The 144179-nt window shown below is 38.6% G+C and overlaps 2 protein-coding genes across 10 annotated transcripts; one reads left to right on the forward strand and one right to left on the reverse strand.

Moving 5' to 3' along the window:
• The first annotated feature begins 863 nt into the window (after positions 1 to 863).
• On the forward strand, positions 864 to 20824 carry CDPF1 (cysteine rich DPF motif domain containing 1). Of its 3 annotated transcripts, none has more exons than XM_027453584.3 (5): positions 879 to 1102; positions 1982 to 2188; positions 12658 to 12781; positions 14715 to 14826; positions 20390 to 20824. In XM_027453584.3, the coding sequence occupies exons 3-5, from the start codon at positions 12669 to 12671 to the stop codon at positions 20537 to 20539; spliced, it is 375 nt and encodes a 124-aa protein (XP_027309385.1). In that variant the 5' UTR covers positions 879 to 1102; positions 1982 to 2188; positions 12658 to 12668; the 3' UTR covers positions 20540 to 20824. The 3 variants fall into 3 exon arrangements, 2 of the variants coding, with proteins under 2 accessions (XP_027309440.1, XP_027309385.1); XR_011810700.1 differs by lacking the exon at positions 879 to 1102 and adding an exon at positions 19979 to 20130 and having other exon boundaries at positions 1109 to 2188; positions 20390 to 20528; XM_027453639.3 differs by lacking the exon at positions 1982 to 2188 and having other exon boundaries at positions 864 to 1102.
• Positions 20825 to 23647: 2823 nt separating this feature from the next.
• On the reverse strand, positions 23648 to 67447 carry PPARA (peroxisome proliferator activated receptor alpha). Of its 7 annotated transcripts, none has more exons than XM_027456216.3 (8): positions 67241 to 67447; positions 63913 to 64036; positions 42978 to 43222; positions 40226 to 40386; positions 38667 to 38805; positions 35572 to 35774; positions 32073 to 32520; positions 23648 to 31482 (listed from the first exon to the last, which is right to left on the reverse strand). In XM_027456216.3, the coding sequence occupies exons 3-8, from the start codon at positions 43183 to 43185 to the stop codon at positions 31235 to 31237; spliced, it is 1407 nt and encodes a 468-aa protein (XP_027312017.1). In that variant the 5' UTR covers positions 43186 to 43222; positions 63913 to 64036; positions 67241 to 67447; the 3' UTR covers positions 23648 to 31234.
• Between the last annotated feature and the right edge of the window lie 76732 nt (positions 67448 to 144179).

Consider the following 144179-nt stretch of genomic DNA (forward strand, 5'->3'; position numbering starts at 1 on the left):
TGCCTCTCCTACCAAGCTTGTGGACCTCCATCCACAAAGTTTGTGAAACAATACCAAAATTGTGAACAACACCTGTTACATTCTGCTGCTGCTGCTTTCCTGGGGAACTCAAAGTGCAATAGCTGCACTGGAATGCCATGACAGTATTTTTTATGCTGCAAATAACCTCAGAGAAGGCAGCCTCACCTGGCCAGGAGTGCTCAAGAGAGAGTTACTGGAATAAAGGGCCCTGCGTTTCTCTTGAAATTTGGGAAAACTGATAGTTGCCCGTCACAGATTTTCAGAAATGAGGTCTGTTTTATCACTCAGCATGGTCAGCTCCTGTCTGCAACAGTCATCTCTAAGTCCTCTTTTCCTTCCGCATCTCATCCAGGTTGCACAACAGCTGGCGCCAGAAAACGCTACCTTCACTCCTTGCCTGAGCACTCCCAACCATCACACCAAAACCATGTATGACAGCCTGGAGGTAACAAGGCACATGGTTTGCGGACAGGGCTGCCATGGCAGGATTTGCAGCCATTTGCAGAGGGGTGAGCTGCTGGTGGGAAGAGAATTATATTCCTTCAGAAAGGTGTTAGATGAAGTTTGTGAAGAGAGGTAGTACCTTTTTTCAAGACCAAAGATGTATTTTGTTTGTTTTTCAAAAAAAAAAAAAAAAAAAAAAAAGATATTGTTTTGGGCATGAGCCTTTCTTCAGATCTTGGAGTAGTTCAGCAGTGTCACAGAGCACACCGCACGGGTTAAATGGCGTTATTTTGTACCTTCTCTGGTAAAGGCACAGAAGGTGCCAGGCACCGTCGTCACCTTCGCTCCTGAAATTTCCGGCTGCGAGCGCCGCTTGCAGGGAGCGTGGTGCTCCCGGCTGGCCTGACGGACACTACGTACAGCCAGGCACCGTATCACCGCTCACAGCTTATTATTAGCCGCGATTAATTGCCGTCTATCCATTGTTTCCACTGAGCGGGGCGGGATCGGGCCTAGCGGGGAGCCGGAAGGCGGAGGCGGAAGCGGCGCTGCGAAGCCATTGAGCCAGGGGCCCCGTGGCCGCTCCTCGCCCGGCCCGGCCCGGCCCGGCCCTCCCCTCCCCTCGGCCGAGACAGAGGTGGGACAGCGCGGCCCGGCCGCGGCCCGGCGCCGGGGCCCGGTGGTTGTGCGTGCGCCGCGGGCTCTGCTGTGCAGCCCCGCGGGCACGGGGCGCCCGGTTTATTTGCCAGGGTCTTTGAGCCGAGCGGGGAGCGGTGGGGTGCAGCCCTGCGAAGGGCCGCGGGGAATGGGCTTTAAGGGCTTGGGGGAAAGCCTGTGTCCAGTGGGGCTCTGGCGTTGCTGGTACGAGGTTGCGTGCAGCTGACCTTGGTGGTTTGGGGATCGCAGCTTTGGGCTGGGAGGGCCGTCTCTACGGGAAGAGGGAGGCGAGAGCGCCTCATTGGGAGTACAAATGGCCCCTCGGGTACTCAGCTGCCTTTTAAAAATGCGAAGTTTGCAATATGTACGAGAGGTGGCAGCACAGTTTCTGAATTTGCTCTGAGAACCCCAGGGAATACCTCCGTGTCTCACAGGTGCTGAGGGTCCTCTCCTAAGAAGAGAGGTTAGTCATGTGTTACATATGGAGTGGTAATTCGCGTCGAGAAAATGGTTGATATTAATAAAGAAGGGGGAGATTTGAGAGTGTGGCCATGGGGGTTGGAAAGCCCCGTGGTTGAGATAACATTAGACTCCTAATGATGAGGCCATCAGGAATGTAAAAGAGCTTAGAGGGAACAAAGAAGGGTGATTCAGGAGACTCCATGCAGTCTAGCGTTTCTTGTTCTCCAGCTGTTAAGGCATGGAAATTTCTGGGTGTTTGCTGTTGTTGTATTCAAAGTTGTTTGACCAATGAAAAGTTGTTTTGAAAAGAACTGCTGTGGGGAGAAGGGTACAAGAGGGGAGCCTGCCCTCAAGATAAAAAAGGCAACACGATGAAGTTACATCAATAAACAAGCAGGAAAAAGAAGTGAAGAGGAACAGGCTGGCAGAACAGAGACCAGGACGGGAGCAGGCACATTGATCGCCTCATGAAGATAGCTTCGGCCAGAGTCAGCAAACCTCTCAGAGAAGCTCGTACAGAAAGTCACTGGAAATAGGTGCACTGGAGCTGGAGAGAACCTCGAGCTGAGAGAAGCGGACCTGTGCACACAACTGCCTCTCGCTGGTAAGCAGTTGCGCGTTATGGGGAATCATATGTCCTTAGGAACAAAGACTGTCCTGGTAAACTTACAGATAATTTTCCTTATTGGACAGTTTATGAGCCTGAAATATGGGACCAAACTGAGGTCAAGGTGTGGGACTCTGCAACTAAAAATGACAAGGTTGCAGTGGGATTGCTTGGCACCTGATGAGCAATCTCTGAGGCCTTAAAGAGCCATGTGGGACCACAGTCAGAAACGTGTGGCTTGCCAGATAGTGAGGGAGCTGCAGGCTCCTTTACTGATCCGACTGCTACGCCATCGGCCCCTCTACTGCTACAGCCATCAAAGGCTTTTGCTGTTACGCTCTCTGTTGACCTGAACGTGCCTTTTGACCCAGGCCACATTGGCCTTGAAAAGGAGATTGATATGTTTTTCTTCAATCTGGGAAGAACAGGATACATAAGGCCTGAAGACCGAGTTGCTTGACAACTTAAAGTGAGACATATTGTTCAAAAGGAATGGAAAATGGAGGCTTGTTAGTAATCAAGAAAAGGAATGGAAAATGGAGACTGTTAAGTCATGGAACTTAAAGGATTGTTTGTTACCTTTTCTGATTGTACAAATGTATAGGCATACTTGCATTTAGTATGTAAAGCAATGTTCTGTATATTTAGAATGTTTGATGTTTGTGTGTGCGTGTTGGTGGAGCGTAGACTCCCCGCACACCCAGTGCTTTTTACTTGCCTTTTATACCTTTTATAGCTGTTATACTTCTTATGAATATTTCTTTTATAAATATTACTAAATTCAGATTGAGTTGAGACTTCATTTATAACAATGTCTCTGAGGCACCTGAGCTGGAAGGAGAGTCTGTGAACACTGCAAAGTGACATCAACATAAAGCCAGCTGTGTCTTCAGTGTGATGGACTGAATAGTCCCTTAAGCTGTCTTCCATCTCTAGGCATCTGTGAATCATAGAATTGGATGTGTCCTAGTAGTTTGTAATACCAGTGTGACTCCTAGAAAACACACTGGGCATGACTCTTGTAATCATTTAGGTTTCCAAAAGACCTCTGAGATTATCTAGTCCAACCTTTAACCTAGCACTGCCAAGCCCACCACTAAACCATGTCCCAAAGCACTACATCTGTGTCGTTTTTGAAGACCTCCAGGGATGGTGACTCAACAGCTAACCTGGCAGCCTGTTCTAATGCTCCACAACCCTTTCAGTGAAGAAATTTTTCCAAATATCCAGCCTAAACCTCCCTTGGCGCAACTTGAGGCCATTTCCTCATCTTACCATATGATGCTTGGGAGAAGAGACCACTCCTCAGCACTCACATGTTTGTGCATTAGTTAAGATTTTTCCATTAGTACTTTTCCCTGCTCTGATTTTACCAATATAACACCTTGGAGGGACTGGTAGACCTATGTTAATGCAAAGATACCATATGTTGATTAATTTTCCTTAACTGGTCTAGTTGGCAAGGTGTACTCATACGGACACAATTTTGTAACCAGAACTAATGCTACATGAAGGTATTACACTACTTTAGCTATCTCCTTATAATTAAAGTGATAAGAAATTAAAGATACATAGACAAAACTTAAGTCCTTCATGCTCCAAGATGGAACGTCAAAGACATTGTTTTCCTCATGTATTGATTTGTGAAGTAAAGGGAGAAATTTGCTGGGCAACATAGCTGTTGTAACAGCAAGATTACTTTATATCTCAAATCAAATACCATAAGGATGTACATCTCTACAAATAAGGCAAAGTTGCATCATCAAGAGCACTGGAGAATCCCCCGAAACATTTACTCTGCAGACATAGAGCAACCATAGAGCATACTTGCTTGGAGGTTTTCTGACTGAAGGAGGTTTTTATTTGTTGGCAACAGTAGGAAAAGATTTGGATGCCGTTATCAACCCGACTTGGAATGGAAACTTGCTCCTCAGACTTGTTGAGGCACTAAACAGAAATAGTGTGTACATTACCTTTGCGCTGGCCTTTTTTGCTAAAGGAGAGTGTTTGTTGGCACAAAAATCAATGAACCAAAAAAGCTTAAACTTTTTTTTTTTAACCCGTTCAACCAGTATAAATCACAAGTGGGCCAATGATTGTTCTGTAGTGTTCCTTCCTCAGTGCCTGTTGAACCCTTTTTACCGGCTCTTTCTGTTTTTTCCTTTTTACTGGCCAGCTGATCCATGAAACATGTTGCCTCCAATAAGGTTGTCTTCTAACTACCCGATAATTCCCTGCTAAGCCTTCTTTCCCCTCCTGTTAATTTTGTCATAATTTTTCCATTGCTCAGTTATTACTAATTAAACACAGGTGTATGCATATGTGCAAAAAAGAAATGTGCATTTAAATTTGTAACATAAACTTCACAGTATGCTTAAGTGCTATCTGTAGCTGTATCTGATAGTTTTACAAACACTTGACCTAAACATACAGCCTATAAAATTTCTGTCAAGACCCCATCAACTTTGCTACTTAACTAGCTCTACTCTGCAGTTCAAACTCTTCTCTTGGTCCTCAGTGAGGTCTTAGCCCCATTTACACTTGCTGAACAAAGAGATCTTAAGGCAAAGAAAAGCTACTTAAATATTTATGATTCATTGAGGTTGATGTTGATTGTCACTGGATTATTGAGATTCTAGGGCAGCAAGACACAACTACCCTGATTTTGCACACCTGTTCTCCTTGTATATGACCCAGTAGGAGCAGACCATTCTGTTGGGGTGAATTCTAAGATCCGTGCACCTTCATCCATCGTGAGATTTGTCAGTGTGAAAAACCTGCCTCCTTCCTGTTTCACCTGTGATGAACAGAGCAGGAAATTTGTTCAAAAGAACTTCTGGAGGGGAAGAAGAGCATAAGCGCACATGCTTGGCTGACAGGCTGTTCAAAATACAGAACACACACACACACACACAAAAAAAAAAACAATAGACTGTCTGTCTATGGTAAAAGATGTCTCACACTGTCTAATAATGAATATCATTTCTCTGTGTCTACAGAAAATCATGGAAATGAGCCTTGATATTTAGTGAGAGTATCCGGTATTGAGAGAAGCAAGTTCAGCCTTAGCTTCTGTACGTGCTTTTAGACAAAGTAATCCAAGTAATGGTTGAAAGCAAAGTCTTTCAGAGAAGAGCGAAGGGACTAACTGGAAAACATGGTAAAAGTTCATGGTGGTAGTGCCTGGCTGATTTCATGTTATTTCGTATCGCTACATGTCAGGAAAATAATTTACTACATGCATAAGTGAGGAAGGCTTGAAGCTGCCAGCTCATTTGTGAAGCTCTGATTTGCACCATAATTGGGAAAAAAAAAGGAAGTTTTAGAGCTCCCAACAAGTACTCTGGAAAAGAAAAGGGTTTCTAAGGGTTAAGTGGGAGGGGGCTTCATAGGGAACATCTCTCACTTTGTTGTTTTTTCTCATGCTTGCTGTTCACAATAGCTGGGACAACAAAACTTGAGGAATGCGCCTTTCGGGAGAAGAGGATGTGCCTGCAAGAAGGTGTGGGGGGCTATGTGCATGAGTGTGTTACGCATATAGTGGGGTCAGGACTTTGTTCTGTATTCTCAAACTTCCTTGAAGCAGGCAGTATGCACCCCATACCACCCCACCCCAAGGGTTCTGTGTTTTCTTTTTAAAGGTTTTGCTTTTCTCTGTTATGAAGTCCTCACTTGCTGATCAGTCATAACAAACTGAGAGCATCAGCCACATTTTGCTAGAAAGAATTCTCTTCCCTTGGTATGTTAATAAGAACATTTTGCTGGTCACAGGAAAGCTGGCGCTGGCTGTCACAATAAGGACACTGCAGCATGCAACCCCACGTAGTAGGGGATATTTCCTTCCAGTACCAACTTGGCTTTCTGCAGAGAGATAAATCACTGAAGCTATATTTAATTCTTTCAGGATTATGTCAAGTTGCAGTGTCTTATTTCCCATATTTCCCTTCTGCATTTCCACCAAATCTTAGTGTTCCTATTTTAGGCTATGTAGGAAACTGTTGCACTAAGTTTAGATTATGCTTAACCATGCTGGTACTTTCACTGGTACATGTGTGGCCCACCATAACTTTTCTTAAAGGACAACTTAAAGGGAAGCATCATCACATATATTAATAGAGCCTTACTACCTTCTTCTTCCCCACTATGGATATTAATCTAACAAAGCTATAATAGGGAGCAGCAGTTTGGAAGGAGAACAAAATTAGTTCAGGACTGGGTAGCCTATGGTTGTAGCATGCTTACTTAATCTGGTTACACCAGAAGGGAGATTTAATGAAATCAGACCTCAGGTCTGCTTTCCCTCTTTTGGCAAGGAATAGCTGTGATCCAGTGGTGTTGTATTAATTGTTTTCACTTCATTGTTTGGGTGTCCTATGTTACCGCATCTTCACCAAGTCCCTGTAACTGCTGTGAGAAGAGAAACAAATTTTCTTGTCCTTATTTTAATTAATTAATTTCTAGGCCATTATATATATAGAACGGTTAGCATTGTGTGATAAGATTTGCACTCTGCTTAGGAAAGCCAGTTGGGAGAGCAGAAGAAAGAGTAGTGAGGGGAATTGAGCAAAAGAACAAAAAAGACTGTAGATAATTTCAGGGCCCAAGGAGGGGAAGGAAAGGAAGAACTAATGACCCTGCAGTTCTCCCTCTGCAGGGTTGTTCTGTCACACAACAGAGGTCCACCACTCACTGTGCTTCTGCAGACAGACATGGAGAGATGGCTTCTGCCATGTGTGCTTGGGCAACTTGCCTTTATTTTACTCTAATTCACCCTCACTGCATCATCCACTCAGTGGGGCTTTTGGAAAAGGAATCCCCAGCAGCTACTGTCAGCACTAGGGCCAAGCAGCAGGGCTGTACAGTTCCGGTGTGTCCACTAGAGGACAGTGCTATGTACCCGGGAGCTGGTGCCCTGTTGCAGCATTCCTGTGTGAAGCTGTTAAATTCTCACCTAATTTGAAATTCTTTATTAAATGCTGTCTAATTCAGAGCTGGCTTGCTGCCATGTTCCAGTAAGGAGCGGTTGGGCTATTTGTGTTGTGTTTTTTTGTTTGTTTTTTTTTTTTTGTTTAAGTGATAGTTTCTCAGCTTTGTTAAACCATGCATTTTATCGATAGGTGCCTTTCTGAGATGAATCTTATGTTCCTAAAACCTCTTTACATTAGGAATATTTTTGATTTGCTTGCCTATATTATTCCTTTCTTTCCCCTGTTCAAACACTTCTCTCCAAGTGTTCAGAAAACATGCTTTCATATCTCTGGCCACCTCCAGGGCGAGCCCTATAACGTAGTCCCTGGCAGGGCTGCTTATCCTGATGCCACAGGGACCCAGGCTAGCCGTCATTAAAAAGTAGGGCTTGGGGCCTGCCAGAGGTAAGCCTGTGTCCTGCTGAGACATCAGTTCTTTCAGAGCAGAGGGAGCACAGCAGGACCAGCACCAGCCACCTGGCCTGAAGGGAGAAGTTGCTGCAACAAGTCAAGGCTTAATTCAGTCAAGTGATCTTTGGGAGAGGTAATAAGAGTAGAAGTTCCAAATGGCTGCGCTTGGTGAAATTGCATTCCCGGGCTAATTCCTTACCCCGAGCCCAAGGTAAGTCAACTCAGGAAGAGCAGGGAGGCAGCCAACAGGTGCCCTAAACACGCCTTCAGGGCAATAACATGAAAGAACTGGAGGGAGAGAGCTGTTCAGGCGGGGATTAACTAGCAGTAAGAAGGTTCTGCTGCTTCATCGTTAGCTGGGCAGTTGGGCAATGGATGATTTTTCTGAAGGAGGTGAGTGCATTCTTGGTGCTGAAGTGGATTTAAATTTATGTCATGACAAATGCTTCAGAGTAGCTTGGCATCGACCAGGCTATGAATTCAGTGGCTCCTAGCCTTCCAGCAGAGAGCACTCCTTCCCACTGAGGGTCAAGCTGTGAATATTTTAATAGGTCACCATCATCAGCACTGGATATGGCAGGAAAATCTTGGCAGGAAGAAGAAATGGGTTTAATTGGAGAGGATTAAAGGTGTGTCAGTGTTGGTTTTAGCTGACATCCCTTCCGACCAAAGTCTGTGTTTGTAAGCAGTTTGTTTCTTGCATAATTGCTCTAGTTTACTGGTGATTCAGAAATACACAAGTCTCCCATGGAGTATTAAGAGAGGCTTTAACCTTTGCATTGTAAAGACTTGCACTAACAAGGTTTCAAGCAAAGAAAATCAGATTACTTATCAGTGCCGCTACTTTGCCACTGACCCTGACAATTTGGTGGTGATTTATTACTTCTGGCCTGCCTTCCAGGCCTGTTAGCAGAATGCTCCAAGCAGAACTGGCCTGAAGTTTTTAGGAGTCCCTAGAGAACCACACTGGGAGCCATTTCCTCCATCCATAGGATATCATATATCAGTCAGCATGAAGCAACACTGTTACAGCACTGCTGTCTAACCTGGGCCTTTCTTTTACTGTAACTATTTCCTCAGCAAGGCATTCAGATCGGTGTGCTTTACCTCTTGCCATGACACCTGGGCCAACCTCACGCGTCCTGCAGCAATCTGGGCTTGACTTGGCAGGTTTCTGCTGAGCGTGCTAGTTCAGTGTTCGCTTCGTAATCAAGCGTGTGTGGGTAGCTGTGTTGTTCTTTTCAGAAGAGCTGTGCGTGTGTTTCAAGTAAGTATGTGTTTAAGCACCTTGCGGCTTACAGCCAAAATGTCAAGCCCTTGGCAGAATTTGGTTCTAAACAAGCTGTTCTTGAAGATTTTTTTTGGTACACATTACTGGGACAACATGCTTCTTCAGAAATTCCCAAAGAAAACAGAAACATTAGGTGCCATTACTAGCAATGACTCAAGTCACTTGAGGTCACAAATTTACCTGTCATGATTATAATAGGATTAGCGTCTTTGACTTTTACCTCCTCAAGAGATCCTTCATCCTGTAATTGGTATATACTTGGTGTCTGTCAGTGTCTGTCTATCTTGACTGTGGTTTTATCCCAGAATTGCTTTCATACATTTGTTGTCTGACATAAAAATATGTTTCTTTAATTGCAGATTAGGTTTTTGGAAGTACCGGAAGTTTTTTGAGTAGGATTTTTCTGCTTGCTGGTTTAGACTAAAGCTGTGAAGCACATGCATAAACAAAAAGTTTATTACATGTCATTAAAATTCTTTCTACAGAAGGAGAATGGCTTTACTTTGTTATATAGCAAACTTTTCTTCCAAGTGGGAGCATTCAGCCTGAAATCTGTGTTTGTGTCAATTTCACACCTTAAGTTAGTGACCTTAACTTTCCTAAGCGCTGCTGTGTAGACAAGCTCTCAGGACAAATGCCGTGCCCAATGAAATAAAACTTGGTACAGCTGATACTAGTGACTTACAGGCTTGAAGTAAAATGGAAAGCGTCATAAATTCATCTGTGCCTTGCAGGCAGGATCATATGCTTTTCAATTGGCATAGCCAAATATCTGTTTGTACATAGATATCATTCCTTCCCAGTGGTAGTCACTGAACAGATTCTCTTCTACATTCCAGTGGTCTATATGAGAGCAGGTGTTTCTATATCCAACACACTTCAGCTCTGAAGCCAGGGCTGTTCTTTTGACTTGGAATAAGGACACATTCATTCCAAAGTCTGTGATACCAACTGCCATAAATATCCTTTTTTGTTTTTGTTTTTCTTAGCATTTTGCTTTATTTTAACAAAACGATCACTGTGATGGTGTTCTCTATTTAATTCAGATTTCCATATTCTACCTCTATAGGGTTAATTATTTCCTCTTAAAAAAAAAGTCCAAAAATTGCATAGTGTGCTAGACTGAATTTCATTCAGACAGGTGAATGTCTCAGTATTGCTACTGACTGCCAACAAAAAAAGTAACTTTAGGTATGTTTGTGGGGCTTATGTTTTAAACCTAAAATGTAAGGGTCAAAAAGCAGGCTTCCTATTTGAATTTGTATAGTTTGAAGAATCCCAGTTTTATTATACAGGGAGAAATATGTTATTATGTTTACACGTTAACTGAAAAATCTGAAAGCACTTTAAATTTTCTCCACATCCCTATGAGGTAGGTAAAATACATAATATCCAAGGTTTACATCACTTTGCAAAAAATGTAGTTGCCTTAGGTATTCAAGAGTTGTGTTTATTTATGAAACTAGTACCCAGCCCCGTGTGTGTTATATTTGAAGAACTCCCTGTATTACAGAAATGCCAGGAATGGCAGTGGAAAGGCTGGTGGTCAAAGAATGACAAGGTAAGGGAGATTATTCACAAAGTTAAGTTTCAGGATTTAACTGGGTAGGACTTTATGAAGTAAGTGTCTGTTATGAAGCCTCTGTAACCTCTGAGGATCTTGGGGCTCCCTGTTCTTCTGGAATATTACATGACAAGTAGTCACAGCTCTACTTCACCTTGCCCCCAATTCACCTTAGCAGCATATGTCTCTAAGGATTCAGTTTCACCACATACGGTGAGCAGAAATAGCAGCTTACTGTCATTGAAAGAGGGAAATACAGGTCCCTCATCTCAGCCCTCTCCATCTGGCTGTGTAGTTGTGCTTCTTATCTTCTGCTACTGTTATAAGTTACTGGATTCCTCTGCAAGCCAATTTATCCCACAACAGGAAAAAAAAAAGGCATTGAGGTTAAAAAAAAAAAAAAAAAAAAAGGTAGCTCTTTTATTTTTGACTACATTAGTAACTAGTGTGTTACAGTAAGTAAAACCATAGACTGAAGTATTTGATGCCAGGTATCCGCTGCCCACTCTATATGTTTCAGGGTATTTCAAGTCCTATCCTGTAGAGGGAATGCCTGTTAGTTGGGTGTTCAGGTCGGGGTGTATTAGGTGTGCTTTTGGAGCACATACATGTATTTCATGTGAGCTCTATCTGAAACTGTCCAGTTTGTGTGCTTTAAGACTGCTTCATGATGCAGACCAAGTGGGGACAGTCAGGCAATTAATTCCCAAAGAACACCCCTGACCTAAGCTGAAACATAAATAGAGACACAGCCTTAGTGAACTGAATCAGCTCTGCAGGGGAAGGGTATGTATGGAAAGCCAAGAAGAGGGGGAATGACCTTCTGTCCTTAGGCAGCAGGGAGCTGGATGTCAGCTCAGCTGTGAGCATGGACAGTGTAACTGCTCAGATGTTGTCCAAATCTGACTTCCTAGCATCCATCTTTTGAACATCTTGATGCTGGCGCTGGTTCACTTAAAAAAAGATGAGAGGTTTATAGCTGAAAGCTGCATGCTGTGCAAGGCATGAGGGCATTAGCTAAAACTTGACATTTCTTACTAGCTGCAGGGGGAAAGTGTCCATTCAAGAAAATGGTGCAGGTGAGCAAAGATACCTGATTTGCAAACAAGTAAACACGTTTCATTCATGGATAGGTGCAAGTTTTGGGCATGGACATGGTTAGCTGTGTTTGATCTGATCATGGATACACAAAAAAGTCGGTCCTAAAAGAATACGTGCTACACCACACTTTTTGAAAACTGCACAGTGTGACTCTCAGATAGTGGAATCAGTGAAGGCTAAGCTCCCAAATGGAAATCCGTGGCCAAGATTTTAAACAAGTAGTATCACAGACACCAAAGCTGACAAAGCACAGCTTCTGATGTTTTCTGCCTTGTGTTGATAACTACACTTTTGTAGTGGGTGACCGAAATCTTCCAGTCATCTCATTTCAGTCTCTCATTTATAGAAATATACAGGTATCTTCAATGAAGGTAAAGCAGAGTCTCCTTCTGCCTATTTTCATAAAAGGTAAAAGACCCAAACATTTTTGAGAGTACCTTCTCCGTCCTGTGGGGTTTGAATGGGCCAATATTCTACCTAGATACCGGGTGATTACACAGAGAATCAGTAGGGTTGGAAAGATATCCAAGATCATCTGGTCCGACCATCCCCCTACCACCACTATCACCCACTAAACCATGTCCCCAAGCACCACGTCCAACCTTTCCCTGAACACCCCCTGGGACGGCGACTCCACCACCTCCCTGGGCAACCCGTCCCAGTGCCTGACTGCTCTTTCTGAGTAGAAATGTCTCCTCATTTCCAACCTGAACCTTCCCATGCAAAACCTGAGGCCATTCCCTCTGGTCCTATCACTGGTTACCTGTGAGAAGAGGCCGACCCCCAGCTCTCCACACCTTCCTTTCAGGCAGCTGTAAAGAGCAATAAGGTCTGCCCTGAGCCTCCTCTTCTCCATACTGAACAACCCAAAGCCACTCCTCACAGGACTTGTGCTCCAGGCCTTTTACCAGATTCAAGTTCTAAGTGAATAGGTGAACTTTTATATTTAGACTCCTACTCTGTAATTTCTAAGCCTATCACCTGAGGAATTTGGAAATTTAACTGGGACATAAGAAACCAACTTGGTTTGGGAGAAAAGATGTATTAACGAGGGTTTACAATAGTCAATTTTCTGTTTAGTTGCAGGCATGTACTGCATTTTGGAGCTCTAAGATTTTTGCTTTTCTTGTAGGTGACTTAAAGATGGATTCTCCCAAAGAACCTCAGCCTACAGGAGAGTTCAAATGTCAGCTATGTGGCTTAACAGCTCCATACACGTACTATGGGCAGAAACCACCAAACACACGCTCTATCGAGTAAGTACAGTCTTTCACATTACAGATTTCAGTATTGCTATGGGCATCAGAAGCCTTGTGCTGCGGAGTGATGTGCAATGTGTGAACCCAGTAATACGCAATATTGGCCCTGAATAGGAGGTTTGGTACTTAGTGACCTCTTTTTTTTCCAACGGAAAAAAATAAAATAAATTGTACAGCATTGATAGCAAGGACAGATACCAACTTTATGATCCCGCTTCAGTGCCATGCAAAGTTTTGTATTTAATGTATTTCCAGCCCTGCTGGCCACCCTACAACTTACCTGTGCCATAATTTACTTACTAGAATACCACTGACTGTGTCAGCACAGCATTTCCTTGCGGCCACGTCATGTGGGCAAAACATAAACACTGTATGAATTAAATATGTATGGTAAATACAGTTTTTAAGAGCTGTTTGGCATGTGGAGTTTTGAACAGCGATGCTTTCTTGCATAACTTAGAAAATTCTTTGTCTGATTGTATGACATTAAAGCGTGGCAATTTAGTACATACCTACGTTTTAGGAGATTCAAGCCTTTTTCTTCTCTGCCAAGTAGGGATAGGTTGACCAGAAAAAATGCAGTTACTACTTTGTCTGTAGACATCAAACTCTCCACAGAACAAATCAGCTTTAAATACGTGAGCAGCTCTGTTGAGGCCATCCCACTCAACAAACCCAACAGGCAAACATGGCCAGGAACTCACTAGAACTGGAAGTCAGGCATGTACTCAATGTTTCATCCCACTAAGACTGCTCGCTTTCTTACAAAACAGAAACAGCTGTTGGTCACCACCTAGTTAGCTGGGCTGAGATCTGATGTGTTATCCTTAAGCAAAGGTATTTTTATCATTCCAAATCCCATAGTGCTACTGTTTTTCCCCTCTTCCACTCAGAAGAGAAATGGACCCCCTTTGATCAGGTCCTTTCATAAAGAGTGTGAATCAAAGCTGAACATGAACCTTAACTTTAGGTTATCCACGCTCGGTTTTAGCATCTCAGCTTTATTTGAATTGCTGGGATTCAAAAAGCAAAAGAATAGTGCAGAAGCATAACATTTTTGTATGTGCATAGAAGAAAAAGCTTTGCATTCTATCTTTATTGACTTATTTTCTGGTCCACTCATGGGGCCTAATTGCAGTACTGCAGGAAACATGCCAAACCTGAAGGTTTGTAAAATGGCCTGGACTCTGCACTGGTGATAACTACATTAAGACTCAATCTTGCAAGGGGAGCTTTGTAAAGGTAATCCAGTCTTTGTACACTAGAAGACTTGTTGAGAAGGTGATCTGCCATTTAAAGATCCCTGATCCTTCCTACCAGTGGAAAGCTTAAGCCCTGCCACTTTTTCATTGAGTGGAGGGAAAAGGAGAAAGGAGAAAGGAATGCACTTACAGATGCATGTGTAAATACATGTGTGTGTGTACGTAGGCAATTAAAAGGTAGTATGAGTTAACAGAATACCTTTTAAATATATATTGTACTCCGTATTACTACAGAATCCAAGCCTGATGCAAGAATAAGCCAGCCTTGCAGGGTGCCCTGTGCAGACAGACACCCAACAGACTTCTGCACTGTTTTGCCTGGAGCTCCCGGAAAGCATAATGCCTTAGTCTTTCCCAAGCAGGTTGCCAAATTATCAATAAATGCTTTCCCTTGTTACCCTGAAGCAAACAGTACAGTCTCTGACATAAAGTAAGAATATTTCATATCATTGTAATGTTCTCTGCTAGTAGGTCCTGCTAGCAAGAGGTAGGAACCATAGCTTTACAGCACCAAAATAATTAAGAGCAGTGAAAGCTCTTTTTATTTTATACTCAGATGCAGACAGCTTCAGAACAGAAATCCTACTTAAAGTTGTGCAACTGCCTCCTTTCAGCTCTTCCCATACTGCAAGATCTACCTTTGAAAGCATGACATTCTTCTCTTACAGGCTTTTGGAAGACTGCTATGTCATGAAGGATCCTTTCACACCTGACAAGGAAAAAATCCTCATCCTTGGGTCTCTGTGCAGTTTGTGTGGCCTATCAGTGTGCGTTGGTGCAGTAAGTGGCAATCAAAACAAGCTTTTTCAATCACTTTTTGTTCCAGCCCTGGTGATCTATCAGAGAAAGAGCAAGCAACAAAAACCCAAAGAGACTATTTTTAAGGCGGGCTAATTGTATGTTCTTGTTGATTCTCCCAGATAAAGCTCTTTGTATAAAATAGAAATGATCAGCAAATTTAAGTGTGTCATTTACAGAAGAGCACAGTCTAGCTTCACAAAAGCAGTTCATGCTCTTTCTTCTTTATTAGCACATGAAAATGAAGGGGAGGTCACATATTACTTCAAGACCTTAAGGTTCCTTCTCAGAGTATATTGTACTATACCAATGGTAGATTTTTCTTCCTTAAAGGGGTTATGAACGCCCATGGATTATTAGGTTTGCATCCACAACACAGGGTTGCCATCCAGTTTGCAAAAGCTTGGATGTAGAAAGTGAGCAGGGAGGATAGTTGTGCGATGCTAGGATAGCTCTCCAAAGAAGAATGAATTTGAATAGCAGCTGGTAGGCAACCTTAAGCTATGGAATCTGAGTGCGGTCCAGAAAGGTGGTGCAAAATTACAGTTGTCTTAATAAGTTCTCTTCAGTGCCAAACTGGTCCCTTTGTTTGCTGTGAGTTCAAAGCAAAAATGAAGACAAGTTATTACACAGTTATCAGTGTCTGGAGGCTGTACTGTGCTTCCTTGAGGCAGCAGAATGAATTGGGAAAACTCAAGGTTCTACTCTTTTCCCCCATCAAGCCAGTTCTGTGGCTGAAAGAGACTTAGGACTCATGTAATAGTCAGATGCATGGGTGATTCAACCCATGAGGACGTGTCATCAGATTGTTTATTTGGACAACAGCATGTGTTTGTTCAACCAGACACCACTGTGTCAGCACAGAGAGCAGCCATATCCTGGCCTTCTCTATCAATGTGGCTGTTCTTCACCTGGAGCAATGTGCTTAAATCACATGTGCCTTGGTGTCAGCTAACGTGTCATCTTTAGCAATTTTCAAATACAACCTTTTCAGCCCATTCTTTGGCTGCAGTTGCTAGGGGCCAGCTTCAGTGACGTGATACTTGATGAAAGTAGCTGGCAGCATGAGTTTAAAACAAACAAAGCAACAAAAAACAGATGTGCAGTTTGTAAAGGTGTGGAATTTTTTTGTGGTTTCTGATGGCCAGTTATAATTGGATGAAGGTAGGATGAAGAACACCTCTGACTTGATCAGAGCCGGAGGTGAGATGGTATGGACAACTGAGACAGTTCATATGCCAATGCATATGAAATTCTCTTGAGCAAAAAACAAAAGGTCAAATTACAATGACAAAATTTAGAGGGTTATACAGACACAGCTGAAGAAAACTGGCACTCTTGGATAAGTTTAGGTGTTAACCTAACTCGCAGGGAGGTAGTACTAAGGATAGATTTGGCCCACTGCACTAAGGAGGGTGTGCAATAACACATTTCTCCTGATCAGGTTTGTTTCCCTTTTCTGAAGTCACTTTTGTCATTTAAATGAATGAAAATCACCAAAAGGTCAGATTAGAATTTGTAACTGAGACTTGTTTTTCTTTCTGGAACTACCTGAGGATTCCTATGGGAATCAGATGAAGCCTCAGTGCTCTCTGGTTATGTTTTCAATAGCTGGGTCAAGTTTCCAGAGCCAACAAGCTTAGGGCAGTTGTGTGTGTGTGCACTGTGTGGAGGCAAAGCTGACATGTGAGCAAGATCTTCCTAGTGACAAAGTCCATGTCTTGGCTGGTAGCTGCCTCACTCCCACACACAGCCAGAGGAGGAGCAAACATACAGGCAAGTACAGATAGCCAGATAGTTTGGGCTTGTGAGCTTGATTCCTGCCATAACAAGTCAGGCTTATCCCTCCTTTTTATCAGCACGGAATTAGTATCTCAGGCACATTTGGGGCAAACTTGAGCTCATTTCAGTATTTGCATTCCCAAATTAAGGAGTGTTTGACTTTATGAAGGATTTAACAGATATTTTCAAATCTGACAAGTAAATCTGTCAGAAGGTCTGAGTTTCAGCCTCAGTATCTTTCCACACGGTGTGCCTTTTCTGAATGAAGGCGGGCCTTTGTCTTTTAAAAGATTTATTTAACTGAAAATTTTATCTAGGGCATGACAGCATGGAGGACATTAGCAGTGAGCCAGTAAAAGTCTCTTTTAGTATTTTTGGCATTCTTGCCTATTTTAGTTATTGGAGAAATATGTCGGTCATTTATTTGTTGTTATCTGAGTATTCAAGATTCCCCTGTTGGTATCACTCAAGGCAAAACCTTGCTTGTAAATTATTGAAAATAAATTCCTTACCAAACTGGCCAGGCTAGATAGTGAATCATGCATACAACCATGGTTTCAAAATCTATTTAGCAATGCTGCTTAGGTAACATTGAAAGAGATCTGCATAAATGATAATTAATGCTTTAAACACCCACACCAAAGTAGGTAAACACATACTATTCCTCTTTCATTTAGGGAAGATTAGAGTGCAGGGAAGTAAAAACTTTCCAAGGCAGTAGAAAGAGCCAAAGTCAGATTAATATCTCTGTGGGTTGTTTTGGCTCCTTTTTATGCTTGACCTAAGTACATCAACTCAGCCTTACACTGAGCATTTCCATAATGTTTTAACATAGAACGATTTTCGTTAACTTCAATTCCTTTCTTGGGCCACTGTTGCGAAGAAGCTGGACCAGTATGATGGAAAGCTTTCAGTGACAGATTGCTGTCATTTTTATGTTAATTCAAAATATTAGTAGGCTAACATGTGGTAAGAGTAAGACTTTTCTGACCTTAGATTTGGCAAAGGGCTTGGATTAAATTTGCTAGCTTTTATATCCAAGGAGGCTGATCAAATTTTAGGCTTTTCTTGAGACATCCTGTGCTATCTGAAGGGTCTTTCCTTACAGTTTCCATGTCAAACTAAGTCAAGACTTAGCAGCTGTTCTGCATAATGGTCATAAGCTCACTTTTTCAAATGTTCTCTGAAGTTTCACCAAGTTCACTTACTTCAATCAGCTTGCAGCACACATCACTGTGCTGAACCAATCTTTAGCATAATGTATTATTAAGTGCATTTGGTCCAAGTGGAATAATTCTACTGATTATCTGTAATGTCTTAAAACATGCCAAAAAATATAAAAAGGAGGATAATAAAACTACTGGTAAAAGTCCTTAGGAAGGTCAAGTGCCCTTTTCCTGTTTCAGAAAAGGGGAGAGGAAATGATAAAAGCTGACCATATTAGTCATTTCAAACAGCTTTTTCTTTTTCTTGCAAAACTTACTAAACAGAGGTTTTAAACACCTAAAAGAAGTGGCTTTTAGAGAAGAAATACAAATTTCATCCCTTATTGCTCACCACAGCAGAAGCTGAGTAAACACTGATCCTAGACATGGTTGTAGGTATCAAATGATAAATGTAACACTACAACTACTTTCCACTCAACTTTCAGGTCAGGCCAGTAAGGTCAGTCCTGGACAAGGTTAGGCACAACCTTTCCTTTACATTAGAGTTTCCTTTACAAGTGTGGTTAAGATAATACCCCTTTATATATAACTTTGAGACATGATCCATGTGAAAGCAGAAATAAACTGTCAGTCAGCTTTGGCAGCTCAGTTTTGCCTGCACTGGATTATTTAGTTTGTAATGAAAATGATCCCTTGGTTGCAGAAGGTGTAAAACACATTAAAGAATTAAACAGCTATCCAACTAAGGGCAGAGTCCTATCAGGATTATGATCAAAGAAAGGCTTGAATATACACATCAAGTGTAAGTCAACAATTCAGCCTCTCTGTTAAAACAACAGAGAGGCTGAATTATCCCATTACCAAGAGAGGAGGGGAGGATAAAAGGTGTGTGGACCCAGCATCCAGAAGTGCATGGTTCATAGAGATAGTTTTTGCATGAATTCCATAGGTGGAAATCAGCAGAAGTTGGCAACTCATTTCAGCTAAAAGGCTGCAAGCTGAGTGCCTGTATATCCGTGAGTCGCTGGGTCTTAACATATCAGTTTCCCATCTGCAGAGAGGGGGAAAAGCCTCTCCTCCCCTGTGCCATTGCTGAGCAAGAGCCTGTGGTGCAGAGTCCATCACTATGGAGCCATGAACTTAACTTGGGGGCGGGGGAGCCAAATGCCGTATTGTAACACAAACAACAATAGTAGGACCAACTTAAAGTCTAATCTTCCCTTTTTAATCAGAAGCTTAAAGTATTAAGGATATCAAGAGACAAAAAACAATAGGCTGTGGAGTCTGGGCAACTGAAATCCAGCCTCAGACCATTCAGAGTGCTTTTTTGGAGACTGAGGTCTCACACTGCTGTGAATATGAAGGAGCCTGGCAGCCAGTGCAGAAAAGGACAATAGGTGAAGAGAAGTTGTTCCTCAGGACTGAAAGTCACACAGAGACAGGGTGATTGCGATTTTGTTGTAATCATATGTTGCCTGCTGCTGAAGTACAGACAGAGGCATGGGAAACAAAAGTGAGACCAGGAATGTGGAAAGATCCAAGCCAAGCCCCCAGAGAAAGACCAGTCACAAATGACCATGGCAAGAGGAAAACTTTGCTATTTAGGTAAAACCCATGGAATCCATTACTCCTGAAAAGATGTCCTGATCCATCTGATGTCTTTATGCTTAAAACCCCATGAATAAATCCATCAGCATCACCAGCCCTAGCTTACCTGTTAAATCCTATTTGGAATTTAGTGATCGGCACAACAGAACCCCGTGCATGGCAAAGAAATAACACCGTAATAAACTTCTCCTTCAGTTGTCCAAACTCTGCACTGCAAATGGATCAAAATATTCCAGCAATTTTGCTTCTTCCTGTTCCATAACTGTAGCACCTGGTTAGAGCTAACTGCATGAAAAATAAATTTGGGGTCTCTAACACTTGCTAACCAAATCGAACATTAACTATGCCAGATCACAGTGTCATAGTGTTTGCCCTCAGGCCATTTTGTGGAAATTGGTGAGGAAGAGCTTTCTGAGCCTGTAAGTCTCAAATGCCAGTGCAGAAAGTCAAAAGATCCTCCCAGTAAGGAGAAATCTCAAACAGCTAAATGAAGATTTAGCTTTAGAAGAATCTCTTACTCCCAGAAAGATGTTCTGATCCATCTGAACTGATGTCTTTATTCTTGTTTAACTCTCCAGGGATAATCCATCAGCAACAGCAGCTCTCGCTAACCCATTAACTCCTGCTCAGAATTTAGTGATAACTCCAGGAGAATCACGGATGGTGGCTGAAGGAAAAGCCAGTTGAAAGGAAATGAGTAACTGTTCTCTGTAGTAGTAAGCTGATGAAGGTCAGTTCTTTAAAGTGAACAATGTGATAGTTCATTTGGTTAGCAATTGTTACAGTCCAGTTTTTTATTTTTCAGTTAGCTCTAACCAGATGTTAGAATTACTGAAAAGGAAGGAGCAAAATTGCTTTGTTCTTTAAACTAGAAGAATAATTTAATTCATAAGAAGAATTCTAAATACGAATGTGGTTTAATGAGATTGGAATTTAAGCAGTTCCATTTTGTGTACCACTAACATTTTTTTTTTTTTTTTTTTAAACAGGAATGTAGTCTGTTCTATTCCAAAAGGTTCTGTCTCCCCTGCGTGAATGAAAACCTACAGGCTTTTCCTTTGGAAATACAAGAAGACATGGATAAAAGAAAGCCCCAGAAAAAATCCTTCCCTGGTAAAAAGATGGATACAAGAACATAAATACTGAAGGACAAGACAGAGAGAGAGTTCTTTGGCTTCACTTTCTGCTCTCTCCTTTTTAAGACTATCATGTTGCTCCTTTTAAAGTGACCTTTATCAGCTCACTACTACAGAAAACAGTGACATATTTCCTTACAACTGGCTTGGCTTCAAGCATCATCATGCAGCAGTTGCAGCACCAGCAATAACACCTTAAGGTGTTGAAAAGTTAGAAAGAAAGGCAGACAAGCCTGTTGTCACATGCCAAATGCATATAGTAAAAAAAATAAACAGTGTTAAAGTATAGGAAGTATGTCCAAATTTCTCATTTGTTATTTCACTGTTTTGTATTGTTCTTGACACTCCCACAGTGTTATGAAAAATCAGAGAGATTTATCCATTTGGTATATATAATTCGGTATATGTCCAAGAAAGTTGATATATACCAAGTGTTAACCTGACAGTGCTAGCTTCGTAAGATTACAGTAGGAAAGAAATTCAAAGCTTTATTTTTAAGCGTAAAATAAAACTGTTGGGAGAAAATGTCATAGATACCCACAGAAATACCTGGATTCAAGATCCTAATCTCAGTAATATCACAGCATTAAGACTTCTGAAGGTAAGAGCATTTATAATGTAATAAAAAAAAATGAAATGTGATGCAAGTCTGCAGTCACTTTCTATTCAATCTTCCAGCCCATGTGTGCACAGCAATAGGAGGTGTTAAGGACCCTTATTATGTCTAGCTTAATCTGGAAATAGAAAGGTTTAGCTCCCAAGCTCAATTCCTTCCTAAACTGGGCAATTGAACAGCTACAGTAGGAATCTGAGGAACAGTTTCAGTCAAAAAAGAAAAGAAAAAAGCATAAAATTGTTAGGGAAAAAGCAATTTGTTTAGTTTAAATACTAATTTCATGATTAACTGTGTTGACATTGACTTAATTACAAGGAAAATTTAAATTTAAAACTGTGTATCTGTTAAAAAGCAATCAACATAGTGAGATATTTTAAGTTCATTAAGACTTTCTAATGTCCTAAAATGCTTCATTCTGTTTTTACTGAGCCCAGGATATTGGTTTTCCCTGTTGGAGATTGGAATTTCTTGCAGTTACCAGGAGTAGCAACGGTGGACCTATTAGTATATTTTTCAAGCTCTGGTTGCTTTAAGACATAAAAAACATGCGCATCATTAATTGCCTAAAAAAGTTACATGTGAGAATTTAATATTTTAGAGTCCTTCTGTATTATTCTTTCAATGAAAGTGATATAAAACTTACTTAAAATGAATAGCATTAAATTTCAGTTTAGTTTGTTTCAATTCAGTTTCATTCTCAAATCAGAATTCTGAAGAGTGAGGTGCTATAAATGGAATCATATTGCCTTTCCATCTTAAAACTGTAGGCATAAGCTGACAAAAACCAACATACTTATGTGAAATCACATCATGTGTTTGTACTGACAAATGTCTTTCTCAAACATTATCTGTTTATTTCCTTTATTTCACAACATTTGCAGCAGGTTGTATTTAAACTCTTAGCCTGAAAGGAGGTTTTAAAAGCGTGGCTAGAGCAGTTCACACCTCAGTAAGAATGTGCCTTTGGGTAGCATGACGTGTAGGCATGCCACAGCCATGGAAGGTGTACCCACTGTGTGCTGGGAAGGCTCTCTCTGGTCTCTGAGCTGTATTCCCTCCCATTCAACTTATTCTGTGCCTTCTAAGAAAAGCACAGTTAACTCATTTATTCATAATTATTATCTTTGCAATCACAATCTAAGAATCATTTAAGTCCCTCAGAAATTACTTTACCTTTCAGTACTTAAGTTCAGCTGGAGGGGGGAGTGGAATTGGTATTAAACGGGGGCAAAATCTGAAACTACACAATCTTTGATTTGACCCTGTACACCTAGTTTAAGTACAGTACAACAGAAAATGCTAAGTTAAGGATACCTCTGCTTCACAGTTACCTGGTTACACGCACCTTTTAGGTGAAGAAAAACTTACTTCAAAGCAAGTACCACAAAGTGGTACAGTAGCCCAGATTTGTCAGATACATTGTCATCTGTGGTCCATGCATTAGGGAAAGGAGGCTGACCTACATGTAATTCAGTAAAGGGTTATTATCTGTGCCCAACTATTAATATTTGTGTATTCTGCATTCTAATATCCCTACTGAACGCAGGCATTCACTTATCAGCTATGAGGCCCTCTTTTCAAGATATACAGAGCCTTTATAACTTGGTTTTATTGGGTTCCCCAGGTACTTTCTGCTGCTGAAAACCAGACCTTCAATGCTCCAATACACAGCTGATGGAAGAAAAAAAAAAGTGATTCTTCACACTCTACTGTAATTTTTCTTACCAATTCAGTAAATCCCCAGAAAGGGGTAAATCCCCTTGAAGGAAACAATGCATATATATTACATGCATGTTCCTAACTTAAAGAAATGTTTAACAGTTAATTTGCAAACATCAATGCTTTAAAAACAGAATGATATTTGAAACATCTTTAAAGACACCTGTAATACCCACATCTTATTTTATAGCAAATGTATATAATACTTTTTCATTTTTTAAATACTTGATGCTAACCCCCCAGAATTTGGCACTGTGCCCACCAAAGCTTGATTTATCCGCTCTTGCTCACTACTAAAATTGCAAAATTACTCGCTGGTATAAAGTTAAGCAGCTAAGTGTTTTCTGAAGGAGGGCCTTGTATATCAAATTAAGGCAAAATCATTAGAATTCTTAATTACACTGGAAGCACACAAAACACCCATTCATGCCACCGGTATTCTCACAAGAATGATGGGCGGGAATAGAGAACCTGGGAGGATTCTCCAGGTGTGCCACCACCCTGCACTCCCCAGGTTCTGATTCTGCAAATATTTATACAAGCTATCAGTTGAGAACCTAAGTGGTTATACATGAGTTCAGAACAGAGCTACATTCTTGTTCGTAAAAGCTATTCATGTGTGCACGTTCATCAAAAGAGAGATTTAGTTAAGACATTGCCACAGCTTTGGATAAAGTACAAGAGGCAGTCAGCAGAGGGTAACAATGTTTGTCTCAAAACCACACCACCACCATGAGTTATTTTCCTGGAAATAAAACATTGGCATGGGTCATTAATTTCATTTTAAAAATACTTTATTTTTTTAAACCATTAAGGCAAAAACATATTTCAAATTAACTGTATTTACATTCAGTCTTACAGAATGACATTTTTCTTTTTAAAGCACATAGGTTCCTACCAGTCTCTATACAAACACTGAATCCAACCTCTTATTTTTTACGGAGAAGTGAAAAAAAATCAGAACGTCAAAAAAGAAAAACGTTTAGTTCAAGTTTTTTCATTCTCAATCAGTAGGCTGGTAACATTTGAGAATCCATTATCGTATTTAGCTATACGTAATTTTTACATACACAAGTGTGAGTGACTGTCTTTCCTACAAATCCCTGTGGGACCAGTGTTTCCATTCTTTCTTGAAAATGTCATTTGCATTGCTCTGACAGAAAGAAACTTGGGAACTCCGCTTGAATTAGTGGTATTTTACTGGAAACATACATTCCATGAGAATTAGGTTTGACTACTCCCTGCAAGAACTGTCTGCTCTTTAAAACACAACACACCCAAAAACTCCTATAAAAATAAAAAAGGTGGCTGGAAACAACGATTTTTTTTCCTTTAATATTGATATCTTGATTGATATAATTAAACACTTGTTAGTTCTACTTATCAGAGTTCAGCAACACTAACCAAAATGTGCTTTTTTGTGTCATATCAGATAACAGACGATTTAAGACATCATGAAGTGTTTTAACATCATGATGTAATTAAACTGTTGTTATATTCCTAAAGAAAGAGCAATTGTAAAAATTGTGAAATAGCAGGAGTAATATGAAATGCAGCTCATCTGAGAAGCTGATAAACCAGACGTCAAACAGTAAAAAAGGGGTGTTCTTGTTAAAAGCTGTAACAAAGCTAATCAAAGTTCGAGTGTTATTACTAAAGAAATAACTAAAGCCATAAATGTTTGTCCACTTCTGAAACCGGAGGAAAATATTTGTGGATACATGGCTTCACACATCCCGCCATCCCATGGGATTCATTTGTCAAGGGAGCAGGGTGAATGACTCAGAAGCAGCTTCCTCCTCTTCTCTGCACCACAGGACAGAAGCAGATGAACATCAGCAGTCTGCTTAGTGAGGAGCTGCCCAAGGGAGCTAGCGGTGAGCACCTGCACACAGCATCGCTAACAGCCCTCAGTGGTGCAGCAGTACTAACTAGAAGGAGGGCATGGAATCAGAGAACAAGGGCAAAGGCACTGTTTTCGTGAAGGCAATCCCTATGCTAGCTGGCTACCATGTGGCAAAACATACCTGTAGTATGTGAATGTGCCAGAGGTAATAAGTCTGGATGTGAACAGCACTCGGCATGGTTATTTGCATATGAATCATCAAGCAGTTTTGCTAATCTTACCATTCCTGCTGCACATCAATGTTGAATGTTTTCACTCCTACACAGTGGGAGGAGAATATACTATTTACATGTCACCAATATTTTGGTTGGTTAATATTTTCCACCACCATTTTTTTTTCTTCCAGGGGTAAAGAATGCCATAAAACTTTTTGCATTGATTATGCTCTTTTCTTCCATAACGGGAATTACTGTACATGCATACCCAACCTGAGAAAATACACCAAAATACTTAAAAATGGCTTTAAGTACCTTACTCTTGATCTTGCAGTCCGGTCCTTATTTAAAGCCAAGCCTGTAATGAGCTTAATCTCTTTTGTGCATGTAGCCTATCCCCCAAATTTCAGCTCATCTGAAATTGAGGTCCCTGCAGTAGAAATTCTGTTTTCAAATATCCTTGCAGTGGAATCTGACAAGATAGCACTAATACAATCAAGAAGATCAAGGGAAAGATGGAAAGGAAACAAACAAACAAACAAAAACAACAACAAAAAAACAGCTTCAGAAGCTGAAAAAGCTTTAAAAACCTGTAAGCACTTTACGGAAAACAGAAGAGGAATACCCTTGCCCAGGATGGGCTTAGTTAACAGTGAATTTAGATCACATATTTGCAATGTAAAGTGATATATCTGATGGTACCTTTTACAGGTTGTGTTTTTTTCATTGCTGCTTAAGAAATTTGGAAAAGTAGCTGTAGGGTACAAGAAAGTTCAGTAGAGCTTTAAAAAATTTGACAAGAACATCGTAATAAACAACATACCTGCATGACAACACTGACCAAGTAAAAATTTCAAGCTGCAGCAATTTGGGAAATACAATTTTATCTATTACAAATAAGATACAGTAAGTATAAATCATTGCAGGAACATTCCTGGTACATTTTGCTCCTACACCAGGATTCATTAGCAGGAGCACTGGAGGCACAGATTGTCACACCTGAATCACAGGACACAGAATACCCACGAAAAGGCTCTGAATTCATCTCTACTTAAAACTGTAAAGGGAACACTCCTATTGAAATACTGTTATTGGCTTTTCTGTATTTTGTTTTGCACTGCCAAACTACTGTTTAAAAACACATTAGAAGAACTGCAGATCAACCTCCATGCAGATAAAAGGAAATAATTATCAATATACATTGTTATTTCTAGTAAACCATGCATCAGTTTCTCAGAAAATAACAATAATGCAGTACTTAGAGAATCTACCTCTTTTTAGTTCTTTTCAGTCTTTTGAGGAAAATGAACTACTACTGTGCTGTAAAGCAAAGATGAATTTATTTATCTTTCCTGTTGGTGAACTTGAGTTAAAAACATTGATAATATTAACTCTGTTTTGAAATTACAGCTCTTCCTAACCTAGACTTACTTCTATTAAGATGAAATAAAAGGAAGTCTATGTTCTATGTGAAATTACATTTTGAAATTTGGTTACAATTATCAATACCAATATTTGATAAGCTGCAGAATTTCTGATACTTCACAAATGACAGAGGAATAAAGGCTACACGGGAATAAATAGCTGTTTGTCTTTGACTTCAGGCCCACCATCCTTACCCATAAAAGTAAATCTTTCCTCACTGTACAAAAGGGTTCACAAGATAAAGTATTAAACACATATTTAAATTAAATAATTTACATATTTTTCTTAAAGCACCTCTGTAATATAATTTAGTGAAAGTTTATACCTTGCAATTATATTCTGGTATTTTACAAATTGAAACATGAATAAATGGTATTACATTAAATTAAAATATCCCACAGTACATAATATTATCAATACTCTTAGATCAAACCCACATATAATTTAAATCTCTAGTAAGAGGATAGCAAAACTGATTCAATCTAGATTAAAAAAAAAAAAAGGCAACTTATTATCAAGAAAGCACTTGAGATATAAGCAAGTACCAGATACCATACTACACCTTACATTTCAACACTTACTAAAGGATTAGGGTTTTCAGTGAAGGACCATTATTTATAAGAACTTATGCTTAAGTAATATCCCAACAGCTGCAAATGCATTTGTTAAATACAGTTGCAGATTTTCAACTAAGTAACGTGGTTGCTTTTAAGGAGAGACAGAGCTGAAATTGTTCCTCTTCAGACAGAGTACAGGCAGCTATGGTGTAACCTTCAGTTTCTCTGTCTGAGATGCTAACTTGTCCATGCTTTCCATTAGAAATAAGGAGGAAATTCAAATTTAATATTATGTGACCCAGCTCTCGTGATGAGTAAATCTCCAAAGCTTTAGCAGTTTGAATAAACAAACAAATGTTTAGATGCTTATTATAAGCTCTTTGATTTGCAAACTTGTGCTAGCTCTCTCATGAGAACAGACTTAGTGCAACTGCCGGTATTTCCTAAATCTGTGCAGGCCAGAAATAAAGCTAAAATATGCTCTTTGGCAACACTTCAGCTTTCTAGCAGCTGGCTAGAACCAAAGGACAAAGGCACATGGAAATGGAAATTAAATTAAAAAAAAAAATCTATAAATGCCAAGAAAGATTCAATTTCTGTAAGTGGAAAGCATTCCTGTCTATTGCCAGACAATTTGCTTTTTAAAATTAAAGTGGACATCTGAAATTTAACAGGTACAATGTAACTTTTTTTTTTTAAAGGAAAGCTGTGCACAGAGAATAGTACACCTTTAAACAAAATATTAGAGAGGTAAAAATGAGTATCAGATTTCCCTAATGATTTTTTGTTTGTTTTTGATTTTTTTGTTTGTTTTCCCCTCTATCAAAGTACCTCTTGGATCCCACTAAAGCAAAAAAACAAACAACCCTAAAAATTGAATAGGCTGTAGGTTTGTTGAAAACATTAAGTTGTACTATTGCTCCCTAGGATTTTTCTCTATTCACTTGTGGTCTCTTGTTCTAAGCTGCTTGTGGGTACCTGGTGCCTAACCAGGGCTCTTCAGTGCTACGATATTAAAATAACTCAGCGTAGGTATGAATCAGATCAGAACTCTACATAACGAGCCAGTAAGCCTTTAACAAATCTTTATCCTAAAATCTGAACATTTTCCCTCCAAAGATTAAAATATTAGGCGATCTCTAAAAGGTGGAGATGCTGAAGGCTCCTCAGTAATACATCTAAAATTTGGCAGACTCCAAAATTCCAGAAAATGAACGCAAATGGAGTCATTTGTTGACATCTGGTTGGCAAATGCCTACTGCAGTCATCTACAGAAGTAGCCAACGTGTACTTTGTTAGCACACTTTATTAGATGTGTAATGCTGAAATTAAGAACTTCTTTTGTACATTAACACGTGGGAAGTGAATTGTCTGCTCTGCGTCATTCTTTGAAGATATTGTGGATATGTGCACCCTGCAACCCTGCAGACATTGGAATTTATCCTGAATTTTAGGCTACGTTAACATCTCATTCATATTTCTGTAATTCACAATGTGTTCTTTCCATATGTTTAAAGGTCCATGATTTAATTTAAAACAGAAATCATATGCCATTGTCCAAACAATTATTAAAAAATGCATGTTTTTTTAAATAAAAAAAGAAAATGCATCCAGAATAGAAAAAATGCATATTACTTTCCTAATGCGTATTGTGGGATCCTTTTACAAAGTTAGCTGCATTACGCTTTCCACTGAACAATGCTGTTTTCAATTCTTCATAATTTTGCCAAAGTTAAGTATTCATTATTAAATTTTCCATGTTTTTGAAAAGTTTCAGTAAAGTGTTTTAGTCAATTTTGAAAATAAGAACAGGGAAAATGCATTTTGTCTGCAGTGATTATGTCTGTTTGTTTGTTTTTAATGAGAAACTTCAGTACATGCAAACAATGGGACAGCACTTTCAAATTTGCATTTTGCACACATACGAACTTTGGGAAAAAGAAAAATGCAGCTTGCATTTAAGACTCAGCTTAAGATAGTTTGCTATTAGAGTCTCCAAACTTAGAATTTAGACTGTCATCAGCTGCACTGAGTGTGGTAAGCACTGCACTACACAATTCCTGTGTATGGATGCCATGCCACACGTACAGATCCTTAGTATGTCATCATGACATTTTGACACTTTTTTAAATTGGATTAAGCAGTAGAGCATATCCATTGCCTAAAGCCCACAGCCCATAGTAAGGCAAGGCTGAATTGAAGAATCAAGCAGCATCGTTGCTAAAATCCTCTTATTTCTGAGGGCATACTGTATATTGCTGCAAGACACAGACAACAACACATTTCTCATCCACTGTTTCCTGGGAAGACAAACAAACTTCTCTTAATTAAGTGTTAGAAGTAGTTGTAACATAATGCTTCTAAGACCCAGCTGGGGAGAAGAGAAGGTAGTTGACAGGGAAGGTGAGGGAGTTTTGTGCATATGCATCTATAGCTCCTATCTTGCCTTAGATCATCACCAAATTTAAGACCAATGCTTTAGTATTTCACACTAGGACCTGTATGAATGGCCATCACTGAGATAAAGACCAAATTATTTTCAAATCTGTAATGTGACCTGTCAATGTTTAGCCATGCCAGTGGGCCTTTAAAAAACAAACGTTGTGACAAAAATAAGCCTCATTTTATGATGCTCTCACTTTATGCAACTAACTTAAGTTTTTCAGTAAAGATTTAAGATTCTGAAGTCTTTGAACATGCTACAATAAAACAAGCACGATGTGTTCTCCCGTGCAACTGAAAGCTTAACTATTGTGAAAATACTAGGATTGGCTTCTGATTTCTTTGTGTTATGAAACTGATAATAAAATAAGGGAATAATAAAAGGAAATTAACAGTATTATGTAGGAATTTATGTAGAAATACCAGGAAATTACCAATAAAAAGGAAATTAAAAATTTTCAAGAAAAAGAAACAGTACAGTGCTTTGCATGCAACTAGCATTTGCTTTCACATTTTGTGCATTAATCTCTGATAAAGAACCCTGTAAAATACCGAAGTCAAGCACTTTCATTTTGGCTTATTTTGCATCAAGAATAAGTACTCTTGTAAAACCACCATATGCCTTCAGATACTCTCGACTGTACTCTCTTTCATGTTACACAATTAAACTCCACTCTTGGTAATACTGTCACCTTATCCACTATGGTTGTAAGGACAAGAACAAAACTTGGTGATATAATCTAGCTGTTACCTGTATGGCCAAGGCCTATGGAAGAATACAAATATATCTGAGTGGATAACTGAAAAAAGAAAAAAACATAATAGTGTACTCATCAGAAAAGTAAACAAGCTCCAAAGATTCTATACTGCCAAAATACAGGACAAGAAAGAAAGTGCTTTTCTTATATAATCTTATCTTTAGAAATGATCACTGAAAAGCTATCACTGCACTGGAATACTGTGCAGTTAAAATTATTTCTGTACTAGGATCAGATTTTTCAGTCTCTCCAAAACTCAGATTAATTCAAAATTGCAACTTGACACCAAAACTGCATCTTGAGCTACTACAAGTTCTCCAAAATACACATAGTATAAAATATTTTTCCCCAAGGACATTTTTATATTTCCTTAAAACCCTTTCCAGACAAGGGTTTCTTTGCTTATCACATTTACTCTTCAAGAAACTTCTGAATGAAGCATATCTATTGTACTTTCGATACCACTTAGGATTTTATTCAATTTCTCAAAAGTACTTCCTTTCAACATTCTAATCCTAAAGTACACCAATGTCATACTATATGAATCTGTACTGCACTTCATGAAATTCAAGCAGTGGCACATCAAAGTCTTTCAAATTTTTTAGTAGTGTATATGCAATAATATCAAACCATTTGATACACCTAGACTGACTGCCTTTAAGAAAAATCATTAGTTGGTTCTCAGTAATTACCGTTAGCCAAGAATGTGTAATCTTCATACATATATATATCTGGGAAGAATTTGCTGAATTTGTTATTTTAACTTTAAATGACTAAGCCAAGAGGAAATATATGTTGTTTTTTGTTGTTTTTTTTTCATTTCTGTTACTTAGCATTCTGATTTATTATACAAATATGAATTCCTTACCAATCTTCAGATTTCCAAATAAAAGAACCGCTGTAAGACACTTCATGAGCATTATAATCAGTGTTTTTCTGCAGAACTCTTTCAAAAAAGAAAAGAACCCAAACCAAAAGAAGTGTAGCACTCCCGTTACCTAGCTTTTAAACTGTTCATGTACTGAACTGAGTGATCAGCTGATAACTGAGTTGTTTTGCTCCCATCTATTATTAATATTGCTGTTGTCTTTAAATATTGTGGAAAAAATACTAAAAATCCTTAATACATATCCCTGTAGATTTCCTGTAGTAAAGGGTGTAAATGTGCATCAGATTCAGTCTTCTTGATTATCTGAACAAGTTGAGCATGTTCTGTGACAAGTTGTCGGAGGTCAGCCATTTTTTGAAGAAGTTTTGGGAAGAGGAAGGTATCATCAGGATGGTTGGTTTGCAAGTGAAGTTTCAGTACGTGCACAATGCTCTCTTGCATTTTTTCAATGTGTCCTACATTTACAAGACCAGGACGATCTATTCTCGAAACAAACAGAAAAATACATGTCATAATTTTAAAAATATTATTTATCATATGCTACTTCAAAGATTCTATGTTGTAGGCTACAGTGTAAATTTACATTATACACTGAAGGCAATGAAAATATTCTCATCAATTTCAACAGGTTTGAAACAGGCTCAAAGTAAATCTTTATTCAGTAATAATAGTAATAGATAATATTTCCGTTACCCCTCAGGACAGATTGTTTTCAATGCCCACAGTTACTTGAGGAGAGAGTTCATAGTACTAAATACAACCCATGCTACAAAAGCAAGGAAAAGAAACATAAAACACCCTCCCACCCTGAAAATGAACAATCAGCAAGAGTCAAAAGATGAACAAAGCTATAACCTGCATCTGCCTCCAATCTCTTTACAAATTGCTCTTCTGCCCATTTTGTAGATAAAGAGTTTTCTACCCAGTCCTAAACTCATAAAAAATCTGCCAAGCCCCAAACAAAAACACACCATCACACTTCACGTTCCATTTTAAAAAATGCAGAGTAAATAGACCCTTCTTTACCTTGAAAATTTGCTGCCTTGAAGAACAAATACGTAGTGCTTACCTCCACAGCAAATGATGGCAGCGACAAAAAGCGATATATCGCTATCATCCAATTCCAGTGCATTGAATTTCATTGCAAAATCAAATTTTGGCTCCATTATATCACAGAATGGCTTTCTCAGACTTTTCAGGAACTCCCGTGTTATAAAACCATTTCCATAGGCTACCAGCATCCCATCCTTGTTCATTACTGATGCTAACATAGCAAAGATGGCTTCATAAACTCCGTATTTCAACAGTGTCACTTGATCGTTCAAGTCAAGATTGGAGAAGCCAGGGATAGATTTGGCAAATTCAGTAAGTTCTGTGACAGTCTCTACAGAAGTACACTGGCAGCAGTGGAAGATTCGAACTTCTGCTTCCTTATTCTGAATGCCATTGGCTACCAATTTTGCCACAAGAGTCTTCTCTGCCATGCACAAGGTATCCATATCGTGTATAACAAATGGCTACAGAGAAAACAGTATTAATTCATTGACAAAATCAAAGCTATTAATCATTGGTTTCCTAAACAAATGAATTTTGATGAACCTTTTAAGTTTCATACTAATCAGTTTTCATCTATCAATAAATCTTGAGTTCTTTCATATTTCTGCATAAAGAGAAACCACACATTACTGAACTACAAAATGCAATGTCTTAGAGCAAGTCTGTCCTGCAAACGACTCAGCAAAAAACAAAATGTAAATACGCATGACATATTCACAGTGAATATCCAGAAGTACTGTGTGTAGTATATATACATATATATATCCATCTTAGAGTTAGACCCAGAAGGTTCTTAAAAGACGTGTATTACCTTCTCCAGAAGTCCAGGTTATTCTTCCTACTTTCCTATCAATTCCTAAACTAACTACACTTGATGCACATCGTGATGCTTTCCTGAAGTATCCTAAGGGGAATACAGACAATCATTCAAATACAGGACAGCATGTTTACACAAGAATGTGACTCATCTATTACTCTTGCGTTTATTATCAGATTTTCATAGACTAGGTCTCAGCTGTTCTTCCACATAAATTTAGCTCACCTTTCTAGCTCCTGTTAGTGCTAACTCATCTCTAAACCCAGATCCCACTAGAATGTCAGACAACACTAAATTTCAGTCTTGATCACCGTCTTTTCCATAAATAAAAACCCCCTCTATTTAAAAAGGTCCGTGCATTACAATCTGATGAGCTGGTCTCTTAAAAACATCACATAAAAAAGCGTTCCCACTTTCTTAACAATCAAACAGAACTCTAAAATATTTTATTATATATTTGAAGAGCAGTAATCAAAACAAAACAAAGGACTATTTATGAAAGAAAAACAAACAAAAAACCAACAACAACTGTGCTTCCCAGTCTATCAAAGTCATAGCAATTGGCCTTGAACATAAATGTTATTTCCTTAAATGCTAAGCAGAGTACCATCCCCGTGCTGTTTTGCTTGTCTCAGATTAAACATCACGGATAATTTTTTGTATTTCTTTATAAATAGGATTCATCTATTTTACTTAGGAAACTGTAAAACATTAATTTTTCCCTACAGTCCACTGAACCACTTTGAATGTTGTACACTTTTTCAAGTGCTTAGAACAATTCCATTGGATTTCTGTACTTAGTACAGAAATTTTTATGTGCAGGTGGATATGAGAGAAAAGCAGCAGAACAATCAAACACCACTTTTTGAACTTTGTTAGATGTAATCTGTCATGTAAATTCTTCTGGAATTTATCATCATTTCACTATGCAGAAAACAGATAATGCCAAGGTCTTAGGATCCGAATTTAAAAAGGACATCTTGCCATCACAAAAAATGCTAGTTTGTTCTGGAATGTGTTATAGTGATGCCAAGAATTAGGATTCTCTGAAGTGAAATTTTAATGCATAGTTCAGAAACAGGTGGATTATTAATTACCAACAACAACCCCCCCCCCCCCCCCCAAAAAAAAAAGTTTTTGTTAAAAGATTTTTTTCCCAAGCAGAGATCATGAAATAGCTGAAAAACTCTCCTTTTTCCTGAATATTGAAGAATAAAGGAACAGCCTGTTTGCAATATATTAGCTCTGATTCCTCATCAATTTTTATTTGTAAATTCACTAGGATACATGCGAGCCTCTATTACTTGGTTAATCAGATGACTATAATCTGAGAGCCATTACATCAACTTCATCCCATAAATACAAACACAAAAAATAAGATGTAGAGATCTAGGATCCCTGCATGTACATTACATATTGCAATTTATGATTCTGATGTAGTAGCAAGCTTGAAAAGGACTATACGGAGAGAGCTACTTGGTAAGGTGTTAAAGCATGGTATTTACTGTAGGCTCGTGTCAGCTTGTACCCCAAAAAGGTTTATGGCTTATGGTTGTTCTTAATTTTTAAGCACCTCATCAACCCAGAGAAAAAGACTGGCATTATTCATACATTTCTCTTTTAATATAGAAGCTTGTATGCTTGGCTAGACTACACTACTGGGGGAAAATATCTCCCCATCTCCCCCCCCCGCGATTCATCCTGAAAATAAGACTCCTATTTTAACACTGATTTTATCTTTTCTATATGATAAATTACAATACAATTATAGAAATTGTAGCTGAAGTGAAACAAGTCAGTCCTTACAATCTTGTGTGCTACAGAACAAAAAGCAGTCGATAGCAGAACCTAGACCAAGCTCTTCGTTGTCCAATGTTGATTTCCTTGCTGTATTCAGCCATTTCTAGGAAAGTTATGCACATTATCAAGACAGTATGGCTCACAGTTAAATCTCAAATATGTTGTGCAACTGGTGAGTAAATATTGCACAATACATACTAATTAGTAATGACCAAAGTACTATAAGTAAAAATGCATAGAGAACATGTAACATATAACAGTTCATTATAAAATCTTGGATAACTTATCCTGTAAGAAAAATAAACAGTATAGCATACATGTCATCAGAAACTTGTATGCTTCTCCTTTTCAAAATAACCATACATTTAAAACCAGGAAGGCTGCATGAGGAAGTAGAAAGAACTGTTAACAAAGAATTACAAACTCATGTTCTCTTTCCTACCATTTATACTTCTGTGATTAGAACAAGAGTCATGCAGAGCTTCTGTACACCCTAAAACATAACAGTATTTATCCTGGTATCTGTGGCTGAAAAGCATTTGAATTATTTTTTTCCCCGACTTTCACACTAGGAAATTAAATCTGAACCATTTTCCCCCACCCATAGCAAGAGGTATTCACATTCTGTTTCTTGATTAAGAACTAATTTTATTTCCCTTATCTCTCTACTATAATTTAAGGTTCCTAAAACTTTTTATGTTCTTATAGTGGCTAAAAGCAATTACATTTACTATAGGTATTCTTTTTTCTTTTTTTTTTTTTGGTGTGTGTATATTTCATTTCCATATTAGCATGTTATTTATTTTCTGAAAGATTTGCTTATGAGTTTAACAAATCATTGTACCACCTTATGTGCTTTCCAGCTTTACTTTAAAGTTACAGCAAAAGTACTTACTGGATTGTTATTAGTTTTCCCTGCAAGGATGACTCTGGCTTTAACCTTGTTCATATTGAAGTTTTTCAGGTAAGCATCATGAATTCTTTTAGCAAGTGATTTAAGATCTGCCATTTCTGAATCTTCAATATAACTTTCACCTGTTAGAATTTCTGCCTTCAACTTGGCCTTCTCAGACCTTGGCATTCGTCCAAAACGTATTGCTGATAGGAAGATATAATTGTAAAACAAACATGTTATACAAAAACCTACCCCTTTTTCAATTGCTGAATAGAGCAGTAAGATTTTTCGTCCAGAAAAACTGAGGTAGAAGTATCAGACTTACTATGATAAATTCATGAGTGAAGTAGTCTTATCCTTTCCAACAGACAGTGACTGAGACCCAGCTAACAAGACCTGACACATCAGGTTAGCGTACTACACTGAAAGTAATCAGACATTTCAAAACACAATCTGGTATCTGCGATGATGCAGAATACATGCGTTTTTCCTTCTACACTACCTAAGTAGTTTTATCTTTTTCTCTCCTCTTTGTGTCCTGCAGTGTCCAACATGGAACTCAAAGGTCCACCATGGGAATTCTAAAAAGCTAAGTGAGGAAAGTCATGTCAGTAGCTTGGCAGAGGAAACACACACCGACTGGAGAGATCACAGAATCACAGAATTGTAGGGGTTGGAAGGGACCTTGAAATATCATCGGGTCCAACCCCCCTGCCAAAGCAAATTCCCTAAAGCAGGCTGCCCAGGTAGGCGCCCAGACAGGCCTTGAATATCTCCAGAGAAGGAGACTCCACAACCTCCCTGGGCAGCCTGTTCCAGTGTTCTGTCGAAAGATGCCTGGGGGAACTCTGCAGGGAGGTAGCCCCAAATTCCAGTGCTGATTTTGAAATGGCTAGGGCATTCAGTTCTTTAGGCACTGGATGTTCAGTTCAATGTATCTGTACTGACTGGTGAGAACAAAACAGACCAGAAACTCTCATTAACGCACAAAGGTTATAGTCAACACAATCTCCTCCCAGGCCCAGAATCAATAGATTAACCCTTCAAAACTAGAGAGGATGAGAATAGAGTTTGAATACGCAATCCAGTCATTAGTACATCCTTTTGAAAGGCAGGAGATATGAGTTTGAAACCCCATTGGACATGGTGGTCTTCCCATTTCTTGGGCCAGTGCTCTTGCCATTTAGCACTAAAATAGGCATGTCCACATGCTTCTTCAGTTTCATCTTAAAACTAAAATAACTCAATTTTATACAGGGGCCTACCCTCTGACAGTAAGCAAGGTTTTGAGAAGGCTAATAAATCTGGTTGCTCTTTCTTGCCTATTTCAGCAGCTAACCACTGGGAGGACAAAACTTCACTGCTTTAACTGAGCAACACCAAGCCCGTGCAGAATTAGTGCTTCAACATGCCTGAGGAATCTTCTTATGACACAAGAAGGTGATTTGAAGCATGATCTGCAATGCAGTTTTGGACTTCAATGCAAGTCCTTCCATGGATGTCCTGCTCTGAATCCAGCCATGGGTCTATCAGAAGAGTGTAAGAATATCTTCCCTAAGCTGAAACTTACAGGATAGAGGTCATAGCTGTAAATCTAGTTAAGGTTATTTTCCTGAGAAGCACTGTCTGCAAGTTAGCAGTCTTCTCATCCCCTTCAGCCTCCTATACATTTTCTCCAGTGAAACTGCTGCTTCCTTCAGCACAGGTGCCCACAGTGCTTTAATAGCATGAAACCGCTTCAACTGAGCGCTAATCCCTGCCATCCAACACAGCTCCCTACTCAGTTCCTGTCCCTGAGATGTTACTTTGTTAGCTGGCACACTCTTCCCAAGTCTGTTGCTTCAATAAGGTTATTACCAGTCCTAAATGCGACTCTCCAAATGCACTTTAATCTCAGTCAAGGCATTATACACAGGAACCAGGCTTCCCCCAGAACCAGAAAGTCAGCTTTCCCAATGTCTGTTGCTTGGACTCTAGGCTATGCTGCCAAAGGTGGCTTTCCCAACTGGGTCCCCACCCCAACTATCTCGACTGCATTGTTTCCTCAGGAAGTTCGTCTCTCAGCCCACAGCTTTTCATGTAGCCCAGCAACCTACTCCCATATTGCACCTGCTCCCAAGTTCAGCTTTGACACCATAAGACTTAACGTAGGGAAAACAAACTGCTGTCATCTGGCCAAATTGCTTTCTCGTGGATTGGCCTCTCCCTGCTTTATCTTCTTTCTTCTCCCCTCTTTACCAAAGTTGCTTAGCAAGCTACATACTGTGCATAGAACTGCCTTGTGGGGGTAATATTAGTGTGTAAGCCAGAGTTAAGCCATTAACACAAACAATAATATAATTCTTAAACTGTGTATCATAGAATCATAGAATCATAGAATATCCTGAGTTGGAAGGGACCCTTAAGGATCATCAAGTCCAACTCTTGACACCGCACAGGTCTACCCAAAAGTTCAGACCATGTGACTAAGTGCACAGTCCAATCTCTTCTTAAATTCAGTCAGGCTCGGTGCAGTATCTAAACACTCTGAATTTTTACCATTCCATTTAACAGGCAACGTACTTCTAACTCCTGCCCCACAGTCAGCCCTCCCCCCAACACTCCCTGAACCACCTGCCCAAGAGCTGTTGCACTGTAATCTGCAAAATAATTAAGTCTGGTTTCCTACAGATTTCTTCCCTGTGTCATGCCCTCCCACAATAAGCTAGTTCTCCTCCTGCTCCTCTAAAACTCCCCTGGTCAAAATTCTTCCAGTACTGGAACTTGTTTCAATGGCACCAATGGTGTCAAAGTTCTGGGTGAAAAAAAAAAAAAAAAAACAAACAACAAGCAAGCAACTAAATATACAATAATATGGACAAATGAACATTCAACACAACTGTGTAAAATTCACAAGAGTAGGTTTAGCAGCTGTTTATCAGTTACTTCTACTAGACTTTAGGGAAATTGGTGTTGTTCCCCCACCCCCTCCAATCTATACCGTAAAAATCTGAGATTCAACTCATACAAATAAGCATACAAGTTATCCAAGTGTCTGCTTCCAGAAGCAGACCCTGGGTAGGAACAAGCAAATTATCAATGGCACTCTTACCTACCATTATGTGACATTCCAACTGAAAGGCACTTTTGAAAACGACAGTATTGGCACTTATTACGATTTTTTTTCTGAATTTTGCAGTTGCGATCACATTTATCATAGATGAGTTTTAATCGGATTGTTCTCCTAAAAAAACCCTATAAGAAGTTTGAGAAGACAGTATGTAATGTTAAATAGTCGTGACTACTGAACTTTATCATACATGTGATTTTTTAATTGTTTAGTGATATCAGTAGAAAAACAATATGCAAAGCACAATCTGTCCGAAGGTAAGAATCTCCCACTCTACATGGTGAGGTGGTGTGTATGAAGGCATATACAGAATGGAAAACAAGAAAGGAGGAAGCAGCTTTCAGCTCTTGTTCTTGGAAGAGAATCAAGACCCCAGAGTACCAGAATAAATTTTCTTTTAAGGACTAAGTAACACAGTCACATCCTGCTTTTGCATACATTTTCTGTGTCCTCTGACAGAAACAACTTTAATCTTTCATATGCGTAAGTTACACAAATGCAGAGATTTAACACATCTCTTCTCTATTCAGCAAACGTGAGGGGTATTACAATGCAGCACAGTGTGTAGAAAGAGCCAAGGACACAAAAATAGGCATTACAGAAAAGGCTATACCTCAGCAGACCTTACCGTGATGTCTTGATACTGCAATGTAATACTAGTCTCATGCTAAGAAGTAATTAAAGGGTTAGCAAAGCTGTTTAAAGTCATTGCAACACTTTGCTTCACATGACATAGTAACAGATGTCATTTAGGCTCTGGGGCTTTCTGGCCACATCTGATTATGAACTAGCTCTCCACCTCTTCAAAGGCAAGTACAGTTTCTGGGATTAATTTATAAGATTTATATTTGAATTATCACCTTCTGACATGGAGCATGAGAGAAAAATATACATGTATAAAATTAATTCTTTTATCAGACATAATAAAGAAAGAAAAAGAGGAGAAAACGAAATAGAGGAGAAAAAAACAACACATTGGAAGTAAAATAAAAGAATCTTTTAATTCCTGGGCCATATCATCCCCAAAATTATACATTAATGATAACATTACTTTGCCCCACAGATATGCACTGGGTCCAAAACTACAAGAGGTACAATACTAAGTGATTTAAGCAGAATGGGGTGGAGATGAAATATTTGGGATTTGTTAGTGTTACAATGGAAATGCAGCAGGCTTGCATGCTTCTCACAGCTATACTCCCAACACAAATAAAACACTAGTGGAGCAAGTAGGCTTTTATTTTTGGTCACAGTTTAGTGTTTTAAGTTGTTTTAGTGTTTAACTAACTACTTCCACAAAAGCAGCATTAAAATTGTCATTGTGCATTGCCTCTGCTTGATGAAGGTGTGGTATTGAGTTACGGTAGCCAGTTACAGTATCTGAACAAATTATTTCTCAAAAAAGATCACAGATATGTTTATCACAGAAATAATTTTAATGGCTAGAATTATATTAAACATTTATGAAACAAATGCTTATCTCCATATAACCCTGCAAATAAAGCAACATGATTTAGGCTCTTAAAAAGAAAATTACGACTGTACCTTACAACCTTCACAAGCATGTACTCCGTAATGGTAGCCTGAGGCTTTATCCCCACAAATTCTACATTCAATGTTTAATGCTCCACTGGGTGATTCATCTATGCTACCTGGAGCTGTGGCAAAATTAATGGATGAAGGACTGGATGCTGGTGAAAGGGTGTCTAAAAGAAAAAGGAACACTTCATAAATACTATACTAAACCCACAACAACAAAAAAAGAGATTATTTTAAAAAATAATCTTGAGTCAGAATTGTATAATCATAGCCATTAAGTGAACTTGGCATTAAGAGTTTGAAAGTATTTCATATTTATATTAACATGCAAACATACAAAATACAAGGCTTATCTTGCTAATGTTGATGCAATACAATGTCAACAAACAAAAAGCCTTACTGAGAAAGAAAGAGAAAAAATCAATTTTTTTTTTATTTTCCCACATCTAATTTTTTACTTTGTATTTTTCAATTTGTTCTCGGTTTGATGTGAGTATGAACTTGTTTAATCCCAAAACTTAAAATAAGTAACTAAGTATTCAAAGAATTTTTCATTTCAACCAAGGAAAATTTCATAAATATAAAAATACACATATAACTGTTTTCACGAATAACTAATTTGAAACCAAGAAGCAATATTCAAGATGTATCTACTACTCAAGACAAATAGTAAAAAATACGAAAAAGAAAAAAAAAAATCTACATCAATAACAGAGACCTCCCCCACGGCTTCAAGTCTGTATCACAATATCCATTGAACCTGTCACTCACTCTTTCCAGAAAGGTTATTAAGAGCTCGTCTCACTGTTACCATCTCTTCTGCCAGCGCTCAGAATGAGGTCTATTGCTATAGCATGGTAAGAGATATATTTGTAGCTCAAGCTGAATTAGTCCAGCACTTGAAGACACACTTAGAAGTCCCACTGACTGAAAAGCTATCATAGTTTTAAATGATCATCTAAACTGAGAACTAGAAGGCAGTTAAACACATCATTGATAAAAATCTTTTCTTTAGAAAAAAGTGAAAACATACTCCTTCACATCAGTAAAAAGGCTAAACAAATATTAAAAGGAAGGTAAGAAGAGTGTCTACTTCTAAGATAACGAGGCAATAAAAGTCTTGCTCAAATATTTTACCTTTTGAGTATAATGGGAAAATAATTTCTGGATTGCTATACAATGAATGAAACAAACTCTCAATTTTACTACTAGATAACACGTTACAGAACCAACACCTTCCAACTTCAATTATTTCAATTAATATTTCCACCTTGTTTGAAGAAAATATTTTCTGAGGCCAGAATTTCTTTTATCTTCCATCTTGCAACTTGCACCACAAGACTTCAGCAAATTAATGGGTGTGTTATTTTAACAGAAAGATTAAGAAACACCTACAAATGTAGGTCAGCAAGTATTACATTAGAAAAAAAAACTTGGCATAGAATTCAGTCTTCATTGCCAGCACTGCCAAGCCCACAGGCAGAGTCATCAACAACAGCCTAAAACCCAGGATTTTTTTTTAAAGTATGATTTTCATTTCTTTTTACTTGTCTTATGGAATTTGAGCCTTAAACATTTACGTTTTCCATCTTCAGTAACAGCAAAACTTGGAGTTTTTGCAATGAACACTGAATACTGAAAATAAGCTGATACCAGAAACTGATCCAAATTATCATAGGACTTGTACACATATACACACACAAATAATTAAAAAAAATCATACTACAGATGAACTGTATTATAAAGCCAGTACATATAAACTTTTCCTGTATGAGGCATATCTCTAGCTGTGGAAGTCTGCAACCAAAATGGACCCAAAACGTATTCTAACAAGTATTTCTTTGGGCAAGAGTGACAAGGGACAGCTCTCCTTTCTTCCAAAATTTACACTATTAATTCAACCACTTGTAGCACAGAGGCACACCTCAGTTTTATTGGCACAATTTTTGTAAAGTAAAATAGTGATCTAGTGATCTCAGCCTAAGAATTAATTTACAGTAAAAAAATAAAAACACACAAAAGCAAAAACAAAACAGAATGCAAAACAACTAGAAGGTTAATCATAAACTTAATCTTAAAATGGTTGTACTGCTAAACGGTTTGTAAAACCACAATTTCAGAAAGAATATGTTATTGATGTTATTGCAGTGTCCCACAACATTTCAACAATTTCCATTGTGAACCCTCAAAACAAATCTCACACAAAGAAAGATCTTTTGACTAATGACTACGTAGTATATAGCACTCTCAGATTAGTTCATATTATCAGGGTAGAAACCATTAGTTGAATAATGCTACTCATGAGAAGGGGGAGAAAACAGCAAGTTAAAAACACCAATACATTAAAATATACTGGAATTCTGGGTGCACTTGTAGGAGCTTGATTGTAAATATATTTTTGACTGATATTTCATAGTACATTTCAAATACTTGTGATTTAAAGAAACTAAAGAAATGGTATTTGTTTTAGTGCAATATCATTACATCCTATATGACTAAAATATATAACATCTTTTCTAGAAATAGTGATATTAAGAGTTATTTTGAAAAAGAAAACATTGATAGTAATGATATCTTAAAAAGCAGCAAGTTTATGTTAAGCAATTTTAGCCCTAAATATATTAAGATGAAGCTATTATCAATTTATATATTTTTAGTGTCATTTAGTCATAAACAACAATTATTACATTAAAAAGTTTCTCATTCCTGTTATTATGTATTTATAAAAGCAAGTTTCATGGTAACCAGAAACTCTTACCTGTTATGACTGATCCGTCAGATCCTGGACCATTCCCCAGTGACTGAAACTCTGTTAAACTTAAAGCTCCAGAGCTATCATCACCTAGAGACTGAGAAATGTCTTGAATATTCTCCATCTCTTGTAGAAACTCTCCAGATAAAGGGCTACCTATATCATCCTCCTCCAAGGGAGTAAGTGGATAGAGCTGGTTTTCAGTGTCCACCATTTTGGTCAAGTAGAGCTGTCACTTAAACTTCTTTACGCTGGTGGGAAAAAAAAAAGTCCTGTGCTTACAAATTCAGAATACATATATTTATATTCAATTTTGTTACACTCAGAATATTGAATACATGAACTCTAATCTGATAATGAAATATTATACAATATTCTGTTTCTCCAGAAGCTTTATGCAACATGAATCATTGACAGGACAGGAAAAAAAAGTCCAAAAAATATTTCAATATGATGAAAAGATATGACAAGATCAATGGATAGGTTGTTGTTTTTTCTCCTTTGCTGTTGAAGGTTACAAATTATGTTTCTATAGCACGCATTAAGCACTTTGCACCAAATTTCACAGAAAAATAAGTATCAATATGATTAAATATTGTGTGAGAGCAGTCTTTTCTCACCTCATCTAACAAGCTTAGATATGTTGATTTGGTCCTCTGTTCTCATCTCTTAGATTTATTTGATAGGTCTTATGACACTGCAGAGAACAAAATACTGCCTTATACTATAATCTTTATAGAAGCAGGTAAAACTAATGGGTTTTGACCTGCTTAGGTCAATGAACTTAACACCTTCATCAAGAGTGCTCCAGCGTATGCAATCCAACATATCTGTAATTCCTACAGTTAGATTTATTTCCCACAGTGAAATATGTTTTCAAAGCTGCCTTCCAAAGTTGCCACCAGTGTTATCAATTTTGAGTAACTACAGATTCTTAAAAAAATTAAGTAGTTATTTCAACTAATAAATATGCTGTAGAATGTTGCTGCTGCTGCTGCCAGGACATACTGCTAAAAGAAACTAATTTTTTGCACTAATTGCTGTGTTGTACTCCACACATGTACAGACACATCTCAATGCAGTATTGACCATTCAATGAATGCACGCTGGCTTGCAGGGAAGCTTTGACTGTTACTGTGGTTACTACTCAACGCTGAGCTTCACAAAGAGCCATGTGTATACTGCAGTTTATCGTGGAGCTTGAATTTGCCAATTACTGGCTATATGGGAATATGCCAATACTGGTTTTTCAATAAAAAGTGCTAGGTCATGATAAAAACAAGTGAACAAACAGAAAACCCAACCTTCCTTGATGTTATTTAAAGTTTTATATAGAACTAGTTTGGCTTCTACGACACTACATGCTTTATATTAAGAAATCAATCCATGTATTTGATAATTTGTAAATGACAGATTAATCCCATGAAAATTGGGTATTAGTTCTAGTTAAACAGTTTTGTTTTGTTTGCTATATAATTGCCCAAAAGATGAAATCTATGAGTGCTACAAAGAACTACTGCTTTACATACTAATGACAAAAGACAGCTGTAACTTTGTAACTTATATTTGGTTATATAAAAAACTTAGGATTTAGACTAGCAAGATACCTGCCATCAAGCTTTTTCTCCCTAGACTGATGGCAAAAGTCTGCCTTCAATTATATTTGCACAGATGTAACTGAGGGCAGAATGATCTGCTCTACGGAAGACTAAGAGTTACGCTTGCAACAACCTGCAAAGTACACACAATTTTAAAGAAATTTATTTTCCAAGTGCACTTAGCAACATGCTCTTTCCACTATTTCATGGAAAACCAATGGTTCATATATATATCATTGCTGCGGTGTTTTCCAATGTGTTCATTACATGAAGTTAAAGGAAAACAAAAAATATACATATATATATCTGTATAGCATAAGGCTTTTAATCCCACAGTCTGCATCCTTCAAAGCATTGACCAGCCAATTGATGTTATTTAAAATATATACACTAGTCTTCTCTAAATTTTCCTCTGATTTTAAGACTACTTATTTTTTTTTTTTTAATATTTATACCCAACGTCATACTAGTACAGCCTATGTACCATTATGCACCACTCATTTTAGCCAAGTGAATGTTAACCCCTCAGATACAAGAAGAAGTTGAAATTGTATTGTAATCATAATCTCTGGTGATTAAAACAAAGCAATATGTTCTATATATTCCTTCTTACAGCTCTATGCACCATTTTACCTGTTTTTCATAGAATCCTTAAAGTTAGAAAAGACCTCCAAGATCATCTGGTCCAACCATCCCCCAATCACCTATAGCAATATAAATTCCTATTTGTAAACTATACCCAGGCTCCCTAAAGAAAAACATTATTTGAAACAGGATAGTTTTAACTAGAAATGAATAAATAATTTGACTATAAAGAGGATTTTCTTGGCAGTAACTGTCTCTTTAAATTAAATAAAGTGGATTTTGCCAAAAACAGTAAAGTGTTATCAGGTTGCATGATGAAATACAGAGGAATACTGAAATAACAACAAAACATCCCTTTTAAATCAGTGTCTGGTAGTTACATTAATTTAAACATTCAAACAATGAGCAAAGAAGCAGTAGCGAATACAAATGTGTTTTGTATCACGAGGTAGCAAACAAGAATATCTAGGAGACTAAGAATAGGAATTTATCCATGATTTGTAACACCAGTTACAACACTGTATGTCACTATTTATTTTACTCGGATGTGCCACATTGTTATTCTATCACTATACACAGCTCAGTGTATCTAGAAATAACAGGTAAATTAACTATCCGATTTGATATATTAAGTACTCAGTAGGACATTGCCAGCACTGTACTAGAATATTTATCAGCAATGCAAGGATTTTCATCTGTATCTCAACCTCAAGAGCATCCAAGAAACTGTGATTATGATAATTGATTATTTTGGAACAGAACATTATATTGGAAAACTGAATCAGAATAACTCCTTTCACATAAAGTACTGAACTGTAATTGATATCCATTATAGTCACTACATAAATTCCACAATTTGAGACTACTTAGTAAAATCAGTTTAAAATATCACTTTCTTTTAAAGCTCAACAGTTGTCCTGTCTTCAAGAACTACCTTTGTTTCTCTTGTAAGTCTTACTGGCTTGTGACATGACAAAATATTAACAAATATCTACATTTGATACTCATAAGGCTGACAGAAGACTTAAAATTAAAATCACTCCAACATACATGGCCATAGTTGCTTCTGGAAAAAAAAAAAGGCTCAGAAATTGTATGAATGACAGCACTAAATAAAACACTCCACCTAAAACAAAACAAAAACACAAATTAGCCTAATGTTTTAGAAGCATATAGTCACACATCAAAAGAAAATGCCACAGATTGTGCGCTATCTGACAAAGATTTTATTGTTAAGCCATCTTCATGGATTCAGACCAATGCTCCCAATCTCAGAGATTGCTGCAAAGGCTGTTACAAAGCACTACTTTGAAAAAGTAAGAAAAAGAAGCAACAGCAAACATTTCTGGTTAACATTGTTTGTTATTCTCTGCTAGTACCTTTAACTAGGAATATATTAGTACAAATTCTCTCTTGAGGCAGCATGAACCATCTCCATAAAACCTGCAACTAACTCTGCAGTTTGCTGTTAGTTATCTAGCCCTGTCCAAATCTGGTGCCACCAGCATTTATTACACATCTTACTCTCCCCAGATTTAACTGGAAGATGTCAGACTTCAGTGGAGAAACAAGAAATCACTTATGCATTTATTTGTGAAACCAAAGTTAAATTACTATTGCTGTAAATTGTTTTGAGGGAAAGGAGTAAAAAAAACCTTGATGTATATCATTTTGATAATGGTAACTGAGAATAATATCAACTGTTCTCTGGCAATCCAAGTGGACTACCAAATTTGTCTCCCTAAGGAGCCATCAACAGAAAAAGGAAGAAAGGAATGGCAGAGATTATGATCAGAACTGCTCCTCCAGCATGCTGATTGTAACAGCATTGCTCATGGCACAGAAACAGGATGTTCCCCTGTGGACGTGTAGCAAGAATATCCCATTATCGCTGGGGAAGTTTCAGGAAGCACCAGGCTCTGGGTAGCCAGCCCAGTGTTACTTGAAGCTACCTGCTGAATCACACCCGCCTCTGTACCTGCAACCCCTTAATCTTTTAAAAATACTTGTGCTGGACTAAGTGAACACCAAAGTTCAACTTTTAATAAAGTAGGCCTTATTTGACAAGAAAACAATGAAAAGACTTGATAGCTGAACTCTAAACATGGCAACAGCTTTTTCAACAGCACAGTTTTGTCCAAATTGAGTCATACTTCTCCACATTTGCAGTAAATATTTAAAATTCACCAGACTGTTTAGCTAAATTTATGTAACAGCTCAACAGCTAGTGAAATATAAATGAAGTAGTTTTTGTTTTTAACTATTAAATGACATACCCTTTTGTACTTTCAAACACTACCAGTAAATTACAGCTGCTTAATCATTATGGATCATGTCAATGGTTAACTAGCTACTTTAGTGAGCACAGCTCTTACACAACCATCTCTGAAGACAAAACATACTAACCTTTCCATTGCTGAAAAAAATATATTTTTATCTTTTTTTCAGAAGCACAGAAACAAAACATTAATGTAAACCACCTAGTATTCATACAATGAACTCCTTGCATTTTGTCTTCTCTGTAATTGTGCATGTTTATACATGCACATGCTTTCATTGGCAGCTTTCACTTAATATGCATCGATACAGGTCATATGAAAATAAAACCTCCGCAGTAAAAAGAGTAACCAGTACAAAGTTTATTTAAATAACATTATCAGAGAGTAATTTGCTTTACAAGAAAAGCTTTACATGTTGCAAGAGTAGTTGGAGGTAGCTGCAGTATCCACTCACATGCCTGTATAAATCAACATTTCTTCTTATTCTGAAGACTTTAGGAAAATCCTATGCTTGGGACACTGTCAGAGGATTTTCTCAGTGTCCCACACAATATTCTAGTCTCCATGCCACCTTTCCTACACCCACATGCAAACACACAAAGGAAACTGATAACAAGAAAGACTGATATAGAAAAATGAGAACACAGTTTCATATAATTATTGTTTTAAAGATAAACAGATTTTACTGGAGCTCTCTCACAGTCTATTATCTCTGCAATATGCCTGCTTTTTGAGTAAGTCCCCCTCTCCCACCACCACATTGCAAATAACCAATGAGTAACTTACCTATAAACTTGAGGCAGGTTTTAAAGAAATCACAGACAGATAATCAAAGAAAAATGCCTATTCATGTAGCAATCAGTAATTTGCTACATTTTGGAAAGGGTTGGTGGAAGACTAAACCCCTGGCTGTTCCACATTTAATACTTGCCACACTAAGGATAATCCCTGTAAGGAGACAGATCTTTGAGAGATCTCTGAGAGAGATCTCTTTGAAAGGTCTCTGAGAAACAGTAACAAAGTCTGGATTTACTGCATAAACAAATTGATCGTTTAAAGGGCTTGCTTGCAAATATCAAGGTTAAAGTTGAAACAATCATTACCTTCAGGTCACTGAGAATATTGTAGCTGAATACAGAACATTTAGAAATAGAAAGTACAGCAGATACTTTTAGAAAACTTAGGTGAATAGGAAGACCCTCAACAAATAAATAAGCTGAAGGATATTTCCAACATCCTGCTTCAACACATAAAAATCATCAAGAGAAAATAAAATTTGGCACCTGAAAGCATGAAGTCCTACCTCCTATCTGGGAAAGGATGCATGTTTTCTCCTTTACCCTCTGACATTTAATAGTTTTGATACTTTGTAACCATCCACACCAGTAATATTTTGTATTTTCCATAGCATTAAGAACATAAAACAATTTACAACAAATGAATCTTTTTCATGTGCCACCTCTTCATCATGGCTGCCAGTTGCACACACACATGTGTACACAAACTATGCTTTTTCCCTTTTATACAGTTGTACTTCAAGATATCATACACAACTTGTAAGCATCCTTGCCTTTAAATTAAACCAAAATTCACATATTTAACTTTCAAAAATAATACTAAAATTGCAAAGTTAAACTCTTAAAAGTTACAAAATAAAAACCTCTATGCAACCACATTTTTTTTTTTTTTTTTTTTAGGCACAATAACAGAATGTACTTATATACTGCAGTGTTCTTTCCCCAAATTATTCCCCTTACAAGTGGCAATGTATTAAACAGAAATGTAACTACACAGCTCATAGGACAACGCAGTCTACACTAGTCTGCAGCGTTAAAAAAAGAAAAGCTGTTAATTTATTGGTCAATCAAAAGGGAAAAATATTGTTTGCTTAGGAAAAGTGGGAGAAAAGAAAATCCTCTTTCTCTTTTCTGATTTTAGTATCTCTGATCCGTAAGTATACCTGTAGAATTGAAGAAACAGTAGAGAGTTCTTGAAGGAGGAGTAGAGGCCACGGAGACAAGCCTACTGGCTTACAGAAGTGGGGAGCATGATGAGTTTTACATGTACTTTTCTCCCTTGAAAACACTTCTGTAATTGCATCAGGAGATGCAGAGATAACACTTCTAAAACTACACGGGAAGTGTTGTTAAAGCTCTGACACACTTCAAATATTTTGTTGTTTGATACTAAAAGTAGTAAAAACAATATGAGAGTATTTGTTTGTTTTTATATTACTCAGCCAAACCTGAGCAGAACTTACTGAGCCAGGCAGCAGCGTTTCTTTGGTCCCAGGATTTTCTGTCCTGCTGAATTTTAAAAGACGTGATCCAAAAAGAGAGAGGAAAGGCAAGATTTTCTTATTGAAAATTAACAATCTTTATCAACTTTTCCATACATGTAATTTGCCAACACCAAAAGCAAACACTTGTAAAGACAGGACAAAAACAGATGAATTAACATGCTGCACAAGCAAGTCAACAGTAAGAAGATGCACACAAGCAGTGCTGATTAATGACAGGTTAGGTGTGAACAAAACCACACGAGCAACTGACTGCACATTACATTAAGCAGGAGCATTCTTCAACTAGATGTACTCAACTAGAAATACACAATACTTCCATGGTGCAGCACTAGCTATTAGCCCACCACAACTGGCAGAAATTTACTGATAAAGCCAACATGATATTTAGGGAAAGCGATGAGATTTTAAAATTAAATCTGTTTTGTGACATATGCAGAGCAGAAGTTTTCCAGCTCTGTAGCAAGGTACAACAATGTTGCCAGAATCTCTTATCATGCAACATACATGGTATTTCGCATGCAGATGAAGGTTCCCACCAGTTAAAAATAAATAAATAAAAATCCTCAGTTCTTAATATGTAACCATATTGTTATTCAGTTATTTTTACTTTGAAAAAGTAAGGAAATGTCTTAATAAAACTATAAAACATCATTTACATAACAGTGCTACAAATCCACACTTTTCCTGGTACAAACAATTTTAAAAATAAGAATATATTTAAGGAGATATTAAAACAAGCAACACCTGTTATTTGGCAAAAAGAGTATTACCAAGAGTAAAACATAACAGGATACAAACTCTGTAAAGAAAACTAACAAGGGTTGTCAAACAGGTAACCATACTAAACATAAAAGATTCCTTACTTAATATTCAAGTACATAGGAGCCACAATGCAGAATATTAATAGAAGTTCAAGGCTCTAGGAACATCTGTTTAACATTTATGTCCCTCTGATTAACATTTATGTCCCTCCCAAGAAAAAAATAATAAAACCTCAACCTGTATGATTATAAAAACACTCAGTAAAAGGCAAAACATTCAAAGTCCTCCTGCACCACTAAATAAAATACTATCATATCTCCTTATAAAAGAGAACTTTGAATCACTTATAACTGCAGTATATACAGAGGCACTGTTCAAAATTTAGCATTTGCAGCAATATCATAACCTTTGAAGACCAAAAAGCCTAAAATACCTATGGAAATAATTCCTTAACACTGCTCAGCTATTAAAATTTGGGCATACCCTACACAGAAAGAGACTAGAAAAAAGTGACTGATCAGCGGGGGGGGGAGGCAGGGAGGGAAGGCAGATTAAAAAAAAATAATGCAGAGGCCAATGGCCAATGACATCATTGCTAGTGGTCCCTATATCACAACTTTGCATTTACTGAGCCAGCTTCAATCCCTGTTGGCATCTCCCTGTAGCTTCTTTCCTACATTTAGTGGCAGAGTGCAGAAGCTACTTCATGGGTTCTGCCTCTCTGAAGTGGAATCTCATTGCCTAGAATATACTAGAGAAGGATAAATGTCCTTGAACAGGGCAATTCATCCCCCTTTTAAAAGCAATGTTTCTGCTTTAAAAACATTTAGCAGCTTTCTATAACTTCATGTTTATATATTATTTCCTCAGATTTTTTAAATTATGTCACACATTCATTTTATATAAATTAGTTGTAACAATTTTTTGGTTTTGTCAAGATTGCTGTTCAAGAAGTGACTAGTAACAGAACAGCAACAGCACTGTCCAGGAGGTAATTAAACTATTTCTTCCAAATTGAATTCCTTTTCACAGGACAGAAACAATTAGGGCGAAGAAAAAATACAAAGCAGGAATTAATTTTCAGCAAACAGGGATCTCACCTCACTTACACATCTGAGTAATGCAGAACTCAATGGACTTTCCCGACTGTGACTGGTCTTTGAGACCACAATGACAATTACAAAGCAGGATTTTTCAACCAGATCACTTCTCCAATCCAGTTCACTGCAAAGCCGTACAAATATTTTTGCTGGCTCAATAAGGGGAGCAGAAAAAGCAGTTGGGGAGAGGGACAGATGTGCTGCACAGCCAACAAATGTATTTGTGGATGTGCAGACTGAATCCTCTCAGAAGAATCCAGTGACTGTATCAACAGTCTAGGCTTCTAAATTAGGCTTTTGCATTGCCTGAAGTAAAGCAGCCCTGCCACTTCAGTGGCTGTTGAGAGCATACAATTGCTCTATAGGTCAGACAGCCTCTGTGTTGGACTAAGCAGTATCATCTTCTAATATGGCCACAGGACTTCCCTATAGGCTGGGAAGCTCTTGCACATCCCAGTTATTCATCATTCTTCCAACAGTAAAAATCTCTTAGAAATCCAGTAAATGGAAGATACAGGCATTTACTCTCAGCTGAAACAACACTCCAGGCTTCCCACTCCTGAAGAAAAAAAAAAAAAAAAAAGAATAGTTCCAGTGCTAGAAACTCTGAAAGATGTAATCTAGCTCAAAGAACAGATAAAACAACACCTTATCAAATGGCTTCCTAGTGGGAAATTTTAAATTCAACAAGCCCCTCCAGAATAGGGGAAATAGGAACTCAGTTAAGAACACTTTACTTTTACATATGACATCTACACTGCCCAAATATTAGGCCAGGAAATACATTTCATCTGAATTTTGTATTTGATCCACAACATTAGCCTAGTCAACCTCTAGCAGACACATCTTGACTTAATGTACAGAAATACCACAGCTCCAAGTTATCAGTATGATGAGATCTGAAGCCTGTCTTTAAATTAGGCACTGCTAACCCAACTGGAACCAGATTTGACTTTGTCAGCAACAGGACATAAAGGTTGTGCAACCTTGTCTTCAGGCACCAGAGACAAGACTTACAGGTCTATCACCTCAAGTTTACGTTTATCTGAAGCCATACTTGCTTTCTTCCACATAAATGGACATCAGATATATCAAATATGATAGTACACAAATTTGCACCAAGGTCCTTCTGATAAAACAAAAGTCCATTTTTCTTAGTTCATTTCTTTAAAGAATGGAGATGGCGTTGCTTGAACTGACACAAAGCTCAAACAGATTTACATCTGTATTTCTATATGGAATACAAATATGACATTCACAGATTTTGCTTTGTTTTTTCCTCCTCTAAATGAGAATTTTCATATCCAAAAGGTGAATACCTCACTCATTTCTGTAACTGAAAGATACATATAGAAATAGAAAGATCAGACTTTACTTTTCATCCCTAGTGAAGGCTAAGCAGAAACTTGTATCAGAAGTAGCTATATGCCAAAGTAAAGCATTTAAATCTCTCTTTTAAGTCTATGTCTGCTGAATCCTTTAAATTCTTCTAAGACTTGATTAGTCAGGAATTCAGTACAAGCCAACAAACTACAGAATATTATATTAGGACTATTGGTAAGCAAGACTGTTAACCTTCACTTTACTATTTTCTTCAAAAAGTGCTTTGATGGGGTCTTTGCTTTAGTTTTTAATTACAGTACAATCCAGTCTGATCTATAGATGATTCCTGACTCTAAAACAGGTAAGTACCAGCAAAGTCATAAGGGGAAAAAATCTTTGTGGAAAAATCTTGTTTTCCTTTGACTTTTGCTGTTGGGATGCACAGAAATCCTGAAAAAATGGCAATTTGTGATTTTTTGCCTTTCTCCATTAATCTTGGTTCTGGTTCCACTTTTACATAAAATAACGAGCACTGACATGTAGTTGAGAATTGACTACATGCTTAAAATTATAGAATAGGCATACTATAATTAATATGACATTAAAAAAAAACAACAGCCTAGACAACAATATGTGGGAAGTTCATTCAATTTACCATGAAAGTAATTATTCAGATTGGAATTAATAACATCCCATATTTTTAAGGCATCAATACAGACATAAGTATATTTTATTAATACAAGAATCAAAAAAACAATAGGAATGTGCTTCAAGAAACCCACTGCAACATCTTACTAATCATTATGTTACAGAGGACATGGCATTCTCTGATACATGCTCTCTTTCAAGTCCCCACAACTACTTCTTACACCTCATCACAGTTTCTAATAAAATCCCCAATTCACTGTTATACATGTACATGTATATACATCTATGCTTGCAGCACACTACCTTTTTTTCTTTTCCTCTCTCCAGACAATCACTGGCTTTGCTCTTTATTCAATGCTGTTTCAGTGTCCATGGCTCTTCAGGTCCCTGTTATATTCTACTCAAATTATTCCATACTTGAACAAGATTCAAATGATTATACATGTTAATCATAGCAGTCATAGCAATTTGCGCTTCAAGCTTTAACAGATTCTAAATCATTCATTGACAGCATCTTGTAGGCAATGCAGCTAAAATAATTTAGTGTTTTGCACAAATGTGCTTTTTGTGTTTGCTGAACACTTACATGTGAAGACCGTGACTCCTGAGAACCAAAGATCCGATGCATCATTTAAGAGGCCATTTTTTGTACATGTACATTAAAATCTAGGATTAGATTTATGATTGATATCTGAACCAATGCAAGGTCACATTCAGACAAACATGACATTTATGTATTTGCTATTTGATCCAAGACCAAGGTCACGTTCATACAAATGTGTCATCTGAGTACTTACTATATTTTTATTACCACGTTAATGAACTCAAAGTTCTTTTACTTTCCCCATCTGTCCCCAAACTCCTTATTCATTTTTGGAAGTCATCTGGCTTTTTAAGTTTTGCGTTACTGTCCAAACATCTGACAAGCAAACTACCTAAGCCAGTATGTTGAATCAATTAACAGCTAGGAACACCTGGACTTCCCAAGTCAGTGTACTCAAACTGTGGGTAAACCTACTTGCCTAGTATGTGCAAAATTAAGAGAAGTTAAAAAAAAAAAAAGAAAAAGTCTTATGAACTGCATGAACATATTAGATGTCATAAAACCATTATCAATGCTCTTTTCTAAAAATACTATGTAAAAGGAAGTTTTAGTGGTTAAGTTAAAGTTGGTTCCTATGTGTACAGCATTTACAAACTGCCTACACATCTGTCTTAACATGCTGCTGTGGTGGTTTTACTCAGGTGGGCAGCCGAGCTCCACCACAGCCGCTCTCTCACTCCCCCTCCTCAAAGAGGAATGGGGAGAAAATATGTGAAAGGGGCTCAAGGATTGAGATAAGGACGAGAAAATCACGCAATAATTAGTGTAACGGGCAAACCAGACTCAGCATAAGAAGACAGATAGTAAGATTTATTGCTCATTACTAACAAGCTAGAGAAGTGAGAAACAAAGGAAAGAAACCAAAAGCACCTTCCCCCCCATCCACCCTCTTCCACCTCCTCCCCCCAAGCGGCGCAGGGGAACGGGGGAATGGGGGTTATGGTCAGTCTACAGCACTTCTTCTCTGCCGCTCCTTCTTGGTCACTCTCGTCCCCTGTGCTGTGGGGTCCCACCCACGGGATGCAGTCCTTGACGAACTGATCCGGCGTGGGCTTCCCACAGGCAGCAGCTCTTCCAGAACTGCTCCAGATATGGGTCCGTACCACGGGGTCCATCCCTCAGGAGAAAACTGCTCCAACCTGGCTCCCCCATGGGCAGCAGCTCCTGCCAGATCACCTGCTCCTGCGTGGTCTCCTCTCCACGGGCTACAGGTCCGGCCCGGAATCTGCTCCGGCAGGGGTCTTCCACAGGCGGCAGCCTCCGTCGGTGCAGGGCCACCTGCTCCACCGTGGTCTCCTCCACGGGCTGCAGCGTGAAACCCTGCTCCACCGTGGTACTCCATGGGCTGCAGGGGGACATCCTGCTTCACCATGGTCCTCACCACAGGCCGCAGGGGACTTCTGCTCCGGCGCCTGGAGCACCTCTCCCCCTCCTTCTACACTGACCTTGGCACCTGCAAGGCTGTTTCTCACTCCCTTGACTCTCCTGGCTGCTGTGTGGCGCAGCAGTTTTTTCCCTGTCTTAAATATGCTCTCACAGAGGCGCAAAACATCGCTTATTGGCTCAGATCTGGAAAACAACGGGGCCCTTCCCAAACATGGGGCGGCTTCTAGATCTTTCTCGCAGAAACCACCCCTATGGCCCCCTGCTACCAAAACCTTGCCATGTAAACCCACTACAGCTGCTCACTGAGAAACATCATTGAGACTAAATTGAAATGTTGCATTTGTTCCCTTATATGTGTGAGTAATGCATCTCAGATTATGCAAAGTGACTTCTCAACAATTTTCTAACCATACCCTGACATTCTACAGAGATTTCCTTTGTTGAAGGATAAAGATATCTGAGGGTAAAAGGCAAATACAAATTGCATTTTAATGTGGTGACTAAACGATTATCTCCAATATAATCAAATTTTGAGTAAATAAAATATAAGTCTATTACTAAGTTTCCTGCAGAGTATGTTTTTACTACATATGGTAAAAATAAACTTCAGAGGGTGAAACATTAAAGACATCTGTGCAAATAAAATTGTCCATTAAAATTATAATCTGATACATATAGAAGAAGTGCCAGGCAGGTTTTTTGGTCATTTTCCATTAAACATATTGATAATGCTGTTACATAAACCTCTAACTCAGAAATTTTACTTGTTCCTTTGCTAGATTAAAAAAAAATTAAAAAAAATAAAAAAACACTGTCCTATTCAAAAGGACATCATAACTTTTACAAGCAAAGACGTCTAGCAGCTCTTACTAACAAATGTGAGACTTTAGACAGACTACATTTATTTATATAAAGAAATAAAAAAATCAATTGCCATTAACTTACAGAATCAAGCAAAGACTTAGATGATTTAGTGAGAAGCAATTTCTAAACCTCCAATAACATTTCAACAATCTTTAGGGTTCATGTATATGCACGGATGTCTTAAAATGTGTCCTTATTAACTAGGATAAAAGAATTGCATTTGTTTTATCTCCTCAGACCCTTATGTGTGGTAGCAATTGGTATGTATTGTCAATAACTTCTTCCTGGCAGGACTGGTAATAACATACTCTTAAAACTATGAATTCTTGGTGTCTTATAAATAGAAATACCTGCTGTAAGTATAAATTCATAGTAAAATGAAGACTGAGAAATAGTTAACTTATCATTTGTTTTGTGAGCATACTTATTATTCCTGTACGATTTAATCCTTGTTTATTCTTCAACAAAGCAAAGCAATGTTCCTACAACTTCAACTGAACACAAACACTAGGCCTCAAATTCTGCAATACAATTTACAATACTTTAAGGATACCAAGTAGTTTTGTTACCTCATAAAGACATTTTTGAAGTTGTATATAACTGAATTTAAGCAACGTGATAAAAACGTGACAGCATTATGTTGTGACAGTAACTAAATGTGGAAGGTAGAATTCATGTTGGTATTCACTGCTAGTAACATTAAAACACTGGAAAAGGGGTAACTGCTGTTAGAAGAAATAAAACACTTCAATTTCTATCGATTTGCTTCCCAAGACATAACATTTTCATACCATTGTAACCCCAACGTCATCCTATCATGACTCCCTGATCTTTCTTTTTCTTCACAATACTTCCCTCTCCCCACACAATGTCCCTGAACTGACCGGGCAAACAGTGAGCACATGCTGTAAGCTGGCTCAGAGCTGTATGTTGCAACCAGTGATCCTGTGCTGATTGGCAATTAACTGGCCAAATAGAACAGAGAATTGTTGAATTCTTATTGCGTCATTTCCTCAGCTGGGTCAATAATGTGTTTTCCCTCCTTCTGTCCAGTTACAACTCCCCAAAAAATTATGTGACTCCAATACCTTTGCAGCCACCACTCCTCTGTCAAATTTGGCAAGACTTGCAGGTTCAGAGTTATTGGAAGAGGAAGGCAGACCATACTGCATATACCTGACTTTTTGAAGTAGTAAGACTAAAAGAGATAAGAAAGTAATTCTGAAGACAGTTATCAGTACAGCAGTTTATGAGCATAACTCTTCTTTTGCACTTACTAAGGTTTGTAGAATACACAAATGGATGCCTTAAGCTATGTTAGTACTTGAAGTATTCTTCTAGTTTTCCAGGATCCCTCACTTTGACTCCTAATTGCTTACTTTATTAAGAAAAAGACAATTGGCTGTCCTTGAAATAGTGGTTAAATATTCACTTTGGCTGCGGACTTCTGACCTGTAGGCAAAAATAGTAGTTCTTACAGAGATTCTAACGGCAACATCTTTCCTGAATAAAGAAAAGAGCTGTTGTCTTGGAACAATACTTTTTAATCAAGGGAGAAAGATGGATTCAATTAAAATTACCCAATGCAAACAGGTGAAAGATGGTTTGGATTTTCTAGGATGTTGGTTTAAGATCATTCCTTTTATCACTGAGATTACGCAAAGGTTCACTTGAATCTTCACAGCCCTTCAACCACAACCTGGGACATGCAATCCCCCTTATTTAGGAGCACCTAGTCAGATAAAACTTCTCTACCTGGTGAATTCCCAAATTTTGCAATTCTGATTTCATTGCACAAGCCCCATCCTCAACAATCAAAACAAAAAAAAAAAAAACACAACTTTGCATCTGTATGTATAACTACAGTAGCTCTCCTACTTAGAACCATCATTCCTTTACAAGGTACATGAAGCCCTTCAGTTTCCTCTTTTCATCTACTGCTTAAACTTCCATCTAGGGTTGTCTCCTTACTTTGGCCTGGGACAAAAGCAAAGTTACTTTGATATCTAATGCTGCAACTTCTGATTCAGAGATCAGCAACAAGAAAAATCTTTTTTACCTCAAGTATACATCCTTTTCAGTTTCCAGCACTCTCCCCATCCCCAAATCTCAGGTTTCAGTTTTTGGCTTTACCCCAGCATGCTCAGCTTCAATAGTCTTCCAGCTGTCTTATCCTTCTCTTTCATAAGCTCTATCAACCCACCCTCAAATCACCTCCTTCATTCCCTCGGGTCCTCTAGTCTTCCGTCTCAGCTCCTCTAGTATCTGCACAGCTGCACTCTCCTCACCATCTGCAACCCCTTGCGTGATTCATCATCAAATGTAACAGACCATGATTATTCACTATTTGAAAAGCTACAGTGGAATTTACATCTGTTTCTGGAAGAGATTCAAGAAGCCTGAATTCGCCTTCTTAGTGGAGAAGAACACCACTGTGTATTTTCTGTGGTTTTATTTCACTGATAAACTTCATTCCCCTGCCCAGACATACTAGCAAAGTATATTTGATAACCTAAATTCAGCTTAGTAAGATTTACATCCAATAAAAGAGACTGACCTTCAGAAAAGATATTACAGATTAAGGCCCTTTCTTCTGGAAATTAATTGAGTAATCCCAATGAGCTAGCTTTTGTACTCTTCTACCAGTAGACTAATGCCTTCTATAAACAGCACCTGGAGTTGCTTGGTTTACTTATTCTTCAGTGTATTACAATTTTACTCATTCCTTCAGAGTATTTTTTACACGCTCCCATTGCTCAGTGATTACATTTAAATAATAAAAAAAAACAACTAAAAATAAACTAAGTTTGATTTAATGGCGTGCCACAACTCTGAGTACCCAGAGTGGAATGTGAATCAAAAAAAAATTTTTTTTTTTGACAACAACAAAAAAGAGTGAAAGAAGTCTTCAGTTTTGTTCCAATAATTTACAAATTCCTACCATAAGAAGCTTTTCTGCATGACAAATATATCACCCAGAAACAAAGCTTCCATTGAATTAACATTGCGGACTGAAGTCCTAGCAACAGGTATGAATGCAATGAATCTACATCTTTTGGCAAACGGACATCAAGTACTTGTGCTTCCAAGCTACTGACATGTCAGAGGATATACTTGGTTCACATGACTTCACAGTTCTAAATCAGGTCACTTGCTACAGTATAGAGATCACAAGCCTCACACTCCTGCATGATCAAAAACATCAAAATATAACCAATTATTTTCCTGACATCTAAGTTCTCTGCTCATCCTTCACATGATGTAAAGGGTATCTACTTACTGGTTTCACAGCACCGTATTAACAATAGTATCACCACTGCTGCCTGCCTGCTACTCCACCTCACTTCCCCACCTTTTTTTTTTTTTTAAACCAAGGAAGAAACTGAATTACAGCAAGGTGGAAAAAAAAAAAAAAAAAGACAGAAACAACCAACAAACCAACGAAACAGTCAAGACAATAAATTTTAATAAATTTTGTTTACAGAATCCCACATATACTTTCATATATTAGTTTGAATTTAATTTGTAAGACATTTTAGCTGACAGAATAGAACTTTGAGAAAGCAGTTACAAGGGGGACAGCACTCACAGCCCTCTGCAGAGCCACACAGAAGTTTCGGGTTGCAAAATAAAGTTGCATTAAGGGTACAGCCAGCTTAAGTAACTAATAGCTCCATGACATCAAAAGGATATCCCTGCCGTAGCTCTGACATTGTCAGTCTTGTGCCTTTACTCTCCCCTCTTCATTTCCAGCCATGTAGCTCCAGCCTACCTTTGGGCTGGCTCCCGCACTGTCTGACCTCTCTGGTCACATCTATAAGAGTAAATAAACCAGGGTCAGAGCTCAGGCTTGAGCCATACATGTTAGCGTTCTCTCTGACACCATTTTGGCCCACAGCAGCTTGGCATTCTCCCAGCCAAATGCCCAGGCCTGGTTAAGGAAACAGCTATCTGTTCTGGGAAGAAGGCTGTTAGGTGTGTGCGGTATTGCCACTTCGCTCTGGGTCCAGAGAACAATCCCCAACATATTTTATTACCTAGCATAGACACAGCCTCAGTGAAAAAACCTGGCTCATTAAACTGGTAGAAACATAACGCAGGAAAAATGTAAATAGGTTGAGATAGCTGAACGGACTCACTGAAGGGCAGCAGAAAGGAAGGAAGGTTGGCATCCACGTGGCTGGCAGCAAAGGAAAGAAGCATGAAGAGAGAGCATGTCTGATCTTTAACAACAGTTGCTGGATCAGATCAGGCCGTGATGTGCAACCACACCTCTCACTACAAGCTTCGTATCTGCAGGGCTATCAGCAACAACACAGCGAGGGGACAGCTGATTCTGTTTTTTTCATACCCACATATCAGGTAGAAGAGAAATAAAATGACTGATAGCTGCAAACTAAACACTTCTATCTTCTTCAAGGATAATCACTATTGAACTTCAACAGGACTTATAATCTTGAGAAAATGCAATTCCCTGTAACAGTTAGAATTATGGCAGCTCAGTACACTGAAAATCAGGTGCTCAAAACATACATTTAAAAGCTGAGAATTTGGCAGCTGCTTGAAAACGTTGGCCTGTTTATGTACAGCCACATCTCTATGGAAGCACAGTACACAAAAAGTACAGCTGCTGCTTTTTTTCAAAAGCAGTATTCTGAGCTGCAAACTATTTTTGTCCCTTACCTATATGTTTTCGAAAGCTGCTACCTGACTTGTTTCTAGTCAGTCTGGCCTGTGTAACTCCATGCAGCAGTCTTTTATTCCACAGTGGATAAGAATAATAATAAATAAAATATTAAAAATATTTTCAGAGGTAAGAAACAGTTCAAAATTCTTACATGCTCTTCTCTGTGGGCAGCTACGTGCAATACGAGTACACACACTGCACCATTTTTAAGTTTCAGGTATATACAGCTTAACAGTACAACTACACTTTATGCTACTGAGCAAAATTTCCAATAACCACCATGTCAGAAACTACCACAGACAGAACGTTCTCCTGTTTACATAGCTCTTTTCTAGTGAAACTGCATTCATACAGCATCTTCCATTTAAAACAAATTTGCCTGGGAAAACCCAGTAATACAGCAAACATACTCCAAACTGGATGTTTACCTACTGGCTAAGAAAAAGATTTGAAAAGTCACATTTAACCATTTCCAACTTTGCTGACTAAACATCACTGTCCGGTATTCTGTGCATACCTATGCTGGTTATTTTTTCAATTTTTTTGTAGGACTACTAACATTCATCGTGAATATAATTCTAGCCTCCATGAGAAACACTTTTAAGCTGGCAATGTGTAGCTCCTGTTGTCTTCCCCTGAAAACTGCCCACAAGCCCAAAATATTCACTATGACCCGTGCACTGCAACACATAAGAGTGGGTGGATTTGTGGACTGCTGTAATAGAGCATTCCTCGGCCCCATTGCAAAGAATGCCAGCAAGCACTGCCTGGCAATAAAAACAGGAGTCCTGAAACCAGCCCTTCTTGACAAAACTCTCATCTTCTCCCTCTTTCCACCCTCAAATCTAAGTTGTTTCATACTATATTTTTCAATTTAACTACTCCAGGGAATATTTTCCGTACATGTTGAATAAATACACAAGGAGGCTATGTTATCTTTTGTATGAGCCTGTACTGTGACTCTAATGTCATGCACTTAATAACATTCTTGCTGAAGCAGCAACACTAACAGGCAAATAGGAAGCATCAACAGTAATTGAAGTCTTCACTTTCAAAGAGATTTTGCTAATAGACAAAAGTTCTTACCATGTGAACACTCTCGTTATAGTTTAAATTCAACAGTTTCTTCTGTGAATTGCTGTATCAGTAATTTCTAGTTAATAATTAAAATGAAACAGGCATGTACAGTCTTATTTATGTAACAAAACCAAAACTGCAATACAAGTCTACATGCAGATATTAGAAATTTTTCAGACAGTAGAACTGTGCTGGATGTGTAGATATAACCATTAAGACAGTAAGCCCTGCATCAAAACCTTGACAGTAGAGTTTGAATTGATTCTTTTTTTTTTTTTTTTGGTTAAATCTAAATAACATTAGGACAGACCGTGATAACGTTTTTCCATGCAAAATACATCATACTCCAAGCTACTCACAATAGTAAATGCTCTCAGCTCCAGGATTTCATACATATTTGGATGAACAACAATTTACCCAGCCAGCAATTTAGTTGCACACTGAACATCAGCTCTGGTTTCCTTTTACTTACTTACCAACAAACTGGACTACTGAAATCTGAAAACAGTGGACTAACTTGCTTTCACATGCATGTCAGCTGGCTGGAACCAAATGCGAAAAAAAACCTTACAACTTCAGTAGCTGCTAAGTGCCAAGTAGCAACACTGGGTTGCTACTCAGGGCAGATGCATCTTTAACCATGTTTCTTTCACCATTTGGGAACTTTAAGTGAATATTTTTTTTAGTTTATAAATACATAAATAAATAAAACCATATGATTGTATATCAACATTTCTAGAGAGGGATAGGTAATTTTCCAAATGCTTGCAAATACTTTTCATATTGTTAGTGTTTCCATATGTATCATTGAACTTGAACTAAAACAATAAATTTAATGAATGTAATACTGCAACAAACTATCCTGTTTGCTTGTTCTCATCTTTCAATCTGCAATGTACAAAAAAAAAATCATGCTTACCGCACTTTAAAACACAGCAAGCAACCACATAAACCAGTGACGTAACAACTTAAACCTGTATCAGGATTAGAATTACCAGTGAATTGTATTTTACAATTTGTATTAATCTGTGCAGAAGAAGCCCTTTGCTGGACACAGAAATTATACTTCCTAGATATTTAAAAGACACATGCAATGCACTTATAAATAAATACTGTTTCATAAGCAGAAACCATTAGAACTGGTATGAGGAAGCAGAATCACATTTGGCAACATCTCAATGCAACATACAATCTGGTCACACAACAATCTGCTAAATACCTATTTAGTGTTTTCAAAACATGCCAGATATTATGCTTTTAAGAGAGAGATTTTAGTTTCTAACAATCACTTTTATTTTCAGCATAGAGATGATTTAGAGCTTTATCTTACAGGATAACTACTTTTTCACTCAGTGTCTATTCAGCATTTTACAGACCTGGTCCTGTGAGATGCTGAATACTCTTAAACACTTTAAAAAACTTATAAAATATTAAGAATTCATCTAATTAAGAAATCTACTGGGTAGCGCCTATATGCAACTTCCTTCTATGTAAAAGTCCAACACAGCAACAGACACTACAACATAAGGAAATATTACTTACACTGTTCTCCTGATTGTGCCACCTTTCGTTTGTCAACTATTTGTTTGTACATCTTGCTCAGATTTCTTTGCTTGTCAGTTGGCTACACATTAATCACTCTACAGAAACTGTACTGCAGATTTTTTTCTTCTCTAGTTGTTCAAAAATATTGCTAAGGTAATTCTCAGTCCATGTATTTACTCACCACTTCATGCAGCATCTTGCAAGGTTGAAACAGAAGCCATTTTCCATATGTTCCCTTTCCATTTCACGTGCACATTGGCGATAACAAGGGTCTCTTCATTAATAAAAAAGTGCCAAAATTCTTTCTTTAAAATAAAAAAAAAAAAAAACAGTCGACAAGATTTCCCATAGCTTACTAATCTGACTTTATACTGATATCGTGTAACGTACTGCTTTTTTGTATTCACATCTCTTCAGAAAAAACAACACTGTCACTTCACTTGAGCTAAACCTGTTTTGTTTTGTTTTTAAATGGCTGAGGTTGTAAATACAACACTTAGTTTTACAGAAGGACTACACTGACATTCAGCTAACTAGGCTCTATATCATGCCAATATCATTCCAAGCTTTTTTCTTCATGCTAAAAATAAAATAAAATAATAAAACAAAACAAAAATCCCTCAGTTAAGACCACTTCAGTGAAAGCCCTGTGGTATTTTAATTAGCTGTTATAAAACAAAATACTTTTACTCCTAAGAAGCATTCTCACAGAATTCTAAGTCTTTATGCAGACAGACTGTTATGGATCCTGAGGTACCCACACATGTCCCACAAGATGTCTTTGGGGTGTGGTTGGTACTTGAAAGGCCAATTGCAAAGGGAGAGATTTATTGTTACATACTTTACAAGGCCCATATTGAAAAAAAAAAAAAAAAAAAGAAAAAAGGCACATACATAGCTATATAAAAATAAATACTGTTTTGATTAAGTTGACTCCCCTGTCCACTCAACTCAAAAAAAAAACAAGTTAAATTTAGGGAGATTTTGCAAGAGCAGACAGATTAAATTAAAAATGTTAAAATTCATGAATGCTGTAAGAACATGTTTGTATTTATAATAGATACAAATTCAACGTTGTTTATTTTCCCAGACAAGTAAGGCATTCTCTTCCTTGTCTCATAATAAATATTCCAGTTGCAAGAGAGACAACTAGGAACTGAAATCACAGCAGGTAAGCCAAGGCAACGTAAACAAGAAAAAAGCCCTATTTGCAATTTTGAAGAAAGCACTTCTTCTAAAAGCCGAGAATTAAAAAAAATAAAAATAAAAAATTCTTTGCCCTCCTTGACCACTTCAGGTAAACAGTGAACACTGTAATCCAATTTCTAGAACAAGATGAATATCCTAAGCCACTTATCCTACTGTGCTGTAGGACACTATCTTCTCTAATGCTTTTGTAACACTGAACGCAAAATATTAAAAACATAATGACACAAAAATCTCAACAGAAGTGCAACCCCTATTCTTTGCTTTAGATTTCATAATTCCCTGTGAGAGGACTATTTTGAAGGGCATGAACAGAAAATTAAGACATTAAAAAAGCAACAACAACAAAACTGAACTGCAAAAGAGAAAAAGGCTTTCAAGATGTACAAGATTATCACAGGCAAGCAAGACTCTCTATGCCATGTGAATGTACAGGATGAGAGTCAATACAAGGCATCAGCAGATTGATAAGAACTTTTTTTTGGAGTATGTCAAGTGCTCCTTCCAAACATGGGAAAAGCAAGAGAGCATGCTGGCCACGCAATTGTACAAACCTCTGATAAGGTCTGGGCACACACTCATCCTTCTGAAACAATACCTTGCACTACTTAAAATCCAACAAGTTGCCACAAAAGGTAACTGAGAGCCAAGGGCTGCTGGATGGACAGCTAATGCCAACTAACAAAGGTTATGATACTGGTTTAGCTTAGCGTAGGCTTGTGACCACATCACATGAACCACCGCTGCCATCAGTTTCAGCATGAGACTAGGTATACTCAGTGTTAGGGCAGCACTTCAGAGCTTTTAAGTGAAACGCTTTTCAGTTTTGCTACCCACAAAGACCACGTGAATCACAACCCTACAATCTGTGTTCAATGCTATTAGGGAAGTCAGTGCACGTTCTATAACACAAGTACAGTTTGATTAAACCTTTCTGTCCCAGCAAAACTTATGCAACGTCTTTATTTGTGAAGTACTACTAAGGCATCCAATGCCACTGTAGTGCCAAACATTGTTAGTCCAGATAATCCTGGCTGACGATGCCTGTACTCATATGGCTTTTATCTGAGAGCTTAGGAGCAGCTACTCATGCCAGTGAGACTGTGCTAATCTTAATATGAATACACAAGGCGAGACCTTGTAACACTTCTTTCCATTTCTGTTTGAACATTATCTTTTCCACCTGCCTTTCAGACCACAAGCGGACAGCCTGGGAGGGACCATCAGGAAACACAATTTGCTTGTCAAACCAACAACAGTCGATACAGGGGGAGCTCCCACAGACCCACTCCTTGCTCCACAGGTATCCTGCTCTCGTCCAGCCAACTGATCATGAAAAAAGCACACCTTGACCAGCCAAGCCACAGCAACCTCCAAGTACAAATCCTCCATCTGGTTCCCAAATGGGACAGACAATTCAAATGGGCCACATCAAGGCGACAGGACAGCAGCAAGCTGGCACCTTGTGTGACAGGACATCACCTCCTATCTCTCTATTCCCTGAGTCCCAGCACCCTGATGCCTCCCTCAAGTTTCCAGAATTGGTTTTTGGTCTAGAAACACGAGCCTCAAACACCAGGCATGCCCCCGCTTGCCCTTGGACCCCCAGGATACAGCCCAGCAGCAGAACATGGCAGTAACATGAAGTAAAACCAAACTAAACCAAACCCAACCAATCCAAACCCAACCCATCCACAAAATCACTGTGTCCCAGAATGGCTGTGGTTGGAAGGGACCTCTGGAGATCACTCAGTCCAACCCCCCACTAAGCAGGATCACCTGGAGCACACTGTGCAGGATGGCAGCCAGGTGAGCTCTGAATGTCTCCAGAGAAGGTGACTGCACAGCCTCCTGGGGCAGCCTGTGCTCTGTCACCCTCACTGTGAAGAGGTGTCCCCTCATCTCCACACTAAACCAATCCAAACTAAAGCAAACTGAGCAAACCAACCCAAGCCAACTCCCCCCAAAACAAGCCAAAGTAAACCAAACCAACCCAAATCCTCCCCCCCCCCCCAAAAAAAAAAACCAAACCAAATTGAACCAAACCAATCCAAACTAAACCAAACACACAATCCCAAACTAAAGCAAACCAACCCAACCAAAACTATCCCAAACTAACCCAACCCATCCCAACCCAACCCAACCCATCCCAAACTAACCCAACACAAGTTAAACCAACCCCAGCGAACTGAACCAAGCCAACTTAAACCCAACCAACCCAAACCAGCCCAACTCACACCAGCTCAGTCCCACCCTCCGGCCCCGGCCCCGGCCCCGACCGGGCGCCCCCCGCCGCCCCGTACCGTGCTCAGGCCCTGCCCGCAGCCGCCCGTGGAGGCGCTGCCACCGCCCGCGGCCGCCGGGCGCCCATGGGCGCGGGGGGCGGGGCCCGGCCGCGATGGCGGCGCCTCCCAACGGCCGCTGCCCGGGGGAGGGCGGGGGGCTGAGGGCGGGGGGGCGGCGGCGCCGCGTCCTGAGCCCCAACAGCGGCGGCGGCGGCGAGGTGACAGGTACCGGAAGTGAGGTCGCGGCACACACCTCCCGCCGCGGCCGCGCGCCATTGGCTGGGCGCGGGGAGGGAAGAGCGGCGCGGGCGGGCGGCTCAGGGTGCCCCCCCCTCCCCCCGGCGGACGTGTGGGGGCCGGGGAGGGCGAGGAGAGCCCCGAGGGGCTTGGTGTGCTGGGAATTAATCCCAGGCAGCACTTGGTACACACATACACACGCACCCCTTGAATAACAGCCCAAGGAAAGCTGTGTGAAGGCCTTTGATTTCTTGACTCTCGTAAATCCTCAAGAGGTAGCACAAGCCGCAAGCGCTGTGGTTTGGCTTATCCCCCTTCTGCTTGTTCACTGCTCCGTGCATACCGTGTTTCTCGATTATCCTGTAATTGTGGTTATCACTACAGAAAAAAAATCACTAGATTACTTTTTAAATAGTAAACTACATTTTTATTTTCATGTTCTCACTCATTACTGGCTGTAGTAGCTAAAGACAGGGATGTCAGGAGGAGAGAACACAGCCTGTTTCATGCATTTACAACAGAAAGTTCATTTACTTGTATTGCACATGCACACGGGGCTTCTGCTTATTTTTACTGCATAGAATTACACTTTATGATAGCTCAGAAAACAGAAATGGGACCAGAAGGGAAGGAAAGAGCTCTGCACTGAAGACACCCTACTGCAGCAAACACCATGGATCATTAAGGTTGGAAGAGACCTCCGAGATTATCTGGGCCATCTTCGGTTCTGTACATTTCTTAGCTGCTAGGTTAAGCACTTGGACCTGGATGCTGGAGCATTCACTACAGAAACAGCAATGAAAAGAGGGTGGAAAACATCCAGAAGTCATGTCTCAGTGAAAAGTAGTAAAAGGCACTATTAACAGCAGAAAACTGAAGCTAAGGAAAGCTGACACATTTATAGTAAGTTAAGGCTTCTTCAAAGTGGTTTTGGTCACAGCCTGACTTCACAACCAGTCGTGCTGCTCCAAGTTCCATCCCAAACCAGGCCAACACCCAATGCTGCAAGAATCAGCTGGTTTAGAAAGTTAATTCCTAATTTTAACACCTACATATTTCTTCACAGTGTGTGTGTAAGAGAGCTCAGCTGATAACGAGGATCAGGGACTATAAAAGATCTTATCCGAGCAGATGAGTTTTGTATTGTATGCTTTTGTTTCTGTTTGTTCTCCCTGTCCCTACCTTCCCTCCTCCCCCCAATATATCCAAACATAATGAGTTTCTGTACAATTACAAATACATATTGTTTAGATTGGGTACTTGATCAGCTCTTAAAAACAGAACTCTTTCCCCTCTTGTTGTGTTAAGGAAGCTGTGGAGAGTGAGGACACTAAGTGTCTACAGTGAACTAGCTTTAGGTGGTCTGTCCACATGCATGCGACTACTACTGGTCTTGGAGATGACAAGCACTATGGTGAAATTCTCAAAAAGAAAGAAAGAAATCTTCATCTCATACTGGGTCACACATAATGTGATCCCCAATTCAGTAAAACCATGAAAATATTTATTGAAATTTAAAATGATCTGTGAGCCATTTCCTGTTGACAAACTACAGGTTCCCCACCACGTGACAATCAAGATCACAGCAGCCTCCATCTGCAGCACAGTCAGTGAAGACGACCACAATATCCAAGACATGGAGGAGAACTCTACTCAGCCCTGCACTGGAAATGTTTTCCTTTCAATAAGTTGTGTATGTTTTGTCCATGTAAGTGGTTGGTGTTGCAGAACGTATCTGCAGTAAAGAAGGAAAGTGTATCCCACATTTCAAGTATTATCCAGGAGACCAGATCGATTCCTTTGGTGCTGAAAGTGATTTTTGTGTGTACCTTGCATAAATCTGTATCGCAGTTTGAATCTTAATAACATACTAAATGTTGTAAACACCCATTAGCTACTTAAATGTGCAAGCTTTTAGAAATCTGAAATTAGATTATTTACTGGGCTTTTAGGTGGAATAAGCTTTAATTACTGTTATATTCTATTAATATGCAATAACCGTATTGGTGTTGCCTAACAGATTGACAGTTGTGAAACAAGCAGTCAGACTTGTGCAGTAGCTGATTTTCCATCTTTTCAGCATCCAGCTGGTTTTGTCAGAGGTCACACACAGCATTTCTGTAATAAAATGTTTTCATTTGTAAAAAAAAATGCCTGTTTGGTTGTTAAACAACAGGCAGGAAGTTTTGTAACAGCTATGTGGAAGGAGATGAGCAGATTCAGCCAGACTGGATCAGAATTTTGGGAAACGGAAGAGAACAGCAAAAGCTTGTTGTGCCTTTACCACCTCCTCCAGCTCCCAGTGACATGCAGGAAGTGGGCTGCCCCTGCGCTCAAATATTTGCTGTGGTTTCTCTTGCTGATCCAATGATAGGAATTTTAACAGACTATGTGCTTCAGTTTTGCTGTGTCATCACGAAAGGCTTTCCTAACAAGGTCAGGATAAGAAGTAAAATGGGGCCTTCCCATTTAGGTATTTATCTGAACAGAAAAACAGCATATCCAGCGTTTCATAAGGTGGAATAGCACATACGTGGTTCAGTTTCTCTTTATGTGACTACCAAAGTTTTACTGAACTACTGTTTATTCAATTGAAATTATTTTAATATTAGTGAATTATTAAAGTAAGTGGCCAGGCTCTCACAAGAGCAAGCTTCATGAACAGAAGTCCCTACCAAGTATATAAAAACTTTTGAGTGTAATTTAAGACTTTCTATGCATATTTTTGTGCAGGCTGAATCCTGCTCCTTTGTGATTGGTCAGAATAGCTCAAAGACAAAAGTCCCAAGTGATATTGAATGGAAGATGATGCCGTGATTTCTTTCAGTTAAATACATGGCTTATATGCATATATAGTAGGCAGATTACTGTTAAAAGAGCAGTTCTCTCTCCAAATCAACCCACTTAAATGAGCAAAGGAGCTGTTGAAACAGAGGAGAGCTGTGACGTGCCCATCCTGATCTTTTTTTTGCTGAAGCCCTGTCCCAGCATAGCAGTTGTTTTACTGAAAGGTCTGTGCTGCTGGGTTTTGTTGCTGTTTTAGAGCATGCTGGTTGGTTTTAGATGCAGGTCTCTGGGCTGGATTAGAACAAAGTTCTATGTCAGGTAAATTAACAGGTTTAAGATAAATCATCTCAGGCTCACGTGCCTCATTTTAATATGACTGGTTCTGAAGAGAACCGGGGTACAGGTTACAGGTTTACACAAGTCTAATTTTCCACAAAACTCTCTATATATTAGATTATTTTTAGCCTAAACCAAGGCTTAATTTTTCAACAAAATAAGGGATTAAAATTTTTATTTATATTTAATTTTCATTATGGATGTTTACCATGACATATCATCAATGTAAATTGTGGACCCAGCCATTCAAATCATCTCTATCCATATTTGAAAGTGACTTTACCATTACCCCTTATTTGCTGGTGAAATATTTCATTATTTGTCACAGTCTCAAGATCAGACATTCCAGATGTCAGTACATCTCTTCTGATGAGAAAATTGTGGAATTACGTTTGTTTGTTTGTTTGTTTTGTTATTTTTTGTTTGTTTGTTTGTTTTCTAACATGATAGTTCTCCCATCATTATAACTAACCATTTCATTTCTCCATTTTAATGAAAAAAAGTTGGTTTTTTTGAAGAAAAGCTGTTAGTGGTACGCAAGCACCTCTCTTACAGTAACAAAGGATGCACACATTAAGGGTAAATGGAAAGAGAGGAGATAAACAGCCCCCTCCATGGTCTTCCTGAGGGAAAGCTCACACTTGACGCATCTGCAGGGGAACCGTAGGGGAAAGTATCAGCTTGCAAACAGTGTATGGGAAAAAACAATTACACCTAACAGTCAGCTGTTCTGTTCCTTACGAAATGCACCCTACAATGTCATCCGAATCCCTTCTTCGTCCAGTGTAAGACTCCTTTTCTATGCATTTCAGTTTCACTAAGCAGATTGAATACTATTTGAAGGTTTCCTATTTCAAATACAGTGTATATTTTCCTCTCCAGGCTTCTCACTTCTTCCAGCTTTTGCTCTGTTCTTTCAGTGAAGTCTTTGCTGCCTCTTTTTCTCCAGTCTCTGTTTCACATTCAGTGTTTTATCTATCATGCCGTGATTCTCTTCTTGGGTGACATCTTTAAAATCTCTCTGTCATCACCAGCATAACTGTGCTTCATATCTTATTCATTACTTGATTGTTGCAACATCTTTTTTTGGCCTCCATTCTTCCCACTCTCCAGACAAAGCTATTCTTTACTGTCCCTCTCAAGCCTCTTCAGCATTTGCACCAGCTCTGTACCTCTTTCTGATGGCTGCATCCAATTATCAACCCTTCTTTCCCATAAGACCGTGTGCACTGCCTGCTGTCCCTTAATAATCATGCTAAAATCTACACTTTTCCCGAAGAGCAAGACAAAACACAGAAGCAAAAAAGAATGCATGGTGGAATTTGCTTCTCAATACAATTACTGCCAAGTTATACCTAGTTTTCTTTAGAAAGTGTACTGCATTCATTTATATACCTCTGCAGCATGTGCGTATGCCCTTGCATGCCTAGATTGGCGTACACCCCAAGTGGTAAATTCTCCCAGCATACTTCAGTCAATACTTATTTATTCTCGTCTGGCTTTAGTTGTAGCCTTAATCTAAGGTTCAATAGTTTCTATGCCTTTGCTCATGTATTATGCAGAGTTCAGGAAGGAATTACCATGTAAATGTCAGCTTCCCATGATCTCAGCTCTTTGCAAGTAATTCAGTCCAGACACAGAAATTAGAACTGAACTTGGAAGTTATGTTTGCCTCCATACTAACCACATACACTTCATTCTTCATGCACCAAAGGTATAAATACATGTATTTAGCAAGCAGATGCTGTGATTTTAAAAGCTGTGTTATTGCCAGAGCACCCAAGGAGACTCAGCGTGAATCATGTGCACTTATGTTTGTTTAGGTGCAAAGTCCAGTGACTTGGCTTAAGCTCCTTTTGAAGGTGAGTTTAAAGCTAAGCTCTCAGATTTTTTTTATTTTGTTTTTTAACTGAGGCAATTAAAGGGAAAGTACAGGTTGCATGCTGCTTTGAGATTGGCAGCACGTGGCAAGCAGGTTGAAAACACACCAGGCATTACTAGGACTTTGTATCCACTGCAGTGCATTTTCCAGAGCCCATCTAAACCACACTTTTGCACAGCTCCAAGATCCTTAATGCAAGGGGTTTCTCTTCCTAGTCATTTTAAGTGTATTGTATCAAGTAAAAAATTTGAGTTGGGTGCTAGGGTGTGTGAAATCTGAGACTTACTCAAAGCAATTAGCTGAGTAACTATTCATCTTAAATTGTTTTCCTACAATGTTTTCAGGCCATGACTAACTCCCACTGTACTACACCCATCTTTTCCAGCATTCATGACTGATATTTTGAGCATATGCTAGAAGAACACTTTATGAAGAACAAACATATATTTCATTTTGGGACCCTTTGCTCAATTATTACATACCTACTAGGTAGATTTTTAAGCAAAAGAAGCATACATGCAGTTGGGCTGATGCTTTTCAGGTGCCACTTCTTGCTTCACACTTCAGTTGTTCACATCCTCATTCAGATATTTCTCACCATTCTTTAAATTAGTCAGCTCTGTCATGTGAATATCATAATTAATTCCCAAAGAGATTTTTGAAAGCAAGACAGTACTTCAAAAATTGCTTAAAATGTTTGACAAAATAATTTGCAAACATTCAGGGCAGGCTCATCTGAGGCCAGCAGCAGAAAGACCATAGTTTTCTGATATTGTGGCCTACCTTTTCTTATCCTCATGCAATGCTGCATCACCCTTCCATTTTCCCACCACCAGCTCTTTGCAGGGCCGTGCTGTGAACCAGATCAGGAGGCCTGGTCAGCTGAAAAATAATTTTTAAAAGCTGCAGGAAATAGGAATCATTTCCTGACCTAATTCCTGGCACATCCCCCATGTACCGGAGAGGTGTCATGCTGCAATGAAGGAATGCTGACTGATTCCTTCCATCTGTGGTACCTCTGAAACCTGCCTGGCCCCAAACCATGGTCAGGCCTGAACAGAGAAACAGAGGAGAAGACAGCAGCAGGTGAGCTGAGGAATCAGGAAAGAGAGAGAAGAGCTTGTTTTGTTAGAAGGTGGCTACAGGGAATCCTGAAAAAGAAGGTGATTCTCAAATGGATGAAGAACAAAATCGGTAGATGTCTGTAGAACCAGCACGTGGGGTTGCCCTCTTTACTTGGATGTGAAGAATGTAAACAGCAGCAGGAGCTGTGATGTTCAAAACTCTCTGAATTTAGAAACCAGGAAAGGAAGTATTTCAGCAACACCAAAGCATCCACTGCTAACACTGTATTTATCCAAACTGTAATGAACAACTTTAAATAAGAAGAGCTTATGGAGCCATGTTTAGCTGGAAGATCTGTGTGGGAGAGGGGTGGATACCTTTGGACTTTGTTAATAATTAAGTGGAGGAGTGTGCTAAAGCCTATGGAATGGATAGTATGGCAGTAAAAATACCATGACTCACTGAAGTCTGAGGTTAACAAACAGACAGAAGTAAACAGTATTGCACATGACAGATCCTTGTGCAGCTAGACCTGTCTCTCTTTAGTGAAACTGTGTATGAAATGCTTCCTTCGCTTCTGGAAACCTTGTGGAAATAATCTGATACTGAACCTGAGAGAAATAAAACCTGTTGCATTCAGAGTTGGATCCAAATCTAGTGCAGGTTTTTTTTTTTTCATTTGTTTTTGGTAATAATTCCTAAGGTAATATCTTGCCTGTTAAAGAAAAAATACACAAAGAAACCTTATTTTCTCAGATCACTTAGCTCCAAATGCAGTGAGTGCCAGGATAAAAATCTGGCTATATAGTTTAAAAAAGGCAACAGCAAAGCATTCTGTGTGTTGCAGGCCTTTCTAATCTGCTTTTCTGTATATTAGTGTCACCAGATATTCAGTTTTTCACTGAATTGTTTTAGGGGGCCTCTCCTACTTTTTTAAATTGTTATTAATTCTTATCTATATTAATATAATTTTCTCCCTTTCACCTTCTGTTCATGCCTTGAGGTAACACTCAGTCTGCTGCTACACTTTATAGGAACTGGCAGACCAAATTCATCCTGTTAGTATGCAAAGGAGCAAATATTCAGAAGATGTTCTCCTATCAGCTACTTGCTGCTCACGGAGTTTATATGCAGTTCTTATTTGGGTTCCCTATTTTGACAACCATAGCTGGAGACCCCAGAGGTTCCCAAGCCACTGGGAAGCAGCAAGAATGGGACATGAAAAACTAGTAAGTGCCATTCTACAAGAAACTAAGTACAAGAAGCAGAATACAAGAGCATTTAATTAGAGACTTTGCATAGATTTCACATCTTTTTTAAGTCATGCTACCCTATTGCAGTTTCTTTGATTACCTAATCCATCTGCATGTATGCCTGCAAATATTTGCTAAAGAACTCAAAATATTTGCTGTTTATCCTGGGGAGCAGTACTACAAATATTTGTTTAATGTCCTGACTAGGATTTTCAGATGTATCAGCTCACTCAATATATCTTTAATTTATTTCCAATTAATCTAGAAAGAAAAAATCTATCTTCTGTATTCCTACCCTGTATGTCTCTTTTTGAAATGTTTACATTCTAGGAGTTTACCCATTGAAGATATGCAAAAGAAAATGTGCCCTGTCAGTCTCACACATGTCAACAGGTCTGTCATCTTTAAAAAAAAAATCCTTTAATGCAATATACCAATATACTTGCAGTGAGCTCCCTGCACCACTGAGAAAATGGGGTGAAGACAAGGCACTGTTATGTTATCATAGGGTAAATGAGGCTAAGATTAACCAAGGGTGTGAGTGTGCTGACTTCACCTAATTGCCTGGCAGTGCTGTCTCTCCACTTAAGATTTTACAGTTAGATTAGCTATTACATATTACTGTGCTCTAAGACAAGTGCTTTGGTGTAAATAAAAACAAGAACCTTTTTTTTTTTTTTTTTTTTTTTTTAATCCAACAAAACTCTCATTTCAACACAAAGTAAAAATTCATCTTTTTCTTTTAAAGGCCCATGCCATAGCTTAATTTTAAGAGGGGAAACTGAGTCACAGAATCACAGAACAGCCAAGGTGAGAGGGGACCTCTGGAGGTCATCTGGCCCAGTCTCCTGCAGGGCCACCTCGAGCAGGCTGCCCAGGACTCTGTCCAGGCAGATTTTTAATTATCTCCAATGAGGGAGGCCCCAAAACAATTCCTCAAGCCAAGGTGTCTCAGGCTTCAGAACTGTACTTTATTGGTATTAGGGCACCAGAGCAATCCTTTGGAATAATGCCAATGTTGCCACTCAGCATTACTGAAAATAGAAAATCCCATTCCCTCCTCTTACTCTTCCTTCAGGCTTATAGCCCTGCCATTTACCTTCTTTGGGCTTTGGTGTTTTTCAGCCCCCTTAGTGAATCAAAATTTGCTTCACTAAACTGGCAAAAAGTAGTTTTCTGTAGGTTAGTGGGTTGGGCTGACTCATCCAGGAGGCAACTAACAACAGAGCCGGCCCACAGAAGAGGAGAGGTCCTCAGGACCAGGCAAGAGGAAGCCAGATGCTCCCTGTCACAGCTGTAAGACATTACATCAGTTCAGATGTTTGTTAAACCACACCTTGGAGGAAGGTGGCAAAGGCCACTCACTGGGGATGTTTAAAAGTAGATCAAGGAGTGGTTGAAATCACTGTTGGGTGGCTTGGTTTCTGATACAACCAAGATCAGTTTTATTCCTCTTTTCTTCCCCCTTGTCTCCAAACCTATTCACTGGGGCAACACCCCCCTTAGCAAACACACAGTGTCCTTTCCTGTCCTCTTTAGATGCCCTTTTTAAAGCCCTATTTCTTTTGTAATTTTTGTTTTTTTATTACTGTTTTCTATTGACTACCATTTACATAATTATACCAGAGTTCTTGCTCCTGTTAGCCTAAGCAACCACACCAGTTTTGGGGGGCAAAAATGTTACACTTAACCCAGTTTTGTAGCATGTTATCTGTCTATCTTTAGTTTTGCCAAAGCAAAAGAGTCCAAGACACCTTAATAGCTTCCATTTGCACCTAGCTGGAGAAAAGACAATGATCTGAATTGGTTGTTATCCCATGATCAGTCCCCTGAACCATATACAGGAAAATTTATGTCATTAAGTAATAAAGCTGAACTATACGTTTAAAAAATATCTGAGTCGAACACTGGAATCAAAGTATCCTTAATCCAAAAGCAATTAAATTCTGATTAAAAATAAAAGATTAATACAACAGTGAATTTTAAAAATCTGTGCAGTTCCTCGAGGAACAGTTGGAACAACCAACCTCTTTTCATTATTCTTTTTTCTGTTTCTACCTCTTATGTTCACTTTTCTTTTTAATTATTATTATTTTTTCATTCCAGAAATAGAAACTTTACAGCTGGTATATATATTACACTAACGATGCTTTGATTTAAAAATATACCTACAGATGTTAAATTAATCTAGACAGATTTTATTTACCTTTGAGACCTAACTACAGTGTTTTCTTTTGGAAGGCATTCACTTTTTTTTTTGGCTCTGTGGTTCGTGAAAGTCTGTCTGTCTCTGCATAAATTATGGTTGTTTTCATGTTTTTCTCAGACATCTGCTCATGTCCATACATTTGAAAAACGTATATTATCTACCTGAGGATGTACTTCAACATCTATTTTTAATTTAGTTGCTAATCTGGTGGCTCTGCTTTTTTATTCTGTAAAAAAATATTAATGTCAAATGGGCCCAAGCCTATCAGTTCTATTCTCTAAATAGCCTCCAGTTATAGCTACTCCATGGTGAAAGGACAAAACATACATTAAAAGAGAAGTTTGATAATACATATGTATGAAAATCCACCCTGAATGTTTGCTGTGTCTGTTTGCAGCTCTCTGGACACGTGTGGCTGGACTCTATACAGCTCCAATGTGAAACACCAGGCTGTACCCAGAGCAGCCTGTACCGGATACCAGGTTTCCGATAAGCTCCTGGATACCAAAGATTATTGGACAAATATGTTTCATACAGCAGTATTCTATATTATATTGTTTTTTCCATTCCTGGTCACAGGTCATCATAGGGCTAGAAAAAAATTGATAATTCAATTCCAAGGCTTTGTGGTGCTTCAGCAAAATTAAAACTTACTTTTAAAATATTCATGTACCTTAACAACAACAACAAAATGTTCTTTTTTTTTTTTTTTTTTCTTCCCATTGGATTACTCACTCAGAGCAATGGGCTAAATACACTGAGCTGTTCTTTGGGGGATCGTGAGGATCAAGCCTCAGTTCTTGGCAGGCAAGTAATTCATGCCATGCATGCTGCAACCCACCAAACCCACCATTGTTATTTTTTATTCACAGCAGGAGAGCAGAATGCTCTACAGCAAGTAAAGGAATATCTCCTCCCCTAGGAGCTTATGCTATAGCAGGAGATAACACCCAGGAGGAGTGGGGGAACATGAGGGTCAAATTAAAGGTCATGATGAAAGCTTGACATGGCATGTATATTTGGCTAATACTGCTTTGAACTTCACATGCTCCATCAATTTTTATAGGTGCTCAGCAGTGGGCAGCTGGCATAAGGAAGGGGAATGTACTGCTGAGGTGTACCAGATGCAGAGACATTGTGGAAGAAACAGAGACCTTCATACTGTATGTTGTCGGCAGTGGAGAATTTTGAGTGGAGACAGGAGACAGAAGGACACTGTAGACATTTTAGCCCTTTAGTCTCCACAACCTGTCCACCTCATACCCCACGGAGACTTGTGCAAAATGACAGGGTTTTATCTGTTTTTTTTTTTGTTGTTTTGTTTTGTTTTTTGTTTTTTGTTTTTTTTTTTTTTGGGGGGGGGGGTGGGTTGTAGAAGAGATACAAACCCAGAAAATTATTGAGAAAAAAAAAAAAAAGAGAGAGAGAGAGAGAAAAAAGAAAACCCCCCAAACATAATCAGGAAAAATATATTCTCATCTTTCTCCAATATCATTACCAAAAAGTATCAGTGGTCAACATGGTAAAAATATAGCCTGTAAGAGAGCTAATAAGAGGTCAGTTTTCATGCAGATTGTGTAACAAAGTCATAATCCCTGTCTCAGGAGTAACATATATGGATGCATATATTTCTTGTATATATCCACCTTTTATCGATATGCCTCCAAAAATCTGTGTCAGAATTTAGAGAGATTAAGACAGAAGCAGAGAATACATAACACATCACCTTATACTAACCTGAGAAGGTAGCATTAAATGTAAAAAAAACCACCTTGCTTTTCAGGAAAAAAAAGGATAATACCTAACTAACAAAAACACCTTTTGTTCACATCAGGCAGAACATAGCCTCAGATCTCACATGAGATGGTGCTGATCCTAAGGGATCAATTGGCATGTGTTTTTGGTCCTTCAGCACAAATGGAAACTACATCTAAAGCACAGCAAAAGAAATTGCTTTGTAGTATCATGCTGTAAGCACATTGATACACTCTCTACAATATCTCGCAAATGCCCTAAACAGGAGCTTTGAATGCTCTGTTAATTGCAACACAGAACTTTTTGCAAGGTCATAGTACAGAAATAAAACTGGCTTTCTCTTCTTCACTGCTCTTATGATTGAATGCAGAGATGGTGGTGGTGTCAAGAAACATATTGCCAGGATAAGCATTTCTCACTATAATAGTTCAGCATATACCGACGTACTTCTGAACAACAACAACAAAAAATTACAATTTAAAAAAGTAGTAAAAACCACACACAGTACACATTGCAGGGATTCCAGGGCCAGTGACAAATCAGGGGGAATTTGATATAATGAGTGATATTTTAGAATGACTTTCAAACATTTGACAGAATTACATGACCATTTAGCAAGCACTGTCTGCACCAAATGAAGATCAGTGCAGTACCTAAATTATATTCAGATTTACTGGAAAGTAAACCATCAATTTTAGATTTAATAGAACCAGCTTCCTATCATTTAAAAATATTTCTCCTTCTATTTGTGTTACAGGATGACAAGAATATAAATAGGTGATTTCCCTTAAACTTGTATTTTTTTTTCTAATAAGAATATATTGTCTCTACAAATAAAAAAGTATACCTGCCCCAGAAATGATTTAAATCTAAAAAGAGATATTTTCTGTTTAAATTACTCTCTGGTAGGAATAAAACATTGCATTCCCTTTTCTGAGGATGTTCTCAGATGCAGACGAGGCAGGATCTGAGCAAATCAGTCATCAAAACCACTCAAGTAAACCCTAGAACCCCCAGTTATAGTATACCATAAGGTACTATTCTACAGTACTCTGTGAATAGTTTCACATTACCAACAGCTGGCTTAAAATAGTAACGGGACAATTGTGCCATCCTCGAAAATAATGATCCTATCATAATAAAAATATTTGCATGAAGTAAATGGACATTGCCTATCTGTGAACTTTCATTATTTCTAGTCCATTGGACTGATACTCAGAGCTTTGCAATTTTTATTACTTCACCAGAAATCATCTAGCAGAGAGTTCTATAGCAGAAAGAGCAGCAGTCCGTCTTGGATATTGTTTGAGGTTTTTCATATTGGGCCAGATTCTAAAAGACATTCTGAACCTATGGTGCACTCCAAGTTGTAAGCCTTAGCAAAAAAATAAGCATCTCTCCATGTTGAGGATAGGGGAGACTGACACACGCCATAACCTTGGGGTAACATAACACACATAACCTTGGGGTACAGTCTCCCCATGTGCAGATCCTGAACTTTGAGCCACATGAATTTGATGTCTTGATTCATCTCCTGCAATTTAAAAAACATCCGTACATTCCTTTTCTTCCCTCTGCTCACTTGGAAACAGTAACTCCAGGAAACAACCATCTCCAGGTGGCTTTTTTTTTTTTCTTTTTTTTTTTTTCTCCTCAATGAAAAAGGTTTAAAAAAATCTCTAACAAAAGTCATAATTCACCTGTGGATGTGATTAATTTTACAGCTGGCTCTGAGGCTTACTGATTTCAGAGAACTGGGAAGTACTGAAGCTCTCTAAATGTTCACTGTATTGTTCCATTTAAAAGCATAGTTCTATGTAAAGCTAAAAAAGAAAAAAACAGGCTTTCTTATACATTCAATGCAGAATGAAATAATCATAGTGAACCTTCCTGCAATAAAATGAAGTACTACTTTTTTTCCCACTGTAAAGTACTAGCAAAAGCACAGGAATTCTTTTACCAAATGAAAAAAAAAAAAGTTTAAAATACAATGAGGTAACTTAGATGAGTCTTGAGCCACCTGGGGAAATGGACAGAAGAGCATGTTCAGCTGTGTCATGAAGGTTAACAACATGGTTACAGGTTTACCCTTTAACTACTGGCAACCTGATCTGTCACAGCTCCCTGAACTCCAGATCAGCCCTGGGGTCAGAGTGATCCTCTGATGAAGATTTTCAAAACTACATGATGGTACCAGCTTTACAAAGAGATTCTGAAGTGGCCTGCATTTCTTATAAGAAAAGATTTATATATATATATATATATATATATATATATAAAAATCAGTTGATATATATTAATTACTGATTAATATATATTAATAAAAATGATAAAGGTTTGGTTTAATTGCTGGCCTATGGCTTTACACCGTAATGTCAAGAGTCTTATTGTTCTGGAGCTCAATTCTCTATTAATCAAAAAGAACACAAATCAGGATAAATGATAGGAAAGAGAAAAGGGTAACTCCTTAGAGAAGACAGTAAGGTCCTCTGCAAGTTGATTGCTAGGTCTCTAATCCATTACTGCATTTATCCAATGATAACAAAGCCATATCTCTTTCAAATTTGGAATCAGCACACTTTGAGTTCTTCAGTGGTAAAATTTATACATCCTTCACTCTGGTGGGAAGCCAAAACATTGCACAGAAGATCCTCTACAGCTTTGGGTGGAGGTATAAGGCTGGGTTGCAAATTAACATGATGTGTTTCAAGCACACCTGAAAAATAATTTTAAAATGCAGTGATGACAATGAATGAATGACTGCATTCAGGGACATGGCTAATGTTAGCTGTTCCTGGCAGAAACTTCTGTGAGAGAATTTACTGCATGCTGAAAGAGAGTGAAGGAAAGAGTAAGCTTAGAAAATTTTCTCTGTTTGTGCAGTCTACCTGAGGTAGTCTTCATATTGGGTGGGATACATTTTAAAGTGAATCTGAATTCTCTCCAAAGATTCCTGAGAAAATTTATGAAAATGAAATGTCCCCAGTGAAAAGCTAGTAAAACCAGAAATTTGAAGTGCTGCGATACCTGGAACTGCTCAGAACACATCCAAAAGGCTGTGTCAAGATGGCCTACAGATCTCATTTTACTACTGGATGTTTTCTGACAAAATGTGGAACCCAACATTTTACTTAAGGAAAGGATAGCAGAGATGATTTTTGTCTCTCTATAGAAAGCAAAAAAGCAATGCTCTTGCTTAGATCTATATAATAAGGACATATCATGGAAATAGTTTCATGGAAGAGTTAGTTGAGAAGTATCCTTTTGGTGAGCTGATGTGGTCCTTTAAGAAACACCATTAATCAGTTGGATGTCCTCTGCATGTGTTTGCAAGTGACTGGAAGTGTGTTTACTAAATCCCTGTTGCACGGGCTATCGTAAGTCATTGGTCTGTAGATGGCATTGTCATAAGATTATTTAATGATGTTCATAGGGAAACACATGATGTTGAGAGAGAAATGGCACAAGTGGAATTCTCCAGGGCTAGACTGCAATTGTGGTGGTCACCCCCCTCTTGCTGTTTTAGTTAACGTGTTATTTTAATAAATTAACTTTTTGATTTTTCTTTGGCACTTCTGAGCCTAAAAATTATATTATTGTCCTGTATAAAAACATATGTGCATCTACTGCAGTCTGGGAAAGAGCAAAATCAATAAAATTTCTATGTTCTTTGTATTTTTATACAAAGTAGCTTTAGTGATTGTCTAGTTAATAAAGTGTTTGGGAACAAGCTGGAAAATTTAAGGGCTTACTTTATTTGAACTATTTCTATACATCAACTAGCAACCTCTTTTCCCCCTTTAGCTCTTTCCTTTCTTTTCTGTATTATTCTTTCCCCTACACTGAATGGTAATTCTCTAATATCCCTCATTTTGGAGATGCTGGTTTGTTCCTATGCTCATGCTGCCTGTGCAGTGGGCTACTCTCCTTTGTATTAACATATGTGCCAGTCTTTGGGTAAACAATAATTTGTATTGCTTTTAACTATTCAGTTGCCATTCTTTAATGCATTTTTGTGGGGACTTGATTTGAATTTAATATTCCCCTGGCAACTTTGGTTGCCATTTGACTATGAGGTCTACATTGCTAGGTCCACATAATCTCACCAGAACCTTGTCTAAATGCAAGGAACGTGAGTATCTGCCACCAAAAGAGAAGCACATTCATCTACTTTGGGCTAGCACAAATAACTGCCATAAATAAAAAAACTTCCAAATAAAAATACTGCCATAACTGCCATACACAATTAAAAAAGTAGAAATACTGCATCTAACAATTATTTTCATTACCATTACTAATGTGAAAGCTATAATTTCTCTATTATGTCTAGTATATCAATAACTCACATTAATGCACTTATCTTCTTCACCTGTTTGGAAATTCCCTCTTCATACATAGCAAATTACAACACCCCTCACAAAATTTTATCAAGTGGCATTTCCACGGAGACTGCTAAAATACTTAATAGTCCAGATCGGCTTTTTTGTTTGTTTGCTTGTTTGTTTGTTTTTTGGTGTTGGTGGTTTTTGTTTGGTTGTTTTTTGTTTTTAGGACATCAACCTGAGGCATGAATTACACAGGAACACTGGCTTTCAATGGAAATCAAACTATATTTTTTTATAAAAAATTCTAACTAAACAGTTGTAAGTGTTCTGCTTTCTAAATGGTGTGATTCGCTGTTGCCTTTATATTTTCATCATAAACATATAAGAAAAAGAACAATTTTAACCAGTTTGCAGTAATTTTATTTTCCAAATATATAGTGCTAATACTTATTAATGACAATAAAGATAATGATAAACATCTGACCTCTAGTGGCAGCTTTCTCAGAATATGCTTTAAATATGAGAAAGAAGTGAAGGAGTTGAAAAGGGGAAAAATGGTTAAAAAATAAGCTGGAATTGTGAAAGGTAGCCTGCACTTTCATAAATTGCTTTACTAGTTTTTGTCTAAATATCTTTGCCATCAAGATCACAGTTCAGAATCCAGGATAGTATTGCTTCTGAAGCTTATATTCTTGAATCTTTTGTGTTTATTACTTCATTTAATTAATGTGCAAACAATTTTCCAAAAAGAGGTTTTCCAAAAGAAATATAGCAACATTCTAGTAAGTTTTATAACTTCACATAGAAAGTTTTTAGTAAGTTTCTTGAGCAGGATGATTCTCCCTTCCATGGACACACAATTATTCAACAAGTGCATTTGAATCCTCACTAGACTTCATTCCTTCTCCTCAACTGACATGTAACATTTCCCCAGTGAAAATACATGCTTTACTATCAGCACTCTGTACATCAAAATTTGCATTCCTGTTGGACTAAAAATACAGTAGCTATTCCATAAACAAAGGTCATAGCCTTCCTAATTGTGTGGCTAATCTAAATATTAATCCCCTCAACGAGAGCCAACAACGTTGTTTTAACCCCTGCAGGATTAAATTTCAAAGCACTAGTTTGCATCACTACAATACAAACTTTCTCCTAAGCCAAAAAGCATTAGCTACAATCTAAATACACTTTTCCTTACAGCTTTACAAAGGCTTCAGGCCAGTGAAACAGTCTTGTTAATGTGATGGTGACAAATCTGCAGACCGGCTGGAGCAATGTCAGATTCAAAGGTTCATTATTTTTAGAGTTCAAGTTAGCATAACTTATGCTTATTTCCTGAAGCCAGAATGAAAACTGAGTTACGTAAGACTCAAATAATTTTGTACATTAAAAACAAGTTAGTACAGCTATATGAAGATATGATTTCTGTAAAAACAGCCATGGTAGAAAATATTGTAGCCCATTTAAATGATTAGTTATTAGTTAATGACATAATAGAGGTGAGTTTATGTTTTTCTTATGTTTGACAAACACTGATTTGAAAAAGGTGTAGACTAAGACTAAATTTTTTAATTTTAATATTTCTCAATAATAATAATAAAAAAGTTAAATTATCATTGTTGTGTTTAAACATATTTTTATGCTTGATCCTCTTATATATTTTCTATTTAATAGAAAAACTTGTGTAACATTTTTAATTTAGAAGCCTCTGAGAAACAGATTTTGTTCTATCTGTTGAGACTAGTTCAAAATCTCCTTCCTTATCTTCAAGGTACTTTGGCAGAAGCCCAAGATATCCAATGGCTTGTCCTACACAAGATATCAAAGTGAATTAACAGAAAAGATGTGAATTTAAAGTGAATATACCTAGCACACATATAGTTCCTCTATGGACACTCATTTAGGAGTCAGCTGGACGTGATTACCTTAACTTAATTCACGCTCAGAATGAATTACACTGAAATAAACTGATGGTATATCAACATGGGAGAGACATTGTACAATAAGCTCAGTGTAAATTCACAATTCATCAGCTACTTTGCTCTGACTTCCCTTGTGGAAATATAGCATGCCCTCAAGGTGCCTTTGTATGAGGTAACAATTATTTTTAGGAAAAAAGTAAAATAAAATGGAAGCTATATATGGAAGTGTAGGCTGATTGATAGCAGGTGCAGAAGTGACTGTATTTCAGTGGTTTTACACGTAGAAGGAAGGTCGTCATCTATCATCTGTTTAATTGAAGTCTCTCTACCATTCAGGGACCATAATGGCACTGCAGGGTACAGTGTGAATTAGAAAAAGCTACTTGAGGCGAAAGCATTTTTGGTGTTTCTATAGCAGGCGGTCAAGCAGCAGATGAGTACATGTATCTGGGGTACCATAAATTCCTATCTTCGTTTAGGAGTGTAGAGAGGACTTAACCATTTTTGAATGAAAACATACAAAAGCGGTTACACGCTTTAAATTTACACCATTACCTAGCTTGGTTTAACTTTACTGAGTATTTTGGCATTAATTTTCCCCTAAATGATTTCCCACATTTCTTTATTCATTAGATTTAATGGTATTTTTTTCTGTTAGCATAAGCAAACCAATGCAATAAGGAATATGGAGAAATATTCCTACTTGCAGTACTGTATTTAAATGTAATCAACCTAGTCAGGCAGTCTCTGGCATTATTATCCAGTTATGAAAACATCCCTGGCCCTATTCATTCAGCCATTTCTGTTCATTTTTCCAGGCACAGCAAGTTTGCACTGTAGCATTCCTTGTCAGATTTGGAGCCCTTCCAATACCTGATGAGCATAGTAACAGTGCTCCCATTCATATATTACAGCCTGCCAGTTCTATCTAATTTTACTTAAGTTGCTATTTATAGTTAGATTGCTGTGTTTTTTCTTGTGAAGGCCTTGCAACTGCTAGGCACAGAGGGAATATATTTTTGTTCTGTTTTATTTGGCACTCAAAAAGTTCACAGTTGTAAGTTACCTAAGTCCAAAATACTTTGCCATCCTCCCAAAGTAACAGTGATGCTCCATGTAATGATTTACACTGAAAAATTTACACAATCCTATACATGTAATTGCCTATATACAAGTCAGACAGTACAAAATCAAAGCCTTTGTTAATATTATTACATGCAAAAAGGTTTCAAGGTCCAAAGAACAGGGGGTAAAAGGAGAATGTATTGAGAATTTATGCTCTAGCATGAACTATTCCTGTTGAAGATACATACATGCTTATGTACACACATATATATATGGGAAATTGAGAGACAAATGAGACAATCAACATTTCAGTTGATTTTATCTTGCAGCAAAACATGTATGAAAAGTGAGCACTTTGCAACTATTTAATTTAGAAATATGATGTTTAAATCAGTCTAGTGGTCTGAAGTAGTATAATGATCCTTGGGCACACACAAGTTGGACTCTTCTGGTGAAACACTTAATTACATTTTTTAGTAATTGGTTCACAGTTTTGTTGACCTGACAGAAAAATGGTTGAAAAACTTTCATTTTGGAAGTTGACATTTGGGTTCTTTTCATCTTGGAATTTCAAAATAAATTCGGGCTTTGGAAGGGGGAAGTTTGGGTGACAGAATTTCAGTCTAGATTGGAACATTTAAGAGTCAGAATACCCAAAGCTAGTAGTTTTTAATCTTGTTTTTGTTTTTGTTTTTGTTTTTTTTTCTCATATTGGCAATATATACCTCCTTTATTTCTAAGTAGTACTGTAGGAGTTATTTAGTGTTTTTCTGATATCCTATCTGGCTTACATAGAATACACACTCTGATGATGCTTCACTCTTGCTCCAATAGTCATGAAAGCCTAAAAGCTGGAACAGATACAACCATGTGAGTCTTAAAAAGTCAGAACATAATCTTAGTACTCAACTACCTTGATTGTCTTTTGAGTCCTAAACAACATGTTTATCACAACAAGAAAAGGGCATTGGACCAACAAGGATTTTGATTGAGCTGAAATTGAAATTCATATTCAGTCTGGATGGAATTATTCTGATGTTGAACTGAACTGGAATTTAGGAACTACAGAAAAGTAGTTGGAGAAAGAAATAGTGCCATAATTCTGTGGATAACATGATTCAAAGGACAAAGAATAATTTTTCCTCTATTAACTTGTAGCTGACTGTTCCACAGGATAAAGTCCATATTCACCAATCCAGAGGTCACACAGCTACAGATAACTGCCACGACTTCAGCTTTTGGAGGCAGAAACTTGCTTTAGCTGTGTAGTTACATCAGTAAGACCGTGTTTTTCTCTCCCTCCCTCCCACCTCCCCCAGCTGAACACAGATGTTCCAGAAAAACAACTAGTTTAGATGTTATTGCAGATATAAGCTGCAGTGTTGTCTAATGAGAATTACAGGTAGAGCTGTAACAGAGCTTTGAAAGGGACCTAGATTAACAAATATTTATATTAGTTTGAGTGTGATTTATGGCAGATGAAGATGTTCCTTGTGTGTTACCGGCAGGATAATATTGAGAAACCTTTGCAGATGCAGGTGTGTCTGTTTTATTTGAGGGGATGTAGAAAGAGGAGACACAGCAAAGAGAGGCAATGGCTTCAGCTGAGAGCCAGGAGCCTGGAGGGCTTCAAGCTCTGGTGTCACTGCCAGACCCTAACATCTGCATGGTGGCCAAAGCATGTTTATGTGCTTTTGGACAACCCGTGGTTGGCATCGTAGCTATGTCTTACTGAAGTCCTCCAAACCTTACAAGGGACTGTTCTGCCAGATGTTGACTGCACACCCCTTGCAGCCTGGCACAACAGCTGGGTCCTCACACCACAGTTGGACCACGGCTGAGGATCTTCTGGCAAACCCACCCGTCCTTTCAGCCCACGCACCAGGAAGCAGCACACGCTGCTTTTTCCCCTTCTACCTCCTTGCAACAGAAGACAGACCTTTTCTATAATCCAAGCATTTTTATTTTTTTTTTTTTTTTACAGGCTTATTTCCTAATGCTTTGATTTAGACACTTCTGGGAACCTACTCAAAGTATACATGTAGCTTTTGCCCTCCCCCCCCAAAAAAAAACAACAATTTACATTGAGAGTCTCATTCTTACATCACAGGCTGTCATGTCTCCCTCCTTGCACCACATCAAACTATTTTGTTTGCTTGTTCTGCATTACTTTGTGATGTCTATTAAGCAAATTAATTATACTCTTCTTCCTATTTGCATTACCCAACTTTACTCAAAAAAGCTAACACATTATTGCTGTTCATGCAACTTTTACTTTCTTCCATGTTTTCTTGGGACCCATGGATATATTATGCTATTTTTCATCGTTAGATTCAGGCCCAAGTGATTTCCCTTCATAAATGCTTCTAATTGAAGCTAATCCATCACCGCCTGTTGCTCTGCACTGGATTTTGCGTTCATTGTGAGCAGCCACTGCAGCTGCTCCTGCCGCCATCCAGTGGCTCGGGATGGGTTTTGCAAACACATGAGCATGTCTCCATCCTTTTTGTCGGATATTATCTCTCATCCTCTACTCATCCCAGGCCTTTAGGGTACTGATGAGTTTGATTACAGTGACTTTATAGAACAATTCTTAAATAATCGACCAGATCAAAATAGATTGTATTTTTTTTCCTGTATTTGTGGCAGTTGCACTGCTGACAAGATTTCTTTTGTGGTTTTTACCTGTGCACTGCAGTAAGACACTTTCAAGAAGCTCATTCTGTGACTTCCTAAGGATCAAAGATACCATGCTTGTGGGAGCTACCCAGCCTCAAGCAGAAAAATTTATTGCCACTCTTGGCAATAAAAAGTATGATACACATTGCTGGTACTAAACAAATGACCAGAGGTTCATGACATGACAAAAAATAACTGTAATGCCTACAAGGTATTCAAGATCCTGCTCCTGCACACAGCATTGCTAAAGATCACAGCAAGGTGGCTAGTTCAACAGACTACACGCTGGACTTGTTGCTTGGAAATCTGGGATTTTTGTTCTCCCCTTGTAGCATTTCTCATTCCAGTCTGCACATGTATATTTGACCTAACAGGCTTACTACATGTCAATCTGCAGTGCCTTCTTTGTGCTGAAGTCTTTCCCATCTTGCTCACTCTTTTTTCTCTTCCCAAAAGCACATTGTCTTTTTAGACTAGGAGAACATCAGTTCTGTAATATTTTTCCCCACCAAACTCATTATGCATTTTTTCTATGAGCATCTAACTAAAGCTTTTAAGATTTCATGCTGTGTAATTCATATGTGAATAAACTCTTCCCCTGAAACATTAAAATTAAACCAAGAAGCTTACTGCTTACATCAAAGCCAATACAAATAGGCCTACACTGGGGACTGAAGTAAGCAGCTCTGCAACTCAGATCTTAGGGGGAAAGGAACAGAAAATTGAAACAGAAATATTCAGAAGTGCCAAAAGGGAAAGTAACTCTTCTTTCAAAGAGCAGCTTTATATTTAGGCAGTAACACTTGCTGCAAAAGAGTTGAGAAACTTTGTATAAAGGCACTATTGTACATGGAAAATACATTAAATTTATATGAACTGAGGAAGGAAGATGTTAAGACACTCGTATTTTGGGATTGCAAGACACGATAACTAAGTTTCAATGCTTATCTTTACAGTTCCTATTGCTTCTTTATTGATTTTTGTAGATAATATTCCCTAAAATTTCAGGCATCTCAGTTTCTATCTTTGCTAGGAAGCTTCATGTGCATATCCCAGAATCTCAGGTAAGACTAGCAGATGACTCTCAAAAACAGTTTCCTAGTGTTTGGAAGTTGAAGCCCTCATTTTACATTTCTGATGCAGTTGTAGGTGTCATACATCCCCATCCTTGCTGTGACTGCTGATGACCTTACCAGATTTTTCTCTAGCCTTTCTTCGGATCTACTTTATTTCAATGTGATGTATTAAACCAATATTTCATTTTCCATACTTGCCGTCTTCATACACTCACTGACAATTTTGACAGCACTGAAACATTATCTTTTTCAGCTTCCATGTTTCTTTCCTAGTCCTATTTGCCATTTGCCCCATATTTACTTCAGTCTTCATTGGATATTTACACCTCTAAGTCAGGAACAGTTCTAAAATTTCTTTTCCCTTGACTCTTTTTCTGTGACTCGCTCTTGCACACTAGGAAAATAAAAGCTTTAATAGCTGTTGAACATTGAATTGCAGGAGATCCTTCTGGCTCTCAATTGGCTTGCAGAATCTCACACACTTGAGAGTTCAAATACTGTTCTAGACAAACTTTTAGTTTCAAGACCATTTCAAATGGAGTTGTTTTAAGCTAATGTATACTCTGTTCACTAGATCATGTCCTGTTGACTAAGAATAATTCATGTTTTGAAAAAATAAAAATGGATTGATCAGACTCATCTTCAGACTCCCTCCAGCATCAGATTTCTACCTCCTGACTAAAGTGACTTCTTCCACAACTAGTTCATCTTGCAGTCCTCCTACCAAATTATTTTTCCAACTTGATCATGTTGCATATATGCAATCTCACTTACATTTTCATGGCCTCTTGAGTCACTCCCTATGTCCTTGCTTCCTCCTTCTTTTATTTTCCATTTTCAGGATTCCCCCCTCATTTAGGAGAAAATGGACAAACATCAAACTTATCTTGGCTTGCAGTACTTCTAGCCCACTAAACATTTGATTTTAACATCAGGATGGACAAATCTCAGGGTATTAATTACAAATACTAGTCCATTAGTGCATATCCAGACTTTATTCTGGTTTTCAGTAACTACTGTAGTTAGTTAATGCAGAAATAAAAATAAAGGCCAGTGCAACTTTAATACATTGACTTTATTGTTCAATCAAAAAAGTAAAAAATGTTAGAAAGACAGGTAGAATTTTTCCCCCAAAAAATTAATTAATTTTTGTATTTTAAACATATTACTGTGCTTTGAATATTTGGATTGTTTCATGATGCAGTTTGAACTCATTTTCCTCTGCTTTACCCCCCATGTCACTCTAACCATGACAAGACAACTGCCATGACTAAGATGAAACAGGCAAAGTAAGTAAGACAAAAAAGACAAAATTTGGTTTAAGGCCTATGTTTTGATGAAATAACTACTGTTCAGTGGTGTGTTTTATTGTTGTTTGTTTGTTTTGATGTCTCGCCTTTGTTCTAGTTTCTTGCAAAATTGCATGAATTGAGCTGTGGTTCTGAACTTGTCTTTGTACACAAAGAACTTAATTCCATATTTCCAAGCTAAGTTTTAGATGTTTTAAGAACTGCAAGGTGGTCTCTTAATCTCTTTTTCCATAAATTCTTGGTTTTGCTATTCCATATGAAAGCAAATTTGAAGCACATCTAAAGCAAAATTCTGCAACTGCAGGCAGTATCTCCTGTTGTTTTGATTTGTGTATCTTTACTGCTGAAGACAGAGCTTCAGTTAATGCATACAAATTTTAGTGTTTTTTGTTGTTGTTGTTTTAATTTTTTAAAAGCCTTCCTTTAGTGCAAAATGTGGTAGTCTCTTTCAGTCTAGCAGTAGCTGATTGGGATATCCTTAACTCAGTAAGCTTCTGGAGGCCTCTTAAAACATCCATGAATGAGAGATCTGTCTTTACGGATCCAGCCAGGTGCACATTGGCAACAAATGCATCACTGTATCTCCTCAAGAATGCAAGAAAAGTTTTGGCTATGAAGACTTCATGGTTCACTTTTATTTAGCAATGCAACAATAGATTGCATGCCAGCCAAAACACCATATGGATATAAATATACAAAGACCACTATAAATAAAACAAGAGGAAGAGATTAATATTTGTTCAAAGGTTTTATGGTTTGGTCCCCAGTATAAATGAACTCTAACTCTTTGAGAGGTAGTTATTTGAGAACTAACCGCATGTTTCATATTGTGTGAGAAGCTGTTTTGCCTCTGGAATATTGCTTTAATATACTTTATTCCAGAACTCTAGTGTCATGTATACTTTTAGATACTTTTAATTTATGAGGAGCAAGTGCTGAGAAAGCAAAGCCAACTAAGTCTCATTTTATTCCCAAGTCCCATAACAGTTGTCATCCTCCACCTTTTCTGTGTTCAGAAAAATTAGCATTAAAGTCAGTTCAAAGTCAGACAGATGTATTTATAGTTCTACCCAGGATTTTTTAGGCTATACCTGGAATTTAATGTCCAGTTTGGGCCCTTAGCTAAAGAGAGACATTAGAAAAATGGAGAAGGTCCAGCTGAGGGTCACCAAGATGATCAGAGGGTTGGAGAACTACAAAGAAAAGTTAGTAAGTTAAGAAAGGTTAAGAAAAAGTTAAGAAAAATAAGATGCAAAGAAAAGTTAAAGGAATTGGATTTGTTCGGTCTGCAGAAGAAAAGGCTCAGGATGGATCTAATCAGTGCCTTGTAATACCCACAGAAGGTAGTGGTAGAAAAGATGGAGATGCTCTCTTCAAAAGGATGGCAAGTGGCAGGATAAGAGGTAGTGGACACAACTTGCTTTAGGGGAAACTCCTTCAATATAAGAAAAAGAGTAATTTTTCAGCCTGAGAACAACTGAGCATCATAACATGTTTCCCAGAGAGGCTGTGGGTCCTTTCTCACTGAAAATATTCAAGACTTTGCTTGACAGTGCCCTGGATAACCTAATCTAAGTCTCTGTTTTCAACAGCAGTTTGTAACAGGTCCAGAGGTCCCATGTAACTCAGATTTCCCCATCAATCTGCAAAGCAGACATGGGATCTGCAGTGCCACATCCAGCAAACAACCAGAGAACACGGGGAGGAGGAGAAGGAGTAAGCTCAGGCCAAAGTGTGTGCAGAGCTAGGAAGGACTTAGGACACGAATCAACAAGAAACTGCATGTCATTAAACATTTATAGAACATTTATAGCTTGTCAAACATGGCTAATACAAGCAGAGCTTGTTTGGAGATAAGCATCAATGGGACATTTCCTCAAAACTGCTAAGCTTACTTATAGCTAAAATATAATATACTGCACTAGTGCTGTCATACCCATTAATTGCCAAACGTAGTTCCTCCTGAAAGTTCAAGGATGTCTGTCTATTTAGAGCACAGGAAAATGTTGCTGAGTCTCTGTTTGTCTAATTTAAGCCATTTGGCTAATTTAAGCCAAATAACTCAACAGCTGATACACTAGGCATGTAAACCAATGGGAGATCAATGCACTTAGATAACAGGATGTCTTTATGTAATGTGCAGAGACTCGCTGGATAGTATATTTGAGAGGCTTCTTAAGTGAAATTGAATTCTAAATCATCCAATGTCTCCAGGAAGAGGCCTCTATATATTTCAGATGCAAGAGTGAGAGATTGCGTCAGCAGATTTATATATATCTGTTTGCTTTTAATTAAACTTTGTGCTCAGCTCTGGAGCTTGCAGCATTTATTGCTGCTAGGAAATTGTGGTTTACTACAGCCCCTGGTTGACATTAAGTACACTATAGAGCCAGAAGAGTGTTTACAGGCCTCCATTATTGATTCATGGGTATTTTATGCTTGTAGCTCTGAAGTAGAAAACTAAAGCTATATTTAGGAGATGGGTTTTTGTTGTTGTTGTTTTCCACATATAGAAGCCTGATCTAGAACTGCCACCAAAAGAAAAATGATCGTTTTCAAAGTTCAGAACTAACCAGTAATTTATTTCATTACTCCAGCAGCAGCATGGTCTATATTAAACACTGCATTCATTTGAAACTTTTAAGTGATCAGCAATACCAGGAATAAGAGGTTCACACACTCCCGCTCATCCTCCACCACTCCCCTGATCACTGGTAATTAATCTGTATCTGGCAGTTGTCACAATGTATTTTAGCCATACTAAAAATCTTCAGGTTTTGTGTTTCTAAATTTACAGCAAGTTTTGGCACATAAGCAAAGAATATTTTCCCTATACTACAGATAAAGACATCATGAGCCCCCTTCTGTGGTGGTGCAGTATTTTGACCTTTCTTTATTGAAATATGCATAACAGGCCAGCAAGAAGTGCTACTGCAATACAGTTTAAGCTATAACTTTGTACTTCCAGTCTATTATAAAATCTAAGTTATGTATCCCACTGGAACAGCTATAATTGAGCACACAAATCAAGTGCAAGGACAAGAGGCTCCTGACAGAAAGAACAGAATCAGAGGAACTGCCTCATGACTCTTGCATAAACTGAGCACCTTATTTTTTAAAGTACTGAAGCTTAATGCAAAAGTAACTAACTTTCAACCCTCACAAAATCTGCTATGAAGTTGAAATGGTTTTCAACTGTAAGTCTACTTCCTGTCCAAAGTGGGAATGCCCCCATAGTTGCAGTAGCTTTAAGATTTATCTTCACCATGTTCATCTTTAGAATCTTCTTTTCAAGCCAAGTCTCTATTGCAAAGCAAGCATGTCAAAGGGAAAGCCATCTAAACAAAAGCAAGTTCAATACTGCTTCTTGAGGAAGCTCATTTGAGCTAGTGCTCCTACCATGAGAGACACCTTTGACAACTTTTAACTAAAGTGAAAAAGCCATTCCACAAAATTAGGCTCTGCCCCTCCAAGGATCTATCCCAAGCTGAGACAGGAGTGCTACATCTGCTGTGGTCATCCACATACTTCTCTCACTCATATTGTTCTTTGAGCTGCTGCTGTAGGCCTGCCAATGGCACCATGGTACACTTAATAGAAAAGATCTCCACTGCTTAACCTCAACAGGCTGGGAAGAATCATCTCTTTTTGATCATTTTGAACCTGGCATTCCCTAGGTCTCTTACTGCATAAAGCAGGACACTGTTGTTCCCTGCTTTCTCCACATCAATAATAATCAAAGACTAGGCTGAGTGAAACTCCACTTAGAAAATACATAGGATCTTCAGATGAGGTAAGTCATCATAACATTGAAAAAACAGGAGGTAGCATGTTCAGATTGTGAGAGGTTTGGGTATATGTCATGTTCGTAATATAATGTATTCACAATACACAATCATTATATTCAATGCCTGCTGCAGTGTTAATATTTGAAAAATCTATTGTTCTTGACATCATGATACACAGCATGTACTGTGAGGAAACAAGCATGAGAAAAGTAATTATTTGGAAAACAGAGAGCTGGGGAACATATGAATCCCAAGTGGGTACACATCTCCCCTTCCTGCAAAGTTACATCACTCACCATTCTTTCAATGCCGTTCTGGAGGAGACCATGCATCTCATGAGAAGACCTCACCCACGACCTTCAAAGGCAAAGCCCAGGCTTCAAGGCTCTGCACAAAGGGGTAAAAAAATTACCAAAAAGAATTACCAAAAAGTATCCAAGGCCTGGCCTATTTTGACTTTCCTTGCTTTAGGAAGAGCTTGCAGCATGATGTATCTGAGAATTAGAGACTGTTGTTCTGGAAGCTTGGAAGAGCGGGTGCCCATTTGGATTGCTGGGTCCCTTTCAAAAACCAAGTGCCATAGGATTCTTGCTATAGCCCTAGACTAAGCAGAAGGGAGATAAATTTCATTCCTTGGATAGAGAAATAATGATAATAAATCTTTGATCAAGAGGAAGCTGTCTTATTAAAAAAGAGAATGATGCTGTAGCTGGAGGGGATTATGACACTCACCTAGGAGGAAAAAAACTCCTGTTCCTGGCTTCTGTTTTGAGACCAGGGCCTCATCAGTTGGTGTTGGCTCAGGAGTCATTTGTTGGCTGTAATTACACCTTTCTTCCCCCTTTGCCAGCTGTTTCACTTTGCATCTTGACACAGAGGGTTCAGAGCAGCCTGTGGTCCTTCAGGTAACTCCTTGCAGCTCTACCCTTACGCATGTGTCCTCATGTGTGTGCTGCTCAGACTCACATTATCCATCTATACATTAAGAAGAGTGCCTGCCTTTTTTTCTGTGTTACTGTTTTCATATAATTTATGAATACATGTAAAAAATACTATAAAAGAAAATTACTTACAGCATTATTTTCCTTGTCAGACCATCATACTGAGTAAATCAGGCATAGCTTTTGCTTCACTTCTCTGTAAAAGTCTATCACTTTTTTTTTTTTTTTTTTTTTTTTCCTTCAGTATCAAAAGTAGAGCTTTGTAGGACATGGTTAACGTAGAAAAACACAGGTAGATGACGCAGTACAAGACGGCACTCGTACTGTGAGATTCCTGCTTTTGTTGATGCTATGCATCTTTCTGGCACTCTGTGTGTAAATTGATTTAATTCACCAATGATATTTTGGGATTTCCTATGTGTGCTAAATCATAATAAAAGTCATCCGCTGATGGCAAAGCCACTCAGCTCACCAGACTGCAGATTCCTCCCCATCTGTTGGCTAGGGCTGTCCAAGACAGATGAAATCCACTTGAGATTGAAAAGGTGTGAGCAGTAAATAAAGGGAAATCCTGGATCACCACAGAGCGTTCAGCCCCCACACTTTGACCTCCCTTGGTCCCTTCTATGTTTTGTTAAGATCATATTTCTTCATGCACTGCCTGGCTTAAAAGCCACCATAAATCTGTGGCTTGTAGCAAGAATAACAGAGAAGGCACTGTGTAATACATGGGGCTATAACTCCATCCAAGGTGCTCAGGAGCAGTCATAAATCAGCAAAGCAAAGCTTCGTCTAGAGGAGTGGGCTGGAGGCTGAGGTGAGAGCACTTGCCATCCTCCCCATTCTCTCTGCCCACCTGTGGTGGCCCCTGGCTGCTGGAGAGAGCCCACCTGCAGTGGCCTTCCTGCTGCAAAGCAAGGACCATCTTAGGGGAAAGAGAATAAATGAAATCACAGTTAAATGGAGTTTAGGGAAAGGGGTGAATTACAAGTATGATGGTGAAGGTAGAGTAGTGAAAGTACAGGTATGTGGGAGGGACATGGACAGGCAGATGCCTGGAAGAGTTGTAGGGATTACCCATGACATACATGAGGCAAGAGAAAAGAGGCCAGGTAAAAAGGCCTAAAAGGGATCATACAGCATTTCTTACCACTCTTAGTTTCCTAGTATTTCTCTTAAAAGTGGTGTTTTCCATGAAGTAATATCCTTTCAAAGTTGTTTGTCGTCATGGTTGTGATTTTCAATCATTTATATTTTCTCTCTTTCTCCCTTTCTCTCTTTTGAGATGAGCTTTGCCATGTCCAGTTTGCTGACTGGAACTCATGTAAGCTTCAGTTGAAGTCACAGATGTACCTTGTTTGTTTAATTTTCCTCCAGTCTCAGCTATATGAAATCAACTACATAAAATTAAATACTTTTATTATTTGAAAGAATAATCATCATATAGGGTTATTCTTAAAAGGAAGAAAACATTTTAGAAAAATATTCACATTTTCTAACTTAAAGTATTCATTCAATGTTTTTAATTTCTTTATAGGATTTTATTCTAAAAAAAAAACAACACTAATTGAATAGGCATGTGTAACATATAGGCAATAATTAGTCATATAAGATATGACTTGATCATTAATTCTTTTCCTCACAACAGGGAGTAGAGGGGCAGGCACCAACCTATTCTCTTTAGCGACCACTGATGGAACCTGTGGGAATGGTGTCAAGCTGCAGCAGGGGAGGTTCAGGCTGAACATCAGGAAGAGGTTCTTCACTGAGAGATGTCACGCACTGGAGCAGGCTCCCCGGGGAAGTAGTCACGGCACCAAGCCTGTATGAGTTCAAGAAGCATTTGGACTGTGCACTTAGTCATATGGTCTGAATTTTTGAGTAGACCTGTGTGGAGCCAGGCGCTGATCCTTAAGGGTCCATTCCAGCTTGGGATGTTCTATGATTCTGTGATTCTATGTTTACATACACTCAACATGGTGAAGCTTTGACAAGACCCACCCAAGGCCAGACAAGACCAGGGTGGCCACAGCCTAGGCATTGCCACCAGCAGCCAGACGGTGTTTAGTCTGGTTTAGCTTTTAGCAGAAAGCTAAACCAGTCTAGTTTAGCTTTCTGCTTCTGGGCCTGCCCACTTTTGGGTGTATTTAGGGACTGGGCTGTAGGCAGCCTCATGAGCAGACTTCTGTAAAAGTTGATAATGCAAACTTCTGGGTGGCATCTTCCTCCTTCTTCTTCTTCCTCCCCTACAAAAAAAAAAAAAAAAAAAAAAAAAAAAAAGTAACCTCAACACAACTCCCCATAATCTTCTCCCACATCAGTAACACCGCAATGCCATGCTGGTCTTCTCATCCTCTCCCTCAGTCGATCCCTCCCAAACTCATCAGGACAGCTAAACAGTAGAGGAAAGACCTCACAAAGTGAATTAAATTAGAAATTGCAAGTAGTAAACAACCAACACATTCTGCTTTTTTTTTTCTTTTTTTTTTTTTCTGTTTTCTTTCTTTAATGATAGAAAGCACTGGTTAATCAGAACCAAAAACAAACAAAACAACTGACCAAAAAAGATTTCTAGGGTTCTTCAGGCTTGGACAATGGAGATAAAAGTGTATTAAATATTGTTGAAAAATTGCACTTCATTCTGTTACTGACTTTGTTGGAAAACTGCTGAATGAGACTTGCCGCTGCTTAACACGAGTGCTGTACTCAGTGGGCAACAGCAAGCTGAAGCAAACTCCAGCCCCTGCTCTCTTCAAGTACTGTGACGTGCTTACCTCCCCTTGGCAGTACCTGCACAAACTAAGTCATCGTGTACTTTGACTCACATACAGTCAAACCGCTTCTTTTCTCCCCACTGCAGATGTTCTGCACAGTTCAAGTAGCTGTACACAGGAGCACATGATCATCAGTTGAGGGTATTTTCTTTCTGCAGCTATTTTAGCTTAATGTTAGTAACAACTGTTCCTTATTTTGTGTTCACTTACTTACCCAAAGTAATGTAGATGCAGCTCCCCCATTAGAAACTTGGAAATAGTTTGAATAAAAGACACAGTACCATATTGTGGATCATACAATCTCCTCCTCTTTGCTCTAATATGGAAAGTCTTCTATGTGTGGGAACTTTCTAAAGAAGATTATTCTCATTTTATTTTTGCTCATATTTTAATAAAATTTGGGAATGATCATTTCTTTTTATTACCTTTTCTGTCATTTGGTACAATGTGACAGAAATGACTGTCTAAGACTTAATATATTCAGAAGTTTTCCTTTTGCAATGACAGAAGATCTTAAAACTTAAACTTTGGAAACAATACTGAACTGCACAGGGGAATGAAGTGGAAACTAATTTGTCAATTCAAAATTCAAAACATTTCTGAATTTTGATAAGGAGAGGGAATAATAGTTTAATCTCTAAATTCTGGACCATCAACCATTAAATTTTACCTGTGGTAAATGGAAAGAAGAGAAAAAGAAAATATAACTGCAGGACATGTTCAAACTTGAGGGGAAAATTATTATTTTTTTTACATTCTACCTGATATCATATGCCTAACTGTAGTGGAGGTCACTGTGATGTGACAGTAAGCCAAACCTAAACAAAAATGGGACCTCTGGGATTCCCCACCTGATTTTCAAATAGTTGCTTCTGGAACACCATTTAGCAAGTTCACAGGGTAGCTTTTTAGCAAATGTAAAAGACACAGTACCAAACTCGGGTGAAATGCAGAGAGGAGCGTGTGAATGCAGCCACACGAGAGTCATCTGCTCAGGAAGGACTGTGAAGGCTGAGATGAGGTTGGAACCCCCCCATGCCCTGGGGTGCAGCAAACGGGGGTTTTCTCTTCACAGTTGCACAGGAAGTGAGATGTTTTCATCACTAAAAGCAAGTCGGTCGAAAAACCTGTCTGGCAGTGTGAAAAAAAAAAAGACTAAGCTGCCATTTTTCACAAAAGCTAAATGCCAGTTGCCTTCTGTGAGAGCAGGAATAATTTTATTTTCAGTTTAGATGTTTACACTGAGAATGTACGAAAGGCACTTTTATTTGTGTCACTCTTAAGTGCATCAAGTATTTCTCTCTTCCAAGTGTTAATTAAAAACGTACTAATATATAAACTGCTGCACACTTTCAGTTGATTGAGAGACCTTTTTAACACACTAATGCCTTTGTTTGTGTTATAAAATCTCACATGAGCTCCTCAAGGATGGAAATATTATTATTTACATTTGAATATGCAAGCTGGACAGGGAAAACCTCTAGTAAGAACCTCAGGCCCTGGCTGGAATACAAAACTAAGCCACATCAGGCAACTTAGTTACAACTTGGTTGTCTCTTAACCTGCTTACTCATATGGTTTTGATTTGTGTTGGAGACTGGGCATGAACAGTATTCCACAACCAGACAAAAGCCTTATTACGATCAAAAGCTGAGCATGACTGTTAATCATTACTGTAAATTGTAAAACAATTAAAAGTGCCAAAGTGACTTAAGAGCACAGATCTATTTGAAAATCAATGTACTTTTGGCCTAGTTTTTTGATGCCGTTGTCCTGCTCTTTCAGCACTGCTGGCACAGATTTTTTTGGTAAGATCTGGACATCCAAGTCACTGAGTACCATACCCTTGCAGACATCTTCAAATATGCTATCCACTGCAGTGTTCTAATGGAAGTTACCTTCATGGATTAAGTAGAGACACACTTATCAGAGCCATGCCAGGGCAGCTTTAAAATATGTTATTAATCCTCCCGTCCTTCAAATTTTGTATGCTGCTCTTAGGACAGGCCTAATTTTTTATTTGTATTCTTTCCCACTTGCTGCATTGATGCATCCCACTTGCTGATTCCACTTGCTGCATCTGCACTGCAGCCACAATGACTTCTGCAGCTCAGCTGCCCACAGCCCACATCTCTCTGCAAAGCACACGGTGTGGGAGGTATCTAGCCCAGCAGCTCTCCTTCCTTGGCATCACCCCCTGTGAAACACCAGCACAGCATGGTGAGAACAAGGCAGGCAGGCACAACCAAGCACTCCAGCCTTACTGCGGACAGCTGTACCCATGAGCCTGGGCTGGAGGAGCTGGGCTGTGCTACAGACCAAACCTGGCCACTGTGGGTTCCAGCACTATATAAGACAGTGGCATTTGGGTGCAATCAGGGTCTGTGGGCTGTGCTTGGAGGCCATGCGAGCACATCCTGGGTGTTGCTGGCAGACACCCCTCTCTGCCAAGAACAGGCATGCCCGCCTTGATGGCAGTGCAGTGGTACCAAAGGACTGGCTGGCAGTTGTAAGCACACATGCTCTTGGAGCTTGTGCACGTGGTTAAATGGACTTTTTCAGTGTCGTCTACTCCAACCCCAGCTGCACCTGTGCAAAATAAATGGCATCAGCAGGATTTATCATGGTGCACAGAAGTAGGTTGTCACCTCAAAGCTAAAATCCTCATGAAGTTACCAAATCACAAGAGCAAATAGTTTGGATGTTTTTCCTTGTATGTTTTTGTAAAATTGGTTTCCAGTATTTTCACTTCAAAAACTTCCAAACACAATAGGTGAGTGGGGCACAATTTGTTTCATCCTGTTTTTGACTGGCCTTTGTATGTGCCTAGATGGAACTTCATTTCCATTAAGTGTAATAATTCCTGTACTAACAAAGACCAATGTGTAGAGCTAGAAGGGAACAGTCCAGCAGAGCAAACATGCCTCATGTAGAGTGAGATGTGAAGTCACAAACACACCTTGTGTCACCCCTGCAGTGCATTGATGTCTCTCCGCTCTGTGTGCAGTGATGCAAGATGTGTGGGGAGCTGCTAGATGTGGCCATTGGAGCTGCTGCCCTGCCTCCTGACAGGCAAAAGTATGTGGCCAGCTTTCAGCTGGATGTCTGCTTCTGATCTGTCTGCCTGGCAGAAAACATGAGGTCAGTGTAAGAGGTAGAATACCCCTACTTGGATGATCATTTGGTGGTATTTTTTTTTTGTCCAAAAAGTATGTGATTTAACTGCAGACACTGGTCAAATTCCGGCTTGTATAGCCCCACCCTGCTTTTGCCAACTACTTTTTCAGATTTAATCTAATTCTGCATCCTCCCATCCCTTCCCACCTTTGATTTGCTCTTGTACTGCATGACAGAAATTATTTCTTTAGTTATCTTGATAACCATTATTCCCATAACTAATATGCATTCATATTCTGAGAACTGCATAGCGTTAGTTACAGAAAACCTCCAAGCCCAAACAGGTTTCAGCTGTGACATCTCTAAGGTAACCGCTGTGCACGATCACATTCATGGTAATTAGCAATATGTTCAGACCTCACCTTCTCTGAATGGTGCATACTGTTTTATCACAGATGACTTCAGTTAAAAATTTTATTTTGTTCTCATTTAATGTTTGTCTCCTGTTTGAAGAACAGTCTTGGGAACAGGCAGTTTGGGGAAGCTCTTCGAGCACAAGTGAAGGCGCGCATTTTTTCACCAGCTCCCTCCCTGTAACCACAGGTGCAACTCTTGTTTTGCAGTATGTTGTGCAATACATTGAATCTGTATCAATGCTGACTGGCATACCAGCTATGGTCTTAGCACATTTTTGGATCCTCTCCCACTATAAATCCCCCTTGTAATTTGCTCTTTCAGTCAAGCTCCCAGTAACTATTTCTGTGTTCAAGGCTTTTGTCCTCTCCAGAGTGGCTCCAGAGGAACAGCCCTGCAGCGGGCACCTCATGGTACCTATGCACAGTAGTAGTAGAGATTTTTGCAAGTGTGGCTGGTAGCACAGACTTTTGTTAGAGTTACCCAGCTTGTCTAAAAACATTTACATTTGTTTTAGTCTTTTATCAAGTGGAGTCAAAATTTTCATGCTGGACATCTGTTTTTGGAGAATAAGGAAGTTTGCACATGTTAAAACAAAACTCAAAAACTTACCAGCCTTGTGGAATAAGAAGTGTAATGTTCCACACATACTTGCAGCAGAGATCTAAAATTTGTAAATGGTGGCCTTGATGGCAGGGAAATGGTTGATGTTTATGTTGAATATATGTGTACTTTCTCCTGGGCAGAGAAGGGGAACAAACAACTGAAATCCTGGCCTCACAGAAAATTCTGTGCCCACTGCTTTTTGCTTAGTCTGTTATAACCAAATACACAGGCATTGTCCCAGCAAGAAATACTCAGCCTCTCTTCACTTAATGCTGTTGTTGGACTAAAAAACAATGTTTAAGCAGATACAGATTATAAAATTGCATGCTACGTAGCTCATGATCATGTGCTTTCCTCACACCTAGTGAGTCTGCACAACAGAACAGTGCATGACCTCAAAAAAAAACCCAACAAACCAAACCAACCAACTAACCAACCAAAACATGCCCCTCCCCCCAAAATGCTGACTTGAATTAAAAAAAAAAAAAAAAAAAAAAAAAAAAAAAAAACAAGCAAAAAACCCACACTTTCCATAACAATTCTAGCCCAAGCTACTAATGTTTTGTTACAAAGTTTTTCTGTATATTAGTCTGGAAAATATTTGGCACTATAGAGTTGTTCTTTCAAGTTTCTATTGCTGTTCCCATTAGCTGTAATGACACCTACTGCTAAGGACAAACCTGATTAACCGCAGGCTTGCACACTGCTAAATATAGGCACATGTTTTTGCATTTACTGTAGATCCCAGTGAAGAGAACGCTATGGATTTTTTTGGCTCTTTGTTTTAATGGGATTGCCAGGATGACTAGAATCTGAAAACTCACAGCTCATTACCAAGAACAAAATGCTGACCCAGACAGAGACGAAAGACTTTAAAATGACTTCAGAGGCAAGATCTAAAAGGCTGTTGTAGAATGTGGAGAGTACTTTCCCCCTTTTCACCTCTTTCTCCAGTACAGAATATTTGCTATGTATTTACTGAATGTAAAACTAAGCTACAAATTTCCAGGCAGTTTTGCATCTTGGAGAGGAGCAGGATGCTTTAAGCTACACACAGTGCAATCACTACTCTCACTCATCTAAGATGTTTATGCTGCAGCTGTGAGTCTGTATTTTCAGTAGAAGAGTTCAGGATCTGCAACACATGTCCCGGAGCCCTTGAACATGGCCAGCATGGTAAGTATCCCTACAGCAGTTTTAAATTAAGAGATCCTCTTTAAACAGCAAGAAGAAAAGAGAAGATTAAAAGCAGCCACAGTATTGCCTATTCTATGTTTTTCAGACAGTAATTTTTCCTCATCTACCAACTGCCTTTATTCCTATGAACAAGAATCAAGTAACATTCCTAGCCATTTATTAAAGGTATTAACAAATGGCCCTGTTTTGAAGTGTTGAGTGACCTCAAAAACCTTTTGAGTCTAGATATGTGTGATATTTTTGGATGAGAGAAGCAATAAAATACCCAGTTTTGCTGCTGAATGTAACATCAGGGTTCTTTGTTTTTTCTTACCGTGGATGTCTGAGCTTGCCTACATATATGTAAGAGAGTAATGGTTTTTATGTGAGCAAGGCTTTCTTTTGTATAGCATTTGAGATAGGAATAGAGGATTACAACTAACTAAAATTTTCATTCCGCTTTACATTAATCAGATGCTGTATAATCAAAATATACACAAATGACTCTATATAACCAGCTTGATAACCCTGATCTTAAGGTAACCTTAAGTTTTACATGATTCATATTTCCTGGTACTTTTTGCACATGGAAGAATGATTTCAGTGCCTAGAACTAAAACCAGCACCTTATTGCTATATTCCCCTTCTTCCACAGATTTTTTTTATTTTTTTTTGGGGGGGTGGGGTAGTGTAAGACTACAGTTTGTATTCTCAAAGCATCTTTATTGGATCTAATATTTTCTGTCCACAGTTTTCCAGGTGCAATTTGTTCCTTTTAGATACTCAATGAATTCTCTTTTGGGACCATTTCAATGTCATGAAATGAGACTGCCTATGAGCAACTGAGGGTAAAAAATCAATGTCTGTTTTTCTTTTTTTAAATCTGGTCCTTGATTTTAATTGTTATAGCTTGTTATTTGTAATACAAAGCTGATCTGTCGAAGAGTGTTGTGTGAGTTAATCTGCTATTTGTGAAACATTGGAAGTTTCCTGGGAGGCACGGAGGGTTGAACAAAAACAGTGCTCTGCTAGTAAAATTTGTTGCACTCAAACTAAGATGTCAAGGAAACACGAACATCTTGAATGCACGTTCAACAGCATTTTTGGAATCATTTCCCACGATAACTTCATTCCACTGAAATGAATCAGAAACGAAACAGATCAAGAACAGACAAACTTTGGAATAAGCAAAATTTCTTTAATTCATTTTTTCTCAATGGTTTAAAAAAGATCATTATTTCAAAAGCAGTTATTAAAAACAAAGCAAGACATGAAAGTTAGAGCTATTAGGGACAGGGCAACAACAATTGTATGTAGACTTACTGTGCTGGTCACAGAAGTCTACTTTAGCCCTTGATTTTCTGTGAATTAAGACACTGATGTTATGCTGCTTATCAGGGAAGGCAGTAGGTTGTATAGTTATCTCCTGATTGGGGCAAAATCACTACCCTGAAACCACACAACCTACTACCTCATCCTGTTAGAGCATCAAGTAGATCTTTTGAAGAATACTAGCATTTCATCATTTGCAAGTAAGATTTCCTGAACACCTTCTATCCCACGTGTATCTTAGTCTTAAAAAGACCATAATTATGTCCTGTCAACCCTTCCTCAGTGTTCTTCCTGGAAGTTCATCAGAATTGGTCAGGTGACTCCACAGACAGAACTGCAGTGGAAAGCACATGCCTTCCCAAGTTAGCATTATGTAATACAAAAGTAAGTTAAATCAGTGTTCAAAAACTGATTTTTAAAAATCTCTTTACTTAGGATTTTGCTAAAGTTAGTTAAGAGATGTAGGGTCTTTTTACTTTGCATTTACTGGTTCCAGGGCAGAACACGAGCAACTGGAAGACATCCTCTTTGTCTTATTATCCAAGTCATCACTTAGTTTGTCAAACAGCTTATGCAAAGTGGGTTTAAATAACTTCTCAATCAAAATTGGCATTTTCCATTGAGTATAAACACAAATGCCACAAAGTAATGAAGAAATGGGTCAGGTTTTTACAAACAGCCACTCTAAAGAGCATGCTGGCAGTTGGAGAAAGCTGAGCATGAGCAAATCCACAGTAGACTGGGTTGTACCTCTGTGCCCTGTGACACACCTCCTCTGAGAAGATGACAAAAAGGAAATTAATTTTGAATCTAAATGCCAGATCCAGGAATTTAAACAATATAAGGACATTTGTGTTCTTTCATAACCCTGCTATGAGAACCAAATTCAACATGTAGTCAGAGCCAGAGAATGTTACAATTGAAATATATTTACTTTGCCTTTTGAAGACATATCCAGCGATGATATCACAGCCACTTCAGGAAAGACAGTAGATTGTATAGTTATCTGACAGGCAGGGCATAACCCTAAAACTATACAACCTACTACCTCACCCCAAAGGACAGTCAGACTCTGATCAGACGAAAGACAAACTATATTCTCAGACAGCTGGATGACTTGGTGACAACCTAGAAGACAGAAAACTCTGGAGATAAATATTAACAGTGTACAGTCTGAAACAGTTTGCTACATACCAGCTGACATTTTGCTTAATGAGCTCTAGTTTCACATTTGAAACATTTAATAGATTTGCAACTTGTGAAGTCATGTCAGTGACAAGATACACAAGGGGAAAGAGGATACAGCATTCATTTTTAATAAATGCACTTTTGTACTTCCAGCTCTGACATGACTGCATCTTATCAAACCAGTTTTGTCACTTTAAGAAAGGCATTGTAATGACTTAGAGAGTGGACGCTGATTTAGAGGGATTGTTTAACATTGCCTTCTAGATATTCCTCTATTACCCTAATGGGGAACAGCTGAGTTTCTCTGACTGACTTTCCAAGTTCTGCATGGGTAAATCCGTAAGACTGAATCAAGAATTTGTCCAGACTGTGAGAAAATGTTAAGGCTTACTTAAGCAACATGCTACTCCTCAAAGGACAGTAAACCAGCTCTGAATCAATGGCCAAACTAAGCATACACTACTGTACTACATAGACTTTTGTTAATATGACTAGCAAAATTGCCACTATAGTATAATCTACTTTAATCTCACACCTATGCTAGAGTTTGACCAGCTTGTTATTGCCTGCCGTCTGGTTTGATGTACAACAACACATCCCATTGAGGGAAAATCCATAGAAGTGAAAAGAACTGTAATATCAGTCCATATTGTAATATAAATACCACTTTAATAAGCAGACTTTCAAAGCAAATAACCTAACTTCACAAGCTAACTTAGTCTTTGTTAACAGTAAGCTAAAGAAAGCAATAAATGATAAACACAGAAACTAAAGCCATGCTTCACTATGAAGCAGGTCTCACCCCAAAGGAGGCAGTTCACATTTCAGGGCAACTGAAGTGATCTTTCACTGCTCTTAGCATAATTGATTTGGGAACCTAAAAAAGAGAGCAGCAAGAGAAAATGCACGTATCATCTTCATTTCTATGCATACTGAAATAATTATAAGGTGAGTGACAGCAACTGAAAAAGCAGAGAGCAGCTTCTCTGTACATTTTCTCAAAGACAACCATGCACAGCACCAGCTTTCTCTTTCAGTTGTTACTATCCCAATCATACCACAGGCCCAGGGGCACCCCCAATTTGAAAGAGACAGGCACAGTGAAAAAAAGAAAAGGTATTTTCTTTAGATTGACTCAAATGTTAAGAGTACTGCAGAGACAGGCAGAGGTATTAGCTACTTCACCTTCAAGGAACAAGAGAATGCAAATGCCTAACCAAATTAGATAGCAATGTGTTAATCTATAAAAGGCAACATTATACTGTCAACTTCAAAGATCACTTCACTGTAGTGGACTGCGACCACATGTAGAAAGAGGTTACTGATTGCTCCAAGCTGTACATGTTGCATATTTGTGGCACAAAACAGGAACGGTGTAATCTTGACTTCTCTGAGACCACTGCATGAGAGTGAATACTGTACAACCCCAGATTTTGCAACTTAAAACACTGATGCCCTTGCAGGCCAAATTATTATTTAATTATTCATTAAATTATTATTTAATTATTCATTAAATTATTCTTTGTATGTTATATAAAAAAGTGTAGTAGGAGAGATTTCAGCATCTCTTTAGCATAAACTGGTAATAACTAGTAACAAAGCTCTCTCTAACCTCAACTGATGAAAGCCATTTGGAAACCTCTGCAGCAGAAAGCATGACAGTTTTCTCTATACACTTAAGAGTTTGAAATACCTACATTTTCTGAGTGCCAGCTTTTGGGTAAGGTCAATTACTCTCCAAATAATCACTTGAAAATTAAAAAAAAAAAACACAAAAAAACTCCCATGCATGTTTTTTGTTTAAAAACAAGCATCTTCTTTATGTGTGCAGCCAGAGATCTCAGTATTTTTCCTAGGAGCCTGGAATTTGTATTGGAGCCTTTTCTAAAATTCTGTGCAGAAGCTGGTAAATTTTAGAAACACTGGGTGTGTACCTGTGTACTATGCAGTCACCTCACAGAAAGGGCTATAGTTTAAAACAAACCCTATGCTTATATAAATATAAACCAGCACATAATAATTGGAGGAAAGCTGTGTACTGTGTGATTTACTTCAAAGTGAGACTTTTGGATAAGCATTTGTTTTAGAGTGTAAGAAGAAAAACAATGTAATACTTCAGTGTAACTGCTCTTTATGCTGGATGGTCCAGTGAAAACAGTTCAAAGAATGAATTTCTGGCATTAAAAATGATGTGTTTACAGCATTGAAAAGCTCAGCCTACCCCACAGACCCAAACACTTCCAACCACGAGAAATTTCAGATGAAGATCCTTGCAGCTGATTCCAGTGACTCCAAGAGACAGATGTGAAAATACAGACCCAAACAATGGCAAAATTTTGGAAAACCTGATATGTTTTAATGATTTATACTGCCTATCTTTCACTCATGGGTGTAATGGGAGACTGAAAAATGTTCATCCTTTTGAAAAAATTGTGAGCTTTTAAGAAACATTTCAAAAAGATTCACTTATCTTCTACTGAATGCAGCTAAGCTTTTGATAACGATGTTTAAGATTCTTCTCCATACCTGAAGTTCTGACATAATGTTGCCTTAATGTACATTCTTCCACAAAAAAAGAATAATTTGTTACTTCATAGACACTGAGATAATTATTTGTAAAGCAATATAAACCTTGTGTAGTTCTATTTTCTGTAAGATCAGTTATTATGGGTATTAGTAGTTTGAAGAATTCACTAGCAAACAAAAATGGAAAAGAATGTGCTTTATCCGACATTTAAAATTAATTATTCTCCTGCTCTTACAAGCTGCTCATAAACTTATTTTAATTGACTGGATCACCAAACAAGGATGAACTTTAAAATACCTAATGAAAGAAAAGTGCATGTTCACTTTCTTTCTATGAAGAAGATATGAATACAAAATAACTATCTGGCAAGAGTTATGTTTCTAGTTTAACAACTGTTTAATACTAGGAAAAATATGACATTTCCATATTCTAACTCTCACTGCTCAGTGAAAAATGTCTTGGAACAGATGTTAATAAATACCTCAGCAGTCACTTTTAAAAAGGCACAAAGCCAACTCTGCTATTTCTATGATGTAATAGGAAAGATGACAGTTTTAGAGTTGGGTTGTTATATAATTAAAAGCCTTAATAATTAACAGACACTGGGACAACACAGAACAAGCATTCTGCAGTTTCAGAGCACCTTTCACCCCAAAACTCAGAATAATTTACAAATGCAAAACTTCACTAGGATACCAGGGGCGAGGTAAATGCCCCAGGTGTGTGCTTGAGGAAGTGCACGGTGACTGCACTGGGGAAACGCACAGCTCAAAGATAAGCCACAAGGTAGGGACATTCCCCAGCAAGGTTAAGGGTCTGGATGCAGGCCAGATCAGTGCTTTCTGGCTTGCTTCCACAGAACAAATATCTTCTGGCTTCCAAAGTCATGCAGACACCACTCTGTTCCTGCAGACTATTTGTTCACTATTATACATGTCACAAACTTTTGCTGTTAAGAGTGGTTGTGGGGTAGATGGCTGAGGTTCTGCTGTGGTAGATGCTGAGACCGAGGGAATCTTTCTGACTGAATCCAATAGACTCTGTGCAGGAAATTAAGCTGACACATCATCATGTGAGCTACGGACGTGACAGAGCAGTACCATCACAGGTAACTTTTCTGAAGATTTCAGACAGAAACCAACAGGTGGAGGGAAGGATACAGTTTCCTGAGATCCACATATGACAAACTTCACACACAGTATTTCCGAATGTATCTTTAAGTAAATATAACATACATAATACTTTCATATAGCTTGAATCCTTCAAGAAGTGAAAAGTATTTTACAAACACAGATTCTGTGAATCTGTGACTCCTTGGAAATATGATGTATATGGTAATTTAACTCATTACTGAAATAAAGTTGCTTCTAAGATGGCAAACTAAGATGTCTCTTTCACTGATTTTGAAACTTTACTGTAATTTAGTAATCATATAATAATCATTAATCATAATAATGGTTTGGGTTGGAAGGGACCTTAAAGATATGGTCCTCATGGATCCATAATGGGACCATCCAGTTCCAACCCTGCTGCCACGGGCAGGGATGCCACCCAGCAGATGAGGTTGCCCAGGGCCTCATCCAACTTCTGTTGTTGGGGGCCCCAGAGCTGGCTGTGGCACTCCAAGTGGGGCCTCACAAGGCAGAGCAGAGGGGGACAATCCCTTCCCTCTACCTGCTGCTGGCTGCCCTTCTGTTGCTGCAGCCCAGGGTGCAGTTGGCCTTCTGGGCTGCAAGCGCACACTGCTGGCTCATGATGAGCTTTTGGTCCACCAGAACCCCCAAGTCCTTCTCCACAGGGCTGCTCTCAATGAGTTCTTCTCCCAGTCTGTCCTCACGTCTGGGATTTTCCAGACCCAGGTACAGCACCTTGCACTTGGCCTTGCTGAACCTCATTAGGTTCATGTGGGCCCACTTCTCAAGCTTGTCCAGGTCCCTTTGGATGGCATCCCTTCCTTCTCTTGTATCAACTACACCCCTCAGTTTGGTGTCACCTGCAAACTTGCTGAGGTGACTCAATCCCACTGTCTATGTCATTGATACAGATATTCACAGAATCACAGAATATTCAACAGTACCCATCCCAGAACAGACTCCTGAGGGACACAACTTGTCACCAGCCTTCACTGGGACATAGAGCCATTGTCCTCAATAAATTAAGATACATTCTGCTGGAACTTCAGACAGGTACAACAGGAAATATTCAAAGCATCAAGTCTCTACAGCCTCCCTCTACATTCAGCTGTTTTTCTAAAATTTGTTTCACTTAGGCCCTGCTCTCTATAGTTCTCTGTACAAGCATTTGTCTTTCTCAACTGGCTACAAAAGAACATTAGCCTCCATACACTAAGTTCTTAATATCTGTAACTAGGCATTAGTATAACGAGACTGTGAATACGAGACCAAACTTAGCTTTCTCTACCTTTTTGAGAATATCCAAGTGGGTGATCAGCTCTGGTCATGATGTTTGTTCAGTAGTGAGGTTACTTAGTACTACGGTGTACAGGTGCACTCTTTTGGTTTCTACAAACCCTGTTCACAGTTTTGCTCTGGAACGATCTCTTTGAAATCCTCAGAAGACTTTTGAAAAGAAAAAATATGCAGTGGGCTTGGGGAGCAATTCATACACTGCTGAAAACAACAGTATGCCTTCACATGATCTCAGCGGCTTTGAAAATAGTCCTGATGATCTAGTACAGCACAGATTATAATGCACAGATATTGAAGGTAACATTTCTGGATCCTCAGAAAACGTTCACAACAAAATAGAATTTAGGAGCAACTGACTGCTTGTATTGAGCAGTAATTTCACCAGTTATGTAGTTGTCCACCTTTGTTTACCTTCATTAATACACAGAACATTATAGGTACTAGAATATGGTTCTATCACATAATTCAACAAAGTCACAGAAACCATTGTCTTTATCAAACTCTTTGGAAATACTTGGCAAAAAGGAACAGTCATGAAATAAAGCAGAACTCTGTGGCTACATGTCTCTGAGCTCTGTAGTAACCTACTATGTTCCTAAAATCCTGAACACTATGTATGGAAAAAAATGGCAACAGCATGTGAAAACATACAAATGTAGATAATTCCATCTGCCACATTGTATCTACTACAGACCTGCACAAGAGATTCCTTACTCTTACCTGGACCCATGCTAAATTCAATGAAATTCCTCCATAGAAATGAATGCTCATGTAACATGTTTCAGAGAAGGTTTACAACGCTATACAAAAATGGGACATGCTTAGTAATTGCTACTTTAATGTTCTGAATGAGTGTATAGGGATCTGGCTAGCGCTAAAGACAAGGAGCTGGAGCTGGGTGTACATCACAGGAGTTCAGCACCTTCACAGACATGTTCTATACATGTTCAAAAGACATTTAATAGCCTTAGTGCTGTAAATGTCTTGAATGTTAAAAAGATGCTTCAAAGGGGAATGTTGTAGGAAAAAGACAGTTTTCCATCAAAATAACACCTTATTTTTCTATAATGTTTGATCTTTTCTTGTTTATGCAAACTGAAGCACTTACACTGCCATATATTTTTCTTTTCTATAGCATTTATTTCTGAGTTTTGCTTATATAATATATAATACTCCAAATGCTAAAAAACTATACAAGTTAGTATTCATGAGACTGACGAAAACACTCAGCATTCCTCAAAGCTTCCACGAAAAGAGAAATTAAACCAGGGCTATACACCAGCTACTTTGTATGTTGCGCTTGTATTCTTCAGCAAATAAAAATTTAAGGAGATACTTTTATATATATATATATATATATATATATATATATATATATATATACACACATATACATGTATTTATATATATATATATATATAAAATAAACTCCATAAGGAAAGCAGAACTGTTTAGCATATTACGAGCTATTTGCTTTGTACAACTTAAATATTTATCCTTGATGTTTTCCTAGCATAATCTTTCTGTCTGCTCACTTACCAGCCGATTTGCTGTGCTAGCCCTGGTGGGCTTTCTGCCCAGCATAAGATGGCTGCCAGGAGTGACACGGACGGCTGCAGGAGCAGCAGCAGCAGGAACTCACGCTGGGCTGCACTTCCCAGCTCTTGATGGTAGAAATGATGATTACCAGATCCCAACGCCCAGAAATCAGGGTGAGGCCAGCAGCCAGGGGACTTGAAACCTGTGTAGAAAGGGCAAATCCACCACGGGCAAGTGAAACACGTCTTATGAAAAACAAATCTTACAGGTATTCTTCACATCTTAGCAGGCATAAAAACCAAAAAGCAAGGGAGGATTATCTGGGAGATGAGTATCTGCAGTAAGAGGAGGTGAAGCTGTGCCAAATTAGGGATTGCTTCTTGTTAAGAAAAGAGATAAGAAAGCATGTCAGTTTTATTTTCTCATCAGAGATGGCTAAGAATAAAAGGTGAGAATAAAACCTTTCTTACAGTAAGCATTTCCTAAACATTCATAATTAATCTCCATGCTCTATACCAGATTGAATTCATGCAGATGACACAAAAATGAAATATTAATTACTCCCTTCCCCCAGATATTCACTTATTTCAGGATGTTGAATATTGGACCTTTTTTTTTTTTTTTTTTTTTTGAAAGAGCTGAACTCCCTTAAGTCAGCTGACATCACCTGGATTTACTTAACATTTGTGAATATAAAGTCTGATACTTAAACTGAGTACCCTTACCTTTGATTTTACATGTAATACCCAGTTCTTCAAAATTGTATCTTTCCTACTTCCTCTTGAGCCCTGTGAAAATAAAAAATCCAACAGGGCACAATCACTGATGCAGGGAACAGTCAGGATTAGCATCTTCCAACCCATCTTGCTACTTACTTGGCCATCCCACAAGCAATTATTTGAATAATGTTTCCAAGCATTTTCTGACGAAAACGAACAAACAAACAAAACACATGACAAAAAACAAACAAACAAAAAAACCCACACTCACTACATAGACAATATTAAATAAGCTATATGCTTTTTAAGACAACCAGACTTGGCTTTGTTAATAGTTGCAATTCACATGGTGTCACATCTAACCTATGTGCTACCACTGATAGGGAGCTTTATTAATTGCAGTCCATACATATGTTAGGTAAATAACATCAACCATAGTCAAAAGAAATTGTCAAAACAATATTAACCTGATGTCCTCTTGAAAACCACCATCCCCAATCTCAACCTGCAAGTTCCTTTTTGGGAAAGCTGAATTTTCACTGTCAGAAGGATTTATATGCTTGGAATTATTTTCCTTTTTAAAACATGCAATAAAACAGTACATGCAAGTTCTGTCTTAATTAAGCATCAAGAATGAATGTCAGACAGAGTATGTTCTAAGCCTCAACAAAACTAAAATTCATTTTACAGAAATGCAGCTGCACTAATAATTCTGGCTGGTAGAAAAAATGTCTTTTGCTTTTTGCCCCACAACACTTCCATTTTAAATTTTAGCCCTTAGTGAGCTCAGGCAGCTGACAAGTAAGACTGAGAAAGTTAGTAGACTGGGATCCAGGACTAGATCAGTGATCTGAATAACCCAGCATTACATTAATTTAGCCTAAAATTCTGTATTTACATCAATGCACACTTACAGTTACTAACAGCAAAAACACAATAAAGTTACTTGACTGCTAACAAAGAGTAAATTTTGTATTATGGCAGACAAACAAAATCTGTTCCATTTGTCATGATCACTTTAGATCCATAGCATTTGGAATTATGAGTAGCATTATATGAAAAACTGGCGTATAATCAACAACCTATGTAGTATGTTCTAAAACACTGTTAAAAGTTTAAAATTAATTTCCAGCTCAGAACAATGGTCTGAGGTCTTGACTGTATGTTGGCTTGAGCCATTGGTCTTGGTTCAACCAACAGTCACGAAGCTGAAGCCTGGAAGTTTACATACAATAACATAGAGAAAATACTTGTGCAGTCTGCAACTCTGGTTCACATCCTGCCTTTCATCCCCTTCCTCTGCCTTCCTTTTGGAGCCTGTTTCATGTCTACAGCTCCCAGGGACCTCAATGAATTTACCACTAAGAACACTGCTAACTATTGAGATGTATTCTTCCTTTTAGCTACTGTTTTTCTTTGCTTACCAGCAGATGATCTCTATGTACAGTAACAGCTTTGTTACTCTTTGATGTTGTCTCAATTTGCGTTATGATTAAAAAAAAAGGTGGGTTTTGTCATGACTCTTCTGTTTCTGTTCTGATCCATTATTTTCCACTCAGAGTACTCCAAGCTGCGGGTATGACAAAGCAAAGAAGGCTTACATGTACTCTCACTGCACAATTTAATGAGATTACCAGTCTCATTAGCCATCCAACAAGAAGACTAGCCCATGACTCAGATCAGGCGTACGTAATACAAGCCTTCAAAAACTGAGGGAAAAATCACCAGAAAATGCTGTTCATTACCAGGGCCCAATTTCACCATCACTCGCATGCTGCAGCACTCATTCACAGGCCATGAGACCAGGTGTGCCACACCATGATGGCCCGCAGCATCACTACCTTCAAGCATGGGCAGGATGAGGCTGAGTGCCAGGGAGGCAGCTTTTGCAGATGTGTGTGCTGAGGGAGCTGAAGAGGTGCACAGTGTTCAGAGTGCCCTGGGGTAAGCGGGGCAGACACCAATATGGCACTTGTTTGCACAACGAGCACTCTTCATGAATTGCAGACAAGGAGCTCAGACAGCCAGATACACAGCACTCACTGTTTTCAGTTCCCTCTGTGCAACCTTTTGTTTTCTCAGGTGACTGGGGCTCCCAACATATTTACTCCAGTCTAAGTCTTTTTACTTGAGACTAAAGCTTTCACTAGTTAAACACTCATTAATGGACTCAAGCCACGGCTTCGGCTTCGGGTGGTGGAGAGTAAGCAGATCTTTGCCAACGTTCAATGATGTGTTAGATCCTTTGTGTCCATTATTCATGATGCTGTTGCTACAGGCTCTAATTTTACATAAACGAAAGTCACAAGAGAGATGTTATGATGAGCAACAGTGAAGAGAACAGGAAAAGAACACCACATCAACTAGTATTAAAGACACAGTTTAGTATAACATTTTCTGATTTTGAAGTCTCTTGGGAGCAGAAATATTAAACATTTTCTCTGAAGAGTGACAAGCTAAAACCTAAAATCTTTAAGATGGTCTTTAAAATCAATTTCTTTATACCCTCTGCAAAACTCAATTCAAATTCCCCAAATATGAAAAATACATAATCTCACAAATTCATGTACCTTGCATTCCTTTTAGCTCCTTTTTAAAGACTAAAATTGTATCCTAGCTATCATGTAAGCTATTGTTCTGTCACTGGGACACAGGAAGATTTCAGAGTTAAAAACCTGTTGCGCAAATAGTATATAATACCTTCTGTGAAGTTAGAAACATGCTCACTGACAGCATCAACCCACCAATACAGCAAGCAGACTTGATGCCACTGTCTACAAATACATCAATTCCCCTCCCTTTATCAACATAAAAGATAGAGTCATATGAAAATACCTGTCTTCCTATCTCGCAGCTTTTATAGCAACTACACTGTACAGTAATTCAACATCTTCCTGTTGGAGAAACGACTGTGAAATAAGCTTCAGGCTCAGAATCCATGACATGTAAATTAACATATACTTCATAAGATATATATTACTTGTGAAAGTAGGTCATGTGTTTAAGGAATTTCTAGACTGTTTCTTGATGCAAATATTCTAAATATATTCTTGTGTTTACAGAATAATATTTTAATTATTTATCACATTTCATTTTTTAAGAACAGAAAAGGAATTGAATTTCTAATAGTCCTCATAAGGTAATAAGTCTAAGTACTTCTTTGTTACCTTTTGTAAATTTATATGACATATGTTCAATCCCTAAGAGAACAGCATATTTGAAGCATAACACGAAAAAGTTGACAGAGTAGAAAAAGTTGATGTGTGAAGACCACACACTGCACATGTACAGATTCTGACTAAATGATACCAGTAAAATTTCAAATGTTGGGATTCATGGAATTTCCTCAAACTGGTGCTGTGTATCTGTTCACCTAGTTATGAACAAGTCATTACACAAGCAAAGTTAAAGAAAAAAATTTAAAAAGAGAAAGAGAGAAAGCAAGAAAGAAATAGAGTCTATGTGTTTGTAATGCGAATTGAGTTTGCATATCATATTGAGAATGCATATCAAGATAATCTTAATTAAAAAAAAAAAGGAAAAAAAAAGGAAAAAAAAAGAAAAACAAAAAACAACAACAAAAAAAATTCAAATTGGCACTACTATCAATATATCCACTAGGTGTCACAGAATAATCATACAACCAGATGAAAAGCAATTATACGTAAAATGCGTCAGTGTACTACATCAATGAAGTGCTGCTTTGAAATGAAATCTGTTATAAGAGCAGATGCAGGAAAATGTCATGAATCTCATGAATATACATACTGTCAGGAGTGTATGGGAACCTGAGCCATGATACACAAAAGCTGTTGCTAACCACATTGCATGTCACGTAACGGATTCACATACAAGCATATAAATGCTCCATTAAAAAGAGTCTTCTTAAATCATAAAAGCAGCATTATCAGTTCTCAGAATCACAAGTCTTATGTTACTTTTTTTTTTTTTTTAATGCTACAGCTAATGGACTAATGTATTATGTCAGATTCTCTACAAGTATGTGTAATTCCCTCATGACTATAGGGAAAACATTTCAAAGAAATGAGTTCTGAAGACTTGTCAAATAAGAATCAAAAAAAATGTTGTTAAGATTACTTTAAAATCACAACAAATGCTAAACAGCGGAATTGGGTGTAACATACTAATAGAGATTTCTTAGATCTTGACTTTTCTTATGGAAGGGTATATTATGAATATTTGGGTAGAAGAAATCAAGAAATTAAATTCTACAATGGAGGTATTTTGTTATTTTTAAACATTCCTGGACCATTCTAAATTCATAATCATGCATGCACCTGCAGTCATCGAAAATACTGACTGCACTGAAGGATCACACCCACACTGCTGAAACAGGCACTTTCATTTCCCAAATGGTTCTACAGTTGCAGTAACTTCTTCTTATACTTGCACAAAATTTTTATGGGCCATGTAGATTGGCAGTGTGAATTTATCACTATCCATACTTGCACACACTGCACATACCCAAATAAAAAATTGTAGTCAATACTGTAAGCAACATTATAAAGTACAATAGGTAAGTTAGGTAAGAGGAGGAAACACACCCTTGACTTTTTTTTATCATACATGTATGATCATACCAACAAGGCTATATACACTCTGCTGACAAGGGCCATTTTAAAAAGACAGTCTAAGCAATGTTAAAAACTCTTTGTCCTCTTCCGGTCGTCCAAGTCTGCTATATCACTCTTGTTTTAGTACTAGTTATGACAGAATTCAAGAACCAAAGAATAACTTAGCTTTGAAGGGACCTCTGGAAGCATCTAGTCCAACCTTCTACTCAAAGCAGGTCTGATTAGATCAGGTTTCTAAGGTCTGTATTCAACTGAGTCTTAGACATCTCCAAGGATGGAGATCCAATAGCCAATCTGGGCCCCTGTCCCCATGTTTGACCACTCTTTGGTAAAATTTTTTTCTTTATATCTGACTAGAATTTTTCATGTTCCAACTTGCATCAATTTGCCCTCATTCTATTACTGTGCACCTTTCAGAAGAGTCTGGCATCATCTCCTTACCCAGCAATTAATCAGATAGTTGTAGGCAAAAATAGGTCTCCCTTTTGCTATTTCTTCTCCAGCCTGGGCAGACACAGTTCTCTCAGCTTCTTGTTCGTCATGTGCTCCAGCCCTGGTGAGCCTGGCAGCCCTCCACTGAACTCATGTTATGATGGTTGGCATCTAGTACTAGGGAGCCCAAAACAGGAGACAGTACTCCAAATGGAGCCTCACGAGTGCTAGAAAGTGAAGAGGATTGCTTCTCTAGAACTGATGGCTATAGTCTTGCTATTGCAGCTCTGGATGCAAGTTGGCTCTGCTGGAAGGGCACGTGGCTGGCTGATGTACAAGTTGTGTACCAGAAACCCCAGATACTTTTCTACAAAACTTCTTCCTACACAGGTGACCCCCAGCCTGTATCATTATTGTCTCACTGATGGCAGTATATACACCACTTCTCAAATTATCAAGATTACTTTTATTTATCTATGTACATGTATTTATATATTTTTAAATTTGAAAGACCATCTTATCCTAGGCCTCTATTGGCCTTGAAGTACCATGCATAAAACAGTGTAGGAATGTGAATGTACAGCAAATGTATGTCCTATTACCTTAGCGTTTAATGCTATACATCTAAAACCCTTCATAGGGCTGGAACACCACTCCTAGGAAGACAGGCTGAGAATTCGGGTTGTTCAGCCTGGAGAAGAGAAGGCTCCAGGCAGACCTTATAGTAGTCTTCCAGTACCTAAAGGGAGCATACAGGAAAGCAGGAGAGGGACTCTGTCAGAGAGTGTAATGATACGGCAAGGGGTAATGGCGTTAAGAAGGTAGATTTATATTAGATATAGGGAAGAAATTCTTTACTCTGAAGGTGGCAAGGTGGAACAGGCTGCCCAGAGAAGCTGTGGATGCCCCATCCCTAGAAGTGTTCAAGGCCACACTGGATGGTGCCCAGGCCCATGGCAGGGGGGTTGGAATTAGATGGTCTTTAAGGTCTCTTCTAACGCAAACCATTTTATGACAGGACTGCTAGAACAGTGTTTCCACTCAAATCTTAAAGAAGCTTTAGTTTATGACTAGGTAAGTCTCGACAGCAGCATAAAAAAAATTACTTTTGCATAAGACTGGCTTGGCTCAGTGGTCCTACCCTTGTGCATCAGTATTTCACTTTCAGTGGAATAATTTTAAATTAAATCAAGAACGATAATCATATTTTACTATCATTTACTTCTTTATATCCTCTGCCACTAGAAATAACCTTGAAAAAAGACATCCAGCCCCAACTGTACTATTCTGGGAAAGTTTAGATTTAGATGAGAACATTTAAGCTTGTAACTACATGGTTTTTTTTTAAGCTTAATTCAATAGAAGTAACTGGTTCAACTTGGTTTCTGCTCATTAAAGAGCAGTCGGAAGGAACTGGTTAATCATTGTTTGCCATCTTCTTTAGAGAATCAACACTACGGACTCTTCTTTGTAGCCAACGTAAAACCACAATGCTCAAAGAGAGCAGAAGGAAAATACTGTTTTCAGCCACATTTTTTTTTTTCAGTGCACACTAAAATGGTAAATGTTCTGTGGTTAACCCCCTCTCAGTCTTTGACAGCACTTTCCTCTGGATGGTAGTCTCTGTGGTACATACCACGTCATTTAGCAGTCACTATAAAGGTATAGCAGTAGTGCTGTGGAGAAGCATTAGTGGTCTGCTCAGTAACAGCTTACTCATGGACAGCTAACCTATGAAACCACAAGGCCACCTTTCAGAAGGAGGTCAGAAGGCTGCAAGCCACATACAAGATGCCACCTGTGAACTTTGCTGCAAAACACATTGTTACAACACAAATTTGGAAAAATATTAGCAACATTAGTAGTTTCAGCTTTTTTGCCATTTCTTTACTAGCAAACTGTTCATGTGCACTCCCCATCAGATTTCCTGGCCAAAAGCCCATTTCTTCCAGTTCTTTTAGTTTTGCAGTTATCTCAGGTAAGCTCTGAATTCTCTAAAACTGTCCAGGCTATTTTATTAAAACCAGCTCTAAGTTATTCTAATCATAAAGGCCAAGACTTAAAATGTTGTATGAGTTAGGAAAATCTAAAAGAATTTGCCTCCTCACAGCGAAAGAGAAAATGGAAGAATAAAATTGGTGACTATCCATGCTACTTTCTGGCTTATCTTCCCCACCTGGTAGGACTGACAAGGTCTGTGTCATAGAGAGGGAAGCAAGTTGCCATTTTTAGATTGTTTTTGGAATCCACAGTCTTCCACAAAAAAATGTAATTGTTTTGAAATGAGGAAAAATATATGTGAATGATGTAAAAATATTCCACTTAAACACAGAAAGATTGCTGGGAAAAGACACTTCATAAATTGAAGTTTTATTAGAATACACACTGCTAACAACTGGCAAAAATGTCAGAAGAAATGCTGATCATGAGGAAATCAACACCGCTAGCTCACACCCCTATCAAAGATCTAGCACTGGGGGCCATAAGTCGGGTTATTAAAGTCTTTTTTCAAGATTGATTAAAGTTCATTTTAGTAACATCAGCAGGGAACCCTGGCTCAAATGATCTTAATATTGAGAGTGCTAAAGATTGCAGTCTTCTAGCAGAAAATAAAAGTGCGTTCCTCTAGGCCTTCTTGCAAATACAGAACTCACAGCGCATTCAATCATTAGAAAGGCCTGTCAGTGGAAATATTTTTACTTTAAAAATTCTCATAAAAAGAACACTAGGAAATGTTCTTTCTGACTTCCTCTTTCTCAAGCTATAAACTTTAATCATCCTCTTTCTCTTAGCCGATCTCCTGAGATATATTAAACTGCAGAGACCTGCTCTTACAGATTTCTGAGACCGGCCAATGTTTTGTACAACTGGTACCAATAGAGATCTTAAAAGGGGATCATCCAGTAAACCTTTGGAGACTTCAGGGCTCAGGACCCAGCATTGTTTAATGTGCGCTAGGGATTTTCAAGAGAGAACTATTGGGAGTCCCCCTCTATTACAGCTTGTAGCAAGACAAAGAAAGATTTAATGAGGACAGTTCATTGAAGAGATGTACGGTTTTCTACGAATTTAGAAAAAAAGTCTTCAGAATGAGGAAAAGAGTGAGGTGGGAGGAAGATATTCAGAAACTCGAGAGAGCTGTATTCATTTCACAATAGAACAACAAATTTTGTTCATCCTCTTGTGCAAATAACCTGATAAGGATTTTAGAAAAATGACAGTACTCCTGCATTCAGATGCTTCAGTAACTATTTAGACTTTCAAAGGCAAACTACAAACCAGCTGTTGGTCTACCTGGAAATGTTACAAGATGAGCTGATCCATGCTGAATGCTTTTAAGTATCCAGTTTAGACTGTCCAGGGTATACATCTTAAAATATTCACATCTGTGTTTCACTTCCACACCTGTAAAATATTATGTTCCTACCTTTATGAACTGAGGAGAACAAATTTGTAATGTACATGAACCAGCTTCGAGAATCTTCAGTGGTAAGATCACATCAGTATGTAGACTGACGGGGGGAATCTGTTTCCTGGGGACACACATCCTACTTCTGGCTTTGAACTGTAAACCTTGAAAGCACAATCATGAGATGCAATGGTAGGATAGGTTGTTGTAAACTCTGCAGGAATTCTAGCCTCTGGGCCAGTTTTGTACAGCTTTCTTTAAGTGAAAAAAGTGTCCCCTTTCACATGTGTCTGTGTTGAGTTCAACTGTTCAATGTGCATGTTATAATACTGTATCGTATTATAAAGCAGAGGCATTTAGATCAAGATCTGATTTGTCTTCCTGAACTCAGCAATGCTCTTTGACTGCAACAGGATACTCAATCTAATAATTCAAATCCTTGTTTTGAGAGATTAAGATTCTATGTCTATATGGACATCCTAAACTGTCTTTAAACTCCTAAAAATGTCTTAAAATTCCCTGCATCTACTCATTAAGGTCTGTAGCTTGCTTAAAACCTAACTAAAAGATTTGGGCTTGCATGCTTTAGGAATAATGTATCAATTCTCAAGACTAAAGTCCTGGTACTCCCAGATCATCCTGGGAGCTTAAAAGTAGCATTCCAACAGAAGGAACACAGCATTTCGTGAATGTGTTTTCCCAGAGCCATTTGGAAACACTTTAATTCACTGCCCATAATGATATTGGCACAGGTGGTGACCTGAAACACCTGCAAAAATCCTCCTTCATGCCTCAGCTGGATCCAGCAGATGCTGGAAGTAAAAGGCCAGGCCAATAGGAGTGTAACACACACTGACTCTACATTTTGCAGCCATTTTTTTTCAGAGTTATTTACATTTGTTAAATTTAAAAGGCCCATCAGGAAGTCCTTTCAACAGCTTTCTGCAGACATATACAAGTAAAAGGAAATCAGATTATTAATGCTAGAATACTATCCTTAAACCAGGCAGGAATCAGGCACGCTAAAATGTAAGTTACATATTTTCAACCTTAACCTATGACAAGACACAGCTATATAGGGCTGCACTCTTGTAGACAACTCAAGGCACACATAAAAAGTCCATACTCGGATATTTTCTTATGGATAGATCTGTGTGAACGTCTTTGGTTAATGATCATATATTTTATATATATTTTCCACTAAATATAACAGCCATTAATGTAGCATTCAACTCATTATCCATACTCTCTACATTGCCACATCAACATTTTATTTGAAGTATTAGTGATAGCATCCCATCAAAATTTAATAGCAACTGTCTACAGCTGAAGCATATTAACTCTTGCTTTCACCCATGGTTATGATTTATTTTTCTCCTTTTAAAATGCTAATGATATTAAAAATAAAGTACCTTTCTACAGCATGACTCAGAAATGCATAATATTCTTTTCTTCAACTCATGGTAAAGGAAACAGGCACAAGCAAAGGCAAAAGAATTCTCTATTCTAGTCTATAGCTTTATACTGAAATCTTACGTGTCAAATGAACAGGGCTTTTAGAGGAATGTCAACAACTGTAACACTTACATAAGATACAGTTAGAAAAATATTTTGCAAAGAATGACAGTTTCTTTCACATGAGAAGATGATTTATACTTCAGTTTCAGAATGTAAGCAGTCAACATGTGACCTGACATTTGCTACAGGAATTAAAGAGACGTTCAGCAAGATTACAAAAGGAAAAGCATTAATCGTCCTACACCAGCAGTTCCTCTCTGTACTAGTGAAAGATCTCAGCATTAAGCAATAATAATAATAATAATAATAATAATAATAATAATAATAATAATAATAATAAAATAGAGAGGTCACAAGAACAGATCTCCCTTTTGGCATTTCATACTAACTTGCTCAATTTATGAAGGCCATCTGGTGCTGTTTATGCTGGCCTTTTTTGCATTGTCTCTTATATTGTTCTTTATGGATGAGCATGATTCACAGTTCACATTAACTGTGTGTTTTAAGTGACTCTGCAAGAGAGTATGACTGTTAAAGCTGTGTGTAAAGAATGCATAGCTGTTGATGTATACATATGAATATATATGTACATATAAGAATATGGTGAAAAGAACACCAAATGTGATTATTTTGGATGTCCAAATAAGAAAGGCAGCAGGTCAGGTGAGCTATTATATACTTCCTATATGACTTGAAATGAGCCCTTTGGGGCTCATTTTTATCACTTGTTAAATCAAGTTCATAATTCCCTATCTCACAGTGATACTGTAAGGCTTGTTCAGTAATGGGTTCAATTCAATGCTGGGCAGATGGTCAATACAAATTTTATGCATCACTGAAGTACCATTTAACCTCAGATCTTAAGTGGCATATAGCCTTTTGCCAGCCTCTTAGCAGCCACTGTATAAATATTATATATTCACATTACTGAAAATATTTGAGGGACATGAGTTGTCAGTAGTGCTGATTTTGCATTCCTCGAGTTACAAATCTGCAGAACAACACATTCTGAGAACACATCCTTCAGAAGCAGTGCAAAACACGTGCTAGCACATCTCTTTGTAGTGGTTATATATACAGAAGAAAAGAGGAAATAGTGTAACTCCTGCACTGAGTGTCAAAGTGCAGTGATTTAAATGAATCCATAAAACAATTACTTTAAATAATCCTGCAAGCCTCAGGAATGACCATTGATAGTATCTGGAAGGATTTTTCTGGTGTTGGGAGAAGGGTTGTTTTCCTGGCCTCTGCCAAAAACACAACTCATGGATGTGACTGCCTCTTACCTCTAGAAATTACAGCTACAATTCAACACATTAATGACTTTAAAGATGTATCTTAAAGATACTTATAAAAATATATGCATCCTCTGGCAATCAAACAAAAGAAAAAAGTTCTTTTCAAAACACCTTTTTCAAGGTTTCAGAGGACTATTTTTAAACTTTATTGCCAGAATTAATCTACCATGAAGACCTACATGCCGGCAAGAAATAACCTCCAGTGTGATTGCTACACACACCTTGTCATTTCCTTTGCATAGGTGACCAATCCTCACATCTTTCCGCTTCTAGCTTGGTTAGCGCTCATCTTAGAACTTGGTTCCCCAGTAAGTCATTCTCTGTTTCAAAAAGGAAGGAAGAAAAAAAAAAATTAAAATATGTATGTTATCATTACGAGGTGAAAAAGTGAGAAACTGACATACAGATAATAAATGCAGGCTTTCCAAAGCCTTTTCTATATTCAAGGAATGTGCTTCAGTAGAAGGCCAGTATCCCACTTCAAACTTATTTTGAAAGCCTCAATTGAGGGTAAGTGAGGTATTAATGGCACTTTGTTGATGGATGACTTTACCCTCAGGAAAGTACTATGAGTTTAGATTACTAAGACTAATCAATTTAGCTGCTACTAACCTTGAAAGGTTCAAGTAAAATAGCGTCCCTTACTTTTACAGCCAGGTGATTTTAAAGAAAAGTTATCAGATACATTTTTTTCAATGTTTACTCCTGAATATTGGACTTGTTAGCAATCATTTGAAATTACTATGCCTACTGGTAGGAGAAAGATTAACTGCGCTCTGACTAATCAACCAGGCAAGGACATCAATACATTAGGTATAAATTAGTCATAACATGTAGTATTCAGTAGCTTAGTCTCAGTAGTGAGTGATACTAGTATTTTCTGGATAATGCATTTATATAATTAATACCTTTGAAAATACTTTGTAATCATACTTAGATATAGAAACCACTAATTACACATAAAAAAAACCATATAATATAGTGAAATAACAATCTTTGTTTTCTTGTATTGTGATAGTGATAATACTACTAGGAATGTGACACAACACTAGATAAATTATTCTAGGTAATGCCCTAAGAAGTGAGGCTATGATTGTTCTCTGCCTGTTCAGCAGATTGCATTCTAATTCTATTCACTTATTATTGAATCCTGTTTTCTTCAGCTAATTCTGCTACTTTATTGAAGAAAGGTTACTTTTACCCACAATGTCCTTTAAATTTGCATACATACAACAGCCCACCAAATCTCCTTGAAAACTGATTTCCTCCAAAGAGAGATTGGAGAGATTGGAATCCTCCCATTTTGGCATTTCTTTGCCTATAACCACCATAACATGTAAGTGCCTCACAACTCCTGCTGCACTCTACCCTCACAATTTCACAGCAGAAAAATTATTGTCTTTGCTCATGGAAAAAGAAGATGAAGAGAGAGAAAAGATGTACCTCATCTAACTTTAGGCACTTAACTGTCTAATTAAAGAGAATAGAATCGTATATCGTGTCAGTTGGTACAGGGTCCAGGGCAAAATCTGTAGTACATGTCTAACATACGTAACCTGAATCAACCCCTTAGGAGTCTCTCTCTTTTTCTGTCTTCATACCAGCAGCTTAGGAACAACAATTACCTACACATGCACCTAAGCTGTATCTAAACTCAAGTCAATATACCCTTCACTACAAGACAAAGAGCTAAGTCCACTAATGACTTAATCACAGAACCACAGAATTGTAGGGGATTGGAAGGGACCTTGAAAGGTCATCGGGTCCAACTTCCCTGCCAAAGCAGGTTCCCAGTAGGTTCTGGTAGGCATCCAGACGGGCCTTGAATATCTCCAGAGAAGGAGACTCCACAACCTCCCTGGACAGCCTGTTCCAGTGCTCCGTCACCCTCACTGTGAAGAAGTTCTTTCACATGTTGGTGCAGAACTTCCTGTGCTCTAACTTGCAGCCATTACCCCGTGTCCTGTCCCCACAAACCACTGAAAAGAGGTTGGCCAAATCCCTCAGTCTCCCACACCTTGGGTATTTATACACATTGATGAGATCCCCTCTCAGTCCTCTTTTCTCCAGGCTGAACAGACCCAGGTCTCTCAGCCTTTCCTCACTGGGAAGATGCTCCAGGCCCTGGACCATCTTTGTGGCTCTCCACTGGACTCTTTCCAGGAAATTCCTGTCTTTTTTGTACCGGGAAGCCCAGAACTGGACACAGTACTCCAGGTGAGGCCTGACCAGGGCAGAGTAGAGGGGGAGGATCACCTCCCTCGACCTGCTGGCCATGTTCCTTTTAATAAATGCCAGGATACCATTGGCCCTCTTGACCACCAGGGCACACTGCTGGCTCATGGTCAACCTGTTGTCCACCAGGACCCCCAGGTCCTTCTCCTCAGTGCTCCTCTCCAGCAGGTCGTCCCCCAGCCTGTACTGATTTGTCCGGTTGTTCCTTCCCAGGTGCAGGACTCTACACTTGCTCGTTAACCTCATTTGGTTTCTTCCTGCCCATCTCTCCAGCCTGTCCAGGTCTTGCTGAATGGCAGCACAGCCTTCTGGCATGTCAGCCACTCCTCCCAGCTTTGTGTCATCGGCGCACTTGCTGAGGGCAGACACTATTCCCTCATCAAGGTCGTCAATGAAGATGTTGAACAAGACCGGACCCAGCACTGACCCCTGGGGAACACCGCTAGTCACAGGTCTCAGCTGGACTCTGCGCCACCCATCACCCATCGCCCATCATCACCTGAGTTGACAGAGCTTGGCTGGTCAGCCAGTTCTCAACTCACCTTACTGTCCACTCCTCTATCCCACACTTTCTCAGCTTTGCTAGCAGGATGGAGACAGTATTGAAAGCCTTCCTAAGTCAAGGTAGATGACATCCACTGCTCTCCCCCCATCTACCCAGCTGGTGATGATGTCATAGAAGGCAACGAGGTTGGTTGAGAACGACTTCCCCTTGGTGAATCCATGCTGAGTACTCCTCATAACCTTTTCTTCCAATTGCTTGGAGATGGCATCCAGAACAAGCTGTTCCAACACCTTTCCAGGGACAGAGGTGAGACTGACTGGCCTGTAGTTTCCCGGATCCTCCTCCTTGCCCTTCTTGAAGATTGGAGTGACACTGGCTATCTTCCAGTCTTCAGGCACCTCTCCTGTTCTCCAGGACCTTTCAAAGATGATAGAGCGCAGTTTGGCAATCACCTCTGCCAACTCCCTTAGCACACATGGATGCATCCCATCGGGACCCATGGATTTGTGTGCGTTGAGCCCACTCAGACGCTCACAAACCACTCTCTCATCAACCAGGGGGGAGCTCTTCATTTCCCAGACCCTTTCTCCTCCCTCCAGGGTCAAGGAGTCCCACGGGGGGGAGTCCTTGAAGCAAAGACTGAAGCAAAGAAAGCATTCAGTATCTCTGTCTTCTTGACGTCTCCCGTCACCAGGACACAGCATCCTAAAGATTAGAGTTTGAGTTACCCACTGTCAGATTCTTGGCCATGGAATGAAATATAATAACGCATCAGATTTCTCCATACAATCTGCAGGGAGAGCTAAGAATTTCAGATTGGCATCCCCATTGTGGATATTAGATAGGTTTTCACACCAATGTCTATTCACTATTACAACCCTCTCTTTCCGTGAAGATATCAATCATGTTAATGTTATGTTTCTGTAATTTTTTTTTTCTTTTTGCATTACATCCCAAACTAATTTTCAATTTTATTTTGACCTGTATCATTATCATTCTTTCATTCCACAGTTTACCCTATATGCCTCTCAATTTTTTCCTTTGGTAAGATTTTTATCTCTTTTATTGCTGCTTCCATAGTTCACCTAAGTAGTAAAATAGTCTGGCTCATTTTTGTCAAAGCCAACATCATAGCAATGCTTAACTTTGCTTTTGTGGTCAGAGATCAGCTCCTCTTCTACTCTTTTGGTGACACAATACTTTGCTCTCTATTTAACTTACTCTGAACTGTGCTAGTACATCTGTGTGCCATTCTGCACAGCTGAAATAATTTATTTAAATTGTCACATGGTTTATTAATAAAGAGGAAAAATGCATGTGTATATTTTTCCTTAAAAAAGAATACAGGTACTATACAAAATGTATATCATATAGTCCTTACCCCCAGTCAAACCATACAGCAAATGGGAACCCACAGACGGCAAACAGTCCAGACACAAGATGGGACAGAAATACTGCAGATAAAGAAATGCTGCAAACTTGACTGCCTTAAAGCTTTAAAAAGAATATCTGTTGATATAGTGCCATACTGAGATTTTATAGACATGGTTTGCAGACTGTTCCATTAATACAGTAGACTATAATCTTGCAGGTGTTTAGGCATGAAGAACTTAGTCATGTCAGTATTTTCATGACCAGGTCTTAAATTCCTTCTTGAGAGAGTTAATAAGAAACCACCTCACTCCTATATTCATAATCAAAGAGCAGCAGTTGCCAGATACTTCTTTTCTTGAAGCATGAGAACGTACAACAAGAAACACCATATTAAACTTCTGTCTGTTTTCTGATAACGCATAAAGTCTATGTTTCAAGGCCTTCAAGGACTTACTTATATATTTAATTCAAATTAAAATTTTCTATGTATTGTTCTGAATTGGGACATTACTGAACTTCAGATACATTGCTTCCTGATCAAAAAATACTATGTTCTTATCATTATCATTGCAAATAAAAGCAAAAAAGAGAAGGCAAACAGCAGGAGTGTGCAGTATTCGAGATAGTAAAGTGATACAGCCTGAGAGCCAGGAAATTTACAATAATGTGTATCTGGAAAAGAGAGTAAAATTGATTGTCCTTTGTACTTAATATCTGCACAAGGAGGTAGTTAAGCTGTTCTACACTTATTTATATCTGAAGTCCCAGAGCTGGTGTTGGTTCCTCCAAAGCACCAAAAAAGGGTGCTGAACACAACCTCATGGATTAGTAGCCGACAGTGGAAATCAGTGTACCTGTTTTAGCTTAAACTGAGAATATTTTTGAAGGTCATTGGGATAAGCCACCTTTTTAACATGGCAGATTTCAGTAACGCGAGCTTTTGGCTTCCCTGCTGTGCACAAACTTTTACATTTCCTGTCTTTCACTGAGACCACCTGTGGTTCACTTAACCAACAATCTAACCACAACTGGAAGTACAGATCTGTATTACCAACTACACGATGTTACCCCTACTGTCATGACCAGAATGGAGTTTATTGCTCTAAAATGGTTTACTAATACTTGCTATTTTGAGAGAGGAGTCTGAGTCAACAAAAAGTGATTTGAGCTCTAAATGAGCCATTTGGTCACCTCAGTGTCAGGTTTCTGAATCTTATACTTTTGTTATTTAACTTTACAGAACATTATTCAGCTTTCAAGAAAAGCAGGTGTGATCTCCTAAATATATCTTGGGAAGCTGTAACCCATTTCTAATTAACCTGTTCAAGATAATCTCAGTGGAAGTAAGAAAATGTCTGAAAAGCAGAAAAGAGCATTTGTGGTCAAATGCATTCACATGTCTGACACTGCAGATATGAACCCTATTAAACATTTTTATAAATACATCAACACAAAAAGGAGGACTAAGGAGAATCTCCATCCGTTACTGGATGTGGGGGAAACTTAGTTACAGGAGATGAGGAAAAGGCGGAGGTGCTTAATGCCTTCTTCGCCTCAGTCTTTAGCGGCAATACCGGTTGTCCTCTGGATACCCAGTACCCTGAGCTCGTGGAAGGGGATGGGGAGCAGGACGTGGCCCTCACTATCCACGAAGAACTGGTTGGCGACCTGCTACGGCACTTGGATGTGCACTAGTCGATGGGGCCGGATGGGATCCACCCAAGGGTACTGAGAAAACTAGCAGAGGAGATGGCCAAGCCACTATCCATCATTTATCAACAGTCCTGGCTATCGGGGGAGGTCCCAGCTGACTGGCGGCTAGCAAACATGATGCCCATCTAAAAGAAGGGCCGGAGGGCAGACCCAGGGAACTACAGGCCTGTCAGTTTGACCTCAGTGCCAGGGAAGCTCATGGAGCAGATTCTCTTGAGAGTCATCACGCAGCACTTGCAGGGCAAGCAGGTGATCAGGCCCAGTCAGGATCAGTTTATGAAAGGCAGGTCCTGCTTGACGAACCTGATCTCCTTCTATGACAAAGTGATGCGCTGGGTGGATGAGGGAAAGGCTGTGGATGTGGTCTACCTTGACTTCAGCAAGGGTTTTGACACCGTCTCCCACAGCATTCTCCTCAAGAAACTGGCTGCTCTTGGCTTGGACTGGCGCACGTTTTGTTGGGTTGGAAACTGGCAGGATAGCTGGGCCCAAAGAGTCTTGGTAAATGGAGTCAAGTCCAGTTGGAGGCCAGTCACTAGTGGCATTCCCCAGGGCTCGGTGCTGGGGCCGGTCCTCTTTAATATCTTCATAAATGATCTGCATGAGGGCATTGAGTGCACCCTCAGTAACTTTGCAGAGGACACCAAGCTAGGTGCGTGTGTCGATCTGCTTGAGGGTAGGAAGGCTCTGCAGGAGGATCTGGATAGGCTGCACCGATGGGCTGAGGCCAACTGCATGAAGTTCAACAAGGCCAAGTGCCGGGTCCTGCATCTGGGATGCAATAACCCCAAGCAGAGCTACAGGCTGGGAGATGAGTGGTTGGAGAGCTGCCAGGCAGAGAAGGACCTGGGAGTGATGGTGGACAGTCAGCTGAATATGAGCCAGCAGTGTGCTCAGGTGGCCAAGAAGGCCAACGGCATCCTGGCTTGTATCAGAAACAGCGTGACCAGCAGGGCTAGGGAGGTGATCGTCCCCCTGTACTCGGCTCTGGTGAGGCCGCACCTCGAGTACTGTGTTCAGTTTTGGGCCCCTCGCTACAAGAAGGACATCGAGGTGCTTGAGCGGGTCCAGAGAAGGGCGACGAAGCTGGTGAGGGGTCTGGAGAACAAGTCCTACGAGGAGTGGCTGAGGGAGCTGGGCTTGTTCAGCCTGGAGAAGAGGAGGCTCAGGGGCAACCTTATTGCTCTTTACAGATACCTTAAAGGAGGCTGTAGAGAGGTGGGGGTTGGCCTGTTCTCCTATGTGCCTGGTGACAGGACGAGGGGGAATGGGCTAAAGTTGCACCAGGGGAGTTTTAGGTTGGATGTTAGGAAGAACTTCTTTACCGAAAGGGTTGTTAGACATTGGAAGAGGCTGCCCAGGGAAGTGGTGGAGTCACCATCCCTGGAAGTCTTTAAAAGACGTTTAGATGTAGAGCTTAGGGATATGGTTTAGTGGGGACTGTTAGTGTTAGGTCAGAGGTTGGACTCGATGATCTTGAGGTCTCTTCCAACCTAGAAATTCTGTGTGAAAATGCAGTACACAATGCTCAAGTAGGACTTCCATGAAGTGGCACTGCTAATCCCATTTTAGGAAAGTGCTGGCTATGAATCTTTTTTGGAATAAGCACTCTGATGTTTGCTCAAAGACATAAAGGATGTGGGACAGCTATAAGCTGCTTCCTACACCTGTTAGCTGCGTGGTCTGACCAAAATTGTGCAACCTTACTAAAACACTTCATAAAAGGAAAATTTTTGTGACATATCATTGCTTCTATCAACTACAAAAAATGCTTCTACAGTAAAAATCCGCAAAACACCAACAGATACTAAAAGAATTCCTGTACCATTGTGTTCAGCTTTGGGCCCCTCACTACAAGAAGGACATTGAGGTGCTGGAGCATGTCGTTAGAAAGGCAACAAAACTGGTGAGTGGTCTGAAGAACAAGTCTTACAAGGAGTGGCTGAGGGAGCTGGGGTAGTTTAGCCCAGAGAGGTGTAGGCTTAGGGGCAACCTTACTGCTCTCTACAGGTACCTTAAAGGAGGCTGTGGCAGGGTGGGGATTGGTCTATTCTTCCATGTGCCTGGTGACAGGACAAGGGGGAACGGGCTAAAGTTGCACCAGGGGAGGTTTAGGTTGGATATTAGGAAAAACTTCTTTACTGAAAGGATTGTCTGGCATTGGAATGGACTGCCCAGGGAAGTGGTGGAGTCATCATCCCTGGAGGTCTTTAAAAGATGTTTAAATATAGAGCTTAGTGATATGGTTTAGTGGAGGACTTGTTAGTGTTAAGTCAGAGGTTGGATTAGGTGATCTTAGAGGTCTCTTCCAACCTAGATGATTCTGTGAGGAACGGGTCTTATTCTGACATAAAAAGGAAACTATGAAGACAAACCAAAACCATTACATAAAGAAGCAAGTTACTAAAAATAATTGATAGTTATTGACTGTATTTGAGCAATCTTCTATTTACTGTCATTGAATATGAAAGCTCATACAAAGAGATCATTTGCAAATGTCTGGGATGTGTGGACTTAACCCCAGACGCATTTAGTGTTTGACAAGATGTATGGTGCAGATCCATAGGTTAAAATAAGATTTTAGCATAAGAATCCACTGGCCAATCTTCATACATACCAAGATGATTTCTAATATGCAGTGTGACTAACTTGAATAACCACACCACTTCTGCCTGTTTATTGCATATACATACAATTTTTAGTTTATCATATGTATGCATATCATACAACTTTTTAATTTATGCTAACCACTGCTGGAAACATGTCAGTAGGCCAGACAGACTTTTGGTCCATTCCAGACTGGGAATTTTTAAGTTCTTAGGATTTTTAACTGAGGATACTGTGCTTCCCAAAGTTGTGCTTAATATAAATGCATATAAAAATTTCCAGATATCTCTCAGGCAGTAATAATTCAGAATCAACTGCTGCAACAGAATACAAGCAAGACCATCACTGAAGATGGAGAAATGCTAAAACTGAAGTACAGTTAATTCAGTTCCTATAGTGCCTCTCTGATTCCCTGCAGAGCAGATTTCACAGCAGAAATTGGTAGCCATCAATACCTAGTGCTAGGATTCATACCCTATTGAAATTTTATACAGAAAAGGCTTTGGAAACAAAAATAAAACAGACATTATCAACTGTGCATTGTGAAAACAATTATGGAAAGTGTGAATGCAATAGCAGGTGTGCCTGCTTACAGAAATGTTGTCCTACACATGGTGTAACAAGGGGCCACACAACTACCAGAAGTGTGTCCCCCGTGACCAACCCCTGCATGGCTAGGAGAGCCTTGCTGACTCCTGGGTGCGAGTACTAGAGCATCAATGTTTTGCAGCATCTTTGGACATGCCTGGGGGGCTACCATGCTTTTCTCGAGAGCTGTGTGAAGCAAACTTACTGCTCCTTTTGCAAAATATGGCAAGGACCTATCAGAGGTATTGACACAGCTGATTCCCTGTGCACTGGTTGGGAAAATGAAGCTAGGCAGCCAGAGGGAACATGGCTCAGTGGGTTTTCTAAGGCTTTGTTGCTATGCTGAATCAGCAGTTTTATCTTATACCATTTTTTATTATTTATTTATTTGTGTGTGTGTGTGTGTGTCTTTAACAAAGAAGATACGTAACTTCTTGCGTTAAAACCCTATTCTGGAATATACTGAACAAATAGTTCATAAAAGAGGAAAAGTTCAGCTTAGAGTAATTTTGCTGTCAAATGATTTCTTAGAACTCAGAGCCAAAACAGGTAACAGCCCTAAGGAAGTGCTGCATTTTTCAAGGAATTTAACTCTAAGAGGAGTTAAACTCCATACACAAAAATGAGAGTTAGGGTTTGGAGATGAAGTTTTGGGAGCAGACTTCTGCCAATCAAATAAAAATTTCCCCCATGTTTGTCAATGCAATTTCCTTCATCGATACCTCATAGAGGAGTAGTTAAAGAAATGTATACTTAATGAGGCTATGCACTAATGAGGCTAATTCTGTATTACAAAGTCTGGCTTAGTCAATGAATCTTTCAAACTATCTAACTTGAAAAATAGTGTTTGGCAAAGTCCACTGACATCTGCCACAACTTTATTTAGCCTTCTGCATTCCCTGGAGGTACTGCATACAAGTTGCTCTGCAGTACCACACTGGAGCAACTGCAAACAGAAGGGAATGTAGACAGACATGCAAAGTGTTTAAAATAGGAAACACAGGCTCTGTGCTGGGGGCTAGCAAAACAGGTGTATATATATTGGGAGCTTACATTAATGAGGCTTCTGTTACACATGCACAAGGCTGCCGGCAGCCTTTTCAGAAGTAGGTGGGTATTTTGGTTAAAGTCAGACGGAGTAACCTCATAGTAACCTCTAGTCTGGCTCACAGTCACTAGGGAGGATTCTGAAGGACTGTCCCTTGGTGCTGCCTTGATTAGATTTCTTCCCATAATACATCCAGTGTTTTTGCTCAACAAACCTTACTGACAGTTGAATCAAGAATAAAGAGTGAGGGGGGAAATAAAAACTGATCTCCATGTGAAAACGGGCCATAAAATTAACAAGGTTCTCAACATGGAGTAATTCTGTCTGCTTTATTGTGGTTAGAAAATCAGTGCCGGTAAAATAAAAAGTAAGCAAGCAAGGAGGAAAAAGCAAAGTAAAAAAATCCAGAATTCATGCAATGTCAAAATTCAGCATTTAAACACATAATACCTAAGAAATCTAAAAATGTAACTTTCCCTGCTATCATTTAAATGTTTCCTTGTCCACATACTGTACATGCATCATTTTTGTATACCAGTTATGTTGTCAAACGCACATCTTCCACAATCTTTTATGGTGCTGTGGAAAAGTTAAAATACAAATTTCCTAATTTCCACGTGTTGCAGCATCAACAGTACACAGAGAAAGCACCTTCATCAAAACTAACAAATACGCCACACATATTTAAATAAAATGTGGATGATAAGCCGAGACACAGCAAGTCTGCAGTGAAGTAATTTTTCTTCTAAGAACATAAGTACTTACATATGCTAGGGTATAATAATCCCTCACACCCAGAACACACTCTAATTGAGTTGCTGGATACTGCAGGTGCACAGTTGTCCACTGGATGGACACTGACTTATTTCAGTGAAAGCTGACTGAACCTGTCCAGTAGGAGACACCTTGAATGCACAATACTTTAATCACCACTGTAAACAGACTTTCACAGAATTTTTTAAAGTGAATGAGAATTTGTAAATGCAAAGATTCTTCACAGAAGTCTCTCAGACTTGCTGAATTCTTCAATAACATTTCAGTCTTTTGCTTTTTGCAGCATGATAATCTGACTTCTCCAAAGAGAGCTGATATTGTCTGTACAAAAGGTTAGGCTGCTAGGAAACCAGGAACTTGCAAGGTTTGTTTTTGCCTTACCAACAATTTTTGCTAGAATGATCCTTAGCTGCTAAAAAAAGAAACCAAACCTCAACTCGTCATCATTGGAAACACAGCTATAACACTGAGTGTTGTAAATAAGCAGCCCATTCATTTAAGAAGGGAACACCATATTCCATCACTAATGAATCATCTAAGCTGTGAATAACAACTACAACACTCACCTACTTGGTAATTCATGGAAGAAAAAAATATGATTTTTCTAATGTAAACATAACCTACTACAAAGTATTAAAGTAGGAAGGATGAATAGGACTGTCATGACTTCAACTATCCACAACGCATGAAGAATGATGAAGCAAGTAAATGAGGTATTTTATAGTATCTAGAGTAAGATAGGAACATAGGACTGACTCAATAAGGCATAAGAAAATACACAAAGAAATCATTTATATCTTCTCTAATATGAAAAGTGCTCTCAGAAAGATCCGTTATCCAAAAGCAATCCATATAGATAGGAAGACTGGTACAGCATACACAATAATTTTTGAAGTTTTATAGCTGTATCTGGATACCAGACCAGATCAAAACTCTATCTACTCAAGCTACAGACATAATTATAACTGGGCCCTGATGAAGCAGAAGCGAAACAAATGCTTCTTGCTACATGAAAACACGTGTCTAATATCAAGGGGAAACAATGGTAATGACTAGCATTTGTTCAGGGTTTTCTCCCTGAGATTTTTTAAATTAATGATTTTGGTAAAGTAATGCTGAAAAGCAAATAATCAGATAAAAAAATACCCAATTAAAAAGTCACCACCACAGGAAGCCTAACACAGCCAATGCTGAACGTTAGCAAGCTTTTTTACTTCTGGAAACATAGTCACAGCAATTTTTACAATTTTGTTTAAAAAACTGATGTGATCATCTCTGACCCTTTGACATTAACTATGGGAAAGGAATGAAAGCTAGCCATTCACCTGCCACTGGCTTACATTCCTAGCCAATGTTGATCTGTAGAGACCTGCTGAGTGTCCAAACACTGTGCAAACTAATTGCTTGCAAAATCCTGGCAAAAACTCGTGCTCTACATTCAAAAGGGGAAAGTTCTTACTTAACTTAAAACAAAACAAAACAAACAAACAACAATAAAAAAATCAATTACAAAATAAACCCAAGCAACTTCATTAAAAAAAATAAAAATGTGGAAGTTCTTTACGTGTTTTGGAGCTTTGGATAATTGTTTAGTAAATATATTTTGCACAAACAGGACTTTGAATATTCAAATACAACTCAAACTTTTGAGTGCCATGCACCTTCCATACCTAACATCTTCTCAGAAAACACTTAGAAAAAAAAATCATCTAGACATTTGATTGACACTCCACCATGACAGCCTGTCCTCTACCACTCATGCAAGCAAAGCATGGAACCGTATGATGAATATCAGAACATATATTATCGGTATACCCTAGTATACTCCAGTCTTTCATTTATGCCATAGTTATTTTGGTATGATGAACTAAAAACATATAATTTAAATTTATCTGACATACAAAGGTACGATCACATACAAAAGCATAATGAGCATCAAAACTAGCAAAAATAAACTATTTCTGCAAACATCTGAGAAAGGCATTTTCATATGGAAACAGAGACTGTGAAATTTTGCAGGGAATCTACACAGTTTCTTTCTGCTGCCCTGTCAGTTAGGGTGAGAAACTGTAGGCCTTTCTCTTCCTGCTTTGGGCAGAATAATAGTCAATTGTCCTTAGATTATCTAATGGACCTCAGCTGAGAGACCCAAACCCAGAGTTATCTACCTGTTCAGCTACCGTATGCACTGTTCTGTAAGCATGCTCTCTTAAGAGTATATCATTTCTATTAATTCATAACAGGCATATTCTGGCCAGCATTGTCCTCTAAAGTTTGTATGTGCTCCCATGTGCCATGAGGGTAACAAAAACAACAGTGCAAGTCCCACTTACATGTCAATTTGTCAACACAGAATACAGTTTGCTACATTATATTAATGAGAAGGAGGCAAGTCACAGAACATGTGGATAACTCACCCCTGAACACTTCAGCCACTGTGCAGACAGAAAGCCTGCCTTCCCTCTCTTTGAGTGTCTGCCTACAAGCCACACTCTTGGTGGCTTACACACAGTAATGTGATGTAGTAGAGTTCAACTAAAAATAGATGGCAACAAAGTTCTGCCAAAAGAGGTGTCTGCTCTGGCTCATTCCACCAGCAAATGGTGTTTGCAAAAACTATGTGTGGAACCCTGTATGGCTGCTTTCCAGATGTCAAGATAGCAGACACATCTCAAGGAAGAAGAAGAACATGCTTGCTGCCTATTAAAATGAAACATGCAATGGGAATGGATCGAGTGGATCCAGTCCTTTGCTGCCATAAACAAACAAGAAATGCAGGCCCTCCTGATTGCTACTTAAAAAAATTCTTCTGAGATACTGCCTAAGATATGAATTTTCAAAGTGGGAAATATTTTAAATAAGTGGCATCAAATCTTGGCATCAACGATCATATTCTGCTTGCTGAGACAGCTGTCCCTAGGAAGGATGACTTTATATGTAGAAATCACAAAAAATTGCAGTTATAAAATCATAAGGCTAAGAAGTACTGTCATAAGCTGCCTTGCAGTTCCAAGGTGTTTTTTTTTCCATTAATTACAAAAATAGACACTTACTGATCCCCTAAGGAAGCTAATTTGAGACCCTGCATAAAAAATGGCCTACTGTAAGAGGAAAGCAGAACTTAATAACTCCTAGTTATACCTTCAGAAAATTGACTAGAAATCCAGATGTCTTATCTCTGTAACCTATGATCTGTTTCCAGATCATTCATTCCTTTGTTGCTAATTTCACCTCAAGTGAACTTGCTTTGCACCGAGTTACTTTTTGTTATTTATACTTGTCGAAAATACTGTTCAGCTGAAATCTAAAATACCTTTCAGAATTTCCCCCTTTACTGAAGAGGTAACAGAAATGCTTGAAATTAACTCATAATTTATGAGAGATGATTTTGGGCAGAGAGTGACTTGGAAGTTCTCAGACATTATGACCAGAATAAGGGGGAAGACACAGGTGTACAGAAGTGCACAGGCATTTAAAGGAAGGTTTTAATGAAATTAAAACCACAAGTTAAAGAATGAGACCTGCAGAAGCTTGGAAGCCCTTTCCGTACTTGGAACACCAAAGATGCTCCAAGTTTTGGACTCTTCTTTTACCTGTGCAACTAGATCTGGCACTATCCTGCAACCTAAGGCAATAAAGGATTCACAAACTGGGCAGACTTGTGCTTGAGTCTGCAGAGAGGCTTGATCCAAACCACATGCATTTGTTGTCCTTACTATTCATTGACAGCAGTGGGTTCAACACATCTTTCTTCAAAATCTAACATCAACACATTTTGATCTTCAGTGCTGTATTTAGGTGAGTACACCAGGACTGCAACATATAATGGATAAAGCTCTCGAAGGAGAAGTATTTCATAGATACAGAAAGAAAAAAATAATACCAAATGAAAAAAAAATCAGAAATCAATATAAAATCTGACTCAAGTGCCACCGGGTTTCCATTCTGTTCAACACAAACAATGAACAAAGACTAGAACAGTGGCAGACAAAAAACAGAGTGAGTTTGTGAAATGGAAGCTGGCCGAGATGCACGTGGAACATGTAAATGAAACCACTGGTAACAGTTGATACCAACTCTTTTGTTATACCTGTATACAGTTAACTTTACTTAAGAAACTCCCCACAGTGACTGTGCAAAGCACAGCCCTGACTTTAAGAAAAAAACCCACACCAACAAAACAGAGCAGCAACAGTAATGTAAATGAGAAAAAGGCAAATCATCTACATATCTTCTCTGCCTATGAGTGCTCTTCAGAAACAAACCACAACAACAACAAAGAAAAACCCAAACCTGGAAGAAGTACTCTCCTGGAGTACCTAAGAGAGAACTAATACAGACTGGCAATGACTTCTGCAGACATAGAGGCCTGCTGGCATGCAGAACTCTTGGCATGACAAGAACCTGAACAGACAATGAAAAAATGAAGGATGGTCCAGCACAATGGTCCCATCAGTTCAATGACTGAAAACATCATTGTCTCTTGCTGATAGTTAAAAAACACAAAGCCTTTGATCGATACATTGGGTGAGGCTCAGTCTCAGAAAGTGAGTGACCGAAGAAAAGGCTCACTTTTGAGAGAATCCACATGTGAGTAAAAATGTAGATAATATGCTTATATAAGTATGCTCTCGTTGTAGTTAGTTATTCTCTGAATATGGGGCTGATACTTTTACATTCAAGTATTTAAAAATCCTCCCAGTTAATACACCATTAACATGACTGAGTCATGTAGTTCACATTTTTATTGCTAACAGTGATAGGTGATTTGGAGTGCATGGGAGGAACTTCAACCTAACTTATAAGCACTAATGATACAGAAGCATTAATCCTTATTTTGCACGTGAAGAACATATGCATAATCAAATGCTGTGCTTTTGTGTGCATCACTGAGGCAGAAGCAGGGACTGAACTTAAATTACCTACAATCTCTATTACATCCATATGAACAGCTTTCTGAAAGAGCATGGTAGACATACAGGAAGCTGTCTTGAGAAAAAAAAAATGGAAAGAAGCAATTTTCAGTGTAATCCTCTTAAAAGAAAGTCAAGCATCTGAATGTACTTCCTACCGCACAAGACAACAACAAAACCCAAGAAAGCCCAGCATATGCAGTTTTTCTAGAGAGATCTTCAGTCAGTCTGTGACTTCTTGCTCAGTCTACGACCACATTCCTTACATGGCAACTGGTCTTGTTTAAAGGACTTAGTCACTATTACACAATTCCAGATTTTTCTTGCAGCTTTGAGATTTTACTGTACATGTATGGGTGAGGAAGAAAGGAAAAATGATTCTATAGAAGCAGTTTCACATGCTTTATTTTCACTACTGTATACACTGCTTTCTGAGATGTTTGGCACTAAAGGCACAATGCATTAAAATGATTGATTGATTGCATTTTAAAAATAGAAGTACTGTTCTGATACTGGGATTAACTATTATCATTAAGATACGGAAGAATTTTAAACAGCTTTGAATATACACCCTCCTGTGAATGTAAGGAGTCCTTCCCCATCCCCCCTTGCCCACGTTCTACACACAAACAGGAGTTTTTCGTACAGGAAGCACATAAATTCTAACTGCACTCCTCACACAGTTAGCACCCTGTCCATAGGACCACAGTAACAATTCCATTGTATCCTTTCAATTCCCGCAGTGCATCTTCAGTTTGCTTTCAGCAAGCTTGGAGTCTCCCTTCCACTCCTTCTTCTTAACATTATATGTTGTTCTATGGGAGAAGCTTAATGATAGCGATTTTGAAGGTCCTTATTTTTAAACATCCTATATATTCTAGATCTAAACTCTGTTACTGAAGAGGCTGTGAAACATATTCAGAACAAATAGCATGATTTGGTGGCCTAGTGCAATGCAAGCAGGTTCTGATTCAGAGCCGGGTTAGCAACTGCAGATACAGGGAGATCCTGCCAGCAGCATGTTCATGCCAATAGAAAAGAACAGTTGATGGCATCTGCCCAAGGTCAGCTCCTCAAATTCGGGAGCTGGTCTTCTTCCAGACACTGTAAAGTCGCTTGTTTAAATGCAGCCAGTCGGCAACAATTAAGCGTCTAAATAAAACATGCGGATTTTGTACTCCTTTTGAAATCTCCTCCATGCCATGCTGTTTATTTTCTATTTCTCACAGTCTTCATTATCCAACAACCAGGCTACAAGATGGCGGTCAGAGTGAGGCAGACATTTTGTAACTGTCTCATTAAAGCCTAAATGCAACAATGGAAAAGCACTGAATGAAAAGAAGAAATTTGAGGAGCCAAGAGAAGCACGTAACATTACAGCTACTGAGCTTTTAAGCAGATCCTTTATCTTCCTTTGCAGAAAAGTTGAAACAAAGCCACACTGAGACGCAACCCGACCATATTTAAGCCCCATGCAGGTAAAATATAGTCTAGCATGTCCTTTTTTTTTTTAATCTTGAGTAGAGCTTTTCACCTATCGAAGCAAAGGCTCTTCTGTGTTCCTATCTACTGTGTACCATATGGATTCAAGACCACCCATTGACAGTGACTCAGTTGCTATAATCCTAAGCACATTCTTCCCTTGAAAGTCCAGACACTAATGTTTTCTATTACAGCTCCAGGAACTTTAAAATGCTCAGCATAGCTTTTAAAGCACTTTCACCAAAAACAGCAAATGAACATATAAAGGGAATCTACCTCTTTCTCTGCAGATAACTTTTCATTCTAGTGTATAATAAGCTAGGAATAGCAAAAGCAAAAGAAGGTAATACCATAGCAAATGAAAGCAAAAAAAAAAAAAAAAAAAATCCAAAATTTAATAAGTACCTTTTTTTTTTTTTTTTTTTTTTTTTTTTTTTTTTTTTACCAAAATTGTGTGCCTACCAGACTGTTCCTAGAGGTATTAGTGACTGATGCATCCTAGGAAACAAATATGCAAATCTTTAGGAAAAAAACTGCAGAGCACATGCAACTTATTAAAGATTTAGGTACCTGCCAAATTTTAGGTTTAAAGATTCAGACATTTAGACATTTTTATACTGCTCCCTAAGGGAAAGAAACAACAACGCAACCCAACCCAAATTAACAACAAAAAAAACTCAAACTACAACTTTTAATAAAAAAAAAAATATATATATATATATGTTTTTGTCATCCTTCTATAAATCAAACATGGTTGAGGGCATTTTGCTTACATTGTTTCCTGACAGAAAACAAGCAAACAGACCAGACTAATATTATGTTTGAAAATGGAGATATAGTTTAAAAACACTATTATATAACAAAAAGTTGTTATTCATTTTAGTGTATTTCTGGCTTTGATGCATCTGTAATAGATGACAAAAAGAGCAGGTAAGGCGTAACTACAGAGGCTTGTCAACATCACAGGCATTATACAGGTATATTGACATTAGAAGAGGATAGGCTAAAGCAACATATCTCTGTTTCTGCTTCTCTTTCCTTACAAAGACTTGCACTCCAGCATAACACTTGACATTCAACAAACCAAGTCACAAAGCAGGCAAGGAAGAAGGTCAACTGAATGGGAAGATATGGCCAGCACTCAGAAGCCACAAGTTAGGTCACCATATCTGGGATGCAGGCAGCAGAGTGAACCAGCTACCTGGATGAATAAATAAATAGTCTGTGGAGGCATATTTTGAAACTTTGTCCCTTGGTGGTAAACAGGAGGAAGCTGGTGTGCCTGGCTGCATTGAAAGAAAACTACTCTGAACCCCCAGAGACAGGGAGGTAAAATGTTCTCAGAAAAAGGAAGAATTTAGCCTACAGTTTACATATGATTGTGACAAATCTACCACTAACACTGTGTCTCTCTGTGCCTTTACATGTCAGAAATTTCCAACCTACACTGAACCTTCCAAGTAAGTAAGAGATAAAGCAAGTGAAAGGAGATTTGTTTGGGCTGGCTAGACCTGTAGTGTATATAAGAGGACAGAAGGAGAATTATTACTGCAGTCTGTACCCTCAGCTGAGCCAGAGCCATCCGGGATGGGCATATGTGCAATGCTGTTAACATGTGGTGGAGGTCCCACTCCAAACGGTGCTGCAGTCAGCCCTGTGAGAGACGCGTCTGAAGAGCCCAGCTGCTACACAAGCCCCTCAGCACTCCAGTGAAGGCTGGGTCTTACAACACAATATAGCCCTCTGTGTTTTATGAGAGATGTTATTTCCCTGAGACATTTATTTTGCAGCGTCCCGTATCTTTGCGGTGGGGCCAGCAATCTGCCACACTGCTGTGACAACAGGTGGGACAGCTCTTTCAAAACTTGAACCTGCCAAAATAAGGATGGCTGCCAAGCTTAGTACACACATGCTGTGTTCAAAGGTTATGAACCATCTCTAAACCCACTGATTTAAAGGCTACATGGATTACATTTGTGCTTTGCTTTTCTTACAAAACCCCAAAATCATGG

This window comes from Anas platyrhynchos, chromosome 1, assembly GCF_047663525.1.
Source record: "Anas platyrhynchos isolate ZD024472 breed Pekin duck chromosome 1, IASCAAS_PekinDuck_T2T, whole genome shotgun sequence".
Classification (NCBI taxonomy): domain Eukaryota; kingdom Metazoa; phylum Chordata; class Aves; order Anseriformes; family Anatidae; genus Anas; species Anas platyrhynchos.

Coding starts and splice junctions, on each gene's coding strand:
- CDPF1 (XM_027453639.3), top strand. CDS start 12,669: ATGGATTCTCCCAAAGAACCTCAGCCTACAGGAGAGTTCAAATGTCAG. Junction 12,782..14,714: donor CCAAACACACGCTCTATCGA/GTAAGTACAGTC, acceptor CTTCTCTTACAG/GCTTTTGGAAGACTGCTATG. Junction 14,827..20,389: donor TATCAGTGTGCGTTGGTGCA/GTAAGTGGCAAT, acceptor TTTTTTAAACAG/GAATGTAGTCTGTTCTATTC.
- PPARA (XM_027456216.3), bottom strand. CDS start 43,185: ATGGTGGACACTGAAAACCAGCTCTATCCACTTACTCCCTTGGAGGAG. Junction 35,775..38,666: donor AGTTGGAATGTCACATAATG/GTAGGTAAGAGT, acceptor TCTTCCTATCAG/CAATACGTTTTGGACGAATG. Junction 32,521..35,571: donor GGAAAACTAATAACAATCCA/GTAAGTACTTTT, acceptor TTTTCTCTGTAG/CCATTTGTTATACACGATAT.